Raw genomic sequence first — 144,179 nt, forward strand, 5'->3', positions numbered from 1 at the left:
TTGCAAAATTGTATATAACTTTACATAGCAAAGGAAAGTGATTTTTCCACACTGAAATTGTGTTATTTATTGCTTAGATTTTGGGGTGATACTAAACAGTGAATATTTTAATGTTACGCTTTTGGCCCCATTAACTTCCATTGTAAGTGCTGCTTCACATTTTTTGACCTGTTTTATCATTCACCAGGCATAAATCCAAAATCTGATTGTTTTAAGTATTAGCTCATCTTTCTTCAAGCTGCTCGATTTGAGGCATTAGTTATGTCCATAGCACAAACAGTACGAGACAAGTTGCATGCAAAAGTTTTACAATTAGGCTTAGGCGTAAAAAAAAAAAAAAAAAAAAAACCTTAGCGAGCACCAATAATAATATATGAGATATCTTATAAATGCAGAAAAGGAAGCACAAAAGGAATCTATGCATCAAAAGACTCAGACAGCCCGCAGGGTGCATTCAAAAACACTGCTTTGTTCAAGTTCTCTTCATTGTGCATTTCTGTACATCTACTGTTTTAAGTTAGGCATCACAGGTTTTTCATTTATATTGGGTTGAATATATAGTTCCAGATTAGTGCTAAATCCCCTTAATTTTACTTAGATTTGTGAAGCATGCAAAAGAGCCTTAGCAGCTAGGAAAATAAGACCCTATTTCAGAGTCAAACAGCACTGAAGGCACAATCGGTTCCTTAAGCAGAATCAAGAATCCCACATTAGGTGAACATCTGTAAGAAATTGATAAAATTAATTTAGCTGGTTGGTGACCAATGCGATTAGCAAACAAATCAAATGTGTGCTGCTGTATCAAGGTCTCTTGAAAAGAACAAACCTTCTGCTGATGTAGATGCACAACTGCTTATTATTTTAACAAAGAGGGCTTGGTTTCTCAAACAGGCATACTCATCAAGCTTAATGTGCACATGCGCTCACACTTCTGTCTTTTGCTTTGACGTACAGGAAAAAATTGCATTTGCACAGATGCTTATACTAGGGGTGTAACGGTTCTTGGTAAAAAAAAAAAAAAAGGACCCATACCGTTTTCCACCCACGGTTCGGCAGAATCGGCATGCACTTGCACTGCGGTTGATCTCAAATCTCATGACGCATTTATAATCTGGTTTGTTGAAAATAACAACACGTAAAACAGTTTCGCTAATGTATGTTTCTGTCGATGGATGCACATGCTGGCTCCCCAATAATACATTGCAACAGCTATAATAAAAAAAAACGAGGTATGTATTAGGCTACTGACGTTAAAGGGGTCATATAATGCCATTTTTGTACAAGCTAATATGATTCTTTAGGGTCTAAATTAAAAGTTTGTAATATACTTTAATTAAAAATTCTCATTAGTATTGTAAGAAAACACTAATTTTCCCTGGTCAAAAACAGCTCAGCTCAGAAAACAGCTGTTTTCAGCACGCCGTTTAAGTGCATGTGTCTTTAAATGATAATGAGCTTTGCTCACCCCGCCCCTCTGTTCTGTGCGTACACCGTAACACAATAACACAATAACCATAACGCGTTGTTCGTTATAAACGTGGGATTATGAATTATATTGAGAACGTTGTATATAGAAAACATGCCGTAATGTACCCTGAGTGTAAACAGCCGCATTCATCGTGAAGCGTGCAGCAAGCGATTTGCAAAGATTAATATAAATATTAATATAAAGGTTAATAAAACGTTACACTCACTTCTTCTTCTGAAGGTGCAGCAGGAACACGAATAGTTGGTACCTATCCTTTTTTCAGGAGCAGCTTCTTAGCAAAACCATGCTTTATTATTGACCTCGTTTGTAAAGCAGTCTGGTGTGTGAAATGATTCGCGCAAACATGAAAGCATTGACGTTGATCGTGGGGAATATTCCCTTCGAAAACAAAACTCAGCCACTGCGTCTTCAGCGGTTCCGATTTAGGAACATCAAAATGACTGCTGTGTTCCTTATTACACCCAAGAACAGAACACCACAATCGCTTAGACGCCATTCTGCTCATAGACAGTGCTCCAGCGTATCAACAATGACCACGCCGGTCCGTGCGGACTATGATTGACAGCTCGCTCACGAGCGAGGGCGGGTCTGTGTTGAAACGCTGCTGTCAATCAACAATCGTGGGAGGGGCGTCAATTTTGTGATGTCACAAAATCGAACGGCTTGATTTGAGATGGGGGAAAACATATAAGAAGATTAAAAAAAAACACTGGATGGATTTTTATCATTTTATGATGGTTGTGTACAGGCACTGCCAACACACATTTCAGTACAATCAACTTGTAAAAGTGCATGTACCATTATATGACCTCTTTAACTGAAGGGAGAGAGATCCCCGAATCCAGGCATTCGTTCTTAAAGGGACAGCAGCCTAATAAACCTGCTGCTGTGTTTTTTACTGTTAATCAAACTACAAAAGACAATGTAAATCACTCACTGCTATTGACTGAATTACTTTTGTAACTTTATAAAGATTAATTTATATTTAATTTATACAGTGATGCATATCATATATTACTTTATTCAAATTATGTACCTGAAAACTACTGTTAGACCTACCTGAAAAAAACCCAAAACACTTCATTTCATTTGTAGCCTTTCTTTGTTCTACATATTTGTAATTTGATTATTTGTTCTTATTTTATTACTAACTGCTTACTTGTCTTTAATAATGTTTTAATTAGGCTAATTAATTAACTAGTAGTTTTTGCTGTATTATCAAAATTGTGATTTTTCACTGGTGTCCCACTGACCCAATCCTTAGCACTGAGTCCTCATCTCTAAATATGTGCTGTGCTATTAAATGATAGAAAAATATGATAGAGCATACTCTATGTATACACTGATCTCTGTATATAGATTACAGATATATTATATGAAATGATCTATATTTTCTGCAATACTTCCAACTCCACTAGAAGGGAACATCGTCTTACCTTAGGATTGGCTACGACTTCTATTTCTGTAAATGTATCATGTTGGGTAACGCATTACAAGTAACGCAAGTTAAGTAATCAGATTACTTTTTTCAAGTAACTAGTCAAGTAACACATTGCTTTTAAATTTACAATAAAATATCTGAGTTACTTTGTTTCCCCATGTATTGACTGACAGCTCTTCTGTCCCCATGTTGAGAGAAATCAGAATATGTGCAGAGGTGTTGAGTGATGATATTGTAGTTCTAGACTAAATGTGAGCAGGCATTTACTCATCATGTTTTAGTACTTTTAAATGTCGGAGTTCTTTCACTCTATGAAAATAATAGTCTTCCTATCAGCTTCACATTTTTGCCAGCACAGCATGTTTGTGAGACTTACTTTTTTTAATTTCAGGTAGCTCCTATAATTTTTCTCTCAGCATGCCATATTGTTTCTACAATGTAAGTGGTTAAAAGTTCAGGGAGTAAAAAGACATGGTGAGTACATAATTTAACATTCTTACCAATATTCAGACAACTTCATCCTCAGAATTTACAGAAAAGTGACTGTTATAGACAGTGGATGATCCTAAATAACTGAGCATTTAATTGGCTCCAAATAATAATAATAATAATAATAATAATAATAATATAAGAAATGTGCACACTGTCTGTGAAACTAATTTCTTTCATGTTTTTTGTCCTTTTTTTTCTTAAATTCAAAACATTCAAAAAATTCAAAAATTAGCTTGTGTAGTACATGGACTTAATAGGGTCACACCGACTCCTTAGCAAAAAAGTGGCAGAAAATTAAAACTTGTCTTAGCAGCAGCAATGGTTGTAGAGCTGATGGTTGTAGAGAGGTTGTAGAGCTGATCTCTCAGTTGGCTCCAGTATACTCAAAAAATGAGACAAGTTCACAGGAAGTTCACCTCTGCTTTCCTTTCATATGACAACCCTTTCATGTCTGTCTCCCAGCCGCCTACAGCCTCACAGCAGCAAAAGGGATCTAATCTGCACTTCATACTGAATGTGTACATCAAACCAGCTCAATATTTAATGCTGCCACTTTTAGCCTTTATAAAATGATATACATTCATTATCTTTGAATTATGCAAAACTTCACTCAATTAACTGAAAAAAGAAACTTATTTTGTACTATATTGATCAACAATCAAAATGCAATGGAAAGTGGAAACCATAAAATGATAGATGCCTCATTTATTTTGCAGTTTTGTGTATTCTAATGCATCCCCATACTTAAACACTGTGTTCTTTGCAGGCATATGGAGGGTTTTTCTTTAATTTTTTGCTCTCAGACTATTGTGAATAAAATTCCTTCTTTAAAAAGGCATCTCCCTCACAAAGTAAATGCATGTCCTTTCTTAATGCACAGCTAAGACTTAGGCCACTTTATTTAATGAACAAATCTGTGTTGCATATTATGCACATTATATAACAAATTACTGTGAAATGAACTGGCAGAGCCATCAACAATGCAATCTTAATTTGTCCACCAGGTGTCAGCAGAGCTCTATGTACACTTTGATTCATTCACCAGATTCGTCACCTCACTTCATATTAGCTCTGGCAAAATAATTATTTTCTGTGCCACAAGCTAAATGATTCATAAATCGTATTTAATCTCTATGTTTCTGCCACTCAACATCTGACCATTTAGAAGAGATGTATTCCAATAGTACCATTAAAATATTTACAGTTAGTTACTATTACATTCTCCAGGGGTAGGGCACAATAAAGGGAAAGTGAAAGACTTCCACTAAACCTCCAGAACAAGATGAGAACACAGAAGACAGATCCAATAATGATTTGTTAGAAACCGTTTGCATCATTGTTCTTCTGACCTGATCATCCAATCTGATCAAGCAAACCTACTCAAATAATCTGGATTCAAGTCCAAAGCAAGACAGAGGCTAAATTCGGATTAGTTGATTAGCATACTAGCTTATTATTTCTGCCTTATAAAGACAAACAGTGTGTTATTTGCCTGTGATTGCCTGTAATGTCATTGTGTATTCTACTTGATGCAGTTTTACGTAATTATGTAATGACATCACAACATATGTTAGTAACTTTTAGGAAGAAATCGACCATAGCAACTTCTCCTAAAAACTAGTTGGCAACAGTGCCAGTTTTAAAGTCAGTGGTTTCACAGAAAACGGTACTCACGTGTTTTTGATGCCATGCTTGACAAATATTTAGAATTTTTATAAAAACTTATTGCATTTCATATAGAGACGTTTTCTTAAAAGGTCTTTTAATCAAAAACAATTGATGTGCATCAATAAAAAATACAGCTTCTACAGTTTAGATGTTGGTCATCAACTTAATATTCAATGTGGGTTATTAAATAATGCATGGAGGAACATCACCCAAAGAATTTAAGTATTTAATTCAACAAACCTGATCTTGGCTCACCGTAAGGAGCAGCCAAAATGATCATTTTGGTTGTCACCGACAATGACATGCACCAAGCTTGAGAAATGCCAACCTGTCACAGCGGACACAATCTGTGATGCTATGGTTATATTGGCAGATGCACTATTGAGCATTTCAGGCACGTAAACAAGCTGAAATAGCACTTACAGCACACTTAGCCTAACTCTCAGCTGGAATAAAACATGCATCAATCGATTGCATAACAGATTATGACAAACTCACTGCTTCACAGTAGAAGTTAATTGAAAATATTGTTTCTTTCTTGTACCCTTTGAAGCGTTGACAAGAGATATTAGCAGCATCTATGGCAGATGTCATCTCATCTGTCAGCACTCTGGTGTACTCAGAGGGTCGAAAACATCTAATACTGCTCAAATTCATTAAGAGAAGGTTCAGCAACAATGTAGTGACTACTATTCTTGTATGATTAAAAAAAATTCCGGATAAATCTGCCATAGGTAGATAATATAAATTCAAAGGTTCTGTCTCTGTGCCACTAGCAGCACAAATAGATTTACAATAAAATTGATATTAAAAAAAGTATATATCTAAAAAAGTATGCACATCAGAAGGCTAAATAAAGTAGTCAACACTGTAATAATCGTGTTAATTGCTAACAAAATGACAGGATTTCATCCTCGGAAATTCAGTGAACAATAGTAAATGTGACTTAAGATAATGACAAAAAATATTAACAACTTTTTGCTACTGCATATAATTGTTCTTGGTATATTTATTTATTTATATATTTTTTCAAAAGTCTTCTACTCTTAAGGATTATGGAGATGTAAACACAGTTGTATACTGAACATTAGTAAAAAAAATAATTTAGTATAAAACCATACATTATTTAATAAAACGTAGACTAATTACCTTTATGTAAGACGAGTAGGGTGCGCTAATATTTTCAGAGTCGCTTTAACACAAAACAGGAAACTCATGAACAGTGTTGCCAAATATTTTCGAAGGAAAGTAGCTAAGCTTGTTAAAAAAAATCAATAAATGTCACTAGATGACATCATGCATAAATTACGTCCCAATCCGTGCTCACACACTGTATTTAAATATAATGTGGCTGAATGTCCAATAAAGCTGTTCTCATTTACATATTTTCTGTTGTTTTTTTCCCCTTATGAATTTGTTTTACACACCATTCTACAGACCTGTGTGTATGCTTAGGCTGTTAAAAAAATAATTATAAGCTAATATTACATATTAATATATCTCCAGAGAAGTGCTTAGGGAAGTTGGCGAGTGCTAAATGCAGCCCTTTTCTTTTATGAGTATTGTGAATTTGATTTTGTCACATTATGACTGCGTACAAATTTGCATAATAAAGTACTTATTTTGATTAAGTAATTACTTCACTAGGGCTACACAATTAATCGCAATTTACATGTAATCACACTTAAAGCGATTTGGCTAATCACGATTATGACATCACAAAGGCTGCGATTATTTTTTTATGTGCAGCTTGTCATTGATGTACGGCTCTGTAAACGTCAAACATCTTTCCAAACATGAGAAGCATTTATGAACCTCTTTGTCCAACAAAAGACAACATTTAATAACATGCTTTTACTCCAAACTCACTTCATAAGGACAGTTGAGCATCCTTCTGTGAGAGGATGTGGCTTTTTTCACAGAATAAGGCAGTCCTGTGTGTTTATAAGTCATGTTTAATTAAAGCGTTTCAATCTTCTGTTTATTCAGCTACAGCAATAGTGTGATGCCCGATAGGAATTTCCTGGAATGATGTGCATTATCATACTAGATGGAGCAGCATTTACTACCGATCATCAGCCGTGCTGCACTGACAAGCTGCGCATAAAATAATCACAGCCTTTGCCAAATCGCTCGCAGTTTCATTGCAATTAATTGTGCAGCCCTATTCACAATGCTAAAAAAGTAGTTCTATATAGTATACGTGTGTACATAACGGACATACTTCTTATGTCACATTTCGGATTTCAGATGCATATTTTAGAACACGTGAAAAACAATGTAAACGCCCACTTTAAAAAAATAAATAAATAAATAAATAAATAAAAAAACTATAGTAATAGTACATAGACTGTAAAAAAATATGGACGTAGTGTCCGTGAATTTGTTTAATGCAGCATCCAAATGTTTATGTGTGTTTGGGTTGTTTTAAATAAAATAAAAAATATAATTAATATATCATAGAGTTGTCTGTTGTGGTGGTGATTAGACGAGATATGTGGTGACGTCACAGTCGTACTGCATTGTGGGACATATAGGTACCTGAAGTGTACATTTGAAGTAGATCAAGATCGAGGGAACGAGGGTCTGTCTAGGGCTGGATGATTAATCGAAAAGTAATCGAAACCGAAATTCAGAGCCTATAACCGACGTAATTTTACCAAGTCGGTTATTTTCGTTTTTTTAATCCTATTAATATTTCCGCCCACTGTGTGTTAATGTACTTTCCCCTTAAAACATATTACCGCGTGTGTAGTCACGTGACTCCGCCCCGTCCCTTAGCTCTGAACCCGCGTCTATTTCGCTTCAAACTCGCTTTGGACGCGCGAATGGATTCAAAATGTTTAAGCGTAGAGCTAGACGCGATAGACGCGAATTTGAATGTGTGTGTGTGTGTGTGTGTCAGAGAGAGAGAGAGAGAGGCACGGACGCGATCTAACAGTGGAAACAAAAACATCATTCGTCATTATAACATCAACGTCAATTTGTTAATACAAGACATCATTAAAACTGCAAAGTGTTAAGCCTACTTATATTTGTGTAAAACATAGTGCTTTTGTCAAACTGTAAACTCTTGTCAAACTGTAACATACAACTGTCACCCAACCAAAATCACACACACACACTGTGTACATTTTTTTTATAAAAATATCAAATGATCTCATCTTTTGGACATTCATCATATTGCATTGGTTTTCATTTCTTGTCCTAAAACAGAGCACTAATCTTTTTATTTTTAAGTAACACATTCTACATTGATTAAAAAATAAAATCAAATGTGTTTTTAATGATAGTATTATTTTATACAGAAATAAATGATTATAATTCAGATGAGAAGTTAAAGTTAATTTAAATTTTAAGGAAACAAATATATTGATCTGAAATATAGCTAATTAATTTTAAATTCATTCAGGTTACCAAACATATCTCAAGGTCTTTTGAATAAAGGGTGGCAGTCTTTCATTATCCAACTGTTGTTGTGGATTATATACTGGAGAAGTATTTGTTCTCCATTTGAGTGAGATGTTTTTATGTGGCTAATTGAGCAAAGTGCTTCCATATATTTTATTACTAGTAGTATTAGTTCAAGAATAAAATAAAGATATCGAATTGATATCGGTATCGGCAAATAGCCAAAGCTGCGGTATCGGTATTGTATCGGAAGTGAAAAAGTGGTATCGGGACATCCCTAAATCTTTCATTAGAAAAAATAACCGTGAACGTATTTACAGTATAAGCCTTGCCAGTGACATAGGAATTTTTTTTTTTTAAATAATCGTTCAATAATCGTAATCGAGGTGACTTGTTTGATTAATTGCGATTATGATTTTAGCCAAAATCGTCCAGCCCTAGGTCTGTCCATATAAACTTCCCTCGTCCACTTCACGAAGTGGAACGCACTTCAAAATGGCGGCAGGGATTCCCCCGAGGGGAAGTGCTTAGGGAAGTTTTCAAGTGCGTATCTAAAAGTGGACTGGAACGCAGCACAAGTCTGCGACTGCACAGGGCCTCACGCTAAAGTGACACTTGATGATGTAAAGCCAATTAAAAGTTCCTGTTTTTGCCCTTCGAAATATTATAATAGTTAAAAGACATGGCTACAAGTGAGACTGTGTATCGTGATTTTGTACTATTCTGCTAGTTGAAAATGTATGCAGTAACTTAATATTACTCTGAGAGTGTGTGTGACAGTGATTTATGTGCATACATGTCAGTCACTCTTTTTTATAGTCTATGGTCCGTCAGCACGGCATCGCTCGTCAAGTTCGTAGAGAGTTTATTCAGTCCATTTTAAATTCTGATTCCGCCTCTCAAATGGGTTAAACCATAGATATATTGCCTATGAAGTTCAAGTAAATGCGCTAGAAAATCCACGCTCATTCATGGATGTGCATTTATTGCATGACGGAGAAAACGCCGACACCTGCAGGATTTCATGATCTGACGGTAACTTTTACATAAGCATATTATAATCTATATCTGTTCCGTGAGAGCAGAACGAACGAGCCTTTATTGACGTTTTTAAATCTGAAAACTCCAAAAAGCAACGAAATTGTCAGACATCCATTAGTGCATGTTCACAGAGGAAAACAACTGAAATACAGCGCTAGTTGTTCTCTCGAACGATACTCGACGACAACGACGGAATCCAAAGCCGTGGGCTTTGTACCCAAGTAATGGGTGTATTAAATTGTATGAAATAATCCCGAAAAAAAAGCACAAACACTGCAGAAAAAACAAGTTCAGCAGCAACATTTGCTGAGGTAAAGTGACGGCTAGTAACAGCAGACAAACGGCTAGCATTGACATCAGCGACAACCCACCTGTCACTCAAGTGGCCACACCCTTAAATGCAGAAATTTAAATATTAATCAACTAAATGGATGAGTTATAGAAAAAATGCACCGCCCTCACAGTTGTTATGAAGGGCAAAATTAGCTGTATAGACCAAAGCCACATAGAGATCCAGGCTGTAAACATGTTTTTTTCTGCTGTAAAGTTGGTAATTTTAACATGGGGGAGATACAGATTTGACTCACTTCTGCAGCCAGCCCAAGCGGCCAGTTAATGAATTGCAGTTTAACTCACTTCCGTGTTGGTTTCAAGAGAGAGACGGGGAGGTTGCCGCTTGTAATAGTTCTCTTTTTTATTTCTGATACTATTAAATACACAAATAAATACATAAATACAATAAATACACAAATAAGAATGATGGCCGATGCTGAATTCAAATCATTAATAATGTAAAAGACAAGCCCAAAAAGAAATATTTTACTCGTTAGTAAATTTGATTTTTTTCCAATTAATTACACACTAATTAGTCTAAATCCTGATTTTCAATGAATGCTCTCTCAAATTTGAACTTCCTTTTTAACCAGTTTCAGCCAAAGATAATTTAAAACTTTACAGCAAAATTCAACATACTCTTTAGAATAATATTAAATCAACTACAAAACTGTCAGTGTCAGCATCTTTTTTTCTTTTTTTGCCCCACTAAGTCCATTGATTATTAAAAGTCTATTAACCTGCTTTGTTAGTTCAAAAGATCTTCAAATCTTTAAGAAACGCCAAAATGAAGAGGGGAAAAAAGGTAAATAGTTATTACCAGTTCAAACACCTGCGTGAGGGGAATAACTGACCTGCAGTAATCCGTTCCCGTTCGTCTGTCCTTGTGCAAGAAGCCTCGAGGCTGGAGGCGATCGCCATCTTGAACGCGAGGTCGTGGTCATGAATGGTGATTCCAGGCAAGTGAACGAAATCTCTAACGAGAAATCTCATCTGTGAATGACAGTCCTAAACTGAGGATAAAAATATATTTTGTTTTGACTTCAAAATAACAAGGCCTATATAGCGTTAATTCCACAAAATTGTCCCATGTCAAGCTTACACGTAGTCTAGGCCTCACTGGCCAAAATGGTAGCCTATTTTTCAAACGGCACTATTCAAACATATTCCACGAAATAATACCTATTTTAGAGATGAAATAGAATAAAACTCACCAAATACCCTATAAATATGCCAAAGGAACAGTTGCGTGTGCTCTTCAATAAACTCTTCTAGCGTATTTGTTGGCCATCACCGTGTTGTCAACGTCGCTCAAAAAAAATGGAACGTGTCATGAATATTATCTAAGTTACTTTAATTTTATTTGTCTCTTTTATACGGAAGCCTTGAACCGCAACGCGAAAAAAACGTTAAATAGGTTATATATATATATATATATATATATATATATATATATATATATAACGTATATATATATATATATATATATTACTGCTATATGGCTTGGTTGAATTCTAATGTAGAATGCGGTCTGTTATTTCTTTGATAACAGACCGCTGCTAAGGATAACACACCGTTGCCATGAAAAACAGAGCGTTGCTATGGACGCAGGATTCTAGCCGTAGAGACGGAACGGACTATTTTCTTTAGCGGAAGCAATACAATCGTTTTTAAATCAATAAACTCCTTTTTAAATAAATATTTTGTGTCAAATTATTGATTTATTTGGTAGGTAGCTATGTAATAAGCGGGATAATGTAGAGCGAGGCGGTTGTTCAGCCTGATCAGCCTGTCGGGGTTGTATTCTCTAACGTTATAACAACCGCCTCGCTCTACATTATCCCTTATATGATTTGTGTATTCTCTAAACGTTGTTCCCAGTGGTAAAATAGTTAGAAAACCAGTGTGTTCAATGGATTGTACAGTACTACTGAATGATCTATATTATTTATATAGATCTGTGATTGTACTGTTGTTTAACAACATATTCATTGTTCAACTGACAAAAACTCCATAAAACGGTTTTAAAAGTTGTAAATTGACTTGAAAATTATGTAATCTAGGACCTTTATACAGTGCATGCCATTGTAAGGACTGTAAAGGCCAATTCATAAGAGGGATGATAACAATAACGATAAAGATTTAGTTTTAAAAGTTGCTCTAAATTTGAAGTAATAGCAGAGTCCACAAAGATAATGACACAGAGGACTGATATCGTTGTAATCGCTTTCTGAGCGATTCCTCCCCCCCAGCTGAGAAGCACTAAAACATTGACAGCCGATCAGAATCCGTCCAGCTTGGCAGACAACAGAACTGCAGCATGCACTTATGATAAACAGACCGTTAATGTGTTTTGGTGTGGATGCTTATATGGTTACTGTTATCTTTATACTTATCAGCCTTGGTGTGAACAGGCCTTAAGTCTATCCCTTGCAGCCTAATTTTGATCCGCGTTAAATTCAGTATGGCACCTAACCTGACTGGTCTGTTCAGTTCTGTGACCCTTTAACATGGCATTGTGTTCTTGTCAATAGACTTTCGTAATTATCTCTTTTTACCAACTAGCCAATAAAAATGCAACATGAAATGGCGTATTGATCAACGCAACACTAAAACTAGGCCCTACTTACCTCAATGTCCATTTGCAAAATTGGCATGCCAAGCTGTGACCGTGTTCATATTCTCCTCTTTCACTTCCTCCTCTTTTTTTCAGCACATAAAAAACAAAATTGCCAAAGTGTGATTCAACTTGCTCTATTTTTTTAACACTAGCTCATGTTGATGACGTTTTATTCGTCTATACTATCTTGCATCATAGACTATGATTTAATGGGTGTCATCATTGTACAGTCTACATATGTCGTACCCGAGTTTATTAGATCCATGTCGTACAGTGTGATTTGTAATGATCTTATATGATTGCTAAAATCGCACAGTCTGTAACAAGCGTAAAAGATAGACTTCAGTGTCCTTCTCTTTGCACTGCAAGGTCTTTGACAATGTGAACCGCATTACTGCAAACCAGATAAAACTTTGTCGGATTTACAAAGAGGCATGCAATTACTTTTTGAATTGACATTGGTTATATTACAACTCAGACGATTCACTTTGGCCAGGCTTGATTGTCTTTTAGATTTATAGCAATGGCTAAACTACACACTCTACCTGCAATCCAAATTTCCTCTATGGGACAATAAATTTGACTTGACTTTTCTCTTTTTAGGACTGTCCTCTCATAAAGACCAATCTCTATGGGACTATGGTTAAGTGAAATGAAGAATGAATTTGTATGATTGCGAGTGACCTTCAACTTGATCTGTGGTTGGTCCTTCCCTCCAACGTATTCCATAATTTATTAATTAACTTGTATATTTTTTGGCAGATGCGGGAATGTCTTACCAAATAATTAGAAACTAGAACAAAAAGAACAACCAATATAATAAAGCAATAGAAATCATTGTGTCCTAACTGAATTTATAGTAGATGATGGTTCTAAGTATGTTTGTCATTCAGCTTGATTTGACTCTTCTTGGCATGATAACTGATATCATAATAAGATTGGAATGATAACTGACGCTATGTTTTTGGGAAGGGGTCAACTTACGTTACTGTTTCAGCGCAGCTCAAATGCAGTCAATAAGCCTCATTGATTTGTTTTATTGGGTTAAATGTCAAGTTGAAACCTGACCTCTGGGACTGTAATTTGTCATTTGTTTCAGGGCTCAATATAGACAGTCGGCTGTGAAAAAATATAACAAAATGGCTCAATACATATGATTCTGATAAATGAGGACATCAGTGCTTTTAAAGGTATTTTTAGATGACTTGTAACTTCTACCGCTTTTTGCATTATGCTATAGCCTATACAGTAAATGTATGTATAAATCCTGATATTAACTGATGTAAAAGTCCAAAGCATTCTAAAGAATAAGATAATGAACCAATTGAGAGAACATTAACAAAGGCCCATTAAAACTGTACTCTGGATTTAATTTCATAAATTTCCACTTGAACAATAGGACTGAACAATGCACCAAATTTTTATCACAACTTTTAATGTGCTGCAGCTAATAAAATCACATCCATTTAGAGATCTGAAAGAGTGCAGTGCAGCAACATTTCTCAAAAAAATTCTTCACACTTATAATGCAGTTATAGTGAGATTTAGTCAATATTGCGCAATATGAATATAATGCAGTATATTGATGGTCAAAAATATTGAAATGAGGACATTTTAAGCTTGCCACCGAAAAAAGTCCAGTATTGTCCACAGAAATGTGTTTTGCATTTGATGTAAGCAGATTCAAGCATATTAATCTGATTAAAACCATGCATTGGGGTATATGAAAAAATGGCAGTAAAAATAACCACAATTCTTCGCGAATAATCAGAATAATGGAAATTGCATGTAAACAGGATCGAAGAGGTTTGCTTGTATCATGTAAATATCTTAAGTCCTTCCTTACTTTGATTATTGGAAATAATCACATTATTGGTGCACATTTGAATGTAGTCATTGATCAATAACTCCTTTGAGGCAAAAAAGTTGTATGTGTACAAATTTAAGATAAAGAGATTTTCAGTATTGAAGTATTATGCAAGACGATCTTACTTTGTTCAGTGCTAGAACATCTGAAATGTTCTACATTTGAAAAACCTCACCAGTAGTCCATTATACAGCTCTGTATTGTCTACGGTCACACTATCAGTGATATTTGTTAATGTTGAAATGCTAAGGGTTCCCTGCATGCATTGAATTAATTGTGTGATTACTGTTATAGGATTATTGTTTTGCTGTCTGCTGACTTTATTTAAACTTTTGTGCAAATATAGCTTATTATTTATAGTTAGTTCTTGTCATGATGTCAAGATCTCATCTTTTTATATTTGTTGATTGTCACCGTTCTGAGGTTTGTGTCAGTTGCTGACTAACTATAACCCAGATATCTTTGTTAGATGATTTCTTCTTCAGTGTCTTATAAAACTACAGTTGTGGTCAGAATTGTTTGCACCCCTGGTAAATATGAACAAAGATGGCTGTAAAAAATAAATCTGCATTGTTTATCTTTTTAATCTTTCATTCAAATATTTTGCAAAAATCTAACCTGTCATTGAAGTAAAATAATTGAAAGTGGGGGGGAAATCACATTATGAAATAAATGCTTTTCTCCAAAACACGTTGGCCACAATTATTGGCACCCTTTTATTATACTTTTTGCAACCACCTTTTTCCAAGATAACAGCTCTGAGTTTTCCTCTATAATGCCTGATGAGTTTGGAGAACACCTGATAAGAGATCAGAGACGATTCCTCCATACAGAATCTCTCCAGATCCTTTAGATTCCCAGCTCCATGTTGGTGCTGCTTCTCTTTGGTTCACCCCACTCATTTTCTATAGGGTTCAGGTCAGGGGAGTGGGATGGTCATGCTCAGTGAGTGACACATTTTTGTGTTGATTTTGATGTTTGTTTTGGATCATTGTCCTGAATGGAAGATCCAACCACGGCCCATTATAAGATTTCTAGCAGAGGCCGTCAGGTTTAGATTTTTTATCTGTTGGTATTTGCTAGAATCCAGGATACCATGTATCTGAACAAGATGTCCAGGACCTCCAGCAAAAAATAGGCCCACAAAATTAAAGATCCAGCAGTATATTTAACCGTGGCATTGGGTATTTTTTTATCCCTGTTTGCACCAAACACATCTGGTGGGTTTGCTGCCAAAAAGCTTTTCTTTTCTTTTCTTTTCTTTTTTTTCATCTGACCACAGAACCAGGTCTGTTTAAAGTTCCAGGTGTCTGACAACTGAATATGCTGGAGATGTTTTTGGATGAGCGAGAAGAATTTTTCTTGAAACCCTCCCAAACAACATGTGGTGATGTATGGGTTGTTTGATGTTTTTTTATTATTATTATTATATATATATATTTTTTTTATGCTTTCTGACCCCAAGACCCAACTCAAGGATCACAGATGGAGATTATTTGGCCACTCAGACTTTCCTCCTCGCTGTGCATTAGGACAATATAAACATATGTCCTCTTCCAGGCAGATTTGTCACATCGTTTGTTGATTTTGGAATGTCTTAATTATTGCCCTGATGGTGGAAATGGGAATTTTCAATGCTTTGGCTATTTTCTTACAGCCGCTTTCTATTTTGTGATGCTCAACAATATTTTGTTGCACATCAGAACTATATTATTTGGTTTTACTCATTATGATGGATGATTAACGCAATTTGGCCTCATTTTTATACTTCTGTGAAACAATAAGTTGTAGTTAGACAATTTCATGTTCCTATCACCCTGCTGTGCTACTGAAAATTAAATATTAATGGACATATACTTCAGAGATATTTTACTCATAAAATATTCTAGGGTTGCCATTGCCAATAATTGTGGCCAACATGTTTTGTAGAAAAACATTTATTTCATAATGTGATTTATTTTATTTTTTCACTTTCTTACTTCAATGAAAGGTTTAAATTGTTTGAATAAAAGGATAAACAATGCATATTTATTTTTACAGCCATCTTTGGTCACATTTGCCAGGGGTGAATGCCTGAATGAGGCATTTTGCATTTGGTGAACAAGCAAATTAAAATTGAATTTTCACTTTTTTATCAAGAATTCCATTTTATCATAGTTTTTGTATTTTACAAATCGCTGTGTTTTGAACTTTAAAGAACATAGTCATAAACTGTTCCCTACATTTTCCTGTGGGAAAAAAATCATTACTATTGTATACCATTTTATTTACATATCTTTATTTAAATTGTACTGTCTGTGTACTTTTGTTGTCTCTTTGCACTGGAAGCTGCTTCTGTCACCAAAAAAAATTCCTTGTGTGTACAAGCATACTTGCCAATAAATCTCTTAAAAATAGCACTTTAGAACTGAAGCCCTGTAGAACACTTAGAACACTTTGGTGTTCTACATGGGCCGAGTGCTTTTTCCTGGAATAGGCCTTTTTTCCTGATGTGCCCTGTAAAAGTCTAAATTAGACTTCTGCTTATGGAAAAGTGAATGCGTTGAGCTAGAGTTACATATGGCACATTATCATATTGAGCTGCTATGGCCTTTTTTCTTTCACAATTGGGGACGTTTATTTTCCTTGTACGTGACGATGTTAATTTCAGTGCACTCTGAGGCCTCTTTATAAGGAAAACTGGAAATTCGCCCATGTGTGCCTACTTAAAATTCATTGTGCATTTTTGGGGTATATTATCTGCCAGTTTATTACCGCTCAGACAAAACTCCAGAGTAAATTAAAGTGATCGATCACAGAACAGAACACTAACTATTGTCAAGAGAAAAACTGAAAATCTAGTATGTGTGCGGGTTTCCTGGGGGACCTTGGAAAGTGCATTTAAAGTAGGCTGTTTAAAGGAATAGGAGCATTTGTGTTGGTGTGCAATTGAAAAAAATGGCATATTTAGAAATATCACGCAAAGTTTGGCTTAATTTTATTTGTCTCTTGATTGCGACGTTGCTACTTGGTTAAACACGGCCACAAATGAGATTTAAGAGCTACTGCAGAGGGGAATGTTATGACTGAATACCCAGCTAACAAGAACATTTTGCTAAGGTTTTGTTATTTCTGAATGTTCCAAACGGCAAGTTAAAAATAATAATTTCCCTGTTTTTTCGGGTTTTTTTAAAGTTAAGGGAACATTTAATTTAATCATTTTACAAACATGGAAATATACTTTTGAATGTTCTCTGAACATTCTGAAACAATTAGTAATTATATATATATATATATATATATATATATATATATATATATATATATATATATATATATATATATATATATATATATATATATAACAGATGAACGTCCAACTAAAATGTTCCATGAAAAATGTATAAGTAATGTTTTTGTGCTGTAATGTTTTGAGAACAATAATAAAGACCAGGTAACTCTGAACGAATGTTCGATTAACAACATTGGAAGAGTATTTGAGAGACTTTGAGAGAACCTTGCTACAATGTTAGCTTAAGTTCTAAGAATGTTCCCTGTTTGCTGGGTAATGACTTAAACATATGAAAGTCTTAAAAAATACACAATGGAATTGTACAGTATGTCATCAGAATATAGCACACAAGCAGTATGAACTATTAAAATGATGATTTTATGCTGCTTGTTTTGAATGAACAATGAAATATTTAAGTTTTAAAACATGCAAAATGTTATTGTATGGCATCAGAATAGCACACAACTGTGATGGTCTTTTTATGCTGCTTGCTTTAGTTCCATTTGGAGCTCAGCTTTATCATTCACTTCATCATTGTATGACAAGCAGAAGCTCAGACTTTTTGCTTTTGTGTTTCATCATAGATTAAAGAACAACATGGTTGTGAGTAAACGAGAATAAATCAATTTAATTCAATTTAAATCAATCTATTCTCTTGTTTAAATCACTTTGCACAGAAGCATAATGCATTCATCACCAGGTTGCAGTGCTTGCGCTGTCCCTTTAAGAAGCCAGTACTGCTGTCATTGGAGTGATTGTCTGAGCTTAAACTCCTCTGGTGGAGGGGCTTAAGCAGCACTTCAGCAGGACCCAATCGGGCAGGTGGCACTCCTCGTTCCTGTCCCCCCCCAGAGTCCCATCAGCAACACCGGCATGGGAGAACTCCTACAGATGGGACACATGCTCACTGAAGACTGCAGAAAGTTTTAACACTGGGAAATGAGAAATGGCAGAACCAGCAACAATAACCAGACCCCTGATATCCTCCAAGCGGCACAAGAGCATAAGAAAAAATTCCAAAAGGATTTATTCCTCATATCAGGACGATAATGGGTAAGTTGGCTTTTTGACCAAATCTGACTCCATTTAATTTTTTACTGTAAATTGCATTGGCTTATTACACACATGACACTTGTAGACTAAAGAATGCAGTCTTTATTAGGAATATTCATGCTTTGCAGTGGAACAAAGCATAATATTTCCTAAGTTTCTAAACGTGTGGGTACAAAAACTATATTTGTACATTTACATTTTTAAGAATTTATATAAATTCATCTGTATAAATTCTTGTATACCATAATGTTTTCATAATTTTGAGTCTTGATTTCTATAAATCAAGGAATTAAAATGATGCACATCGCATGTTGCTTTGTATATGCAGTGCACATTTCTTCACATACAGTATGATTTATGTGCACTAAGTAAGCACACTAGAGAAAATAAAAATGAAGTGACATCATTTTATAGATATAACTACATACAACATAAACACATTATACTATGTATATACAGTTGGAGGGTTATGAATCCATTTCACCTTCATCCTCCAAGTGTGTGTTTACCTAATTTGCGCTATCAAATAAAATGAATTCATTTTACATTTTACCATTATTTTTTATTTTTATTTAAAGTGTAATCATTTAATTTAATAATAATGTCATATTATAATATGAAATATTACAAATAAGATGGTAAGAACATGAAAAATAACTGTATGTGTGTGAGTATGATGGATGTATGTATATGTATTGTTTCTACATCCAGTTTATTTTTTTAATGTGCTTTTGTCATACCATATAAAGCAACAGTTTTATTATGTGCTGCAAATGTTACCATGTTACTGTAAGATTAATTAAAGTGATTATTGATCTTTGGTTGTGTTTCAGACCATCTGATGATGAAGATAAGGATGGAGAGAGAGTGGAGAGTAATGATCCAGAGGAGATGTTCCAGAACATTCAGCTTCAGAAGGAAATCATCGCCAACATCCAAACCAAACCCTGGCCAATAAGACGCAAGCTAAAAGTACTTAAGTAAGACCCCCCCCAAGTATATGTCAAGAAAATGTCATCCGAATTTAATCATGTATTAAAATTATTACAGATCTTAAAGTTGTATTGTTCTCTAGTGGAACATTTTAAATAGCACAAGATATAAAGGATAAAACATTTATAAGTTCAGCATTTATAAGGCCAAAAGGTGGGGGTAGAATGTTTCAAGCTCTTGATATACAGTATAATGTGCTGTAAAGGTATTTTTGAGCTGAGGACAATGTTTATACAGCAGTTGACATGAATGCAGGAAAGACTGTGATGCTCGATACATAAGGAGGAATAATGAAAAGAAATAAGCATTATTTCTTTTTAAGTTTATTATTTGACTCCATTACAGCCATTAGTCTACTTAGAAACGATATTCCAAAATGTTTGAAACTGATGATAATGGCAGAGGAAAGCATCTGTGCATTAAACCCGTAAGGTAAATAACAATTAACTTTCATTGCTTGAAAGCGGCCGGCATATTTACAACATGATGCCTGGAGAACAAACTAAATTGGCTGAGTAATTGTTTCATTAGCCTAACCAGCAGTTTCTCATTTTACTGGGTACCGATCACTGAGGCTTCTTTGGGCGGGGGTCAAGGATGCGCAAATGTTACAGCAAGAGCACATTGTGGTTATTTCTGGTAAAGTCTATGCATCTGGCAAAGCCATGCCAAAATACTGTAAAATGCAATACAGCTACTTTTATGGTTTAAATGCAATGTTTACCATGTTGGTATAAATAAAAATGTTTTAAATAGCTATAGCTGGAATGGAGTAGTGCATGTTATACAGCACAGGACATCAAATTTCCAAATGTCAGTTACCAACATAACACTTTTATTATTTATTTATTTCAGAGGTTCTGAACGTTTACGTCCACCCTAATATCAAAAAAATTCTGATTATCCAACCAAGAATTTTATTAGCACATTTATCTTTGAAGTTACTTACAATAACTGGCAGGTTTATGCCTGATGGTTCATGGAAGAGATACATGCTACATTTTACGAGTGTCCTCATCATCTTTGGGTGAGTGCTCATGATTGCATACACCCACCTTCTGAAGAAAGTACCCCCCAAAATCAATTTTCAATCTGTATTTGTTTGATGTTTCTATTATGTTGCCATTGAATTTATGGCTTTTTTTTTCTTTTCTTTTTTTTTTTTTTTTTTTGTTGGTTTGTTTTTCATTTTTATTAATAAAGAAACCAATGAAGTGCCACTTTTAATGGGTAAAACATCTTTGAAAGGCAAACATTAATAAAAGAGTGTGTTTGTGTTCAGGTTAACACAACAGGAACACACTGACCACAGCTGTCAGTCCGTAGCAGGATATGGTGTAGATTGCTAAAGCTCAGTGTATTTGTTTGTGTGTGTTTTAGGCAAGCCAGAGAGATTGTTCTGAAGTATGAGGGCAGACTGACCAGGACACGAGGTTACCAGGCAGCCGGGGCAGATGTACGTTTTATGCGACCTTTTATCTACAGAATTTGTGTTCATTAGGATTTTTTTTATTTTATTATTTTGTTCACCTTTTGTATTGGCAGTATACAATTTTTACAGTATCTGAACAAGTTGTGCATGTTGCTTACAGCATTATTCATGTTTTTTGCTAAGGCAAGTCTTGCTATCTATCTGTCTTCATGTCTGTCTGTCTGTCTGTCTGTCTAAACTGCTTTTGTCTTTTTCATGTTATAGCTTCTCTCATTTTTTTTCTTTCAGTTTTTTTCATCAGCTGTGTGTTTGTGAGATTCCGGTTAAGGTTCTGCATGCCTCTGGTTCAGCGGTGCTCCTCATCTGCTCACAGACGCTGCACTCAAATTTATGGCCTGTTGTTATAGCCTGGTTTAATTAAAATGTCCAATGGCATTCGCCAAGGCTGCCCAAGCACCATTAAAATTAATTGACTTTTTAGCAAGTGGATTTGATGGTGAATTATTAATTCTGATGATGGCTTTTTATTGCAGATTGAAAATCAGATATCCGTACATTGATTTAACAAATTATTATCTCACTATCCTTCTACATGAGAACTCACAGCTCTTTCAGCATTGAATCTTTATTTACTTGTGGATTCATCTGTCTACAAACTATCCTAATCTAACATTTGCTTATGTTATAATTTTATCTAACTGTTGTATTTGTTCTCATGTGATCATAAATGTTTGTTTGCAGTTGCTGAAAAAGATTTCAAGAGTCCTCTACAACATTGTTGTTCTGTTCATTCCCTGGGAGATGAGGATTAAAAAGATTGAAAGTTAGTATCCTGACAAACAGTATGTGTTTAATTTGTCTGCAGATATAAATATTAATATGTTATCCTCATATTGCAAGGCGTAAGGAAAAACAATATTATTTGATCACATAACTTATATGAATGATAAAATGGTTCTAATATTGGAAATATATTAGGCCTTATGCATATTCACTGTAAATAAATATACTTTGTCAGGTAACCTAAAATGTACATCCATGAGGAAACTGTCTAGATTAAGTAGTGTGATTAACGTCAAAAATGTAATTAGACTGAAACAATATAACCCTTACAGCTATAAGTATTTTAAGGATCAGATCAGGTAGAAATAACTCCATACTGCATTAAACGTACACTAAACAGTATGTTGTTTTTGAAGGTCATTTTGGATCAGGAGTGGCCTCTTACTTCATATTCCTACGATGGCTGTTTGGGATCAATATAGTTCTCACTATTATGACTGGAGCCTTTATCGTGCTGCCTGAGGTTTGTATGCACTGCATTAATTCATAAATGCATAAATGCATAAAGTGTCATGGAAATCTTCATTACCAAAGGATCTTTTAAAGTGGTCCTATTATGCCCTTTTACGAAGTCTTGATTTTGTTTTTGGGGTGTTCTAGAATGTGTTTTCATGCTTGATTGTTCAAAAAACGCATTATTACAGCTCCTCTCTCCCCAGTCTGGTTAAACATGTTGTTTTCGAATGAAGCCCCTCCTTCCGAAATACGAAATGTGCTGTGATTGGTTAGCTGGCCCAGTGTGTTGTGATTGGCAGCGCTTAGCGCGTTCAAGAAACAAGCTTACAAAGACCTTACAAAAGCTAAAGTAAACACTACATCAATACTGTAATGTTAGTTAGCAAGCTAGCAGAGGCCACGCTTTGCCCTTCGTATAAATCATAGCTATCATAGCAACTACATAAAGTTTATAATTGGAACTGTTAATAGAAACCACAACTACAAATAATAAGACATACTTTTATGTTGTGATCCATAAACAACAGATTGTCTCAACAAAATGGGAATGGCTACATCTTTCAGGAGAAGCTTTTGTGTGTACAGCCTGCTTTGTACTCTCTTCTGGAAGCTGCTGTCCGTAAAATTTGCAGCGCACAGACAAACGTTAAGGAGGTTATAATTTTCGAGTGTGTTTTAGAAATGTCTCGCCCCTTACCATAACAACAAGTTTCAATACACTACTAATGCAACTCAACTAGGCCTCGCCCCTTTTTTTGCGTATGTCTTGGGCAGGACTTATTTAAATGAGGAATATTGTGACGTACTGTACGTTCCTGGAAGAAAACTCAAAACTACAATAGAGGTGTTTCAGGGGGTTCAGAAACAGTGCTTACTAATATAGAGAATAACTCTCTTTGGAGTGGACTTTGTGCTTAAAACAAGTGCCGACCACGCCAACCAATGGGTTACACACTGATCCTACAAAACCCAACCAAATGTCTTATAGTGTTGGTCGGCGTCTGTCGGTGCAGTGTGAATTGGCCTTTAAGCGTTATACATGACATTATTCTCCTTTATTATTATTTCAGAAAGCATGCACAGATATTTAAATGCTGCTGTGGGTTCATACATTATTTATAAACAACATCTTTTATTGAAACTCGACAAGGCCATTTTTAGACCTGGAAATGGAAAATATGGTTAGATTTATTTCACTCCCAGTGCAGAGACACAAAGCAATTTCTGCTCAGGTATGATCTGTTGTCCTCTATCATCCCCTCTATCTCTCCAATCTGTCCAATCAGCTCCTGGCCGGCGCTCCATTTGGGACCACCCGCAGCAAGACCATTCCCAAGGATCACCTTTCCTCTGCACAAGACCTGGACACCATCTGGTCGTTGGGGGCAAGATTATTATCTCTTTTTTTTTTTTTTACTGCTTTACCAATGTGCTGTACATATTATCAGCGTAACTTTGGGATTTAATCACAAATCATTTATTTGTGCTTTGGAATCTGCCAGTTTGTTTTTGTTTTTTGTTTTTGTGTTGCAGGGATATCTACAATACTCTGTACTTTTTTATGGCTACTACGGCAATGTGCGTAAAATCGGCAGCGCTGGCTACAGACTACCCTTGGCCTATTTTATGGTCGGGATGGCAGTTTTTGCCTACAGCTTCTTCACTTTGTTAAGAAAGTAATCACCACTACAAAGATGCTTTGCTTGAAATCACTGATTAACTTGCATTCACATTTATGTATTTGGTCCAAATGAGACTTGCAGCACATTCAAGCTGTACGTGTTTTCAGTTCATGCATTCCCTGAGAATTGAAGCCATGACTTTAACTAATCAAGATGTGGAATTCCTGTTGAAGCTGGTTTACCTGGATTACATTTATGATGTATTTAAGTAATTTAAGGCCATGTTGGTTTATTTGTATGCAGTCATGGTCACTATAAACTCTGGCATGCAAAATACCTGCATGGAAATTCTTTAGGAAAAGCTCTATTTGTGTTCCTTGGAAAAGTCGCTGCTTACTAGTTCCATAATGCAACTTCATATGCTGTTTTCTATCAGAATGGCTAAAAACTCCCGCACGAGTTTAGCCGGCACCTCCGATGAGAATTTCACTTTCTGCTGGCGTGTCTTCTGTGCGTGGGACTACCTGATTGGGAACCCAGAGGCGGCCGAGAGTAAAGGGGCAGCCATCGTCAATAGCATCAGAGTGAGCGTTTCCTACATCCAACAGACCGAAATAAACAGTCTGTCCTTGATTCAATTCTCAATGATCATCCAGTTTTAATTCAGTTAAGGGAGGTTTATGTTTCATTATTAGTGCTGATTTCCCAAGGAAAACATGTTATTTGAGTCTCATCAATATCATGCTAAATTCAAGACATTTCTTTGGAATATCATTTAGTTTGATTACAAATGTTGCATGTTTTAAAAAAATGTTAAGTTGTGATTTCACTCAAATTTATGTGCCAGTTTTTAGCTCTTCCATGTGTCCAAGTCTACACATCATAGTAAACGTTTTTTGCTTTTACATATTTTTGTCAAATTTGAGAGCAAATATTAATTTAATTAAAGTAAAATTTTAATTTAATTTAATTAGATCATTGAACTGTATTATATACTGTAGGTATTATATTGACCATCCACTGTCCTGTTTTCTAGATATTGTTATCATATTGGTTGACTGTTTTAAAAATCATTATCATTTTCCTTCTCTTTTTATAATGGTACCAAATGACCACAATTTATTGAAGTAACAGTAACTACAGTACCTATTTGGCATAAATTATGATTAATGTTTCTTGGGTTTTGGATTATCTTTTGGATGGTAACTGACCAAAAATGTTTTATTACTTTTTTTTAGGAGGCCATTGTAGAAGAGCAAGAGAAGAAGAAAGAAACAAGCTTGCAAGTTTTCCTCTTTTATCTGGGTTTCCATTATCACCTCAACAAAACCCTTAGTGCTGACTAAGTGTTTTCTCCAAAGTTTCTCAGAAGTGCATGTTTAACAAAACGGGCTTTTGAGGGTGGGAATGATGGTATCAGTAAGTGACTTACAGCGATGTGCTGTTCCTCTCTATCTGGGGCTGTTGTCACGGCTCTTGTAATGCTGGCTCAGACAGCTTTGATTTATACATCTCCTCCCTGTTCCAATGCAATCGCAGCAGAACATGCGAAACGGAGAACACCCCGCCATATTTTATACAAACAGCCTTTTACTGCAGGCGGATGACTGCACCTAAATTGCAATTAGACCTGCTCGCACATTTAAGCCGATTATTATATTGCTGGAATGCGACACCCATGCACACAGGGTTATGCTAACATTTGTATAATATCTCTAGATTATCATAACTAAACTTGGTTGAATCTAACGAGACCAGGACACATTTCACCCCAGAAGCAAATTGAAAAAAAGATATTAAATATATTTTGCATGTAGAAAATGAAGCCTAATTTTGAAGTCATTAATTATTTTATTTATTTATTTATTTTGCATTATGACATTATTTTCAGGACAATTAGGCACATTTGCTCAATGTATTCTCATTACTACAATGTGCCCAGACAGTGTTTTGCAATTATCATTAATTTAATACAGTATTTTTAATTAAAAATACTGTAATGTGGGGTTATTATTATTTTAATGATAATTTTTAAAGAATGCGTACTCTACAAATTAAATAATGTGAAATATAACCCAGACATGTTCTTGACAGGTTTCATGAGATATTTGTATAGAGGACTTTCTTATATATAATATCTCTGTAGAGTTTTGAATATGATGACAGAACATTTCTGAAGTACTTGCCTATTACTCACTTGCTTTTGTCTGTGATAAAACTTGTCAGGCAAACTGGGAAATGTAGTGCGTCAAAAGGGATTGTTTATTGATGCTGTGCTTGCATTGTTCAGCCAATGCTGATTTAGGGGAAACAAACCCTGTTATGAAGCTTGAAATTCTCATGTTGTATTGTCGCTTTTACCATGTTTATAACCTCGTAAATCAGAAACATGGTGTCAGAAGAACTTTTATTGGAGTATTTTTGGGGGTTTATTTGCTTATAATACGATCTTCTTTCTTATTACTCATCTCTCTATAATATTTAGGGATGGGTATCGAGATCGCAGTTCCATTTAAGAACTGGTTCCAAATGTCCAAGAAACGAGCATTTCGATTATGCTTATCGGTTCCTGTGAGTGCATTTCGATTTTGAACCGAATCGATTTTTCAAGCGCAAAAGCCACGCACTTTTTTTCTGTGCTTCTCATTCCAATTCTGGAATCGGATATGTTATAAAATAAAAATGTATATTCCTCTAACGTTAATCTATCCCTTTGTGCATTTTAATATTATTTTAAATCATGCGCAAGACCCGCACGCTGTTTTTTTGTGCCACACACACATCCAAAGCGCAGAAGGGGTGATTTAATGTGATTTTAAACCACACATCCAAAGCGTGCTCACAGAAAAAGTGTTTTTAAAATATGTTTTTAAACCATTCAAGGTGCAAGAAGACACGCTGTTCACATATGTAACAGTATTATTGGGTCCGTGCAGCTCTTAAAGTGACAGCAACCTAATATACCATCTGCCGTCTCTATAATAACATTAATCAAACAACAAAAGACAAATAGAAAATTCAGGCACTACTCTTAACTGAATAACCTCTATAGCCATATTTGTAATGTATATTTATTCACATTTGATTACAGTTTCTGTACCTGAATACCTGAAAATCTTAAAACTGTTTATTTCAATTGTATCTTTGCTCAGTTGTATGTATTTGACCTATTGATAATTTATTTGTTCTTTTTAAATTACTGAGTGTTTACTTGTCTTTAATAATGCTTGAAATGTCTATTTGTTAGGCTAGTTGTTTTATGGTATTTTTAAACTATATGCAACAGTTCCTTGTGTAAGTGTTATTTAGCCTGTTAATATGTGTTCATGGTATTCAGCTACAATGAAATGTTTTACAATAAGACTTAGAATAAATGTGAAGGATATCTAAGTTTTTTGGGGGTTTTTACCTTTCGATAAAAATCAGAATCGAAAAGCTGAATCGCAATAGTTAAAATTCAAACGATACCCAACCCTAATAATATTTGTTTCTGATTGGTCAATAACAGCATGATGCAAATATATTTCTATAATAGCCCTAAATTGAATAATTGACCATTCTCCTGTCACTCAATTACCTACATACAGTAGTTGTGCTAGTTTCAGGTTTCTCGCTTGACTCTTTGTCCTCTTTCTTTCTACATAAAATAATTGTAAGTAATCAATGTAAAATTGTAAGTAATCAATAGTTAATTTTTCAATAGTCAATAGTAATTCAATAGTCAATAGTTAATTAGAATGGAACTGTGTAAGTGTGTTAATGTATAGTCATTCGTTCATCATCACAAAATAAATCCCTTTCAGGAAGATACAGGATACTGATCACCCCTGCTAAAGGTCTACATTATTCCTTATTTATTTTTCTTTGTAACTAAAGGTTCATTATATGAAAAAGACAGTTGTTTAAAGGTGTATCTGACTGTATTGTTTTCTCATTAAGTTCAGCTTCTATTCCAACAGAGCCGTACTGATCAGTTTGCGGATTCTGGCAAACATTCTCGTGCTGCTGTCATTGGCCGGCAGCATCTACATCATCTACTTTGTGGTGGATCGTTCTCAGAAACTAGAGCAAGAGAAACCTGAGCTAACACTGTGGGAGAAGAACGAAGTACGTTATGTTTTATACAAATAGACATAATGCAAAAAAGGACTACTTTTATTTTTCTTCTTCTTTAATTATTCATTTTTTTTCTTCATCTCATTATTATTATTATTATTATTATTATTATTTAATTATTCACCACATTTTTTATTATTATTATTATTTAATTAAGTCTTATTTAATTTGTCTACTTATTCAGCTTTTCTTCTTCTTCATATTATTATTTAATGATTCTTTTTTTCTTATTCATCTTATTTTCTTCATCTCATTATTATTATTATTATTATTATTATTATTAAATTATTCAAGTATTCACCACAATTTTTATTATTGTTATTATTATTGTTTATTAATTATTATTTAATTCTTCTACTTTGACTTTTCTTCTACATATTGTTATTGTTTTCATAATTTATTTAATTCATTTTATTATGATTAATTCCTTAATTCTTGTAAATTTTTTGGAGGACCAATGTACTCTAAATGAAATAATTACATTAATAGTTAATTCAATAAATAAATAATTAAATGAAAATATCTACTTGTTTCTTATTTTATCCTTCATATTATATTTATTTATGTATTTACTTACTTTATTTATTCATATTATTATTATTATTATTATTATTATTATCTAATTGTTCTCCCTTTTCCCTCCTCTTTTTCATCTTCTTATTTAATTCTTCTTGCTTCAGATATTTGATCTAGTATTAGTGTTTATGTGCTGTGTATTTGAGGAAGATGAATGATGTGAATTGTGTTTCTTCATCAGGTGAGTGTGGTGGTCTCCCTAATCACAATGATTGCTCCATCAGCCTTTGAGCTAGTGGCCCAATTGGAGATGTACCACCCCAGAACAAGTCTCCGCTTCCAGCTTGCCAGGTAAGAACATCACCGTTTGAACACTGTTATTGCTCTGGTTTTGTGTTTTGTTTATTAAAAGAGAAATGTGCCTTTTTTGTTTAGAGTTCTGGTGTTGTACCTTGGAAACCTCTACAGTTTGATTATTGCCCTGCTGGATAAAGTCAACAGTATGAGCTCTGCTGTGAGTCACAATTATATTCTTATTTAATCCTCAACCTTGTCTCTGAGGCTGCACGATTGATCAAAATAAACCCGAAACCGCGATATGGCTTAGTGCGATTATCAAATTGCAAAGTGATTTAATTAAATTAATATATGCGCTGTGTGTTTCAGAGTGAAGCGCGGCACTCTGTTGTTTTACACACAAGCAACTCATGATCCAGTGGTTTCAGTCTCAGAGCAGCTTGGTTGAACATGAACTCATTTCTGCATCTGCTCTGAGTTTGGGTTGCTTATAACGTGCATTTGGGAATGCAACATGCGCCAATCATCTTCCCAAACTTGTAAACTTTTGAGAAGCGAGTTTCTGTCAAAATAAAATCTCAATGGTTTAACGTTGAAAATGAAGAAATTAAGACAGCTATTAATATTAGTATTGTAATTTTACAGTTGTGCTGTACAATATAATTATAAAAATAATAATAACAAATTATTATTATTATATTTTTCTTTAATATATTATTATTATAATATAATAAAGCAAAATATTGCAATAGTAATAATTATTATTTTGTCTAATATATGTATTTAGTAGTAATAATTATATATATATAATATATATATATATATATATATTTTTTTTTTTTTCAAATCATGCAGCTCTACTTACTGTTGATTTATTGCTCAGCAGCAAATAAAGTAGTCACCAAAAGTGATGTCCTGCCTAGGAATATTGACATCTTCACCCATTATTCAAATATTATTAAAAATGTGTTAAAGATTTTGTAAGCAATTTTCATAGTTGTGCTTGGAGTCAGTTGTTTTATTTGTGCTAATGCAATAAAACATGCCAAATTGTGCAGACATAATTTTATGCCAGGCTGTCATACAAAGAAATTACGAACATATGCAAAAACAAGAGAGAACTAACAAAATATTAATAACTGATTATGTAGTCAGTGCTTTTTGATATGAGCTTTTAAAATAAACCCTGTAGATGTAGTTTGCCTTTTTTGCCAAATAATTTTGTCAGATAAATACTGTATATATTTTCCTCATATTTTGATGGTTTAATCGTACATGCAGGGACATTAAAAACAAATATCTCCCCAACCATCACTTTTGCCCACTTCTGTATATAATAAACATTCAACATCAAAGCATTTTTTTTTCTGTGCAGTGAAAATATTATTCAGATATTTTCCATTCTTTAGTTAGAAAAATTAAATGTAACATAAAAAATGTATGTAAATCATACACGTTTTGAATCATTCCAGATTACTCCCACAGTAAACCTGTCTGACTCAACATCGTACCTAGCGACCATTTCCCAGCCTACTGAGGAGAACCTGTCCACCATTGTCCCGGATATCGTGGAGCGACGGAACAGCATGCTGAACATGACTCTTCTGGACCTCAACAACAGTGTGACCACTTTCAAGAGCACCACATCCTCCCGAGAGCCAATAAGAATGCAGTCCCTGCAAAACCAGACCGTCCTCTATGAGTACAACACCAGATCACAGCTAGACCCCTGCTGGGAAACATATGTCGGCCAGGTACTCCTTCACTTGGAAATCATTGCTCTCTGTTCCAGATTATCAGGGACTTAGCTGGTATTCACTCATGGCTAGACCCTCCATAGGCTCATCGTCAGCTAATACCTGAATATGCTATTCATCCGCTTCCGTATTTATACCCGCACTGCGGGGTGGAACACGAGATGCAAATCTCACACGCCAATGTGCATTGGCCCGTTTAGTTTACACTCGAAGGTGACTGGGCTTTCAGGCAAGATCCCAATTCGTCAGATCACGTCTGAATTAACGTCTCCGTTCCCTCCTTCAGGGAACGAGGGTTACATACTGTACGTAACCGAGACATTTCATATTTTTAAACCCTAATTTTGTGAAGCGTTTTGACTGAAATGTGTTTTTGCAACAAATTTGCTATTGCTATTTCTATTTTAAGAGGCTATTTCTATTCTAGAAATAACTGATTATATATTTTATTATATAATGCAAAGACATTTATAAACTTTTTAAGTGTGTCTTAAGTGGCCAAATACACTGTGTATAGAGACATACCCAGACATGCTCGATATTGTTTGTTAGATCTATACTGATACATTATACAGAGGCATTATTGTGACAAACAATATAAATAAGTTTCCTTCTGGAGGTGAAGAATATAGATTGTATTTGTGGGTTGAAATATCCAGCCCGGCTTTTATTTAATGAAATTGCTGTCAGGTTGGTCTTTCTCTTGGTTTAAATCCAAAGATCTGATTTAGCGTCCTGCTTGGACGGTCTGTGGAGGGGTAAAATTGCACCCTGCACAAGGAAGGTAAATGCAGGCTGTTTATTTTATTTATCTTATTTACAGGAGATGTTAAAGCTCTCCATCATTGATATGATCTTCACGGTGGCAAGTATCCTGCTCATTGATTTTATCCGTGGACTGGTGGTTCGATACTTGAGTGACTGCTGCTGTTGGGACTTGGAGAGCAAGTTTGTAAGTCTGTCACTTCTGTTCAAAAACACACTTTGAGAGGTTTTTCAAGCAGATTTGTGACCAATCGATAGCCTGTTAAGATGGGATAAAGTATGTTAACATTGAAAACCCCATCACTTTTAAGCATTTTTGTAATTGTTTTTGTGTCAAATTAAATATCAGAATAGCAGATTTCTGCTGATTTTCCCCTCACAAACTGCAGAAAATAAAGTGTACTATTTCATGTGTTAAGACTAAAGCATTGTTACTTAAGTGAACTTAACACTTGTCATTTATGTTTTGGATTCTGAATTTTCTATAACAGGGATTCCTAAACTCTAATCCAAATTTTTTTTCAACCCCTTTGACCTAAAATATTTACTTGAAGTAATATTTGATAGAATTTAACAACACATTCGCAAGTTCACGGTTCTCTGATATCCGTAAATGGTCACATGACATGCAGGTAAACAAATTAAACTTGACATCTATTTTAGTAAGTGTTTAATTTCTTTTTTATTATTTACTTTGAATTTTTATGATTTTTTTAATTATTAGCTTTTCAACAACCCACAAATCGAACCCTGATTTGGGAAACCCTGTTCTATAACATGTATTAATTAATTATATTCCCTTTCCAATTAAAATAAATTCCTTTTCCAGCCAGAATATGGTGAATTTAAAATAGCTGAAAATGTTCTTCATCTGATATACAACCAGGGAATGATATGGTAAGTAATGATTTATCCATTTGTGACCCTGGACCACAAAACCAGTCACATGGGTCAATTTTTTGAAATTGAGCTTTATACATCATCTGAAAGCTGAATAAATAAGCTTTTTTAGGATAGGACAATATTTGGCTGAGATACAACTATTTGAAAATCTGGAATCTGAGGGTGCAAAAAAATCTAAACATTGAGAAAATCGTCTTTAAAGTTGTCCATTTATGTTCGCGATTGTGCTGCATTCAATGTTTTATATATTTACGGTAGGAAATTTACTAAATATCTTCATGGAACATGATCTTTACTTAATATCCTAATGATTTTTGGCATAAAAGAAAATTCAATCATTTTGACCCATACAATGTATTGTTGGCTATTGCCACAAATATACCCATGTGACTCGTGACTGGTTTTGTGATCCAGGGTCACATTTATCAGTACATTTTCTTTGATATGATTATCAATAAAAAAAATATTTTTTTTTCACAGTTATTATTTTTACATTACGATGACTGCTGTTTATCTCTGATACACACAGTTCTAATCTCTCTGGGTCTATTGTTATATATAAGCTTGTCTATCTATATCTGCAATAAACTGTTCTGTTGCCGTGGTGCTCCTTACCTCAATGCTCCATTTCCCTTCAGCTTTGTAATCCAACAATAATGACTTTTCTGAAGCTCTAGGTGCACAAGCAGAACTCCCTTAAAAGGGGAAATAAATCTTTCCCGTGTTTCTCTCTCCCTGTAGGATGGGAGCATTCTTTTCACCCTGTCTGCCCGCCTTTAATGTCCTGAAGCTCATTGGCTTGATGTACCTGCGGAGCTGGGCTGTGCTGACCTGTAACGTCCCCCATCAGCAGGTCTTTAAGGCCTCCAGGTCAGTGAGGCAGAATGAGGTCATTAAAGGTTGTACATTCATTTACCACTGATCTGATACAAGTGTAGCTGACCTAGGAGAATCTGCCATGATTTGCTTACAACATAACAAAACCATTTAAAACATTGGTTTCATAAATCCTAGGGCCAGTTGAGCAGGATGCAGTTAATTTCAGTTCATTTGAAGTTCAGTTAATTGAAACTGAAATGATAGTTTGATCAATGCATTTCAATGACTTTCATGATTTCCATTTGTTTGTGATTACTCTAACATCTGCATTTTTTTAGACTGAACTCAAAAACAATTTAGAGCTGTCAAATTGTTCAGGGGTTGTTATTTCCTTGACTTAAATCATTAATTTAAATGCTAAATATTTCTTGAATTTTCCTAATTCTCCAGGTTTTGTAATTATTTGTAAAAATTAGTTTGTAATTATTACGGTCACATCGTGTGGCTGTACAAAGAGCATGAAGACGAAGAATTCAAAGAATAGTCTTTAATGCAAAAGTCCAAATACAGTAATCCACAGGAGAATGTCTCAGGGAGCAAAAACCAACCACTTTAACCAAACAATACCAGACAGGGAACTAACTCAAACTGAGGGCTTAAATACACAGAGCAAATAAAGGAAACTAGATTGCACCCAGGTGAAGGGAATCAATAATGAGGAAAATCAAATCAGTAACTATAACAACCAATAACAAGCAGGAACATAGGAATCTAGGTCAAACTAAACAGGCAAACAGGAACTAAACAGAATGTGCATGTTACAGTAGCTCCCCCTCTCGGAAGGCATGTCCTCGCGCCGTAAAGAGTCTATCAGAGGAGGGTGGGGGCTCTGGTGGAGGACGTGGAGCTGGAGAGGGGTATAAACAATTAGAGATGTACGCAAAACAGTCCATGGGGTAGTAGTGGTTGGGAGGAGCCTGGGGAGAGCCAGGAGCCAGGCAGGCCAAAGTCAGCATGATATTCCACAGCGGAGTCGCTGGTGGGAGGAACCATGGTCGAGACCTGGGAGATGGAACCAGGGATGTGAGTTCCATGTGGTGGAGACCCAGATGGAGCAGAGGAGACACCGAGCTAGGTTGTTATCAGAGGGACAGGGTAGAACTGATGGCTCATGGGAGCAAGGTGGAGACGGGGACCCGGAAGACTGCGGTGTAGATGGAGCGACCGAGGACAACGGCAGAGCCGGAGGGAAGGTGGAGCCCGGTGGAGCCAAAGGGTTGGAGGGCAGAGGTGCAGCCAGAAGCCAGGAATCCCATGGCAGAACCAGAGTGACACCTGACCGGAGGCGGAGGTATAACCTCCTCAAAATCATCTATATAATTTCCAGAGGCCAGGAAATACTCATCCAGAGCAGCAGGGATGTGGGGTGGGGCTTCCCTCCATGCCCTCGAACTCCAGAAGTACTCGATCGCACCTGATCAGCCGCGTCGTTGGGCTCAGGCTCTGGGGCGGAAGATGGCTTAGTTGGGTTCACTGGCATGTTATCCACTGCAGTCTCAGGCTCCGTGTCTGTGGTGGAATCTGGCATGGTGAAGGCTGACGGGGCTCTGGATCCGGTGGATCTGGAGTGGGGCTGGTGATGACATCCTCAACTGGGCCTATAAGGTCTATTTTGCCAACTAAAATAGTTCCAAACTAAGCAGAAAAATTGCGTCTCCCAGCAACACACAGCGGTGTTTCTTTCTTGAATGATTCACTGTTTTTGAACGAATCAGTTGGATTAATCGCCACCTACTGGTAGTTTTAGTTTCATATATATAGTATATCATTTCATTTTTCCCAACATCTCATATTTTTATTTTCAAAATGTTATATTTAGAACATTAATCTCATAACATTATTTAGGCAATTGTGACTGCAGTGTAAGTGGATTTTGATAAATGGTAAGAGGGATTTTGCTGATTATTTAAAAATTATCCAAAATAAATTTGAGCAAGTACAAACCAGCCAGTGTTCAAAACTATCTGCTTGCCTTAGCTCGATTCAAAACGGTAAGCTTGTAATAATGTTTTTAATTCCAGTGGTACTGGTGGATTTCCACAGGAAATTCGAGCATGTCTTTGCGTCATTACATCACATCTGTACACATAAAGACGGTGTCTCGACTAGTAGGCTATGTTGCGTGTGAGGATGTTGGAGGTGGAGATTTATAGCCTTTTCTCACAGCACTTGATATAATTAAACTTAGCAATTTGATGGCGGATCCAGAAAGGTTCAAACGACAATCACCAGTGACAACTGGAGATTCACCCGTTGTAAAACGCAAAAGACTTCGGACTGGCTACAGAAAAAAAGAGACTGCAGCCGGCCCATGCGAAAACAAGGATAAATATCAGAAGGGCATTAAATGTAGTCACGCAATGCTGATGTTGTTAACATTAACAATTTGGGAACAAAGTATAATTTGCACGGTTTGACGTGATATGATAAGCGATCGTTAGATTTAATCAGCGCGATTTACTGCAATGCTTTTTTTTCCTTAGTTGGTCAGAACAAAAGTGGATGTTGCTTGTTCAGATGACATTTTCATTGGTCATACTTCCAATAAGTAGAATCTGTGATTGCGAATGCCAGTATCCACACCAGCGCGGTGACTGACAGCCGCACATTCTCCTCAAAACATTGGATTCATCCGCGCTGTGCCGTGCCGAGGCACAACCTACGTAAAGTTGATCATTCTGCGAATAACTCCAATTGCAGATTTCGAACAGAGATGGCGACAAAGAGGAAAAACTGCAGACTGCAGCTTTAATTTAATTGGTATAACAGCCCTATAGTATATAGTGTTCAACAGTGTAATTAATTAAAAGATGATCAACAATCTGTAATTGTACCTTTTTATAAATAATAATTTGCTTGTCCATGGAATATTATTGCAATACATATGGATAGTAAAAATGACCCTTAACCTAAACCAAGTTTGACAGGCTTTTGTCATATGCTGATATGTTTTTATTAAATTGCAACAAAGAAATGTGATTTACATTTTTCTTGGCTTAAAAACCTCTTCAGTCTTTTTCTAAATGTTTCCTTTGCTGGTAAAACCAACATTTTTGAAGATCTAAATGGCTGGAGTGTAAATTCCTCTGACTAGAGCTGTAATGTGAAACAATTTTCTTTTTTTACAAGCTGTGAGATTAATTTAAAATCAGTGAGCATTCAGTGTACGGATCAGGGACTCTCTGAATGGTACACTTGTTCTCTGCTTCACTGAATCCAAATCCCTCTCATTTTCCAGCGTGGTGAGTACAGAGATAACAGTGGATACTTCAGTGTGACAAGCGACTGTGTTGGTCAAAGCGTCTCTCTTTCAGCAGATTTATGTAATTGCATCTTCATTGAAGCTTTATCAGTCAGTCGCAGATGTGAGGCGAAACTACCAAGTGGTCTACAAATATTTCATCTTCACCGATACTGCTGTGTTTTATGCGATAATAAGGGATCATCCCACTGCAGCTGTGTGGAGTGTAAAACTTAGCATCAGATAATATGAAACGGTCAAATCATAGTAGTTTGGTTGTGTATCTGAGTTAATTCATAGTATTTTACTGGGATTGTTTTTAATTTAAATTTATTTACTCCCCAGATCAAATAACTTCTATCTGGCGATGCTTCTCTTCATGCTTTTCCTGTGTATGTTACCGACCATTTTTGCCATTGTGAGGTACCGGCCGTCTCAGTACTGTGGACCCTTCAGGTAAATAAAACTGTCCAAATGTGGCGGCGTTTAAATCTAATCTCATTTAAGGTGATGTATTCTGTTGAAATCATGGATCCCAGAGATATGCAAAGACAACTATAAGTAAGCGATCTGTGAGCGACCCTCAAAAATCAACTCCGTTACAGTATCAAAACATTTCTAAAACAGTGATATTGACTCAGCCAATGGTATAATTTTGGGATGATACTAATTTTGGGAAATTTTGAAAACTTTTTTGGCCATTTTGTGTGTTGACGCTAATGGAAATGCGAAGAAATTGCATAGACGCTACGCTACATTGCAAATTTCATATATAAAAACCGCTTGAAATCATATCCTCTGCAATTAATAACACAATGCTTTCTGTAAGTAAGTGTTAGTATAGTCAGCTGATCATTAATGCAAAATAAATCCAGGGGGATCAGTCTTGTATCACCCCGAAATGGTTTTGCAGTGATGCCTAGTGAACTGTACATTATCTCAATTACTACACATGCACATTCAAAATAATTGAATACATGACTTGAAATATTGAGTTAAGTTGAAATGGTATGTTACAAGAAAGAGACTGTAAAGTGATACAAGATACAGTGTGTAGAAGACTTTTTTTGGTTTAAACAGTTTAGTGTCAATATAAAATAAAATAAAATAAAATATTTAGATTGCAGAATGATTGACCAATCAGAATCAAGTATTCCTGAGCTCTGTACAAAATGCTTTTGTTTTTAAATAATTTACATGAAAATACATAGTTGATGTCTTTCTGCATTTCTTCAATCTCCTCTCCCGCTCTGTAGTGGCCAGGAGAAGATTTACGACATCATCTCCGAAACCATTGCCAACGACTTCCCGCTGTGGTTCAATAAAGTGATGAGTTACGTCACCAGTCCTGTGGTGGTGCTGCCCGCTTTGCTTCTACTCTTGTAAGTACACTACAGTAACCTTAATTACCATAGAGAAAAATAGCTAGAAAATTAAAGCTCATCAAGACAAACGTTGGATGTTGGCTTGACAAAAAAATAATGTTCTGGATGGTTACTGGTGCATTGCTATATGTGGTTGCTAATGAGATACACTACAGTTTGGGGTCAATAAGATTGTTTTTATGTCTCTTTTGTTCACCAAGGCTGCATTTATTTGATCAAAAATACAGTAAAACAGTAATATTGTGAAATAGTATTACAATTTAAACTGTTTTTGATTATAATATATTTTATTTTTATTATATTATATATATATATATATATATATATATATATTAATATAATATATATTATTTTATATATATTATATTTTCAAACAGGTTGATTCAATTAGTAAGAACATAGCCTCACGACTGTGCTTGGTTTAGAGGATGTAGATTGAAAGCTTTAACATTTACAGAGAGTTTGAAAAAGCCCTTTACCCCTGTTTGCACAATAACAGCATATTGGTTTAGTCAAGCCAGCATAATTCGACCAGGCAAGCAGGACAAATGCCTTCAATGCACTCAACCTTGTGCTGTTTGTCATTGTCCCTTTCAGTATGCTGATCTACTACCTACAATCCATCGCTAGATCACTCAAAGTCACCAACAGCCAGCTGAGACTACAGCTGCAAACCGTGAGTCACTCCAAATTGGAATATCATTATGATGTATTTCAGTTCATTTAACAGATCCGGGATTTACAATAAGGAACCCGAGCGAAACAGGATACGGTCTTTGGATTTCATATAATCTCATTTCTTCAGCAGTTTATTTTATAACTCTAATTGAATTTCCTCTTGCAGGAGCGCACAGACGACAAGAAGAAAGTATTTCAGTTAGCCGCAGGTACTTTGTCTATGAACTATCTTCATTACGAATACAAGGGAACGTTTCGGGCACATTTCAGGCCGCTGAGCAGTAACGGCCAAAGTAATGTACTCACAATATATAACGTCATAAGGCAATATCAGCCTGTCACCAGTTGGCTGGACATTTGGGTGTGTAAATGTGTGATTTACAGCACGTCTGCAGGCACCTGAGGGAGGCGATAAAAAGCCGGAACAAGAGAGCGACATCACTAGTGTGGAGTCGTCCGCCCGCTCCACCTCCCCTCCACGGCGCAACGGTAGCGTCACCAACTTCCAATCTCCCATCCGCCATTGCAACAGCATCCGGACAATATCCCAGTCGGCTTCACGGCCTGACATCCCCAGAGCTGCCGGAGCGACGCGGAGTCCCTCTGTCCCAGTGCGGCAGAAACACAAAGCAGAGCATGTTTCCAGCAGGTCTGTGCTGCTCTGTGGTATAAGAGCTTTATATTTCAATTCACTGCTGCTTAGGTTCCATACATCTGCTGTTCATGAAGCTTCACTGCCCTCCATTTCTGCCCGTGTAATGCTTTCAGAATGTACAGCAGCCCCTCAGTTCCTCAAAGACAAGTACGACGAGTGGAGTACATACCCATCAGGTTTGGAATATTCATGAAGTCTGATTATGAATAAACAAGTTAATCCTATTTCTACAATTCTGTTTCTTATACAAGTTAAGCTCTATCAACAGCGTTTGTGGCGTAATATAGGTTACTGCAGAAAATCATTTCAGATTATTTTGATCTGTAATAATTTCAGCAACTAAAACTATTACAAATCATTTTCGTTGATTGAGATATAGCTGAAATAAACAGATTTTATTTAATTTACTTGCCAAGGCAACATTTGTCATTTTCGTTCATTTTTGTAAGTTGAAGCACTACTAAATTACTAAAACTGAAATTAAAATGAAGTTAGATAGAAATATTAAAAACTAATAAAGAATTATAAAAGAAAACTGAAAATATACGAATAAACACTAATTCAAACAAATAATAAATACTATAATGGTAAATAAATAATACTAAAATAACACTGGATTACAGTAAGAAGTGTAGAGTAAAATACACACTGTTTCAAAAGCACAGCCACTATTCAGCTTATTTTGCAACAAGGAAGTAAGCTATTTTCCGTGAATGTACAAGACTTCTGATTCATTAGTCACTACAGGTAAATAACTATAACAATGACAAAGTGCAGTAAATGGTAAAACTATTTGCTCTACAAACCAACGTGTTTGTGATTACGATAATAAATCATGCAGCACAACACAGGTTTTTTAGCTAAAATAACTAACCGGATGATACCAGAAGCTTCGTACATTCGTACATAAGTTACAAATGGCCTCTCCCACCACTATACAAGTAGGACTTGTATTACAGAACCACTTACTGATGTTGTGAGAGTGTGTGTTTAAGTAATTTATCCAAACTTTTGGAATGTCATTGCATGTAACTTTCGCTTGAAATGCATTAAGCCCACTCAATAACAGGAATGAAGTGTGTAATTCATAGCCAGACGTTCACCCACTTAAAAAATTAGTCCCAGCTCAAAAAGGATGATTTTTAGACAGCTTTACTGACCAAACTATAAACTGCAGTAAACTCTGTCTGAATAATTAATGTTAAGTGCTTTAACAAAATACAAACTTTATATTTCTGCTTTTAAACCCTTCAGAACACTGGCTTGCTAATGTGTATGTGCATTACTGTAAATGTGCTTTTTTCGTGTTCTTTTTTTTAAAACTTAAGGACGTCAAAATAATTTTCTGTGGTAATCAACATTATGCTATAGTTAAAGACAATTCTTCTCCGAGCACTCAACTAATTCATATATGTGTGTGTGTGTGTGTGTGTGTGTGTGTGTGTATATATATATATATATATATATATATATATATATATATATATATATATATATATATATACACAGTGAGGAAAATAAGTATTTGAACACCCTGCTAATTTTGCAAGTTCTCCCACTTAGAAATCATGGAGGGGTCTGAAATTGTCATCGTAGGTGCATGTCCACTGTGAGAGACATAATCTAAAAAAAAAAATCCAGAAATCACAATGTATGATTTTTTAACTATTTATTTGTATGATACAGCTGCAAATAAGTATTTGAACACCTGAGAAAATCAATGTTAATATTTGGTACAGTAGCCTTTGTTTGCAATTACAGAGGTCAAACGTTTCCTGTAGTTTTTCACCAGGTTTGCACACACTGCAGGAGGGATTTTGGCCCACTCCTCCACACAGATCTTCTCTAGATCAGTCAGGTTTCTGGGCTGTCGCTGAGAAACACGGAGTTTGAGCTCCCTCCAAAGATTCTCTATTGGGTTTAGGTCTGGAGACTGGCTAGGCCACGCCAGAACCTTGATATGCTTCTTACAGAGCCACTCCTTGTTTATCCTGGCTGTGTGCTTCGGGTCATTGTCATGTTGGAAGACCCAGCCTCGACCCATCTTCAATGCTCTAACTGAGGGAAGGAGGTTGTTCCCCAAAATCTCGCAATACATGGCCCCGGTCATCCTCTCCTTAATACAGTGCAGTCGCCCTGTCCCATGTGCAGAAAAACACCCCCAATGCATGATGCTACCACCCCCATGCTTCACAGTAGGGATGGTGTTCTTGGGATGGCACTCATCATTTTTCTTCCTCCAAACACGTTTAGTGGAATTATGACCAAAAAGTTCTATTTTGGTCTCATCTGACCACATGACTTTCTCCCATGACTCCTCTGGATCATCCAAATGGTCATTGGTAAACTTAAGACGGGCCTTGACATGTGCTGGTTTAAGCAGGGGAACCTTCCGTGCCATGCATGATTTCAAACCATGACGTCTTAGTGTATTACCAACAGTAACCTTGGAAACGGTGGTCCCAGCTCTTTTCAGGTCATTGACCAGCTCCTCCCGTGTAGTTCTGGGCTGATTTCTCACCTTTCTTAGGATCATTGAGACCCCACGAGGTGAGATCTTGCATGGAGCCCCAGTCCGAGGGAGATTGACAGTCATGTTTAGCTTCTTCCATTTTCTAATGATTGCTCCAACAGTGGACCTTTTTTCACCAAGCTGCTTGGCAATTTCCCCGTAGCCCTTTCCAGCCTTGTGGAGGTGTACAATTTTGTCTCTAGTGTCTTTGGACAGCTCTTTGGTCTTGGCCATGTTAGTAGTTGGATTCTTACTGATTGTATGGGGTGGACAGGTGTCTTTATGCAGCTAACGACCTCAAACAGGTGCATCTAATTTAGGATAATAAATGGAGCGGAGGTGGACATTTTAATTAAAGGCAGACTAACAGGTCTTTGAGGGTCAGAATTCTAGCTGATAGACAGGTGTTTAAATACTTATTTGCAGCTGTATCATACAAATAAATAGTTAATTTTTTTCACTTTAAGACACTTACAGTATTCTATCATATCAGATCAGGGATAGGGAACTTCAGTGCTTGCACTTTGAGAGTAAAACTTCATTAGGCTTCACCTTTCATTTCATAATGCAGTGCACTTCATACTATTTATTTAAAGGAGCAATTCACCCAAAACTGAAAATGTTGTCGTCATTTACTCACCCTCACAACATTCTGACTTTATATTATTTTCTCTTTTTCTGTGAAACACAAAGCAAGCTCTAAGGAAGAATGTAGGCAGAATGACAGTATAAATCACCATCCAGTTTCAGCTTTTTGTTTCACAGAAGAAAGAAAACAATACGTCTTGGAAAGAGTTTTGGGTGAACTTTTCCTTTAACATTAGTTACAAGCTGCACCATAAAGGTAAATGTCTTTGTTTCTCAAGTTTATGGAAGGTAAGGTGAATTATGTACAAACATACATATTCATGTCACATGTTGCATTTTCTGATATCCAGGCATTCTGGATACTTGGGCAGCTCCAGCGGTTCCTGCCGCTCCAAGTCCTACCACAACATGGCCTACAACCCGTGTTCACGGTACGCCGAGAACATCCACTCTGATCCGCTGTTTCGGAAAACCCTCCGGCCCATGCACAACGAGCCCGGCATAATGACGGCTCAGAGCTACGTGGGCCGCCGGGCACACACAACACGCTACGTCATCGTCAACGAACATGAAGCTCGCAAGAAGATTGTGCGCTCCACTACGCGCGTTCCGAGACATTACCGCCTAGCAGACGAACCGACAGAGATTGTAGAGCTGTATCCACGTAATGTAAAGTGTTACATTCCTCGTACCCCTCACCGCAGCTACCAGCCACACCTCAGCGAGGAAGAGGAGGTGGAAGAGGAAGACCCAAAGAGCAGCACGAGGAGGGGATCGAACCGTCCACGATCACTGACAGACCTCCACCAGACCGCACGCTTCTACATTGGCGACGCGATAAACAGTCAGTTGTCTATGGAGCAGGGTTTATATGGCGACGAAGAAGAGGATGATCATGAAGATGACTGGGTGAATGATGGCTTGCACCCTTGCTCTCAAACAAACGTCCGAGGCCCAGAGTCGGCTCACAGATACGTTGAACAATACGTCAAGCCCAAGACCAAGCATAAAGTGGAGCCGTCGCTGACCGAGTCAGATTCGGCATCTCTAGCGTCTAGTAGTGACCAACAAAACAGCAGCACAGACCAGTACATCCAGGTCATTCACAACAAGGAAAAGTACCTGAAGCCCAGTGCAAAGCCGACCAAAAAGAAATCAAAGAAAAACGTTAAACTCAATGTGTCTGGCACCAATGATCTTGTCTGCTCCAATGTTTAACCTGTTTAGATCTAAAACCGAGATTTGGCTCTGTTTCAAAAACCTTAGTGAGCTGTCTACGTAGGAAGCATTTTAAGGCCTCATAGGCGCACACCAACACGAAGTCTGTTTCAAAAGGTAGGTTATTATCCTGCATTATTATCCTGCCTTCTAAGATAACTTCTATTGGCCAAATTTGGCCAAATGTTTGGTGTGATGACGACAACCTCTGTAGTCCAATTTAGCCACTTGTTAGCAACCGCCTTTTTCAAGACAAGTAAAAGCTTTAAAAAAAAAACACAAGTGGGTATTACTGATGCATTTGAACATGAAAACATCTTAATTTCATTTCAAGCAATTAACCAAAAACCCATTGACTTCAGGATTATGGAAACGGACGTGCAAAAATGTTAACTTGTTTCTGGGTTTTGGCCTACAAAAATGTCGTCCCTGCATTACTCAAATCTCCCGCCCTCCTACTTGATAATAACTACTGGAACTTTGCTTGCACTAATTCAGAGCAGATCGATCAACCCTCAACTTCATTGAGAAGCATCGTTTCCAAGATACCAGCAACTTAAGTGATGTTCCACTGGTTAAGTCAATTCTGAGTTGTGAGTTGTCTTCAACACAGCTTACTAGGTTTTGAAACAGCCATTAATTCAGTGAAATACCTACAAGTTTATCCTATAAAAGTTGCAGTTTGCCTTGTAAAGTAAAGCACAAATAAATGACCAAACTGTATAAGTGTACTTTGCATGTATCTGTAGATTTTCATTAAATCTGATATAAAAATTATATTGTTTGGACATTTGTGGACTCCACTATCCATTTCAAGGCTGTAACCTTGAATTCCAGATCGGGTGTGTACTAAATGAAAACATTTAGAGTCAGCCAATGAAAAACCCTTATTGAACACTATCCCCCTCAATCTCTGTGAGGGTTGTGGCCTTGATACAAATGAAGCACCTTTAAAGCACTTATGGTTTGAATATCACTTTGAATATCAATATTCAGATTAAGAGGTTGCGTACGTGCAAGTTTTTCAATAGCCAGTTTATAAATTATTACATTTCTGAACTATTTTATTTACAATCCTGAATATGTGGTTACTACGGAGCCCCTGAGGGGACCTGTGCAAAAAAATAATAATAGTAGGCCTACAGACTTTCGCGTGCGCACGAGAAACTTTCGCGTGCTCACGCGTTACAATTTATAGCGTTTTTCACGCGTTATAGCGTCATTAATACAAATGTGGAAATATGGATTATGTATGTATTACATTGCCAACATGGGGGAAACAAAATATTAACATAAAAAAGTACAAAATATTAAAGGGATAGTTAACAAGAAAGTGAAAATATTCACACTTGTTCCAAACCAGAGGACCTTCTTCTGAGGAACACAAAAGATGTTACGCAGAATATTAGTCATTGGCAGCCTCAGTATCCATTTACAACCATTGTATGAAAAATATGAAAGCAAAATGATGATAAAGAAAGCTGATGACTGTTCAATGAACATTCTGCAAAACATTTTTGTGTTCACAGAAGAAAGTCTGAAAAAGACAATGTTTTAAAATATAAAAATAAAGATAAAGATAAAGGTTTGAAATTTTTATTCAAACTGCAATTAGTAGTGTAATTGAATCAGTGTGTCTTTCGTTCAGTATAGTTTTTTGATTTAATATTTAAAGTAGAAAATTAGAAAAGAGTTCCTTTTTCGTTTTATAAACAATATTTCTAAAACGTTTTTCGTTCTGAGGTAGAACATTTAATAAACAGCTTGAATTTTTCAATTTCTAGTCAGGTCAAGTCAAGTCGCCTTCATTTATATAGCGCTTTTAACAATATGGTTGCAAAGCAGCTTTTGCATATAATAGAAAATTACTGTAACAGATTGTTTATAGGGTTTACAACAGCTTTTGGATAAAGTTCTACACGTCCGCATCATGTTGTTTTCTTTCTTTTTCAAAGACATTTTGTAGTCATTTTGAATGTACACAAATAAAAATATACATTTTACTGTTTCGAATGACAGAGTATGAAACGATAAAGTATTAAGTTATTTCCCCAACGAGGAACAAATCCAAGTGATGGCGCCGGCGAATCGCGCTATTAACAACATCGGTTCACTTCTGGCATTAACTTGACATCACAGCCGGTTCATTATTAAATGATTATTAATTCCTGTTCAGTATTAAACTTTGGACCGAGCGAAAGATGCGCGAACCCAACTTTGCGGTATAGTTTCAGTTTCGATTCAAATAAATTCGTTTAGGCTTGGCGTTTAAAATAGGCTAAAAGGTGTTTGTAATAAAGGGCACAATGGGCTATTTTTATAGACTACTATGTATTTTTATTATTATTATTATTATAAGTGGTTACTTATTTTTCATTTCTTGTTGTTTTCTGATACCATTCATTTAAGGATTTGGCTATGGGGAAGTAAAATACGCATAGCTATGTTATTAATAGTGTTTATAATGTTAATGTTGTATTTTATTTACAGGTCTTTTACACTATTTCTGAATAGACTACAATAATATAATGCGTGTTTCCCTCTCAACATGACTGAGTGCGCCACGCACAAGCGCGCATCCTTGAGATATAAATTATAGGCCGATAAATTTTAATAAAAAAGGCCTACATCATAAAACTCAGAAGAGTATGTATTTTAATATCTCTGATGTTCTCTGGTTGTTAGACAGTAAGTCTGAATGACAGTTCATGCATGAACGTTAGGACTATACAGTCAATTTTTACCTTTTTGTATTGTTTAAAATATTTAATTTACAACGAATTATATTGATTTATATCTTAATTTATTATTATTATTATTTAAAACTTACTGGACGAGGGCGACCATGGTAGGCCAACAGTCGTCATTTACCCTATACAGTATATCTATACAGAAGAAAGCCCGTCTAGGCTCTTCTGTAGGGGTTGTGTCGAACCATTCGTTAGTCTGGTTGTTTGATGAGAAAAAGATGAAATGTAGTTGCAATAAATGCGTTAAGAATCCGTACAACTGCAGCAGAGGATGACTATTTTATTCTGCAGTGCGGAACTGAGGAAGAGCTGATGACGGAACAGTTTGATTAAGATAAATAGCAATCTTGTGAACTTTACTTCTTTAAAAAAAATGTTTCCTTCATCTCAGTAGCAGAAGATTATTACTTGTTTATTTTTTTATCAATACACATACAAATACAAAGTTTATTAAAAGTATATTCAAAGTTAATGCAATTATTTGAATTGTGACTAAAATATGTCTCTAAGTCTTGTCTTTAATAGCACCTTGCTTGGGATTTTTGCTAAAATAGACACTTCAAAACATGTCAAACAACAACATAAATGATATATACATCATCCATATTTCCACATTTGTATTAATGACGCTATAACGCAAACCGAAAGTTTCTCGTGCGCACGCGATAGTTTCTCGTGCGCACGCCAAAGTCCTATTTTTTATTTTTTTGCAAAGGTCCCCTCAGGGGCTCCGTAGGTTACAGTCTTGGCATAAAGTACTGTAGGATATGTGCAAAAAAAAAAAAGAAAAAAAGTATCACGTCAATCCATATTTGCGTCCAGGAGGCTTATGAATATGCTTGTGTTGTAATAGGAAGTACTTCCAGAAGGACAATGAAACTCTTTCAGAAATATTTTCTCACATGCAGGCACAAGAGCTACGATTAACCACTGATCACTCAGTGATGATCTTTTCATGATCCATGACTTTTTCTAAATTATTTCAGATGCGGTTGTCAACAAAGTTCATTTTTAGCCACCTTTTAGAGTATTGGTATTCTGATTTCTGTAACTTTATTAACGGTTATAATGGATTTAATGTTTTGATATAAAATACTGTAAAACATTTATCACTCTATATTTATTATAGATCAGAATGAAAAAAAATTTAACATCTGCTCAAACCTAAGTAGTGTAATTATTTAAAATGGCCTCATATTCACTTAAATTTATAACATTTGAATATGTATTATTTAAATAGCGAGTCGTGTGGCAATAGGGACATTACTGTAGTGTATAACAGGATCGACACAGAAAACTCTAGTTCCCAGAATGCAACATTTGTCTGACGATCTCCAGGACTAAGGAAGTAGCCTTTTTAAAATTATGATGATTTCGTGGCATTAGACGGGTTAATTGTATCTCTTTTTATTATTTTGATCGCGCATGTGTAATTGAAGCGTTCCTTTAATCTCTAGAACTGTATTGATTATTATCTGTCGCAGCCGTTCAGTCAAGATGACAGTCACCCTTATCAACTGAAACTAATGAATGAACTGAAAACATCTGTATGTTATACCAGAAACTGGTGGATTTAACTGTAGCCACTGTTAATTTATGGATATTGAATGAATTGAACGAAGATCTCGGAAGAATCGAAGGTAAATTGTGTAATCTACGCTATTACAGTAGAAGGTTGCTGCCGGTCGCTCGCGAACGCTTTGAATACATGTGCTGTTAGAGGACAAGCCAATAAAATATCAAATAAAACTATACACTGTCCATCGTCATGGATTATATGCACACGGCCAGATCAGTGGAGGATCGTCTTTTGAGCTACAAAAAAGACGAGTCCGGATGGAAAACATGCAAGAAAACTGTAAGTATTAAACAGAAGTGTCTTTCTTTCTTTTTTGCCATGTTTAGCGGTGGTTTGTCTTTAAACAAACGTGTTTTTGTTTTTTTTTCTAGAATGATGTTGTGGTGTGTTGGAGACCCTCTTGTGAATTCGCGGGATATGTGTAAGTATAAAATATTGTGCATTACATGATCTTGTATATTTGTCATCGTGACGTCATATGTGCTGACTGCTCGTGTTCTAGTTAGTGGCAACCCTGTTACATATTATATTGTGCACTCACTAAATTGGACATAATTTAGTCTGAGAATGAGATCAATGCCTATACTATCAGGCATTAAAAAATGATCATAAAGAGTTTCAACATGTTGAATATGCATTGCATTAGTTATTCTCAGATCTCAGAAAGTATATCACTTGGCAAATATTTACTTAGTATTATCACTAGATTTTAGTCTTCTATTAGGGTCATTATTGACTTCTTGGATTTGTAGAAAAGGAAACATCTATGTTTCCTGAAGAGCTTAAAGATATGATTGTGGCCTTGAGGATTTTGGCATGTTCTCAAAATTAAATGTTTTGAAATATTTGCCATGATTCCTTTTTTTTTTTTATTCTTTTTTTTTTTTTATGTAAACAGTTTTAAATTTATCAACAAAAGCTTTAATTCTCTTTCATTGTTGTTCTTCATTTACATTTTCCCAAGAAAGTGAAACATTAGGTTCACCAGAATTTCATTATTTTAGGCTTGTCCCCTTCTCAGAAAACTTCCCATCTTCCCATCAGTTGCACTAGTGTACACATTTTTATTTTTATTAAATAATTGCTGTAATTTCCATCATGTCACAATATCAAAAACAGTGTTGTGCAATCATTAAAAAAACTGTACATTTGTAGGTCAAAATGTGTAATATTGTAATAATAAACATCATGTATAGTGCATATCACTGCGCTATACATAGTTTTTCTTTGTATTTGCATTTATTTACATTTGCTTTTTATCTACATTTACATTATAATCTGTATATTTTATGCTATCTTTTTGCAGCATTCACATACTGTCGACATCATGTGCAAACATGACAGCAGTGACATTAACCTTTGTCCAGTATGCATGAGCAGTGATTGTGTGTTCTTTGGGTTTCTCAGGTATAAAGGGGAGGGGATTGTCAATGGCAGTCCAGAGAAAGTTTGGGACTGCCTGAAACCTGAAATCAATGGACTTCGTGTAAAATGGGATTCAAATATAAAAAAGTTTGAGCTGCTTGAGCAGGTGTCAGCGGTAAGATAAACACAAATATATGAAAGCAGATTATTGAGTTAAATCTCATGGTCTGACCAGTTCCTCCTTTCAGCCATTTCTGTATTCTTACTTGGATTAAAGGTCATGCTTGTACTTTTTATGTTAAAACACTTTCAACGGTTCTATGGCGCTTTCAAAACATCAATCTCTTTGTTTGAGTTTACAAACCAGCCCGAAAGCAACATTGGCTCAACCAATGGCGTGAGTTTGTCTGATCAATGTCTGGGATACCTGTTTGAAAACAGTCATTATTCTTTTTTTTTCTATTTCATTTTGTGACGCTAGTGAAACTTCACCTTTAATAAGCCTTGTTTCTAATTTCCATTGAGATGTTTTTTGATGCACATGGCATTGCAATGATTTGATGCGTACAACGGCAGATTTATACCTTTCTAAATCTTTTCTTTTTCATTGCCTAGGATGTTTTGATCTGCCGAACCGTCACGCCCTCGGCTGCTATGGGCATTATATCGCCTCGAGATTTTGTTGATGTCATTTCCATTAAACGCTATGAGGATGGCACAGTGTCATCAAACGGTATGCTCCTTTAATTGGATTTGAATCTGACACTATTTTCATGCAGAATTTCAGAAACTTGTTTTGAATGGCATAATGTTTTACATTGACATAAGACTTGGTATCTATCTTAATAATGCTGTTATTGATAATCAACATTTTCATTGTTTTCTAGCTACCAATGTAAGCCATCCAAACTGTCCTCCTCAACCCGGCTATGTCAGAGGCTTCAACCACCCGTGTGGTTGTTTTTGTGTTCCAGTTCCTGGGTAAGTTTCTCAGAAAGATAAGCATGCCATTCAACGCAAGCATCTTGGGTTGATGTAATTCAAATACAACACAGCAGATGGTGACAAAATGGCATTTCAAATTTTTCAGTAGCGTAAAAAAAGATTAAGTATACCTTTTTTTTTCTCTGTAGGGAACCAGGCAAAACGCAGCTGTTCAGCTTTTTCCAGACTGATCTTGGAGGTTTACTTCCTCGTTCAGTTGTCGATTCATTTTTCCCCACCAGTATGGTGGAGTTTTACAGCAACCTGACCAAAGCTGTAAAATCGATGAAATAGCTCCTGACACTTTATAGAAAATACCCCCCTTTAATCATAAATGTGAATATTTTGATAATTTGACACACCTTGCATTTAATCAAGCTTTAGGTGGGAAGTGAAATGACCTTATTCCTGATTCTTCCAGCAGCTACAGTACCGTGTCCAAACACTTGAACAGACCGTTTTATAGGTATAGAAAACTGGAACATTTTCTTTACCATGTTTTTTCATACATTCTGTAAACTAGTGATTCAAATGAGGAACTATCGCAAAAAAGAGACATTTACACATATGCATTTGGCAGATGCTTTTATCCAAAGTGACGTGCAGTGCGTTCAAATGACATTTTATCAGTCAGTTTGTTTCAGGGGAATGGTGTGATCCTATAATGTAGCGTTATGATAAATTTGAAAATAATTTCATTCATAAATGGCCTAAAATCATAGTAAACATAGTTTCTACTAAGCTACTGATTTGTGTGTGTCATACAAATAGTGCTACATGAAACAAAAGAGACTTGACTCAAAATAGATATCAATAAAGCTTAGCATTAACATGTGCAGTAACATGCAACGCTGCTTTAGATGGAGCTATCTTAGAAGGCAACATAAGGTTGCTGCTTACTTTTTGAAACTGCTGTCAGGAGCTCGCCTTTGATGTCTGGCCTAAATTGGCAGTTCACTAGTTTTTGGAACAAAGCCTTCTTTTAATAAGCTGTTTTTAGAATTTCAGTCAAATATTTGATGTCAGTTGTCTGAGTTTAAAGATTGCATTTTTATTTGAATAATTGAGCTCTTGATAGATGCTTGAGTTTGACATTTAAATCACAAGTCTGAAACAAGTCTTAAACCCAGTATTTCTATATTTGAATAGTGATATTATTGCGCATAAATGGATTTTGCAATTCAATCTTTACGGACAGACGAGTATCTTCAGACATTTCATTTGAAGAACTGCATTTGCTGCTGTTCTCGGTTAGCATAACTGAGATTGTGTACTGTATGTTTGAGACTGACAAAAGAAGGCCCGATTGACGGATGTTGTGATATAATGATAAAAAAAGCAATGCAAAGGTTCAAGGTTTAGTTGATTAGCATGACCCCATTAGCCCCTGCTGGTGATTCTGTAACCAGTATAAAGCGTTTTTCTTTATTGATGGCCATTCAAAAGTATCCGTGTTCTGTGCCAGCCAGCCGAGCAACTGCCATTGAGACAATTGGGAATGCTAATGGATGAAAGCTATTTCATACATCTTTTTGAGAGAAACAAATAACACATGTATGGAATAGGGTTGAGTGGAATCAAGAGTAATTAAAAATGAATAAAATTCCAAAAGATTTCCTGAATTTGAATTGAGGTAGAGAACAAGATGCAGAGTTATATATATATATATATATATATAGGGCTGGGTATATATATAGGGCAGGGTATCAAGTTCAATACTTTTTAGCCAACGACCGAATTGCCTCGATGCTATCGAGTATCAAAAAATGTCTTGTCGTTGGGTACCAAATTTCGATACCTAAGAGGTTAATCTCGTCAACGTCAGTGAGCCAATAAGCATGCAGCATTATTAGCTGTGGCAAAGCACCAAGGAAAAACACTAGTTTACGCCGGTTACACCCAGAGACGTGGCTCACACATTGAGGCTGTAGTGTCCCAACCACAATAGATGTAAAAAATCAAAAGTGTGGCTACATTTCACTAGGTTCGATGCCAACAGCGCGCAATGCAATATTTGCAACAAGATAATTGCTGCCAAGACCGGTGTTGTGCCGATTTCTGACCCCCGCCAAATTATTACCCCCTTAGTATTGGCTTGGTTTAAGATTAGGTGTGGGGGAGGGGTTAGGTTTAGGGGCGGGGTTAAGATTAGGCAATCAGTCAGGTAGCGACTTCAACGAGGGGGGTAATAATTTGGCAGGCAGTCGAAATTCAGCACAACACCGGCAACACGACAAATCTGATGAAGCAATTGACAGTGCATGTAATAAATTTAAGAGCAGAAAGTTGCTTTGTCTTCGACTACAAGATGAACTGAAGGACGTCACATAAATGAACTGAAACTCAGCTTAAAGGCTACATGCCTCATAAGAAATAGGCATATAGAAAGCTTGAAATGTATACTTTTAAACTAATCAATCTAAAACAAATCATCTCTGATTATGTAATCCAAATGAAAGGTGCATTTTTCTCTATAGGCGCAAACATGTTCACTATACTGTGGAGATGTCGAGTCAGAAACGTCAACATCTTTGCAGCCAACACTGACTCAGAAAACACTAGTTTATTAATAAACAATTGAAATGTATTTTTTCCACACTCATAATCATTAGGCTACTTTTGCCAGTGCTTTGCGGCAAGTTTTATGTGTGCGCTTGAGGGCGATGCATATATTCCGCCCCCCAGTGGCCTATATGAGTCTTTGAGTCTGTAAAAAAAAGTAAATAAACTTAAAAAATAAAACCAAAGCTTTTTTTAGGTAATATGTAATGTAATCTTGTTCAAACGGATTTTCTAAAATAGGTATCGAAAAAAGTATCATTCAGGAACCAGTATCGAAATCAAGGTATCTGTATCTACAGTAGTCAACATTTGAAATGGATCAAAAAAGTTCATCAAAGTTGTCCTAAGACAAGAACGGGTATTGTTCAAAATTCATGTATAACTTTGATGAAAGTTTTTGATCCACTTCAAATGTTGACTTCTGTATACCGAAAAAAAAAATTAACGATACCCAGCCCTCTATATATATATATATATATATATATATATATATATATATATATATATATATATATATATATATGTATGTATGTATGTGTGTGTATACTATAAGTATGTTTGCATGTAAAATAATACATATTTAATAAATTAGCTGCAATAATAATATTAATTTACTGTACACATTTGATGGACCTTGGTGGAATGACCCAGAATGCTCTCATTTTCCCCAAGGTCTACATTTTGTTGTTGTGTTAGACTAATAACTGCTGTTGTTTAACTGTGTTAAATGACTTTGCATGTTAATCACTTCTTGTCATTTGAATTCAAATTTAAATGTATTCTTTTAAATCATGTGGGGTATGGCCAGTTCAATTTAAATCCTCGCTCATAAATCGAAGGATTTTCGAAGGAATTCTTAAATTCAGAGACAATTCAGGATTTTGCCCAAGCCTTTTAAAACATTCCAAAAAAGCATTGAAAAAAAGATTTTTTTCCCCCATATTAGGAGAAATGAATCCCATTTTGGCTTTGCATTTCTGCTTGTAATCTGTCTAAACTGCACATGGACAAAAGTACTGCTTAATGCTAATGTATGTCACAGATATGACTGACCTCAGAGAGAACAGAGTGTATTGTATGTCTAGTTTGTTGACTATTATCTCTTTAATTACCGTTTGCCCGTTTTGTGTCCAGCTGCACGATTGTCCATCCTGACACACTTAGCCAATCGGTACTTTGTGTTTTTATGCCTATATGCCATCATTGAAATGACTGTGAACGCATGCTCATGGCCTGGAGATGTGTTCTGTGCTTTTTTTATTTTTATATGCTGTAAATGAGCAAAATTCTCTAGTGCATTTTAGGATTATTTTGGGGACACATCTGTTTTGCAAGGTGCTTGACTTCAGTAGTATTGTGCAAAGTTATCTATATATTTTAAAGGGGTCATAAGATGCATTTTAATGTTTTCTGTTTTCTTTAATGTGTTATGTAGCTGTTTTATGTGCATGTATAAGATCTGCAAAGTTACAAAGCTCAAAGTCTTCCACAAAAAGATGTATTCTATCTAAAAGAGAAGGCAGAACCTAGCTAAAACGGCTCGGATTCTCCCTCACATACGTCACTGTGGAAATTTTCGCATAATGCCGGCGCCATGTCGTGGGGAGACGCTGTTTGTTTCTATGCGAAAGTTGGACGCAATTAGGAATCAGTGGTTAAGATTTATTTACAACACTGTTGTTTGTGTGTGTGTGCAGTGGGAGAGTACAAGGTTATAACATCGTATCTGAAAAGAAAGAGTTTCAAATTAAAAACTTACACTGTGAAACATTCTGCTGAAGTCACGCTTACAAAGTTGGTCCCGATCGTTTAGCTTGGTCTTCTGCATTTTCAGAATCCGACTGATATGGTAAAACTGACGACATTATTAACTAGTTATAATTGCTTTGGAAGCTGAAGCTCGCGATTGTGGTAAGGGCCGCTACATTTCCGACACACGCTTGAGGTGTTCGGCCAATCACAATGCACTGGATCAGCTGGCCAATCAGAGCACACTGCGCTTTTCAGTTGGAGGGGTTTTGTAGAAATCGACGCATTTTAGAAAGAATGGGCAAAAAGGAGCTACAATAATGTACAGTATGAGAAAAATTCTGTATTTTTTTAACATTAAAGCATGTTCACACATATTACACCATTGCACAAAATAATGATATTTGAAAATAGCATCATATGACCCCTTTAATAAAAGAGATTTACGTTCTGTTAGGAATCATGTCAATTCTCTCCACTGTTAAGCGAGGGTTTTTCATTTTGTTGAAGTCGACATGGAATGTTGTTCGCAAACCATTTTACTTCTGTGTAAACTGACATACAGTATTTTGATTACAACATTTAGATTGGAGGCAATTGATTTTATCCATCTGGAATTGATTGGAATGGATCATGAAAAGTGGGGGGGACAAACCAGAATGCTGGCAGATAATTGTCATTTTAGAGGCGGAGCAAGTTTTGTCAAGATTTTTTTGGTCACACTTTAGTTTAGGGTCCAATTCTCACTAACTACAACTTTTGCCTCAATAAACTCCTAATTACTGCTTATTTATAGTTAGTAAGGTAGTAAGGAATTGGGTAGGATTAAGGGATGTTGAATTTGCTCATGCAGAATAAGGCATAAATATGTGCTTTATAAGTAATAATAAACAGCCAATATACTAGTAATATGCATGCTAATAAGCAACTAGTTAATAGTGAGAATTGGACGTTAAACTAAAAGTGATACGGGTTGTTTTCTTTCTAATAACATGCAATGATGAATCGCGCATTATAAGACCCTGAAATATGCATTCAAATTGTGTCAATTGTCATTTCCTGTTGATCTCAAACATGTTTTTCTCAGTTTTTGCTCAGTGTAGTTGCACTATGGGACATCTGTGTACTGTCTGTTAATACCCAAAAAGAAGAAGCAAAAACAAAAGAAATTGCACTTTGTCAAACCCATTGTTTGATTCTGTTTTCGATATTAAAAATGATTGATGACCTCGTTTATCATTTGTATCATACTTTATTTGGACATTACAAACCTTAGCAAGTAATTACATTTAAAACATCTTTGTTCTGACACCATTTCAATATATTAAGGCTTTTCTTTTAAAGGGAAACCAAAAATACCTAACTAACAAGACAAAGGAATCTGTTAGAAGATAATAGATTTTTTATTTTTTTTAATTATCAAATGAATGTATTTATTATTTTTGCATTTGATGAAAAACAAGAGTGATGTGCTGTTAGGGGCAGCGTTTGACAAAGCAAACAAAACATTATTATTGAAATTATACTTAATACTTAGTCCATTTGTTTTTCTCTTGAAAACCTTGTGCCTCAATCGCTTCATGACACGTTCTTTACATTCGGCTTTGATGAAATTGAGTAGAAATATAATGTGATATCTGAAAGTGTATATTTACAGGCTTGTGCAAATCATTGCATCAAAACAGGCAGACTTGACAAGAATTATTATTTTTTTTTTTATGAATCCCTGATCGTGACAGTGAAACAGTACAACTCCAGCACAGCGATGTGCTATAAGACTCTGCTCCGAAAAACAAACTTTCCTGGTCATGTAGTACCACATCATGCAGTGATGCACATCATGCACTTCATACACGTCATACAAGATATGAAAGTCATACAACTGTCAAAATGCATAAATGGCTAAATGGAGCAATAAACGCAACTGAATGATCCCAGCAAGTTTCCCAGTCTTGGAAAACCTGGAAATATAAGAGAATTTTTAAATTGTGAAACTCGTGAGAGTGGGGAGGGTAAGAAAGACCCTAAAAAGTCATGTGAATGTTTATAGTGAATGCATGTTTCTTGCTCAAATCTAAAATACTTAATTGGTTAGAAATTGCTCTTTTGGATTGCAATCTCTGTTAAGAAAAATAGACTAAACTCATTGGTCGAAACAACTGGGAAGAAATTGGAGGCATTTCCTCAAGGCTTGAAATAACATTTTTGCATAATTCAAAATCGGCAGTCCAGTATGTGTTCTGTTTTTTCTTTTGGGTTTTTATAAGTGCTTTTGAACGGAGTTTAGCTCTACTCGCATCTTTTTCTCTTAATGACGAGTGTAAACGGCCCGTCGTTCAGACCTTTGATGAATGTCCAGGCCTCAAAGCGTGTGAGACCCTGCAGAGACGAGTCCTGTATCTGCAGCACCTCATCACCAGACTTCAGCCCCTTTTGCTCAGCGTCACTTCCTGCCAGAGAAAAGACAGTATGTATTGCATGACTTATGTTACTGATTTGCAGGCTCATATGGAATCAGAAAACTTACCAGAAAGCGTGAGAGATTATTAAATATTTTGGTTATTTTGATTTCAGCTACCAGTAAGACTGCAGTATTCACAAGGCCATTTAAACATGTTTACATCCATTTCATGATTCAGCACATTAAATGTGAATAGAATCTGCTGATTTGTCATCAGGAATATAGATATTGGAGCAGGTTTTGCATAAAGGTTCAGTCATAGTCTCACCTGTAAATATTCTGTTGACGGTTAGTGGTCTGTCTCCATTAATGGAGCCTTTTCCTCCCTCAAGACTGAACCCAACTCCACCCGCGTTCTTCTCCAGCTCGACTGTTATAGTCTCACCTCCATCGTCGCCTAAGAGACATTTTTAAATCATAGAATGAATGTACACATATTTTTGCATTATGTTAGTCTTAATTATTTGGAGTAATTTTCTAAATGAGTAGCAAATATTAACATGGAACATTTAGATACATCATGAAACCCACTGAAATTTGATTTGTTTGATTATCATTATTAGTCAGTTTTTACACCAACTGTTACTGTACACAAAAAAAATGGTCAAAAAAGGTCTAAATCGAGAATGAAGGCCCACCAGGTGGCACAAGAAATTTAGAAGCATTTTGAAAAAATGATTTTCCATTCAAGTCTAAAATTCAACAACAACAAAAAAATTCAATAAAGTTGTGCAAGAACATCTGACGTGTTGAATATGGACAGAATTAGTACATCTGTGAAACATGAATTCATTGCCTTAGGGAAAACTAGACCAGTTCAAATAGGGCTTTTTATTTGACTTAAGTCTTATTTTTTTATTACACATCATGTAGCACTTGTAACATATTTCTGTATCCCTTTTATGCCATATTAAAGGGATATTCACCCAAAAATGAAAATTCTGTCATCATTTTCTCACCCTCAAGTTGTTCCAAACCTTTATGAATTTCCTTATTCTGCTGAACACAAAAGAAGATATTTTAAAGAATGTTGGTAACCAAACACTTGATGTACCCCATTGACTTCCATAGTATTTTTTTCTCCCTATTATGGAAGTCAATGGTGTACATCAACTGCTTGGATACTTATATTATTCAAAATATCTTCTCTTGTGTTCAGCAGAAGAAAGAAGTTCATACAGGTTTGGAACAACTTGAGGGTGAGAAAATTCATTTTCATTTTTGGCCGAACTATCCCTTTAAGTGTTGACAAAAGTGTTACTGCCATCACTGTGCTGACGTCAGTGATGTTGGCCCACCTGTGATGCTGCCTTCTGCCCCGCTGCTGCTAGACTCATTAGCGTTAGCGCTTCCCTTGTCTTCTGCTTCTTTGTTCTTGGACACCACCACCACAGCCTGCTTCATGGTGCGGGCTTGCCTGAGTATCGCCGTGGCATCGCTGTGCGTGACATTTTTTAGCGTTTGACCGTTAATGGACAACACCTCATCTCCTCTTTCAATGGTGCCCTCCTGAGCAGCCAGGCCACTGGGAAACACCCTGTGAACCTGAAGGTACATGATTTGATACATATACTGTGAATAAAATTACTATTTAAAATACTGTAAAATATTCTTTTTCTAGCTTTAACTGAATTCATTTTGCATTTACAGCTAAAGTGGAACCACTGGAAGTTTGGAACTGTATCCTATGCAAGCTTGTTTCCACCACAGAATAAAAATAATAGGTAATTGCGACCTATCTTTTTTTTTTATCTCACATTGCTGACTTTTTTCTCATAATTGTGAGATATAATCTAGCAATTGCGAATTATAAAGTCACAATTCTGACTTAACTCGCAATTGCAAGTTTATATCTCACAACTAAGTCACAATTACCTTTTTATTTTATTATTTTATTTTGTAGCAGAAACAAGCTTCCATAGTATCCTATAAGATACACTACCATTCAAGTTTGGAAAAGATTTTTTCATGTTATCAATAAAAATAATTCATGTTTTTGAAAGAAGTTTCCTATGTTCGCTAAGGCTGCATTTATTTGCAAAGCTGAATTTTCAGTGTCACATGATCCTTCAGAAATCATTTGAATATGCTGATTTACTGATTATTGATTATACTTATTATCAATGATGAAAATGAAAACTGAAAACTTTTTTTCAGGATTATTTGATGAATAGAAACTAAAAAAAAAAACAGCATTTATTTGAAATATAATTATTTTGTAACATTACTAATGTCTTTATTGTCACTTTTGATCAATTTATTGCATCCTTGCTGAGTAAAAGAATTAATTTCTTTAAAAAAAAACTTTTGAATGGTATGAAACTTAATGTTCCTCGACTATTGTATGTTGCTTTTGATAAAAGCGTCTTCTGAATGTGTGAATGTAATGTATCAGTAGTGTATCTCTTAAAGAAATAGCTCACTTTGTCATCATTTACTCATCCTCATGTCATTTTGACCTAGTATTTTTTTCTTTTGCTTCCACATGTACAAGAATGTCCAAGTTTTTGAACAAAATTGGATGATTCACTGCCAAGATTAAAGACACATGATAGCTTTGTGTGAGGAACAGACCCAAATTTAAGTTGTTTCTGTACTAAAAATCATCCCTTCTGGCAAAGATAGCAAATTTTGTGTGCAAAAATATATGAAAAACATGACATTTGAAAGCTACAACAGAAGGGACGATTATTGTCAATGATATCAACCCTGCCACAAATGTGCCATTTGTAATTGAGCAGAAGCATGAATTAGATTTGAAGCTTGGACATTCTGCCTAAGGTCCTCTTTTGTGTTTCAGGGTCTGAACGACACGAGTGTGTGGAAATGATGACAACATTTAATAGGCTGTGTTTCTTGTTGAAAGGTGAAGTAGATGAGCTGTGGTGTGTGGTTTATGGAGATTTGGAGCCGTCACTCACTGTAGTTGCTTTGTTCTCCAGATCAATACCACCAGCAATGCTGAAACCCAAGCCAGCTCCTTCTTCTTTATGTAGAATCACAACCTGGATGCCTTCCAGTTGCTAATGGACATCAAGAAATACAAATCAGCCTTGTTTATAGAGTATTTTGTGGTTTAAAAACCCTTTGTACCTGTAGCTGTATAGTAAGCTGAATTTTAGTACTCAAATGCATTTAGCATAGCAGTTTTTCTAGAACATGCCAGAGAACAATCTGCATTTGAAAACACGGGTTTATCGCTTTGTAAAGAACAGCTGCCTCACTGATGATTTCCAGGTGGGCTGGATCATGTTCCCACTCTATTACATCATGCAGTTTTGAGAGAGAGAGATTGAGATATAGCCTTCCCTAGTATGTTCCCAATGTTGAATAGCACAAAATAATCTCATGAATAGTTATTTTGTCAAAATCTCATAAGCATCTGGCACTGTCTCACAAATGATGACACTGGTCTAAATAGGATACAAATTTATATTAGCAGCCATATGAATCATAAGTGTCCTCAAATACAAAGCCTAATTTTAAGGCACACCTACTGAATTTGTCTTGGGATTTGAGCCAAATATCCCAGAGCTGCATCCAAATTTGTGTACTGACTATGTCAGCCTCATCGCTGTTCTTAATCACTGATGAGACGACTCTTCTCTCATGGCCTTATGGGATAGTAAAGTGTCTATCAGATACAATACACACTTTAATCTCCACGGAAGTATCAGGTAATGCGGGTATTCATGTTCACCTCCTGTTTTATAAAACTGCATATTCAAACATACTACTCCTTTAACATACTGCTTTTTGCATCCTGTATTGTGGGGAAATATATGCAAATCTGAACAGGGGGCACAATCTTGTTTTACCTCTCATACTCTCAAGAACTAGTATTTGTGATCATTAAAGGTTAATTTTAACAGTCCTGCTGTGTGACACTATTTAGGTGGATCTAACATTTGATTTGTTTCCATTGGTGTTTTGAGCTTATTTACATAATACAAATTACATCAAGGGACTAGAGGGTCGAATGCTAATAGTTAGCCTTGAAGCTATCCTGTTAAACTCCATCTTAAAACATATTTTTTCTAATAATAATTTTTCAAATTGTATGAAAACTATTGTGCATGCAGTTTTTATCACATAATATCAGTTAAGAGACTGGAATACTTTACAAAATAATAATTTGTCACAGCACAGAACCATTTAAAACGAGTGAAATCAACAAGCTTTTTTGATTTAAGGCAGTGGGTAAGTAATCCAGTCCTGCAGACTAATACAGCCAATCACTCATCTTAAACAGCTTATAGGGTTGTTTCCTTATTTTTACAGCCAACAGAAAAACCTGGCATGCTTTCAAGAAATTTCTGCAAAATATCAACACTTCCTCTTCTTCTGCATTTCACTCCTACAGCACAAAAGCACATTATGTCTAAGAGCATGTGAAGGTTTTGAGTGCATATCACTTTTAAATTCCTCAATTATCATGAAGGAATTTAGACATATTAGTTTAACTACTGATCAAGGAAACAGTCATAAATGCAAAACAGTGCAGCAAAATGCACCCCAGAGGAACATTGCAACACTGCCATGGTCAGGAAGTCACACTCTTGACTAAGAGTTGTATGAATTTTTTTTTTTTTTTTTAACCCTGTTAGCAAGTGAGCTTTAAAATATAGCAAAACACAAAAGAAAGCTCACTGAACTTTAATAGCACCTTCAATATGCTGTTTCTTTATAGAGAACTGATTGTTAATCTGTCACACCTCTCATACATATTCAGGTTTGCATAGCAGGATATGAAACTAATCTATGCCAGGCAATAGCCAACAGCATGCACTTTGTTGTATTGGTCCAATGATTATTAAACCAGAGCTAAACCCACCCTTAGCGTGTCTTCATCCAGATCCTTGACTTCCTGAATCATCCGCTGAATCTCCTGTTGAGGAAGGGCCGAGAGCATCGATTGGGCACAGAGGGCTGAGGCTGAAGTGAGCGGTCGTTCGGGTTTCCGTTCCTCGCACTCCTCCCCTCTCTCAATGGTACGCTCTCTCAGTTCAGCCAAGCTGTAGACCAGATATAAATGAGCTTGTTTGAAAGTGATTTAGAGCAGGAGAGGCCAACCCAGCTCCTGCTCCTGAAAGACTGCCATCCCACAGAGTTTAGCTCTAACCATAATCAAACACACCTGAACCAGCTAATAAAGGTGTTCAGGATTACTTGTGTGTTGAAACTGAAGTCTGTAGGAAGGTAGTCCTCATGGAGTATGGTTGGCTCAAACTCAATTTGAGACATGGCTGAGACTATGTTGGTTCCAGAATTACAACCAGCGTCAGTTGCGCTTCACTGCCATTTACAAATTCTCTCCCATGGCCTCATGGGATAGTAAAGTGTCCATCATATGCACAATTCAAAATATCGCTGGAAGTAGTAGGTCATCCAGGTACTTTTGGCCTATATTTTAGGAATACTGAAAATTTGGACACTACCCCGCTGCTGTAGATTAGCTCAGTTTGGTGTGTTTAATTATAGTTGAAGCTAAACTCTGCCAGACAGAGGCCTTCCAATAGCAGGATTGGACTCCCCTGTTCTACTGCCTTAGACTTCTTCAAACTACAGACTCATTTTAGGTTTCACTTGCAAATGTTGCGGCCAATTAGCTAATATCTCACCACATTTATCTATAAACTACTTTAGGTCAAACATGCATGACGGGAAAGTGTTTGTTTTTTTCCCTTCTTACAGTGATAAGGACTAGTGCGAGAGTTTACAAGACATTAGCATGAAAGGGTTTGTTGTTTGTGACTAACTCAACTGAGCTGCATTTCCTCTTCTCGTTTCATTTAAAACAGACTCCCGAATCATTCAAAACTCTGCAATGCCTTTATCGTACAGCCAGTTCTTAACTTGAAAGAAGTTGACATTGTTGGCTTCAGTCCCAGCAAGTGATCTTATTCCTTACCATCAGCCAACAAAACACTGCATCGAGTATTTGTACCCCAAACGCTTTCATCTTCTGAATGCATTTGTCCTACATTGTTTTCAGAGATACAGTAATATGTTTGGATAAGTTACATACCTTACAGAGAAACCCCTCTCACTGTTTTCTAGTGCTGGTGAAGGTGGGGGGTCTTCGGCAGAAGAGTCTTCTTCTATTGGGTTATGAAGAGGGGATCCAGGTGGGGCGCTCCAAGGGTTCCCAATCCGAATGCAAGGGGACTGCGGCAGGGATTGCATGGATCGCATCAGAGCATTGGACACCTGGTTGCTGAAGGACAAGATTATCCCCAGGCTCTCCCCTTCTAAGCCACTTGAGGTGGGGGTATCTGAAGAGGGACTGAGGGGTAGACTTCGGGTCCTCAAGCTCACCGTATGAGTTCCAGCACCTTCTAGTTTTTCTCCAATACCCTCTTTTGAGCTGCTAGATCTTCTTGGTACGTGGCTTGAAGGGGGTGAATCCTCTTGAGAAGGTGGGGGTGAATCCTCTTGAGAAGGTATGGGTTCTTGCTCATTCTCAGCAGCAGGTGGAAGCTCTTTTGAGTCCAGAGCAGGTTCCTCAACAGGGATTGGCTTACAGGGCTCTGAATCATGAAAAGTTGATTGTTTTTCTTCCTCTGCAGGATGGGGCACTGAAATGATATCTGAACTGGGGGAAGCTGTTTGCTCTTCTTCCTCTGCAGGCTGGGTGGTGGCTGAAATTGTTGGTGTCGACTGGCAGTTATCATTATTGTGCAAGTTGTTTGTGTTAACTTTGGTTCTCTCTGCATTGCTGTAGTCTGCAGATGAGGTTTTAGCTGACTTCTCCATTGGAGGAAGAGATGCTGTTGGGGCCATTCGCCTGTTCGGCCTTTCGGCTCCATCGGCACTTGAGAAAGTCTCAAATGAGCTGATCTTCTGTCTGATTGACAAATTGGCTCCTGATGAAGCAGCCCTCAGACTAATCCCAAAGGTTCTGCCAGTATCGTGGCTCCTGTTATCTGGCTGCTTCAAAGCCTCTGTTATCGGTTTCCCAGATTTAATGCTCTTCATGCTTTGACGTACTCTTGCAGACTTTGGAGCCACCGGGGGCCCTTTTTTAACATTGGGAGATTGTTCATATTTGGAGTCTGAGGTGATGTTTGTGGTTTCAGAGGCAGTGCTGTTAACTTCAGCATCTCCATTTTGGTCACTCATGGTTTTGGAGCAGAATGACTGGTTCTCTGGACTTTCGGTCAGCTTTACCCAGGGGTCAAGTGGTTGATCTGTACTGACCTCCAAATGAGCCTGACGTCTCAGACCGACCCTCTTACTCGGACTACACACTTGAGATGGGGACTCTGGACCTGTAACATAATAGTTTTCACATGTATTTCCCTTTACTTAGCTGCAGAACAGAGAAGTTCAAAGTGAGAACTAACTCGCGTGCTGCCACACATCCAATAATTGTCACAATAATTGTTCTATTTTCATTTAAAAACAGAACAGCTATAATACACTTTTTTTTTTTTTAACCTGCTAACTGCTACTTAGTTTTATAAAAATATTGTTATTAGGACACTGAAATGTACTATTACTATTACAGCTGCAATAGGAAATGAAAAGTCTCAGCATACTGTACGTTTCTTGAAAATCAGATATCAGAATAATACAAAGTAAATGTTTATGTGAAAGTTTTGAAACCTGCATGACATATTGCTATTTTTTAACTGAATATTAACCAGTAGAAGGTGTATTTCTGATTAACATACCTTTGTGCTGTCTGTCCCCTCTGTGTGTTGAGTCCCTTTTAGGCTCAGAGATACAGGCAGATGCTTTAGTTCCGACTTCTGCGTGTTCAACCACTTCCTGTCACAAAAACAGGAAATGGCTGGCTGAGTTTAAGTCTTAAAAAAAATGTGAAAAGGTGTAGAAATGCATTCAGTATCATTTCATCATGCATCACTGTTGCAAACAGAAACACAGGCATGTACACAGTACACACACAAGAGCCATGCCCCATGCAAAACGCTCAAGCATTACGATTCCTGTAACAAAAAGATGCACTATTGTGCAAATAAGATTTTAGTATGAAGTGCACACAAATTCATTTTCACACTGTCATCAAACACTGACATGTCCAAAAAGAGGTAGCATGATTTTCTACGTACATTTTTAAACAGAAGCCTTGAGATCTTTCTCAAAGCCCTGTACAGACTGCAGAAAAACTAGATGCATGTGGAGAGACAATAAAAGACTGTAAGGCAATAAAAGATTTTAAATAATGAGTCACTGTAAAATATATAGGTCTATTTAAGGTTAAATGTATTTATTTGTGAAGGAAATATTTATATAAAGGACATATATTTATAAAATTGTTGTAAGTCCATGTTTTAGATGCTGCGACTGGTCCCTATTTGTCAATTTTTTTCTCACTTTTAATTAACATTTGACTATTTTATTTTAATGATCCTCTGGTGTAACAAATGATGATGTGTAAATATTCAGTGTAGTCTGAACAAATGAATACTGCTTTTTTTATATGGCTAAACCCCTGTTATGGTACACTTTTGTTTGTAGAATAAATTAAACTAAATTAATCAAATAATGCATTTCTACAATGGCATTGATAACGGAAAATCTAACACTGTTGACCGGGTGCACCTTTAAAGGAACATGCCGACTTTTGGGGACTTTAGCTTATTGACCGTATCCCCCAGAGTTAGATAAGTCCATACATACCCTTCTCATCTCCGTGCATGCCGTAACTCTGTCTGACGCACCCTCTGCTAGCCTAGCTTAGCACAAAGACTGGAGGTTAACGGCTCCAGCTAGCATACTGCTCCCAATAAGTGACAAAATAACGCCAACATTTTCCTATTTACATGTTGTGATTTGTATAGTCACAGCATGTACAAATAACAAGGTCACATGAGACACAGCCATCTTCTAACCGTATACATACTGGGAACTATATTCTCAGAAGGCAAAGCACTGCTACTTCTTATTGGGAGCAGTATGCTAGCTGGAGCCATTTACCTCCAGTCTTTGTGCTAAGCTAGGCTAGCGGTGGGTGCGTCAGACAGAGTTACGGCACGCACAGAGATGAAAAGCGTATGTATGGACTTATTTAACTCTGGGGGATACGGTGAATAAGCTAAAGTCCCAAAAAGTCGACGTGTTCCTTTAAGAGTTTTAAAATGTAATGTCTTATTTACTTCCTGTTGGGGTCCTGATAAGCAGTCTGTTATGTCTTAAGTGAGCATAAACAGTTGAGAAAGTAAACGGCATGTGTATCAGTATATTAGATCTGTGCATGTGGTCTTAAAGTGACAGCAGCCTAATATTCCTGCTGCTGTCTGTGTTTTTAATGTTAATCAAATAAAGGACAAGGAAAAAATAACTTAATGCTCTTGACTGAATAACTTTTGTAACTTTATTTAGGATTAATTAATAAGGATGTTTAATTCATACAGTGGAGACTATGCAGTTATTTTACATTTGCTAACTTTATTACATTTATGTACCTGAAAACTTCTGTCAGACCTACCTAAACAACCTGAAAAGCACTGTTTGATTAATTTATTTACATTTCATTTTATTTATACATATATTTGTAATCTTGTATTTATTTGTGTTTTTGCTTGTAATTTGATTATTTGCTCTTATTTTATTACCGACTGATTACTTGTCTTTAACAGTGTTTTAAATTTATTTTAGTTAGGCTAGTACCTTTAGCTGTGGTATATTGGAATAGAGAATTGTGTATTTTCACTGGTATCTAAAATTTTGGTGTCATTACTGCCTGTTTTTGCAAAAACAATATCATGGCTGGTAAAAATTGTTTATGACCGGTACACTTTCTTAAATCACTGGCCATTGGCAGGTGTGGGAAAAAGAATATTCAAATAGATAATACCAATGCTTTTACTTAAAATCGTCTTGTTAATTTTGACACATTTCTGTTTTTCACAGATGAGACAAGGCACACTATAAGAAAAAAAGGTAATGGTATTTGTCCCTATAAGGGCCGTAGCATTACAGCTATTCACATGCACAATGATGGTGCAAGATTTTCATATGCAAGACTTGTGAAGAATTTGACAATAAGGCAAGTGTTGAAGTCAAGCCAATCATGTCTTGACTTACAATACTCAACTACCATTTATGGGCAATGCAACAATCTCACTGTGAAAAACGCCTACTTGTGAATAGTCTCTTTGACAGAGAGCAAAAAAAGCAACAGAAATACAATCCAAATTGTAGATTTAAATCCTGTATTTGATGAATTTATTGGACATAACATCATTGACATGATATTAAATGATGTGAAACCCTACACAAGGAAGATAAAACAAAGAACTAAACATTTTAACTGACCAAAAAAGTTTTTGCTCAATAGAATATAATGCATTTCATAAACGTGTACAGTATATAGCCATACCTGGCAATTGCTTTGAGAAGGCAGCAGATCTTCCTCTTTTACTGGAGAACCTCGACTAGAGCCGCTCGAATCAGTCAGCGCTTCCTGACTGCTGACTTCCTGTCGTCTGCAGTACCTCCGTGCCTGGTTTGTTGGTCCTGGCTTAGAAATTCTCACCCCACCTGTATGCACATCTAATGTTTGTTGTCCAATGAAATTTACTGGACATTTATAGGGAATGTTATAGTCATCATCAGTGAACGAGGTTGGAGAAAGTGTGTTATTAAGTGAAGTTTCACTGTTAATTGTTAAAGAGACGTCCATGCTCTGTACTCTGGTGACGTGCTCCGGTTGTAGGAAGGATTGAGTGGTGACGCTGGCTGGTGTACAGCGCTGGCTGTAGGCGCCCTCACTGCATGATCGGATCATGGGTTTCTGTGCTCGTCTACAGGCCAGATGACTACCGCTCCTGTCCAGACAGCGGATACACTTCTGTCTGCTGTGCGAACAGGGTTCTGCTCTCCTCAGACCTGAGATCAGATACAGACATGTCTAAACCAACTGCCTATCTTCTTTGCAGAAGAGTCACCATGGACAGTTCATTTTGTACAAAGTACAAAGCAGACATGGGTGCACGCCTGAGACTTTGACAACCGGGGTCCCAGAGAATCATCACTATACCTTTCGAAGGCCCAGTGTATATATAGATTTTGCATTTATATTTGGCATTTTATATTTATTGTAAAATATTCACTATAGAAATATCCATGCCTTTTTAAGATTTTACTTATTTTCATGATTTTGTTTTTTATTTTGAAAATTTTCTGAACATTTTCAAGTTTCCCATGACCGCTGGAACCCTGCAAGTCATGTTGGAAACAATTTGAAGATTTAAGCCACGTCCTCAGTCTCTGCTTCCCACTTCTAAGTAAAGCATAACTTTACAACTAAAATAGTTTCCAACTCACACATTTGAGTACACAAACAGCATTTCTTTTTCCAAAAAAGTGAATCCAGGCACAACCACCTCTTAAAGGTAAATGAAAGAGGTGGTCTTCTCCAAGCTATTTCTGAGAAACACTGTTGACATTTAAAATATAATTGCTCCGCCCCCAAAATGCACAAGCACGCAATACACGAGTGGATGTCTTATCAAAGCTAAAGCGAAGCAAAATAATGCATCGCAAAAAAAAAGTGAAGATGATGAATGAATGACAAGGAAGAACAAACAATTACCATAAAGTACACAAGAGTAAATACAAGCAATATTTGATTGTTAGTCGCCAGCAGCACACCAGATCCAGACAAACAATGACACTCAAAACTGTCCTGTTACTATAGCAAGAATTACAACAAAAGCATTTCATGGTTCTGTGAAACATAGCAAAACCAGATTACTCCCATATGGAGAAGAAACAATGCAACCTCGGCGTCCGTTTTCAGACCTTCCCGCTTAGGCGTCTTTCGTAATGTCTCTCAGCCATCTCTCTTTCTACAGAAATTCTTCAAATCTCCCTCTTGCTTACTCTCTCTCCTCCCCCATCATAAGTGGACACGCCCCCTAATGCTGATTGGCTACAAGTGTTCAACAGTGTTTCTCAGCAATGGCTTAATGCATTGGATGTGATTGTGATCCTCCTAGTATTAATTAGATTTCATGATCATCCATTTGATTGATGCCCACTCACAATAACACTTTTTATGCCATTAATAAAGGAAGTTGTTAATGTGGTTACCCCGAAATAAGTTTACGTTCTGTACAGAGCCACAGTTACAGTTGCAATTATGCTGTAAAATCACTGTGTGAAATAGGCCTTCAGAGCAAACAAAAGATCAATAACTCACTACTGTTACATCCATCCATACTCCACTGACTCCTGTCTCTCCTCAGTCTGCTGTGCTCCACCGCCTGAGCGATTGCATCATTGAGCTGCTGCTCAGAAACCTTCATAAACACAAAGAAACACGTGCGAATTATAGCCTTTAAATTTTAGCACACACTCAGACAACTTCTAATTTATGAACAATAATGTGAAGGTTTGACTGCTCACAGCCATAATGAAGTGTAAATTGTCTTAACACATGCGAGTAAATCGGGCAGATGAAGCTCTCTTATGTTATACTCCTGAAGGGAAAGTAAACCTACTTTTGGGTCAGGGTGTCGACTGATGATGATCTGAACCGGGCCCGGGCTGCACTGACTCAGAACCGTGTACACATCGTTCAGTGTCATGTTGCAAACCACTGTGTCATTGATCTCCATGATCTCATCGCCACATCTGACAAACATTCACATACTACTTACTAACAACCCAGCAACCACACACATTATTACAACAATTCACAGCGCTGCAGTTTGGTTACTTTTAAAAACGTTCTAGAAACCACACTTATGAAAATAAAATAATGTTGCCATTTATAACATGATATGCAGTGTATAATTTGGTTGACCAAAAATGATCAGTACCGAACCACAACTTTGAGTAAGGTTACTTTTTTTAGTATACATCTTAATCTTAAAGTAATACATTGTGGAAACATGCCTACCTTTATGTAGCCTCAAAACATCAAATTAACATATTTTTACTATATAAAACCAGACCAAACTATTTTTTTTTAAAGATTTTTGCTGCTTGTTCAAATTACTTTGCTAAAATGCGCTAATGCGACAGAGTTCTTGAACATTTTGTCACCACTTAATTTCATTATGTCCAATCCCAATGTAAGTGAACTTAATTACTTTCTATTGAGAAATGTATTGTTTTTGGTGACATAACCAACTGGGCAATGGATCTGTATTTCCCAGCAAGCTTTATGGGATTACATTCTCTTCCAACTGATTCAAGAAAATATTACTTGTTTAAACTTGTTTTAGTCCTGTTGTACATATCTAAACTAATTGCACATAGCTTTCCTTAATTAAGTTCATTGAATAAACTATTTTTGAGTGCAAACTGCAACACTTGTGGAACATTTTGTTTTAAAAACGCAACTATAATTTCCGTACATTTACACTTATTGGGGGGACTTTGGGATTTGTAATTTGCTAAGTACATCTTCCCAACATTTAACTATAGTAAACTGAGATTATTAAAATGAGTAAAATTTTGTGAATGGAGAAGTTTATTTGAAAGGGTGCATAAAAAATATGAGTCTTATAATAATATTTAAGTATATTGCCTAAAGGTGAGGTGTAATTTTAGATAGGCTGAAAATGTACAGTATATTCAGATTTTCTAATTAACTATGAAGAAATATATAACAGAAAACATTGGAGTCTTAGATCTCATATTAATGTATTTTATGTTATTGGCAAAATTTTACTTTTTAAAGATGTGACAGGTTCAAACCTTAATCGTCCATCCATGTGTGCCACTGATCCTGGTGACAGCGTGTGAATGAAGATTCCCGGGCAGCCGCCAGCTGAAGGTACACAGCACAAGCCAATGCCTAGACCTACGCCAATCTCTAGACATATTCAGAAAATACACATTAAGAAATACTCACACGTTCATTTTCTTCTGAGACTTTTGTAGACATCATAATCAGTTACAATAAAATGGTGGCTAATGTATATAGTAGGTTTATTTTTTAGTTACCATGAAATCACTGGACAATTAACTAATGTTAACAAATACAACCTTTGATTTTAATGACGTATTAGTAAATGTTGAAATTAATATTAACCAATATTAATAAATGCTGAAGAAGTATTGTTCATTCTTAGTTCATGTTAACTAAGGTATTTAACTACTGTTAACTAATGAACCTTATTGTAAAGTGTTACTGACTCATTTTGTTTAAAACATAAATCTGTTCTTCTAGCTCACCATGACAACTATAGGTCACAAGGGTCATTGGAACCAATAGTTTAAGTGACCATTTTTTAGTTAAAGCATTTACTTTATTGTTCTATATTAAAGTCCTCTGACTGAGAGAAAGAACGCATTATCTTGGTGTTTTGGGAAGAGTCTCCTATTTATAGTTAGAGCCTGACCAAATCCAACCTTGAAGAAGCTGTGTGTCTGTGTGTGTGTTAGTATTCTTGGTTACAGGTTAAGGAACAAGTGGCATTATTGGAGATGGACTGGCTTGTTTTCTTCAACATGTTGACGCCTAGGCACACAGTCTCGTGACCTCGGAGGGACACAGGGTCCCTAACTCAGGGTCCTGATGACGGCCGTACAGACTTTGGAGATGTGCTATATTTATCTATTTCTTAGCCAATCAGAATCATTCAACCTGAAGTAATGACGTAGCTTAGACCTTGGTGAAGGGTATAACTGCTGTGATCTTTGTAAATGTAGAGAGGCGGCCTACAAACTCCTTGTGAGTCTTGAAACTGATGAAACTGCAAACTATCTTTGCAAACTAAATTAAATTCTTTAATTTATTATAATTCTGACTCTTGTCTTAAATTGACTGCACTTCTAACTCCTGGTCATATCTGGTCCTTGGGTCTTTAATTGTAAATTCCCTAACATTAGTCACTCAAGGATTTTAATTTATGGTGTTATGCAGCTACACAAATGAGGCACACTTTAGCTCTGGAGACGTTTATGTTCAGGGCTCAGAATGAAAGCGTTTGATTGATGTGTGACATGAAACTTCAGCAACAGCTGGCAGGAGCTCAGAATAGTGCATTAACTCAGTCTAAGCAACGATTGCAATGCAGTTTGTATCCCAGTCAGATATGCGTAAACTAGAAATGCAGTCCACTAGCTCAAAAATGACATTTCTGTCAACATTCACTCACTTTGAAAGACTCGTGTCATTCGAATCTGTGTTTTTCTTTCTTCTGTGAAATGCAAGACAAGCAATGCTGAAGAATTCACTAGCATTGTTGTGCAATTACAAATAGGGACTGAACCCAAGCTTAAAAATATATTAGAAAAATGTAACTTGTGTATTATGTATAACTCTCCTGTAGTCATACATTTTGAATGAGAAACTAATTAGAGCTAATTTTATATTTCATAGCTCGTGCTGATAGACAAAACAATTCACTGCAATTGTACCAGTGTGTAGCCTATGTGACGAATAAAACTTTGAGATTTGGATACTAACCCTTCTGCAACGTGATCCCCATCATGACTCTGTCCTGGGGTTTTGCAGAGTTATTGAGGCAGTTATAGTCTCCCAAATCAGCACTGACTCGGCTTATACCGGTGCTGGAGCTCAGCGATCTGGATCTGCATAACTGAGACACCTGTCCGTTGCTGCCCAGCAAGGCGCCCACCCGCAGACTGGTCCTCACCACCAGCGTTAACAAACCCTTCTTCACTTGCTTCAGAAAGAGAAAACAAGTTTATTGCTGGTGAAACTTGATGGATTACTGATAGATCGACATATTGTCTAGGTGGATTAATCAGGTAATAGTTGGACCTTTTTAGACTTTTTGAGTAAATATTGAATAAAATAAATCATATGTATATATGAGTGTGTACTTATATATGTATGCATATATATATATATATATATATATATATATACACACAGTATTTCACTTAACTAATTACAGTTTTTGCTATGGCATTTTACTTTTTATTTTCTATTAAAGTTACTATTAAATCAGCCATCAGTCATCAACCACATCAGTCAAATGACAAATGAAGGCATCCAGGTGAGGCTACTCACTTTAAACTTGTGTAAGGCATCTTCATGTGTCAAGCCGTGCAGAGATTCACCATTCAATTCCAGTATCTCGTCTCCTGTAATCCAGAAACACTAATATAGTTTTCTATCCACTTCTGGGTAATGCAGCTGTGAGTGTTGATGGGAAAGCTACATTTTGAGGCAAGTGTCTGGATAGATTACCAATTACAGTATGATATTTTACTAATGAGTCCACCTTCCTGTAGTCTTCCATCAGCGGCCGCTGCACCTCCAGGGAAGATGGTCTTCACGTAAATCCCCATTGGGCCGTACATGCTGTCTTTGCCTCCTACTATACTGAATCCCAGGCCCTGGAATACCACGAGAGCGGTTTATATGGTGAGAACTCAATACGCATCATAATATTTGTTGCATATCTGACTTGTGTTTGGTTACCTTGCCATGGCCCTTCATGAGCACGATGTTGGAGATGATGAACGCTTGTACGCTACTGCAGGAGGGGACCAAGTGTGCTGAGCTTAGAGAGCGAGATGGTCTAACCACAGCCTGCAGAGACATGTCAAAGGTCTACGTTCAGGGCCAAAAAGGACAATATGAGATGTTTTCATTTCATGAAATTCTGCTTCACAGAGCAGATGTGTTCATACTGTATTTGTGTTAGATGTGGCATTCCCATGACGTTCATTAAAAATAGCCACTTTGCTGATGTGGAGCGGGAAAGCACTTTGTAGTGATGCTTTGAGCACTTACTGCAACAGCCATTTATTTGATTACCAGTATAATGATGGCCTTATCAAATAAAGTGCAACAGCTGAAAGGAAATTGACCATTCACTGTTGTAGTCTCATTCAGAACTGTTCAGGCAAAACAATTTTGAGTTTTGAGTTTTTGTAAGTGTTTTACATAAACAAGTTATTCACAAACCATCCGCAATCCAGTATAACCAGGCACTTTGCCATATTTAAAATCATTGTCATTTTTTTTTTTTTTTGCCTTAAAGTCACCAGATTGCAAAAAATTTTAGCTTATAACTTAACAAAAACTTTTATTATTCAATGTATTCGCTGCAATTGTAAAAATGTCAAGAGTTTGCTATATCTGTTATATCAGTTACACAGTTTAAAAACATTTTTACATTTTAATTTACATTTTATATTTAAACTTTTAATTTTATAATAAAAATGTATTATAATTCAAATTTATACACACAATTTTCCAAAACACAATTATTACACGCTAAGTCATATTTATCAGATGAAATGTCTAAATTATGACATATTAAGTAATTTATGGCATACTGTCATAATGAAAAATTATGGCTTTCAGGCCTGGTTTCACAGACGGGGCTTAGATTAATCCAGGATTAGGCCTTAGTTAAATTAGGACATTTAATTAGCTTTTATAAACATGCCTGAGAAGAAAACATTACTGGTGAGCATCTTGAGACAAAACAATGGCACTGACATATTTTAAGGTATATCAGTGCAAGTTGCTTTCAGTTAAAACAACTCAAACTTGCATTTTAGTCTGGGACTAGATTTAAGCCTTGTCTGTGAAACCGAGCATGAATGTCATAATTATGACTTTTTATGTCATAACTCATAACATTATGACTTTTTATGTTATCGTCCTTGGTGTAAACTGGCCTTTCAGCAGACTGCATGATCCGGTCAACCTCCCTCACCTGTGGAATGCTATGAGGAAATTCCAGCTGTTGAGAGAGAGACTTCCTGTTGCCGTAAAATCCTGTGGTGGCGTGGGCGTGACACGGGAACAGCTCTGGCGTCTTCATAATGATGGTATCCAAGTCTCCGATCCAGTACGGGTGAACGCCTAAAAGCACGTGGACACGTGAAGTTACATAAGACATCTTCTCGGTGTTGGATAATGGACACAGTAAAAAGTATGTGCATGGATCAGTGTTGGGAAGCAAGTGTAGGACATCATATGTTTACATTCAGGAGCTCAAAACATCTTCTGTTGGATGTTCTCAAGAGTTTATTAGGTTATATAATGAAAAAGGGCCGTTCTTCTGCAGTGCAGTGTTGCATGTGTGTAGTCAGAGCTCCAACTGGGATTAGCACGATCAAATTATACTAAAAAAATAAATATGAAGACATTATTTGGATTAGTGTTATGACTCTTGCATTGTGCGAAATGTCGTGTTCATGCAGGTTTGTCTCACTGGTGGAGTTGGAGCGAGATCTTTTGCAGGACGTCTCTTGGCAGCTCTGATCCTCATCATCACAGTTCTTGCTGTCATCGTCTGACACCTTAATAACTGGCATCTGCATACATGCACATAGTGGTAGTATGCTAGAAAAATATAGTATTCTACAAATCACTTAGAAACAGGGCTGGTGATGTGGGCTGGTTTACACCACCGTTAAAACGTTTTGGGCCAGTAAGACATTTTAATGTTTTGACATTTTAAAGTTTCTTATGCTCACTGAGGCTGGATTTATTTGATCAGAGATACCGTAAAAAAAGACAAAAAAAAAAAAAAACCAGCAATATTGTGGAATATTATTATACTTTAAAATGACTGTTTTATATTTTAATATCTTTTAAAATGAAATTTACTCCTGTGATGGCAAAGCTGAATTTTCATCATCAGTCTTCAGTGTCACATGACCCTTCAGAAATCATTCCAATATGCTGATTTAATGCATCCCTGATGAATACTGAAGAAAAGTGTTGGTAACACATCACAATAAGTTTTCATTTGATAACCTTAGTTAACTACATTAGTTTACATGAACTAACAATGAAAAACACTTCTAAAGCATTTATTAATTTTAGGTCATGTTAATTTCAACATATACTATTACACTTGTAAAATCAAAAGTTGTTTCTTTTAACATTATTTAATGGATCTGAGATAACACGAACTAACAATGAACAGTTAAAAAAAAACTTGCTGACCCCAAATTTTTGAACGGTAGTGTAACTATATATAAGTAATTGTGACTTTATTTATTGTTTATGTCTTTATATCTCACACTTGCATATTTATTTCTCATAAATGTGACTTTGCTACTTTATATATCACAACTGCAACTGTATTTCTTATGACATTAAATATTACAATATGACTTTTTCTTATGTATGTATTTTTTAATAAGAAATAAATGTATTTTTTCACTGTAAGGCAGAAACTGGCGTCCATAATATATCCATTTTAGTTATACCACACAAAACACAACATTTATAACCCTAATGTAGCTGAAGAGGCATCACAAAGCACTCTAACTTTGAAGATTTTCCAACTGAAGGGAAAAACAGGGTTTGTTTCCCACCTTCAAGTTATTGTTGTTTCCCATTGCCTCCTTTTCTCCGAAACTGTAGCCAAACTGGTCTGATTCATTGACATTAGTGAACAGAGCTCTGCTTTCACATGGAGAGAAACCCTGCAGTACAAACAACAGAAAAACATGGAACAATTCTCCTCAAATTCTGAATGGATCATACCGAAAGCCCTGTATGATTCTGTGTCTCTTTTCCCGTCCTGAATCAAATTAGTTTCTGCTGCACCTGGGATCTGCTCAGTGTCCTGAATGAATTCTGTTGGTTAAGGTCTATATAATCACATTTGACCTGTGCATTTCAGATCTGCTCACAGAGAGGTAGAAGAACCAAGTATGCTTTGCTGGTTATGTGGTGTTTGCTAAGTTAAGCATCACTATTACTATAGTACTTATACTTATGGTAACACTTTATTTCAATGGTCCACTTTAGACATTTTACTAACTATAAGTAGCTTTGTAGTTTCTAGTTAGTAGAGCTTTGACATTCTACTAACTAGACGTAACTAGAAGTACATGTCAACCAACTCTCATTAGTATATCACTAGAGTATTAGTAGACTGTCTGCTTAATATCTGCTAACACTTTATTTTGATGCTCCCCAACAGACATTCCACTGACTATAAGTAACTTTGCAAGTGCATTTCAACTTATTCTACTAACCCTAACACATGAGAGTTAGTTGACACGCAGTTGCAAAGTAACTTAGTTACTAGAATGTCTAAAGTGGACTTTCGATAACCTCAGTGATTTGTACAAACTCGTATCCCTAAGTATTAAACTTTGGTTGTAACTTATCTCACAACAGTTGTGCTACAGATTTAAATTATACGTCAAATCAAATAGCTTTTGGAAATGCAGTGGTCAAGATATCAAACATACGATTTTCAACCACCCACAACACTCTAGCATCATGGCGGAGAGTTTTGCATTCACATTTTCATCAATTACTGAAAATGTCATAAAAATAGTTGACATTCATTATATTTTCTTTTTGTAATGTTTATCTTGTTTTGAGTAAGCATAACCTAAATCTCAGAATTTCAAAGCACTGATTTAAACAAAAAGAAATGTTTCAGACTGCTTAATTCAAAGGAGTTCTTCGTTTTTCCAAGGCAGACGGTTTCCGTATTTCTGAATTTTTGAAGTTCACTGATTAGTTTAAGTATTTCTGTATATGGCTAATTGAAACCATTCTCAACTAAACAGCATGCTCATTTTGTTGGCTTGATAAATCAAACAAGAACAATAGATGTTTTGTTCAGAGGAATGAGCTCCTGATTTTTGCATAGCAATGTCCGCCCGCTGTCAGAAGCATAGCAGAGTTTGTAGGAGTGGAGTTGTTTGGGATCTCGGCTGGTCGTCTGACATTTTCAGAAAGCTTAGAATAGACATTCATCTATCCCAACCCACAGAACTGGCCTCTAATCAGATCAGAGGAATGTTGTGATGTTTCTAATGGACAAATAAAGTCTTACTTCAGTACTGGTGGTTCTACATACAGTCTTCAGCACAGGCTTTCTCTCTGGATCAGGCTCCTGTTTTCTTTGATCGTTTATAACCTGTCCGTTAAATGGGGCAAGCCTGTCTCCAAAGTAGACATAAGTGTCCCTAGAGACAACAAACAAGAAAATATGTGCATTAGGGCACTTGCATTTACACTGCAATATAGAGTTGCGTGTGTGTGTGGTGTATGTTTACGTGCATGTATTTTTCATGGGAATATGCCAATAGATTAGAGGGCATGTGTAATTTGTTAGAGGTAATTACACATGGATTGGGGCTAGTTTTTTATATATTTTTACAATACTACTAATTATTAGTATTACTATTATTGAATTAATAAAAAATTTATTAATTCATTTTAATTACAATTTTAATAATAAATATTATTCTAATGAATTATTCTTAATTGATTTAATGATTCCATTTAATAATTTAAATAATTTAATAAAATAAAAAATATTATTATTGTTTTTATTGAATTAATAACATTTAAATTACAATTTCTAATAATAAATATTATTTTAATGAATTATGCTTATGTTATTTAATGGTTTCATTAAGTAATTTCAATACTTTACCTAGTAAGATTGACACAAGGACTGGGACCATTTTTTTATATTTTTATTATAAAAATATTATTATTATTATTATAAAATAATATATATTATACAATAATAAATCCTTATTATTTAATTACAATTTGAATAATAAATATTATTTAATTAATTATGTTTATTTAATTTTACACTTTATTTATAAATGTATGAATGCTTTATGGGGTTTCATTCAATTATGAACCCTTTTAAAGTAAATTTTAATAATAAATATGAATTATATCTGTTGTAAATATTGCTTGTAAATAAGTCCTAATATACAATTTAATAAATAAAATCTTTATTATTACATCTGAAATAATTAGTATTGAATTTTTATATAATTATTATTGCATCTGAATGTAAATCTTAAAAACATGTTACTAAAAATTGCAGAATGTGTCATTTTTGTCTCAGGGTCAGTGAAACTCTGAAATACTGGCCCATTTTGACCAGCAGAAAGATCCTTATTGTTGAGGCCTGTGTTAGAACAACATAAAACAGTTGAAATGAGCTGATTAATACCTGTGTAAATCCTGACCAACAGTAGCACCATTGTCGCTGGACTGAAGTTTGTTATCACCCACTTGTAGACCCTCCTCGCGTGTGGCGACACACATTCTCCAGAAACTGCTTTCCTGTTCCAGAGGAACCATCAGAACAGTCAGACAAGGGCACTACTATTTCTTCATATAAAAAGTCTTTTAACAACCAAAAAAAAAAAGAAATCCACGGTTTGACAGCTGAAGTAAATGTGACCATAATAGCTGTGCTTTATTAGACCATGAACCACATCAGTGACCTTTACAGGGCCCCTCTATAAAGAGCTTCAATGTTTCACAATTAACTAGATGAGTGTTAGGCTCAGGAAACCGAAATTGTCAAGTGCTTGTAATTCTAATTTGAACAAACTTTCCAAAAAGGCCGTCTTTTCAGCAGTAGATTCATTCAGGTTGGAATACCATACTACCTTATTACTACTACTGTGCACCGAATGTTCTGTTTGCATGAAATACTCAGGTGATCAGTTATGAAACATTGTGTCCCACAATGCATTATGGTTGACTTGACCTTTCATTTTTAGTGTGAAGAATATTGCATTGTGGGACACAATGTTTCACCACTGAGTATCATCATACATTTCATGGGTAACACTTTACAATAGGGTCCCTTTAGCTAACAATGCACAAGTTACAGTATTAATGTTTGCTATTAAAATTACAACTGTTCATTGTTAGATCATATTAGCTCAGGTCCATTAAATAATATACAGATACAACTTTAGATTTTAATAATGTATTAGTAAATGTTGAAATTAACATTCACTAAGATTAATAAATGCTTTAGAAGTATTTTTCATTGTTAGTTCATGTTAACTAATGGAACCTTATTGTAAAGTGCTACAATTTGTGTACAACTTACACAAAACCAAGAACCACTTTCTGCGAGAAAGTGATACACCATACTATGAATGATATTTATTTTCTGCAGTATTATTATTGTGGCATCATCTATTTCAGATTGATCTGTCTCCAAAACTGATGATGTTTTTTTTTCTTGTCTAAGTTGGTCGTTCTTGGTCAGCATAAGTTACAAAGTACATTAGCATTTGAGCCACAAGTCAAACGTCTGGCTATAGCAATCACTTGTGAACATAGTCTATCTCTTATTCATAAAGTCCCAGCAGTGCCATTGCAAAGTAAATGTTGTTACAACACTTTTTATATGTTGTGCAAAGGTCACAGAGTGATTTATCAGTATGTTATGCTTTAAGACTTCACAAGAATGTCCTATGTGAGCTGTATGAGCTCTGCGTTCTGTGTCTCTCTGTATCACAACAAGCTCTCTTTTGTGCAGGAGTAATGAGTTGGGCAGAACCACAGAATCTCCCATCACACCAGCCATGTGATAATGATTCATTTCCAGGAGAGATCCCTGTGATCCCAGGCAAGCCAGAATTAACATTGGAAAACTTTTGAGAAATACTCTGACATTCTCAGATATCATCATAATGAGACAGTCTCTAAAAGGTCTATAAGTGACAGGCTTATAAAAGATTATATAGTGTATGCTTTCTGCAGTGATATTATTTTTGTCCATGGTCACTTTCTTAACCCATTAATACCTATTTTGTTTTTTGTCAAGTCACATTTCTTTATACAATGCAGATTGTCTCAAAGCAGCTTCACATTAATAAACGGCAAAAATAACAGTGTTAACACTTTAGTGACCGCCCGCTGAACGCATATCTTTCCCTCAATACAAATAATACAAAATTGAGTAAGTACCACTTATACTGAGTATAAGTACCACTTATATTTTATACGGCAGAATAAATTAAACATGACAGGAAAGCTGTGCATTATGCAAACAAATTGTTTGAAAAGCTCTTTCTAAAGTTTCTGGACAATCGTTAGGTTTATTGATAAAAAGAGCGGTAGGAACTTAAATGATTTAAGTTTAGAAAAAGAGTTATAGAAACTTAAATGATTTAAGTTCCTTCTAAATGTGACAAAAGTTAATAGACCTCAGTCAGGATAGACGTCATATTGGATTTAACGCGGATGAAAACGAGGCTATGATAGACTTAAAGACTTTCTTTACAATGGCAAGCATCGTATAAACGTACTAACAACAACAGTACAATCCACTAACCGCACTGTACTTCTGTCCATCACAGCCTTGTTTTCATTCCTGTCAAAAGTTAAATATGGTGCTACCCTGATTAAGGTCTATTCTACCTGTGAAAATCATTTCCGTTCACATGTCATCTGATGTAACCAATAGGAAAGCCCAGCTGCTGTGATGTCATCGGTAATACATACCTTGATGGAGAAGGACCTCCTCATAGTCCTTTTGGGGCCCTCTTGTCCCCTCTGAGACGCCTGGACACTGATGCTCCTCGTGATGCACTTTTCCGAACTTCCCATTGGCCCTTCCAGCGGGTCCCTGTGGTATCTCTCCTCCAGTCCAGCGTCCCAGGGCTCACAGTACCTCTCCTCTGGGCTGGAGGCGTCCTCATTGGTGCTGGAGCTACAGATGATGAGCGACCGTGACAGGATGGCCAGTTTCTTGGAGCGCAGTCCCGGTTTCCCCCTCTCCATCCTCTTGGTTCTCCTCCTGTGGTGCAGTTGCTGGTGGTGGGTGTTTCTCAGAGGCAGGATGGCCACAGAGGGAGGTTCTCTCCCAGGATGCATCACTGCTAATGGAGGGGGCCGCTCTGCAGACGAGAGCAATTAGAAAATTCAGTTAGGAGTCCGTTCTGCCATCCTCCTGTGCTCTAAGTGTTCTCAGAAATCATAGAGAGCTACAGGCGCAGATAAGAGCGCTTTTCTTCTCTGCTCCATGACGGGAGGGGGGAAAAAAGAGAAAGTATTGCCCCATGACTGTGAGAGGGAATTTGTACTGTACGCCTTCAAAATGAAGGAAATGAAATGGATTGCACAGATTTAAAGGGATAGTTCATTTGGGACATTTTGATTTCATTACATCATTTAAATGTGAAGCTGTCAAGTTTATCAATCATCAATTATAAAATACACTCTGATTACGCAAATCAATTCAATTTCAATTTATGTTTACGTACAATATCGCCAAAGCATTGTAAACAAAAGTAATGTAAAGTAATGACTAGGAAATAATATATGTACAATAGCCTATAAAAAAAACAACAATAAAAATTGTATGGAAGATGCTATGGAATTAATAAATATAAGATACAAAATATTAAATATATAGCCATTATGAAGAAGAAAAACATGGATAATGATGGTCTTTAATTATATTGATCAAGGCAGCAGTTGACTGAAAAATTGATGGGTAACTGTCTTCCCCCAGTAATATCTGCATTTGATCCGTTTATGCAAATCTCACTATACATATATAAGCATTATTATCATCAGTAAAAGTAAGGGTCTAAACCTAATGGTTTTTGTTGTTTTCTTTCCTTACAGGCATGACGGGATCTGTCATGCATTATAAATGACCCCCTGCACATACATTAGGAGTCATGTGAGATGAGCTCATATTCACGCTGACATGTGGGAATATACTGTGACTGCTAGCGTCTAAATCGCAATGTACTTTCTGGATAAAGCGCTTGGTGAGAATGATGTCATAGTCACCTGGTGGTGATAGTGAGCATTACTGTACCACAGAGAGAAGATTGCATGTGCATAGTTTCATGACCTCTCAGATATTAAAATTTCTCTTTGTCATAGGCCTATTGTCTGCATGAAAGCTTGTGGCCTGGGACCTTCAGTAAACCAGTCAGTAAACTTCCTGCATTGGAGCCAGAAGTTGTTTGCTAATATTGCTCTTGTTTTTATTTACATCACAGGCGTCACTGGTGTTTTGAAATGAGAGGGGCAGTAAAGATAGATTATGTAAAAAATGTTAATCTTAATGTTATAAGTCTTAATGTTATAGATATAAAATTCACTGCTTTAACAATCGAGCTGTATGGCCTTATACAACGCCATCGTGCCACTGAGATATGAGATAATATCTTTAGAGACACACTTTATGTTTGCTAAAATATTGTACCATTTTACTGTTTTAAAAATCAATTTTGATATAGCTGGAGTTCAGGTTTAAGTTGTTCTGCTATTATTTTACATTATGATATCTTACTTGTCAAGGACTTCAAAGAAAATTTGGTCTGTTTCTCTCACAAATTTATCAGACTTCACTCTTATGGAGTTTTATTGTCTCCTTTGCAGAGCTTCAACCAGTGTTTTATGGAAACGAGCTGCGTGAAGATTCTTTAAAATTTCTTCTGTATTCCACAGCAAATGTTGGCCTATTGTGTATGGGTTGGAACGAAATGAGGGTGAGTAAATTTTCATTTTTGGGTGAACTATCCCTTCAACCATATAGTGAGACTAATAAATTGTCATGCACATTCTCTCCTTCACCCATCACAAATTTATTTGATATTTAATCCATATCACTTTTGCATGAATCACTTATATGGAAAGACATTACCCTCAGTCTTACTCAGATTGCTCATGTGAGAATTAAAATATTTCCTTCCTTTGAAGTCTAGAAACATTATGACCTCCACAAATGAAACTTTATGACAGTAGCTCCCACTCTTGGTCTTTAAACACTACATTACCCAGCAGCTCCATTGTTTTCTCTGGCATAGGATATTCCCAACTTCAAATACTAACAAATGGCTCCAGCGTCCAGAAAGTTCTCTAATGTTGTGGTGCTGCTGAAGTTTGATAGGGTAATTAGTCTACGGAGAGACCCTTGTCCAGGCTTGTTAGGAGCATGGATCCTGACGCAATGAACCGCGAGGCTCTCTGTTCCAACCCCTAGTGAGCAGCCTACAAAGACAGCATTTAAAGGCATGGTCGTGCTCCTGATGTAAACTATTGAAGGATGTTCAGGTAGGCGGAATGATTTTCCACAACCCGTTCTCACTACACTGTCGCGTCGCGAAGAAAAGTGTATTTTTACCGACGTAGACTGAAATACATTGCATTGAGTGAGAACTAACCTTTAGCGTAAATACACAGAGAAGTAAATATAGGCATACCTTAAAAAATATCCTGCCGCCAAAGGCGTTGGAATTTTATCGTCTTATAACTTAGTTACATTGTTAGCCTATGTAGATATTTTTGAGCACCTGAACCTAAACATTTCTGAATATAGAACTCCGAACACGGACAGTAACATGCAGATTGAAGTAGCCTACAGTAACTGTTAAAAAAATACAGTAGCCTACAGTTACGTGTAGGGTTTGGGTTAGGTGTTCAAAAAAGAAAAATTTAAACATAAAAAAATTCCAGTTTAAAACCAGCTGATTAAATGTGTAATCAGTATACTTTAAAAATAAACACATGCGTGGACAAAATGTAACCAGCAAAATCTTGCTTTATGATCCAAATACATCAATGCCCTTCGTGTCAGTATGACATGGAGGTGTAACAGAAGCTAAAGTTCGCTTTTGGCATCAGTGATACTATATATATAGGCCTATGTGTGGAGGTATGGCAGCATAGAGTGCTGCAGGGATGATGTATTTTTGTAGGCAAAAATCTGGAAACAAGTTAGCATTTTGGCACTATCAGTTCCAACGTCCCAAGTTAATGGGTTTTATGGCTTTTTGGTTAAATGCCTGAAATAAGCTCGGTGGTTAACACAAGTTCTAGATATTATTCTACATAAAACGCATAAGTAATACCCCCTTGTGATTTTTAAAAGCTTTTACTTGTCTTGAAGGCAGTTTCTAACAAGTGGCTAAATGGGACTAAAGAGGTTGTCGAGGACATTAAGTGTCATCACACGAACAGGTAAGCTCATCTACTCACTAATCCGCTTTCACAGCCTCATTGGACCTGTCCAAATACTCACACTTGCAGTCTTGGCCACTTAAGAGCATGTGCTCATGACAGGACGTAAGTGCCTACACTTAACGCACAGTAATCCATACTAACTTTAATACCGCTTTGGAGCAGTTTCTGAGCGTATCCCCTCATTCATTACGTCCAGGAACTTACGTGCCCCGATTGTGTGTCATGTCTAGGAAAACTTTCCAGTGTAAGTTCAATTAATTGGATGTTACATATAATTTGGTCGTAAAGTGTTGCACATTTTATTGGTATAGAGACTCCAGAGATTATATGTATTTAGTAAACACTTGAACACTTTGGCCAAACTCCAGAAATACATCATGTATTTAGACAAGTGGTCAGGTGCAAAAACCTCAAATGTGGGTGTTTTGACAGGCCCACTGTGTTTATAATCATGCTCTTGCAACCTATTACAACTTCAACTTTCAGGGAAAATGTTTTTTAAAATAAAGACCGAAAGAGTTGGAAGCTTAATTATGGTGTCGTTCATTTGCAAATTGAGCATTTTACTTCTGACGAATGTATTTATAGGCTTTAAAATTAATAAAAGGTATGTTCATTAAGATGATCATGATTAACAAAATTTGTTAAAATCATAAACATTTGTTGGTCACAAAACGTATTTTCTGCAATAATCCAAAAGCTCAAGGGAAAATCCTTTAGGTTGTTGTCAAGGGAACTAGGGTGATGTAGTCTCGTGTGGCCAGACCTTCAGTCTGACGGCAGAAGGTCTGGACTCCACAACAGCTTTCATTGGCCAAGGAATGCCTAGATGCCGTCTGACCGACATGCAACGCAACCAATCACAGTTCGTTTTGTTCCACGTCATGTTTAGAGGCGTGTAAATGTAACGAATGTCCCTACAATAACAGACTGGTGTGTAAAACTCTTGGACGTATTTTAAAGAGTTTATGCAGGGTTTAGTTGATCCTGATAAGAGCTCATTGTCACAGTTGTAAATATGACGGTGTTCTTCTTCCATGAGGGGGTTTGGCATCACCGCGTCTTTGTTTCCAGGCAGACCGTTAAAGAGTGCGACACACACGTCTCCCGGAAGTCCTGTAGAATTCAACCAATTTTGTGTGCCATATGCAACAGACGTTCAGCCAACGTGTGACGTCTGAGGCTGAGAGTAGGGTGATGGTAACTTGCAGGTTGGCCAACAAACATACTGTACGTCATCACTGCTGTGCTCTATTAGCATGTATCCATTGTGGAGAAGGCAATCTTGCAACAAACTCAGTGGAAAAAAATCATTCAGGATGGCCAATAAAGTGAGAAATTATCAAATAAAAATAGTTATGTATGTTATGTAACAGTATGATTCGAAATCTTACCTAATATTTGTGTGTGCTACGTGTTTTGCTTGTTTTCTTATTGTTATTGCACTTATGAGTCATCTGCTTAGAAGCATGCTAACACCAACTATATTGAAATCAGTTGTGAGTTGGGCTGCTGCCTTTGTTGAGCATTTCAAATAAGTCACTTGTGTATATATGCAGTACAATGCAAGGCAGTATGTTTGTGAGGTCCTGAACAAGTTAATTCTGCTTCTCTTAATAGACATCTGGCCTGTGTAAGCCTTGTGTTTGCCTGCTTTAGACTGGAGCAAAAGTAGCATATCTGCCAACATCTTTTGCAATCACTGAGATCAGCTCTCTGGCTGATAGTCTAGCACTTTGTTTAAGATGCCTGGGACTCTTTTTAAACTTTTGCCAACATTTTAAGCCTAGTATAAATTGATCCTTTGCAATAATTTTGAATAGTTTCGAGCTATGCTGTTTGATTTATCTCCCAGAATAAGTGTGTTTGCGGTGTGTAACTAACCTAATGTTGTGCTAAAACACTAGCTAAACTGTAAAATGTAGGTAAAATGGTTGAATGGCATATTCACTCTATTTTTGTCATTTACAATGATATTTTCCAACTGTGTGCAGAATATAATTTGCAGTTATTTCAGTGGCACAGTATAAAATTGTTTCCCACTTGAAATGTTGACTCAAACATTGATGTAATGGTGCAGAACCGTCATACTGTTTAGTTTGAAAACTTTCTAAGAGAAAAATAGACCAAAAGAAACACCGGTTCGTGACTGTGTAAATGACGATTTGACAGAAATAGCATTTAAATAAATAAATGACCATGAAGACTTTTTGAAGATGTGTTTGTTCCCGTCCTCCCTGATGATCAGACGGGCTTTCATCAATAAGAACGAGAACAGAATAATGCACGAATCATAATGCGACTGTTATCTCTTTGATGAAGTATGTTTAATCCAAAATGAGACACAAGAAGGAAATTGAGCTGCGTTTGCCAATGCAAAACTTGCTGCTACAATGTAAAATGTGTTGCTGTGTGGTTGCTAGGGCAATGCTCATTGGTTGCTAGGGTGCCTAATTACTGCTATTTGCAAACTAACTGAATATAGTTTAACTAATCTAGATTGCAGATTTCCATCGATTCATTTTCAGTTGGTGTTTCTCTGGTTTATTACCCCTCTCCCTTAAACACCTCTGTCACTGTTTATGAACATGTAAACAGTTCCCCCTTTAATCAAAAGCATTTGTCAAATTCTAGCAAGCAGAGCCTTTTCTAATCAAACCATTTCTATATTATGCAATGACTAAAAGCCGTCCAAGCAAACCCTGCATTCAGTTATCCTGCGACACAACATTCAACTGTTTTGTAATGGTAATAAATTGTAGGTTAGTCTCAGAACTGCAATATGAATCAGCGCATGTTATATACTTCCACTGATGCATTGGGCAGATTGCATGGTTTAGCTGGGAGCCCGTTGATGGATCGGTCTCCATCCGATCTAATTAAGACAAACATTAGCGTCTGGGGTTCAGGAAAGTATTAAACGCACAAGCTCTGGGATTCGCCACAGTTTTGTGGCTCTGTCCTTGCATGCAATGCAATTTTTTTCTGCATGTGTTTGTTTGATGCCAGTCACACTGTCCTAACATCTGTTTCTGAGCTCTGAATCAGGTGTGGCTAAACGTCGCTTGTAAGTTTCCATTGAAGAGGGATCAAATGAACACTCACCAAAGCTGAGCATTTTGGCTTCTTGCAGTGAAGTGATCAGTGTGTTGCGAGTCTCGTCCTGCTAGCAGTTGTTTTGTAGAGTATTCCAGAGGGGAAGACGCTGGTCAGTTCAGCATGATAAAAGTCCACCGCTGAACAAGTTCCCCCTCTATACTCAGAAATGTCTCTCTCTCCTCGCTCTCTCTCACTTCGAGTAGTGCCAGAGGCTGTCAGTGAGTTAAGAGGAGCATTTGTAACTGCCGCCTACCCTCCCTTTCCAGCGGCCAGCTGAACACAAGTGGCGTCTCATACAACCGGCCACCAAATCACAACCCTCTTCCTGTCTGACAGTTTGGAAAGTGAGAGAGAGGGAGACTTTCTCCTTCTGAAAGTGACCCTACACCTAGTCAATGCGCAAGCCTTTCTTTTCTGCCTTTCTGAATCAATGCATTCTCATAATTAGTGCATAACTGGGTTCATATTTGGATGAAGTAAAAAGATTCATTTCTGTTAACATTTACTGGTGTCATTTTAATAAACCCCAATGTCTTTCTTTCTTCCTTGGGACACAAAAGGGGAGGTTTTGAAGATGTTCATGCTGCTTTCTTCCATATGGTGTAATTGGACGAAAACGCCTTAAAGGGAAAGTTCACCCAAAAATGAAAATTCTGCATTACTCACCCTCATGTCATTTCAAACCTGTAAGACGTTCTTTCATCTTCAGAACACAAATGAAGATCTTTTGTGTTGTGTTCTTCTGTGCATATTGGCCAGTAGGTGGCGGTAGAGGTAGTCTGAAGCGTTGCACCAGCTGCTATCTGCTGTTCTATTTTGCTACTTCTATTGTTCATTAAAGAATTCCATATTTAAGAATGCCTTTCATTCCTTCTTACTAAGGATATAACATTTTGAATGAAATCTGAGAGCTTTCTGTCCCCCCACTGACAGTCTACGCAACTACGGTACCACTTTCAAGCCCTGGAAAGGTAGTAAAGACATTATTAAAGTAATCCACGTGACTCCAGTGGTTTAACCTCAGTTTCATGAAGCGATGCGAGTGCTTACATATTTTTAAAAAATGTTTCCACCAAAACAGCACAACTGTTTTCAGCAAATATAATACTAAAAAGAAAAAGTTTCTTGAAATGTTTTGGCAAATCAGCCTATTAGTATGAACGTGACACTGAAGACTGGAGTAATGAAGCTGAAAATTCACAGGAATAAATTATATGTTAAAATATACTCAAATAGAAAACAGTGTTTTTAAATTGTAATAATATAATAATATAATATTACATTTTTGACTGAATAAGAAGAATAAGAATAAGAGACTTCTTTCAAAAAACATTAAAAAGTCTCACCGACACCAGATTTTGAAATGGTATACAGTGTATATGTGTTAAATGTAAAGCTTATTGGCAGGCTAAAAGATGCAAAACTCTGATCATGAATTCATTGCGTCTGTAAGAAGAGTGAGACTGCGGTGGCAGCTTACAGTAATGCTATAAATATGATCGCTGCTGCAGTTATTATGAGAGCATCACCCAGAGGAATATCTTGTTGCCCTGAGGTTGCTCTTTAATAGCTCAGGAATCCTAATGGAGTTCTCTGTCATGTTTCATTTAAGTATCAGGTTTGTCTCTTATGATTTCCTAAAATTCCCTATAGGAGACTTAGAAATAAATACATATTAATCTATCGTTAATTGACAAAGTAAAATTAATTCAACTCAGGACATTTGCTCTTGGAAGAATATGTTTGATTATTTTGGAATATTTTTATAAATAATGTATTTGTTACAAATGCTACAATTAAATTGTACATAATTACAAGCAACTAACCCTAAAGCAAACCCTAATCATTACCCTAACCCTATAGTGAGAACAAAATAATATTACTCAGTACTTAAATGTATAATTACACTGTAACAAGGACACCTTAAAATAAAGATTAACCGAGACTTTGAGATTACGGAAGAATTTTTATCAGGAGACAAATTCTGAGATGAGAAGTCTCCATTTAATTAGTTTTCAACCATATGCATATTACAATTTATTTTGGCATTTATTTTTAATAATTGTTGTAAGTGGAAATCTGTGAACTGACAGCAATGACATTGCAATGTTTGTTTCTTACATTTATTTGCATACTGAATTGTGATTGGTTTTGTCTCATATTATAACATTTTATATATATTTTTACACTGCATAACTGTTTTGTTTCTTGTGCGCTGTTGACAGAACAAAATATGCGCAATGCCACAAACCAAAGCCTTCAACACTTATAACACCATTCCTTTGCTGGTTTGCAAGCATTGTGTTTCAGGAATGGCAAATTTACCAAATCATTTTCATGCATGTACCTTCAGTTTAGTTGCTGGTTTAAGCAACAGTGTGAGTTTGTAACCATCATCTGGGTTTCACTTTTATAGCCTTTCAGTGTCCAGATCTGGAGTATGGAGAGTTTATATGAAGGAGTTCTCTGTCTGAGTGTGTTTATGTTAGTGGATGCAGCTTTGCTGGACATACTGGGTTTGTGTTAAATGAAGTGCTAGGGTAATTTACCTTAATTAACCCCAGTCCTAGCACAGAAGGTCTCTCAGTGCACATGTAAACACACACACACACACGTACACACACACACACACACACACACACACACACACACACACACACACACACACACACACACACACACACACACACACACACACACACACACACCTTGCCTGAATAGAGAGTCTGTGTGCAGAGCAGTGTATTTCTGACTGGATAAACAGGAATCCCTGTGCAAATACACAGTCCTGGGAGCACTCCACAAATAGACACAAGTAAAACACTTTGTTAATATGTTAAAATAGTAGTTTTTCTGGCTGATAAACTTCATATCTGGATATGTGAAGTTATGGAGTATATGTTTAACTAAGATGAATAATGTGATATAAACTGTCTAAAAATGTAAACAAACTATAAAATAAATAAATAAAACGATTTAAATAAAATAAAAACTTTGACACACCAAGCAATGTGACATTCACAAGGGTCCCATTGATTTGAAGCTTAAATCAATGGTTTTTTGTTTTGTTTTTTTTATTGTTATTTTCCTATTCAGTCTAGTCATAGTAATTCTGCTTATTGTCTGTTCAGAAGTTGTATTATATTCAAAGGTTAATTTTAAGGCTATACTACTGCTACTATTACTACTACAACTACTAAAATAATTAATTATAATAGTCAAAGGAAAAACAAATAAATAAAAAAACACTACAATTTTAGTGTCCCATTTAAGAGTCCTTCTATCATTACAGTGGTTTATAGATATTTACTGTGGTTCACGCCATTATCTCATTTGTTGATTGACGGTTGATTTTGCCAAGACATGCTCCTGGATCAACATATTTTGTTGATGGAACAACATTCCTGTCCAAAAATGTTGTCCTAACCCTATCCCTAAACCTAACCCTACCCATAAGTTATCCCAAAGATGTTGATCCAGGAACATGTTGTGAAGTCAGGTTCACCTTGATGGTCAGTGACGCCCTCTACTGGTAGACAGCAGCATTATCTGCATATCTGTTGTAGATCACGTCTACAGGTTTCACAGTTAGTTTCTGCCACCTGGTGATCATCAACTGTAATACTTCACATTCAGTTTCACTTAGAAATACACGCTTGCTATGTTCAGAATAACACACAACTGTAATACTCTTTCTTTAGTACACTGTGCACAGTATGCACACTTGGAGAAAGCTGATTGTTAGCATTCTCACTTGCTTAACTGGCACAGGACCTTCTCAAAGCGTAATGTGAGATCTTTGCTCATGGGACCATATGTTTGTTTTTTTTAGCCAATCACCTGCACTCAAAATTCCATGTGAATAATCACTAGAGCAGCAGAAAAATGGTATTATCATTATGGGACATCCGGGTCATGCTAACAAGCTAAACCTTGATCCCTGGTTATGCAATGCATTCTTTTTCATACCTGTATTTAAAACTAGTTGGCAGTATACAGTGTGGTAAAAAAGTCAACATGAAATGGAAGTTGCGATGGTCTTTTCTTCAATATTGTGATGTATATCCAAGTGAAATGGATTCTGGAACAAGAAAATATGTAAGGCGGGACTTGATTTTGTCCATTGGGAATTGATTGGATGGTTGTGGTTTGCTATTGGTGGATCTCATGTGAGTGACAGGTTGTCCCGCCCTCACGCCAGTAAACACATCATCAGAGAAGAGAAGCGATGTCACTGCAAGAGGGAGAAGTTATTTTGATTAAAGATTACAAGGGCATAAGAATAAAAAATATATATATATATTTTTTTTTTGTCTTCATTTTAAACAGTATATTGTTTTATCATTTAATACCCAACAAACATCTTTTTTTTGTGGAATATTTTGCTTGAAATATGTGCTTTCTTAAAAAAATTACTTACAAAGTTTGACTGGTTACCATGTGCCAGCCAATGAACTTACTGTCATCATTACTGTGCTAGACAGACAGTGAACAGAATATTGAGCCGCTGCGGTATAGTATATAGAACATGATGGTTTTCTACTGTGAGACTGTGTGTGTGTGTGTGTATGTCAGAGGAAATGAGCCCCACCTTAGAGAGAGAGAGAGAGAGAGAGAGAGAGAGAGAGAGAGAGAGAGAGAGAGAGAGAGAGCGCGCCAAGAGGAAGACATTGTACTTTGGCTGCCCTGCTAAAGGAACACCCGCCTCTCTCTGCCCTCCTACACGAACATCACTTTCAGCATGTATTTTTAAACAATAACAGTTTGGGTTCAGTATAAGCTTTTTTCACGTTTTTTGTGAAGAAGTCTCTTATGCTCACCAAGGCTGCATTTATTCGATCAGAAATACAGTAAAACAGTAATATTGTGAAATATTTTTACAATTTAAAATGGCTATTTTAAAAAAAAAATATTTAAAAATTGTATTTATTCCTGTGATGTCAAAGCAAAATTTTCAGCATCATTACTCCAGTCTTCAGTGTCACATGATCCTTCAGAAATCATTCTAAACATTTCTTATTATTATCAATGTTGTAAGCATATTTTTTTCATATCATTATAGTATATATACCTGTTTTGATGAATAGAAAGTTAAAAAGAACAGCATTTATTTGAAAAAAAAAAAGCTGAATAAAAGTATAAATTTCTTTCAAAAACAAACATTCTTACTGTCACCGAACTTTGAACGGTAGTGTGTGTGTGTGTGTGTGTGTGTGTGTGTGTGTGTGTGTGTGTGTGTGTGCACGTGCGTGCGTTCGTGTGTGTAATATTTATATATAACTTCCTTGTTGTCTATAAAACTCTGAGTGCAGTGAGCAGAGTGAAAACCCTGGCCAGTATTAAATTATTATGCATGATGTTCTGACCTCAAATCTGTCTGTGACTTTGGGATCGACTTAAACACACAGACACTTCCTCTCGCACCTGCTATAACTCTCTCAGTGCATCTGTGTGAACGCGCGGCCCATGCAGGAATACAGCAGTGTGTGTGTGTGTGTGTCTGTGTCTTTCTTTAACTTACAGATGCTACTTTTCTAACAAGAACCAAATCTTTCTTGTCTATTGCACAATTGAGCCCTGTGAGTAAACACGTTATTATCTAGTATTTGTTCAGCATGCTGCCTGTCAGGGAGGGATGATATCATTCCCTGGGAATGCTCCCATAGGATGCTCATAGAGCTGGTTCGTATTAGCAAATGGGAAGGTACGAAGATGGATTACAACACAGATGCAGCCAAGGGTATTTTTTCCCTTCGTTCCTTCATCCGTTAAATGTTTTGCCTTGAAATAGATAGAAGCTGCTGTGTAATGTTTTTCCTTTTTCTATGAACAATTGTTGCAGAAATCAAAATGCAATGTAATAATCCATGAAACAACATTTTATATTTTCAAAGAAACTAGTAGGCCTACTGGTAAATTTCAAAAGTTTAGACATTGTCTTTAATGTGAAAAAACACGATGAAACGCGTAATTCAACAACTGTGAAAATTCAATACGGAAAATTTCTTCCAGCGATCTTTATTGAAAATTGAAAATTGTTAGTCTAATCATTTTGATAAATGATAGCACACATCTCCTCACGAAGCTGGATGATTTGAGCTTTCTTTTTTATTTATATGGCAGTCTGTTGACACTTGTAAGGCCAGTATCACATGATTTTAAAACTAAACAAACAAGGCGGGCCTGAGTAAAAGTCATATGCCTACAGAATATGTCAGAGTTGGTCAATCCAGTTCATGCCAGTGTTATTTTAGCATCATTGATATGCTATTAGTTGTTTTTTTGTTTTGTTTTTTGTTTTTTTGAATTATATTTCATTTTTATATTTTCTGTTTTCACTTGAATTTTAGTTAAAGGGGACCTATTATGCAAAATTCACTTTTATATTTAAAAAAAAACAAAAAAACATATTTATGTGTCTGCAGTGTGTGTACACAACCACCCTATTGTAGTAAAAATCCATTCACTCTGTTTGTTATTTTCCCTATAAATCTGAAACTGTCTCAAAATGAGCCATTCGGGAATGTGCTATAATGTGATGTCAGATTGGAACAAGCCCCGCCCACGACCAGCGATGGAAACTGCCCTATTAGCTTAGCTCCTCCCCTGAGTGAGCTGTACACAGTCCACCATGTTAATCTTCTCGCCAGAGCATTTAACAGCAACATTCAAGTAAGAGATAAATTATTATTAAAGCTACTAAAGCAATTCAATCAAGAGCACAGAGCAGTGAGTGATTTTCTGTTTTTCTTTTGTTGTTTGATTCATATTAACAGCATATATAGCAGTTGTTACTGTATATATACGCTGCTTTCACTTTTATTCACATATACACATTTGTGAACTTTGTGTTTTTGACATAACCTTGTGTGTATTTTACATTTTAAATGCAATAAGACGTGAAAGAGAAATTAGTTTAACACTCGTGATTCGTCGTCTGACCTCCAGCTTTCTGTGTGCGTGCTTCGGATGTGGGCGCTCAGAAAACCATATATCAGAAGTTTAGACTGATATGTATGGAAGCTTTTTTCCGCCATAGAATAAAAAATATTAAGGTAATTGCGACTTTTTATCTCACAATTCTGACTTTTTCTCGCATTTGCGAGTTTACATCTCAGTATCGTGTGATTAAAAAAATCGCAATTGTGAGTTATAAAGTCAGAATTGCGTGATATAAACTTGCAATTGTGAGTTATAAAGTCAGAATTGCATGATATAAATCACTAGATAATCAATAACAAACAGATGTTTTCATTTTTGGCAGAGTATTGGAACTGCCATTTTCTGGAAAGCAGGGTGGGGAGCAGCAGCTCATTTGCATTTAAAGATACAGTACATGCACAACAACAGCATGTTTTTCTTTCCACTCAAAAAATTTCCCTCGGGGATTAATAAAGGAAGTCTAATTGGACTAACATGGAATAATACAGGGGTAGGCAACATCGGTCTTGAATCCACTGTCCTGCGGTGTTTAGCTCCAACCCTGAATTTTTTTTTTTGCCTATATAGTAGTCCTGAAGACAGTGATTAGCTGGTTCAAGTGTGTTTGATTAGGGTTGGAGAACAGTGGCTCTCCAGGACCGACCTGATCTTGCCTAACCCTGGTATAATAAAATATCTGTGGGGTATTTTGAGCTGAAATTTCATAGACACATTCTGGGTACCCCTGAGACTTATATTACATCTTGTAAAAATGGGCACAATAGGTCCCCTTTAACGTTTTAAGAATGTTTTTGTTTGTGTCTTTGTAGACATATAAATATGTCTATATATAAAGTTTTGTTTTTAGTTGTTATTTAATAAGTTTTAGTAATTTTACTGTGTTTAGTAACTTGAGAAATGCTGCCTTGGCAACTAGCTGAAATAAAATGAGTAACTATTTAAAATTTTAGTTTACACTTTATTTGAAGGTGTCATTGTTACAGTGTAATTATATATTTAAGTACTGAGTAATATTAAGCAACTACATGTACTATACGGTTAGGGTTTGGTTGAGGGTTAGTTGCATGCAATTATGCATACTTTACTGTTATTACTATGGCAAGTACATGTAACATATGTATCAAGGACACTGTAAAATAAAGTGTTACCAAATTTTATTTTGATTGTTGATTATATTTTGAGTAAATATTTTTTTTTAATGTTTTCAGTTTATTTAGTGATAATAACTCTGGTTCAATCTGCAGACAAGCTCTTCTATTTTTTGAAATGCCTCTGAGTATTTCGGACGTCTACGTTAGGCAGCTTGCAGTACGCCTGGCCCTAACAGGGAAATTACTTTGTTCCCAGGCAAAGACAAAGAAAGCATACAGACAATGTCAGGAAATGTTTCTCTCTTGTCATCCTCCCAGGTGACGCAGCTTTATTTAAGGACAATGACGCCATCCCATCTAACCTTTGGTCCTTCAGGAGAGACAATAACAGGCCCTGGGCAGGGTCTGCGGGGCTGAGGATGATTTTGGAGAGTAAAAAGTTTTGACTGTACAGTTGCACTGAGCATTCTGTTATAACACAAAGCTACTGTAAGACATGATCTGGAGAAATATTATGCTGAGGAATAAAGCAGTTGGTGGTCAAAAGAAGGTGTGGGCGTATGAGAGGGCAGTGTGAAAAAACTGCTGGTCCAAGGTCAGCCAAAGGGGAAGGATGAGGAATTTCAGCTCTGTTTGAATTCCTGCCAAACTCTCCCTGCCTCTCAGGCTGGGAGGATTTCAGGGTGGTTTATGCTGAATATTCAGGGCAGATGTCAAACTAACAGATGGCACAGGGCAATGTATCCTCCCCATATGATCCACATTAATTTTACAGCAATCCTGCACCTAATATATACAGTCAAACCAAAATGTATTAAGACACCTTCAACATTTCTCACATTATCACAGTTCACTCGCTATAGTGAAAATGAACTTTTCGAATAGTTATCAAATCAGTTGATATTTCACTTGTTTTGGCCATCCTTCTGTTAGACTGTCTCACAAATGAATTAGGTTGAATAGCTATCAGCTGTTTAATTGAAGTACACAATTAGATAATACCAATTTAGGTCAACCAATTACCAAGCAATGCTTAATTTTGTTCAGTCTGTGGTGTAAAATGGTCGCATTAGCAATAAAGAAAAAACACTTAAGGAAAACATGGTCAGGTCAAAGTGTCTGAATAATTTTTGGTCCCACATTTTTATACATTTTACTGGTAGTCCATTGTATGAAGAATTTTTAGGTATAATATGTCACAGTTTACTTTATTTTGCTATCCTCACTTACATAAATGAACTTTAGTGTCCTGCACCCACTAGTAAACAAATATAAAAAATGATATCTGGTGTCTGAATTATTTTTGGTTTGACTGTAACTATGTAATGCATTTGAACGAATCGGTTCTATCTTACCAAAAATTGTAAATTAAGTACAGTATATATCACCTGAGAAAGTATTCTCTGTAACTGCTATACTAAGCCACTACTAAACATTTAGATTTATGAACCTATAGGCAGTTATACATTTTAATATTTACCAACTGATGCAAATGCAGATTCAATAAAACGCTGAAAATGAAACTTGATCTGCCCTTCGCAAACGTTAGCACAATGACCTGGGTGTGTCTTTTATGTGAGCAGAGGGATATACGATACAATCAGTATCATATCACACTAGACTGACATTTGGCCTTGGTTACCAGGAGACGTCACACTTCTGACCAAGACGACAGCTGTTGCTTGACACACTAAACCTAAACCAACCTAAATGGGTGACTGAGTTTCTCTCAAGTATGTTGTCTATTTCTGTGGTCTAACCAACTAAATTTTCTAGCCTATAGTCTCTCTATTTGCAGATTTATGCCAATTTAAGCAAAACAAAAGGTAAAAAAAGACTAATATTTAGGCCTAAATTTAAGATTCATTACAAAGATTGGATTACACAGTTTTAATATAAACATTCTAATAAAGTTAATGTGATGCATTTTGTCAGTCATACATAAACAGTTTATATATTTATCATAAATAAATCCAATTTGTTTCAATTTCATACATTTTAAGTAATAAATATTGCTTATTCCACTGCCAGCCATATCAGTGGACATATTGAATCAAATTAGTTTTCACGATTAACAGATTTATGCTGATTAGATTTTTTTAAATAGATGCAAATTTGCCATGATTTGATTTGACACTATGCCATTATTTTTTGAGTCGTTACCCATTTAATTTATGCGCAACTGACAAATATGCATAACATTTTATTAGTTTTAATAAGTTTATTAGTTTGTTTGTTAAAACGGTCTAATTCAAATGGATGGAAATTTATTTAAATACATAAATCTTATGTTTATGTCTACTTTTGGGCAACAAAATAAAATGTATAGACTAGAAATTCCCCTCAAACGGCCCTTCTATAACTGAGGCTGCATGTTAGACGGCAATGTCTGCCATTTGATAAGGTTTTTCCATAAATTATGAGCTCAGTGTCATTCTACTCTCACCACGTGCATCTTATTAGGTCTCAAATGAGTAACAAAGTGTTAGTGCCACCAGAAATTATATGGCAGATTATATCCATATCCACAGTATCAAAACTTGCCAAATGTGTGAGTTTTTATTAATGAATTTAAACAAAGCCCAAACCTAAGTATTAAATTTTAACACTGATTGTACACCATTTGTGCTCCAGGCATGAATAATAGGCCAACCTTTACATTAATTTAGCAGATGCTTCTATCCAAAACAACTCAACTGGTGTGTTATAACTTTTCTAAGTGATCAGTGAGCTTTGCCTGGACAAGCACCACTTTCATCTTCTAGTGCATTGTGTATTCATCATTGACAAACATGACCGTGTGCATGAATTATTACATATACAATTTCTAAGAGAAAAACCTGCTTTTCCCCCATAAAAATGTCAATCACATTTCATTATAGATGTTAACATTCCAGACATCCCTTTCTCCCACATCATCCGTACATCTGCCTGCTTTTGAGGGTGAGGTGTTTACACTGATAATAACGAATCTGAAACAGGATACTGGGTGACTGGGGGAGAAGACAGACCCTCACAGCACACGCTTGCATAATAGGACAGGGAAGAGCTTACACTTCTCTCCTTTTAGCAGGAAATGGGCGAAACCTGGGTCGAAATTATTTCTCCGACATTTTGCGCTGTGAAGGAAGTGTCTCCAGATAGAAGAGGTCATTTGGTTTCCTGTTGTGCACCAACAGTTCCCCCCCACACACATTTCAACCCAGACAAAAAACCATATATATTATAATATATTATATTATATTATATTATATTAAATGCATAGATATTTTAATAACACAAGCACAAAAAGCACAAATTCTCATTATTGTAATTTAACGTTTCTGTAATTCCCTTTAAATCTCACTAAGAATAAAGTAAATATTATAAGACAGTGACTTTGAATGTTTTACTATTTCAGAAATATTAATTATATTTTACTTAGTGCTGTCAAATTGATTAATTGCATCTAACACAAAAGTTTGTTTATATGTGTGTATATACACATTATATATATATATATATAATTTTATTACATATATTTATATAATAAAGGGCTGTCAAATCGTGTATAAATAAACGTAAATGAATAAACGTGTGTGTCTTATACATACACACACACACACACACACACACATATATATATATATATATATATGACACACACATTTATGCATACATGTGTGATTAATCAATTTGACAGCCCTTTACTATATAAATACTATACATGTAATAAAATTATTTATGATTTACTATTTACATCATATACAATTTTTGTTTCGCATTACAGTAATGAGAATTTTGGGTTAAAATGTGCATTATTTTCATAAAAATAATGCAAAAATTCACAAAAGATGAACATTCAAAGTAGAGGCATTATTAAAAAAATCTTTAGATTTTTGGGTATAATATGACAAGGATATTGACAGATTTAGTGAGATTTACCGTAACGCAGATCGTTGTCTTTATAGTTAGGCTATAAAAACCAAAAAGACACCAAGATTTTCCCATAACTTGTACCAGAGATATTAAGTAAAAAATGCTAGTAGGTCTTTCACTAATGGACTAATCAGGGGTTTTCCATGTACAGGAAATGTGTGGAATAAACGGCTACACATAAGATGTGTGGCGGAAGAGATAAACATTCCAGACTTCAAACGCACAGATGAAGGTAGCAAGAGGCTTATCAAGGATAACAAATGGAACACATCAGGAACTAGTCAAGGTAGCTTTTGCGTAAAGGAGCTCTTCAAGGCACCGGGATTATTAGCTTTAACTTCACCAATCCACCTGTATAGAAATTTGGACAAAATCAAACGCTTCACTAAAAATAACTTAAAGTGCTTGGATGCATCTTTCATGATAAATCACATTCAGTTGCTCAGAGCACACATTTTGTTCAACATATTTAAAATAATCAAGTATTTTAATCTTTAGACTGAGATGTCACACGATAGTTATGAGAAACAACATTTTTAATTACTTGAAATAAATACTCCAGTACATGCATGATAAAAAATGAGGGGGTGGGCAAGGGGGGAAGAACAGCACATTAAAATATCATTGTAAGTCTTGTAAATAGTGTAAAACCTATGGCACACACTCACAGCAGCTTTAACTCATTACAAATTCACACATGGAATACGAACAATATGATGCTGATGATTTCTACAGATCTCAATGACATCCATTCAGCTAAACACTGAGGTAAAGACTTTCAGTTTCATTTTAAGGCTTCTGTTGTAAAGACCGCTTTTGGCCATATTCTCAACCGACAAGAAGATTTGCTGAAAAGTTGTCAGTTTTACTAAAAGCTACTTTTTTTCCACAATCACATCCAGTATGAGAAAATAACCTATAAATGCGACCTTGAGTAAAGCCGACTGCCATGAAAAGTTAATTTAGATGGATAAACACTACATTTACTCAAATTAAGGCTGGGCGATATAGCTAAAAATATCTTGATATTTTCGTTATATTCGATTTAACAATGTTTTTCCATTTGTTTTCAATTTTTTTATTTCTTTTTATTTTTCGTCCCCTGGTGAAAAAGACATCTGGACAGAACGTTTAGTCACAAATTGTTTACTGCAAAAATCAACACTAGTTTTTATACTTATTTATATGAACCTCTTATTTACATCATGTTTGCAGTTATAATGAGAGGATTCGAGCATGAAGAACACATTATGTGATCGTGCTGAATGAAAACTCCCACTTTTGAGCAGTATTGAGTGGATTCCCCACCTATGATTGGTCATTGTGTTTCGGAGCTAAACAGACATGTCTGTGATTGGCTACAACGCTGTTAAACATGTTGCAAATAGAAACATTTGATGCTGTTTACAGAGCTCTCACACACACACATATGCGTGGGAGTGTTTGAAAGCAGCTGCTTACTGTCTTTATAAGACAAACTTTTAACATCGCTAATATTCAAAGTATCGCCCAGCCCTAACTCATACTATACAGGGGTTAAACCTGATTAGATTCTTTGGTACTTCAAAAATAACGTGCCGGGGAGGAGTTTTAATTCACAGAATGAGAGTTAACTGGCGGTAAAGTTCTAGGTGAGGATCGTTCCCTTAGTGCCTGAGACAGGAGAGTGCATCCGTCCGAGACGGCACATGCAGAGTTGCGCAGACGCTCCCGGTAGACGGGCATCTGGGAGCTGCTCTCGGGATGCTGGGAAATATCCCTGAGGCCCTGGGTCAGGAGCACGCAGGCCGACACCACGCTCATGGCGCCGCCCAGGACGGCCGTCTGCACCCCCTTGCCCTCGGGGGTGATGGCGGCGGCTTTGCCGAGGAACTGCGGCTCTGTGGCGAAACCCACCAAGGCGTGGACGGCCTGCACGAGCGGGCCACTGAAGAGGACGCAGCGGTTGCGGGTCAGCTCGCTGGGGCAGGCCTTCAGCTCACGCATGCACGCCAACAGAGCCGTGGCGCTTGTGCTCATGCACTTAACGCTAGCTTTGAACTGCTCCTTGGCGAACTTGTCCTTGGATTTATCACTGGCCAGAGAGGAGGCGTCCGTGAGCATGGTGAGGTTCTTCAGGATGTTCTGTGACACCTCCAGAAGGAGCTGCGGCGTCAGGTCGGCCAGAGCTGTTAGGCGTAGAGTGTTGCACGTCTGCTCCACTTCGTGGCGGCAGCGGGTGACTTTATAGCGGTCCACCAGGCCGGGAACGGCAGCCTGTGAGCCCGGGATCTCCACGGCCGCCAAGTACGCGCCATGCGCCGAATACTCTGTCAGCGAGACCACCAGGTCACCCATCTCCAACAGTCTGTCCCCGACCTCCACGAACTTCCCCATGTTGAGCTGGCTCTGAATGTCATGAACAATAATAGACAACTCCTTAGTTCGGGCGATCAAGGTGTCGCGACATTTCTCGAACGTCTCTGCTATGGGCAGGCCGTCGGAGTTCACCACCGGCCTGGTCTCGCTGGACAGCAGGAGCAGGTCCGCCACCAGCTGCATTTTGCTCTTGCATGCGTCACAGATGGATAAAAGTCTTTTCCTTTGTTGCAAGCTGCCACTAGGGATGTTGGTAGAAACCTCACTATCTGATTTTCCAGAGCCACTACTAGCCATAGTAGTGTGGTCGCTCTAATGTTCAAAATAAAGATCGCAACACACGTTCTCTTGTGCGAAACATGTGATTTATGTCATTTTCTTCAGTAATAAAAGATTTCCACACCTTCTCAAGGAGAGTGAAACTGGCCAAAGAGTCTTTTATAATGTCCTTCAGAAGAAAAAGTCCACTCAGCTTCCTTGCAAACACACAGGACACTTTGATAACTCAAAATAATATGAAACTTCACTCAACGCACTTGCGAGAATAAGTGAAGTACTTTTGAAAAAAATATTCTTATAATATAAAATGCGGGCAAAATAGGCTGGTGAGAGCTATAGTTAAATATCCCTTCAATTGAAAAACTCTGAATTGCCCAATGTTTAAATAATCAGATTTTAGGTGTGCATAATGAAAGAAATAATACAATTCACAACTACCTCTGTTAAGGTAGGCTACAGTCTGATCAGTTTCACAGGTTGTCAATGTTGCTCCAACAATGCAAACAAACCCCCCAAAAAAATCTTTTAAAGGGCTACTGCAGTGCCATGAACGAGAAGATGCCCAGATGAAGGCAAAGTGCAGGTTGACTTCCAGAATCTGTCATTTCAGGTTTTCTTCGTTTCGTGTCAAGCAAATTAAATGATATACACGTCCTGCAATATGATGCTGATGATGTATTGACCGTCTTGCTGACCCTGCGTCCGAAGCGCGAGACGCGCGAGCGCCCCGCCGCCACTGCACCATCATCCCACGAGACCTTGAAAACTTATAAAATATTCCCGAACGACTTTCAGCCGTTTCTTTTTCGTACACAATCCAAGTTCTGTGGGAAAACACAGTTCCTTATGCATATCTATTGTCCATACGCCCTCTCCAGCAGAAAAACAGCGGTTGTCCAGTGGCAGATATTTCCGCTTTTGCTTGCCATTGTTTTAACGTTCAGCTTAATGTTTTAATGTAGTTTCCTCGACAATAACGAACTTGGTTCGCTACTGAGACTCGCGCGCGTCGGTTGTAGTCTCCCGCTACATCTTGCGTATCAGGAAGCGGCGGGAGGGTGTGGCTGAATAGCCTGTTAGCTTCCCTCAAACTCCGACACTTTTATACACTCCACAACCATTATTCCTGGTCATAGAGACGAAACTCCTCCTTTTAATCCAGCAGCCCCTCAACCGATACGCGTATTTTTCAGAAGTAACGTTAGTCGCGCGAGAAGTCGTGTTCATTCCTCACCAGTCATCGTTTCCCGAGGCCCCGATGTGAGACTAAACTACCGGTCTGAGGGCAAAAGTTACACCCAAAGACAAATTCCAGAGAAGTTCCTTGTGTTACCCTTTTTGTTTGTTTGGTTTTTCTTGTTTCTGGTGTTTCGCCCCCACAGTTTGCGCTTCCCTGTAAATCCAACAGGTCTCTCGCGTGTGGGGTATTTACTACTTTCACAATGTTCGCTTTCAGAGCGGCATAGAGTGAATTATTTTTTAGTTTAGCGGAAACGCCGGTTATATTATTATGCTTTTGTATTTTAAACGCACGGTCTTCTGAACTGAAACTTTTATTGTTTTGACTTTCTTGAACAGATTTACCGTCACATCTTTGTGTTGTTTAAAGTATATTTCGTGTTAATATAGTGTTTTAACTATAATAGTTTGCTCCATTTATTTATATTGATGTGTGCAATAAGTAGCCTACTTTGTTTATTTATCTATTATTAACGTTTATGTTAGCGCTGTGGGGTTTTAGTTGTAAGTATACATATTCGTGCGTGCGGTCCTAATGCAAATAATAATAATAAAAAAAATTCACCCTACCGCGCTCATAAAAATATCAGATTGGCCTCAAAACAGCTGATTTATCTTGGGAAGGGAAATCGGATTCACCGATGCAAAACTATGACGTAAGTGCAGTAGAGTACTTTTCATTAGACAAAAGGAGACGCTGGGAGTGTGAAGGAGCCAATGAGAAACTACAGGGTGGGGCTGTTGCACTGAAAACACTCCTCTTTGGACATGGGAAGGGCTTTCGTCAAAGAACTATTGGTCGTATATGATTATCTAAATATTGCATTTTGAGGACTTACAAGCATACGCATTCATAAGTACACGTTGGCCTATCGTTACCCCTTGACATTACATTCTACGACAGTGTTTCACTACTCAATTGCCCAGTTTCAAACAACAGATGCTCTTCATATTCAATATAGATCCCTAATGTAGGCCTTGTTTGGTCTGATTCCTTATTAAATTCCAAAAGTGTACAGCTACTGGATTACACAAAGCATTTGTTATGAAGTGTGTTGTATCTGAACTGGGGGCTGAGGGAGGCTGTGAACACTGCATGTCAGTTGTACAGCTGCACGGGGCACTGTGCCATTGGGTGGGGTGTCCTGAGAGGAAACAGTTCCGATTCTGTTGAATGAGCCGCACACACTTCATATGAGTCCCATGACAAGCACTTTAGAGAACCCAGCCTGTGAAGTGCAGAGCTGAAAAACCATGAAATCCTCTTCATTTAATTCGTTTAGCTGTGACTGTCTTGTTTCTTTTTCTTTTTTATTGTTTGTTTTGTTATTGCATAAACTTTAACATTATACATGCACTTTTGTTTGAATGCAAATATTGAACATTATATATGCATACAAAAAGAAAAAAAGAGAAAAAAATGTTTTAGGGGGTAATATAAAATCAACATGAGAGTGTTGTCGGGTATCACAATATCAAATAAATACTGAATGTGAAATTTGGTCAAAATATAGGCCTGAGTAAATTAATTAAATAAGAGTACGTTCGTTTTCTTCAGAATAATCAGTGAAGCATAACAATATAGTAATTCTTGTACATGTCAGTATTTGTTTTCCTAAATGCCAATTCATTGAAGATAATATAAAACAGTTTAAAAAAAGTAATATTATAATATAAAAAAGTAATATTAAACAGTTAGTGAATGTTATTATTTTATTATATGAGAATGTAAATCCACTAACATGCAAAATCTGAAACTAAATTAAAAGCTTTCCAAACGCAGGCCTAAATATGTGGATTATTTTATTTTGTCTTATTGTTTACACTTATTAACTTTCTCTATATTTTGTGTTTGGTCCCCATACAGATTTTTCATTTTACACTTTATTACTTAATTGTTTAATTTACATGTATATGATTGTATTTTGTGTTATATTTTCCTTGCAACAAATAAATGGAAGAGAAAAAAAATCCCGCAATAGTAGGCCACGTGATCAGGCAAACACTTCCTTTAGCCAATGACGAGCGGAAAGATTTTACCCAATCAGCGAGCTCCAGGTTTAAAGATGGCGACTCCCGCTAGCAGTAGGACTGTATCAGTATTGCTTTTTCTCATATTATTCATATCGGTTCATTGTACAGAAACGAAAGCAAAGAAGAAGAAAGACATAAGGGATTATAATGACGCGGATATGGCCAGACTGCTGGAGGAGTGGGAGGTATGAACGAACTCATCCACGCTGCAGCTGCAGACATTCTGTGCTGATGCACACATCAGTCATGTGCCTCTCACGATAAAATACCACGGTAACCGCCAAAATACCATCGTTTTGTCATTTAGTTTATGTAGGTGCGTCTGTATGTTAGTCAACCCGACACTTTTATCGGTTAACTACCACATTTGTAGGAACAGTAACTGCCATAACTAGTATTTTGACGTAAACCATTAACATGGTTACAGTGTATTCCACACTTGTTTTGTTTGTATTCTTGTAGCCCTACATATTTTTAACTCTTTCTGTGTATGTAAACGTTAAAAAAAAATGTACAATGTTTTCAAATGTTCCTTCCTAAATTGTGGTATTTCTTTTGTATGCACATTGCGATAGATAGATAGATAGATAGATAGATAGATAGATAGATAGATTTTATTGGGACACTTTACACATTTTATAGGGACACTCCTTGAGTCAAAGGTTGCCTGTGAAAGACCATGGTTCACAGAATTTAGCCAGGTAGAGTCACAGTCATTTACTAAGTATTTAAATTAAGAATGTTGAATATCTAAAGTTTGAAAATAAAATGTCGCTCATATCGTTCGTTATCACATTTTCCCTTCTTGCTTGACATTCCATAAGTTACATAATTACGCCCAGCCCTAACTACAAGTAAATAAAATGTTGCCATTTTAAAAAGAGATTTTCTTTCTTCAGTGTTTCTCATTGACATCTTTTCATTTATGACAGAAAGATGATGACATCGAAGAGGGCGATTTACCGGAGCACAAAAGGTCTCCTCCACCCATCGACTTCTCTAAAATAGATGCGTCCAAACCAGAGGAGCTCTTGAAGATGTCCAAGAAGGGAAAGACCTTGATGGTGTTTGCCTCTGTGGCAGGAAACCCGACAGAGAAGGAGACAGAAGAGATCACCAGCCTGTGGCAGGGAAGCCTCTTCAATGCCAACTTTGATGTTCAGAGGTAACAACTAGGGCTGGGCAATGTGGACAAAAAAAACAAAAAAACAAACATATCTCTATTAGGGATGAGTCACAATAGTTGATTTTATTATAGAATATTGAATAGGTTTTGCGATTATTGTCTTATGTTTTCCCGAAAAAATTCCCATGTTTTTGGTTCTGATGCAGTGGTGACACGTTCATGTAACCAGAGGGTGGCGCTGCCAATAACGCACCTAAATGCTGTCAATCTACTCTCAGACAACAGAATAAGATAGGCCTAGACATTGTTTCACAGTGTAGCCTATACATGCATGTGTGCGTGCATGTGGGGGAGGGGTGCGATTTTCGAAGAATAATCGAATAATACCCAGCGATCTTCGAATATTATTTTTGCTTGAAATTCCCATCCCTAATTTCTATATTTTTGGGCTGAATGACGATACAGGATATATCTCTGTATGTTCTACTTTTTTTCTATTTGGATTTAAAAAAAAAAAAAAAAAAAAACACTTCACATCTTGGCCAGTGTTGTTCTACAAACAATGTTATATTGAAGGCTATGAAAACAAATATAGTCAATGTAACCATGTAGGCTGTGCTATACATTATGTGCAAAGAAAGGGTTAAAATCATATTACATTATAACATTGTAACAACATTAGTCAACCCTAAATTAAAATGAAATGAAAACAAAAGCACAGACTAAACGTTAACTGGTAAGGGGAACACACATTCAATAGTCACTTTACAGTTACTGCTATAATAAAAATACACTTACTTGTAGGTTTAAAATTCTACATATGGCACATTTAATGTCCAACAACAAATATTTTAGCAAAATGTATATTTTAGTCAGAATTATTGTGCTCTTATTCTGTAGAGTGGTGCAGGTATGATGTAAATTTGTACGCAAAAACATGGAAACGAATGAGCATTTTAGCACTTATGGTTCCATCATCCTGAAGTCAATGGGTTTTTGGTTAAATGCTGAAAGAAGATAATTTCACGTTTTATTCTACGACATAAAATACATTAGTATCAACCCACTTGTGATTTAAAAAAAAATTTTTTTTAAAGCTGTTACGAGTCTTAAAAAATGTGGTTGCTAGCAAGTGGCTAATTGGGACTACAGAGGCTGTCAGGATGATTAAATGTAATCACGCCGAACAGGTAAACTCAGTCCGCTTTTACAGCCTCGTTATGCTTATAATTGTGCTCTTATAAACTAACTCAAAGTTTCTGGGAAAATGTTTTTTAGATAAAAACTGAAAGAGTTACCGGAAGCTTAATGATGGTGACTTTGAAGTCGTGGGACTGTGGTGTAGTTCGTTTATAGTCTACCTTTAGCTTTTTACCTCGGCGACTGCATTTAGGCTCCAAAATTCATAAAATTGTGTTAATTTGTGAAAATGATCTTGATGGACAAAACGTGTAAGTATCATAAACTTTTGTTGATCACAAGAGCTTGTTTTTTTTTTTGCGATAATCCAAAAGCCTATGGAAAAATCCTATTGGGTTTTTGTTCAGGGAAACCGTGCGACGCTAACTGCCGATTGGCCTACAAAGTGACGTCATACCTGCATCACTCTGTTTTACTCGCACGTGCGTGGCATCGCTCGTTCATGGAAGTATGTGAAGTTTAGTGGAGACTCGCTTGCATGAGACTCGATCACTCCTGGCCGCAAAATGGAAATATTTGCACGACTTTCTAACATTTACAGATGAAGAGTATTCAGTCGTGCTCAAAAGTTTACATACACCTTGCGGAATCTGCAAAATGTTAATGTTAACAAAACAAGAGAGATCATACAAAATGCATTTTTATTTAGTATTGTCCTGAATATGATATTTTACATAAAATATGTTTACGTCTAGTCCGCAAGACAAAAGTATACAAAAAAGACCCCGTTCAAAATGTATGTACCCTTGATTCTCAATACTGTGTCATTACCTGAATGATCCATGGCTTACAGAAGTATCAGACTATACGTACATGTTTCCTGGAAGACAAATTAAGTACAATTTACCTTGATCTTCAAGTTCAAAAAAGTTTTCACCCCCTGGCTCTTAATGCTTCGTGTTTCCTTCTGGAGCGTCAGTGAACGTTTGACCCTTTTTTTAATAGTTGAAAGTCCCTATATTGTCCTCAGTGTGAAAAGATGGATCTCAAAATCACACAGTCACTGCTAGAAAGGGTTCAAATATGCAAAAGATGCATTTTGTAGATTTGAATCTCTGCTTTTATTTGAAGCTGTCCTAACTAGCTTTCTTTCTCTTGAAATGCTTTTTGGCGCTCTGTCAAAAATCAGTGAAGGTTACTGTTTGTTTTATTCTCATCAGGTTTGTAGTGGGATCCAACCGTGTCATTTTCATGCTGCGTGACGGGAGTTACGCCTGGGAGATTAAAGACTTCCTGATCGCTCAGGACCGCTGTGAGGATGTGACCGTGGAAGGACAGGTGTTCCCTGGGAAAGATGCCAAGAAAGATGCCAAGGGCAATGAGCAAAACGACACCAAGAAGAAAGGAGACAAGAAAGCAGCCAACCGAGCAAATAAAAGCAAGCAAGAGCTTTGATGGCCGAAGCTCAAAGGCACAATGTCTTAATGGGACTGAAGAAGCGTTTCTCTAACAGGTGTTACCAGCGTACTTTGATGCACAGGTCACTAACGGTTGACTACAGTCAAATCAGCTGTAGTTTCAATTTCTTTGATTTGTTTTACTGTCACTCACCTCATTTTTTCACAATCTGAATCAAAGAATAAACCACTTTTATAATTACATGTGCATTGCATTGATTATTTACAGTCAGTGTTGGGGAAAGTTACTTTTAAAAGTAATGCATTACAATATTGTTATTTGTTACTCCCTAAAAAAGTAACTAATTGCATTACTTTTCAAAAAAGTAATGCATTACGTTACTTTTGCATTACTTTTTGTTTGTTCTGATTGTTTTTTATTATAAAAAAATAAATTAATTTTTGGCAATGTAAGGGCTCTTTCCCGCCAAAAGTGAAAAGATTAAACCTCAGACTGAAGGAAATGCAAATTCACATCTGTACTCTAACTTCAGCAATAATAATGAAAAAAAATTAAATGCATGTTTTACTAGTTAGTTTTGATTATTCATATGGTTGAATTGGCTCTTTAAAGTTTTGCAGCAAAGACATTGTTTAATAAAGAGATAAAATAGAGCATATTTGTATTATTTAACATTTTATTGCATGTTTGCATTTCACTGTTTTTATTCATTTAGACTTTAGAGGGATGCTTAATCTGTTTTTGTGCAAGTGATATGAGTAAATGCTCACATTTAGTCTAGAACTACAATATCATCATGTTCACACAGCGCACACAACACCTCTGCGATTTCTCTCAACATGGGGACAGGAGAGCTGTCAGTCAATAACTCAAGGTATTTATTTGGAAAAAGTAACCCCGATGTTGTAAATTTAAAAGAAATGCTTTACTAGTTACTTGAAAAAGTAATCTGATTACATAACTTGCATTACTTGTAAACACTGTTTACCGTTGGTGTCAGACCGCATGTTCATGTTCACATTTTCAAATGCTAAAAATGTGTGGCGTTTAAAGCCTGCGATATTTAACTTTTTTTGTTGTTGTTGTTCCCTACACCAATCAGTCTAGACAAAAACATTGATTTACTGTCTGATTACAATTTCTTCAAATCTTTTATTTTTGTTGACTTATGCAACAGTAAGCTTACACGAACAGTCGCTCAGCAGCAATAGAGAAAATGACTCGTCTGATTTATCTGAAGGTTTACATAACAGCTTGCTGAAGGATGTTGAAATCCACTTGGAGGATCATGTGGCAGAAACGAACTGATCTGGAATCAGTCAAACAGCTTCTGGCAAAGAAAATGAATTTAGCAGCAGCAGAGAGTCATTGCCCCAGTTTGAAAGAGAGCAACATTAGGCGGCGCTAATAGAGTAATCGATCATTCTTTCCCTTCTGAAGCACCATATGCCATGATACCCGGGAAAACGCAAGTACACCTCATGGAAAGCTGTGAGCTTTTCAGCACTTTACTGACTGATAAATGTGATCTAATTGAAATAAAAAATGATTTTTTTTTGTGCAGTCATCCATTAAACATTCATCTATTCTTGCAGGCATTTGTTGTTCATCATCCTACATTGACACATTAGTCCAATCCTGACAGAACAATGTGACAATGATGTTTTTATGGCAAACTAATGGAGAGCCCAAATGCAAAATTCATTACAGTTTCTATACTAAATGTTTATTTATGAACAAACAGTTTTTTACTTACTGTATAAGAACTTGTATGCTATGCATAACAAGCTTTTTTTATCCTGCCGTCTCCTTCCACAAGAAACCATAATAGTAAATAGCAGTTGTTTGATTCATGATGTTATAATTGCAGTTTTATAATTATGCTCATGAATGTCTAGTTTTTATGACTAAACACCTCAAAGTTCTGCATATCTTTCAAAGCCACAAACCAAACAAATGCAGACAAATCCAGTGATCATTTCTACCTTAAACTTGCTAATAAATTTAATTTGGTGTCTGGAAGACTGATGAAAAACCTATTTTTTTTGCATGTGTAATTTGTGGACATGCCATTTGAGATGACAGCTGATGACCAGCATTGTCCAAAACCAAACAAAAACTCTGCTGTCAAATGCTGATGGAATAAGATTTTCCAGGACAGAGCATGAGGGTTTAGATCAGTGTCATCGATTTGTCATGCGAGAAAGGGAGCCGCATTGACCGCATTCTTAATGGCTTTGGACCAGACTGATGAACTGCATTAAATCAGGTCAATGAAGAAGATTCAACATTCCAGAAAACACAAAACACTATGCCCGCAATCCATGATGACTTTCAAGAAAGCCAATGTAGTTTTCTCATCTCTGAAGTAATGCTGACCATCGACCGCTTCAGCGTGCTTTACTCTGCAAACATGTCCAGATCATTAGTGTACATTCATGCATGTTCAGAATGCAGGATCCACCCTTGTCCGGTATGGCCTCCATGGTCATATTTCCTCACCATCTGCTGAAGAAAATCTTCACGGACCCCCACCCCAAGAAAACACTAGATACACACCATCAATCAACATGAGCTTGGGTTATAGTGTCAGCTGAGCTGGAGACACATTCCAGCATCACTTTGTGTTGATAGGAATATAGCAACATCAGTGCATGAAATTTTATATATATATATATATATATATATATATATATATATATATATATATATATTATAAAGCCAACATGGTTTTACCTTTTACTACACACACAAACATAGCATCACTCCAAAGATGTGAGGAAAAATTTATTTCTGTACAAAAGTCTTTACATTTTTTTCTTATCTAAAGTAATACATTTTTTTTTTCTTGGCAATCATTCACATTTACATCACATCCATATACAACTTAAAGTTAATGTAATGTATATTTTAATTATACACTAAAGTGAAAATTTTACTTAAAGGTTTAGTTTTTTTACAGAGAGGACAGAATTACATTACAACTTAAAAGTCCCTTGAAAGATGTCCCTTCTGGATTTGCGTAATAGTGCCTGTACAATAAATAAGTATAAAATATATCTCTGTTATCAATCAGGCTTGTTTTTTTTTTTTAAGAAACACACAAAACATACAAAAACACTAACAAATTACAATCTCCGAAAAAAGACCAGCTATTTCGGCAAAGGGACACTGTCGTACTTCTTGCCAAATGGAAGAAAAGCCAATTCATCACAGATTTGATCATTTTATGATAGACTGACATCTACTAATGGTCAGATTCAAATCCATTCTTGACTGTTGGATTTAAAGGAACAGTTCACTAGAAAATGAGAATTCACTCTCAGGTTGTCTCAAATTTGTATTGTTATTTTCGGGTTTCCATGGGGCATTTTGAATGCACAGGAGAACCAATGCCACTTATCGCATAAAATATTTACTTAAATAATTACTTCAGAAGAAGTGAAATATAGGCGTATTGATTGCTTTTACAGTGCTTTTGGTCATATGCTTAAAGATTTTTAAAAAAAAATCTTGATTTTTGTTCCATCAAACGACACGATTCGTAAATTAAATGAGTGACATTTTCATTTTAGGGTGACCTGTTCCATTTTTTGCTGGCTCTCTTGTTCATCACAAACGAAACCAACTCTTGTGCGTGACAATTAAAATGAGGAAACCCCACAACATTTAGAATCTGAAACATCTTTTTCTACATATTTAGAAAAAACATACATTGTAACATGAAGGCAAACATCACCGAGAGGGTCGAAAACAAGGAATGTTGAGTTAGTTTTTCGTTTTTTTTTTTTTTTTTTCTTGTTTTTTCTCCCGTTGAAAATCAAGTATAATCAACCGACGACACAATCCAAAAATCACATTGTCAAATCCACGTTGTCACATATAATGGAATCTGCTTGGAGGGGTTACTAGGTAACATAAACACATGCTCGGTTCTGATTGGTGGTTTGGGTTCAGTAGTCCTGGCGAAGCTGGCAGTGGTGCTACTGCGAGTCTGAGATGTCCTGCTGTGTGCCGCTCTTCTTCATAGCTTCATCATCTTAATCACAGGGATGGGCAGCACTTGGTGGAGTTTGGCCCGCTCTTCGTCAACACTCATCCTCACCCAGTCTGGCCGGAAGGAGCCTTTGAAGCCCACAAAGGCAAGTTTATCTGGTGGAGAGAAAAAACGTAGCAAAATTAGAGCTGTTGGACCTCATTCATGACAAAAATTTTAGACATGGCCAGGTTGAGTTTTTACTATGCACTTTAACATTTGCCAAACTTAATTATATGGTCTTTGATGTTGTGGTAATTATAAAAAGGCAGCTTCAAATATTTGATTCTGATTGGTCAAATATTGTTGTATACTGAGGCCATTACTTTATGATTGACTGTCATCTCTGGCAACAGATATCCTACCATTCAGATTTTTTTTTATGTTTTTAAAAAAAGTCTTCAAAAACATTATGCTCACCAAGGCTGCTCTTATTTGATCAAAAATACAATAAAACAGTAATATAGTCAAATATTATTACAATTTACCTACAGTAATAAGTTTTCTATTTGAATATATTTTAACATGTTATTTATTCCTGTGATGTAAAGCTGAATTATCAGCATCATTACTCCAGTCTTCAGTGTCACATGATCCTTCAGAAATCATTCTAATATGATGATTTGCTGCTCAAGAAACATTTATTATTATTATTATCAATGTTGAAAACAGGTGTGCTGCTTAATATATTTTTTAGTGAATAGAAAGTTCAAACGAACTGCATTTATTTGAAATAGAAATAATTTGTAACATTATAAATGTCTTTACTGTCACTTTTGATCACTTTAATGTGTCCTTGCTGAATAAAAATGTGTTGTTGAACAAATGCTGTGTTGTTTCATGTTTAAAATAAATGTCAAATTAATATTTCATGTCTTTATTTATTTATCTATTTATTTAGTATCCATGAAATAAACAGGAGTAGAGTCAGATGATCATTATTATAGAATCTTGTGTTTTTCATTTTTATTCCTTTAGTATTTCAATACAGACTCAGCATGCCGCGTGACCTGTGAAATATGTTCACGAAACGAGCCGGTGGAAAGGAGTTGGAATGTAAACTGAAGGGGCTTCGCCTGCTGAAATGACAATTCGACATGATAAATATAATATGTGAAGGGAGGGTCGAGAGGAAGGACCCTGCTGCTCTGGTATGTGTGTGTGTGTGTGTGTGTGTGTGTGTGTGTGTGTGTGTGTGTGTCCAGCCCAGAAAACAGCCTCTCTTCACACAAGCTGACTGCTTTTTCTTTCTTTGTCTGCGGGCTTCACTTTTTTGGTTTAAATTTACCATAAAGAATCCCATACCATTATTTTAAGGAATATTGCAGTATTTAGTATAAATCCATGAATGACATCCATGAATACATTTATCCATGCACATCATTATTTTTGCTTAAATTCATGTGTCCTGTAATCTTTTATCAAAATAACCCTCAGTTACATCTCTTCTCTTCTCTGATGATGTGTTTACTGGCGTGAGGGCGGGACAACCTGTCACTCACATGAGGTCCACCAATAGCAAATCACAACCATCCAATCAATTCCCAATGAAAAAAATCAAGTCCCGCCCTACATATTTTCTTGTTCCAGAAGGAGTTTCACTTGGATATAACTCTCACAACTTCAATTGTAGTGACTTTTGATCAATTTAATTCAGCCTTGATGAATATAAACTATTAATTTCTTTAAAAAAACAAACAATATATAAATAATGTGAATGCCTTTATGCACTGATACTGTGGCGCGTCTACCACAAAGCTGAATGTGTGAATCTCATTACCTTTCAACTTCACCGTCTGATCGGCTCCGAGGGTCTCGAGGATTTTGGTCCATGGCCCTCTGGTGACCAGCTTCCCTTTAGAGGTGATCAAAACCACTGACCTGCAAGTGCAAAAAATAAGTTCCTATCACACACAGCAGTTCAACTGAGGAACAAATACAAACAGAGACATTAAAGAACAGTTCTTTGAACAAATACATCCTCTGAACTGGTCCCTGAAATCAAATTTCACTTCTTTTACTTTACCTATGGACAAAACTTGTGAAATCATAGTTTAGTTTTTTCACATTTTTCATTGACCGCCCAAGCTACATTTCAAGGCCGTTCAAGCATGTGCAACATGCAATTTATCTCTCCCTACATGACTGTGTGATCATTTCCAGTTCAGTGCTTTTCTGTGAGAATCCAAACACATCAACAGTGCAGAACTTCACAGCGCCGTGGATAGCGCCGTGTGCAGCACAAAAGTCAGTGTGATTAACTTGAATTCAACACATTGAAGCTCTACAGGAAGTCAAACATCTCAGATGGCTTCACACTTAGCTGATAATGAGGTGCTTTATATATATATATATATATATATATATATATATATATATATATATAAAATGATTCTTTAAAAAGACTCGGTAACAACTGTTTTTGTTTCATTTACACAAATAGTAGGCTAACGCTGGTTTTAATGATACAGCATAGTTTGATTTTGAATGCACGTAAAATATTCATGCATTTGTTTTTCTGTTAGTCTTACTCGTCTTTGAGGTTGTTGATGTAGTTTTGTAGCTGAGCTGGAATTCCCATCAGTATGGAGTTCCTAAAGCCTTTAGACTCCAGGATTTTACCGCTGTGGCCGTCGATCACAGTCACATGCACTCCGTCTTCTGATTGGTAGATCTTCTTGCCATTCACCTACAGAAACAATAACTTTATTTTCATTTGTTTTGAACTTTTTCCTTTATCATTTTGTCCAGTCTGTCTCATAAATTTCTTTTTCTATATTCTTTTTTGCTATATTGACGAAAACAAAACATATGGAAATAACAGCTAGCATCTTTATTCTCGTTATATTTTTAGATTTGAGTTGAAAATAAGTTATTATAAACACCAATGGACAAATAAGGCAAGTTGTGTCTACAGGGTTTAGGCAGGCTAACTAGTAAATAAGAACTGATTTTAAAGGTTTAACTCAGTTCTTTGTAAAACTCAAAGCTTAATAAAGTAAAGACATATTATTAAGAGTTTGTACCTCTGTATAGGCGAAGTACTCCTTGATGTGGAAGAAGCGTGTGAAATATGACTCTAGTTTGACTTCAAGGAAGTGCTCCGTTGCACTAGGCTATAAAGAAAACAGGGAAATGTGATTACAATAATTAAATATTTTATGATAATACTTTCTTGCTTGATATTTGTACTTAAAACATGCATAAGAATTCCTGAACATACGATGAACTTGAACTGCCATTATGAAAATACTGTGTTCTATTCAGCTCAGAATATCAGATGTTTTAATATATGTTCATATATATATTTGCTAAAATGTATGTTTTTCATAGCAAATAACAGAACATAATTATATATATATATATATATATATATATATATATATATATATATATACAGTGCAATGCATAAGTGAATACACCCATGCTAAAGTTGACTAAAAAGAGGAATAAAAAATCATATTTTGGAAATTGAACTTAATGCCTTAATTTAAAAAATTAGGAAAAATCCAACCTTTAAGGACACCAATTTTCTTTGTGAATGAATAATGTATCGTAAATAAATAAATGTTCTTCCTTAAAATACATGGTGCATAAGTGAGTACACCCCTATGTTAAATTCCCATAGAGGCAGGCAGATTTTTATTTTTAAGTATTTTTTTATATTTTTTTTTAGGATACTATGCATCCTGATAAAGTTCCCTTGGCCTTTGGAATTAAAATAGCCCCACATCATCACATAGCCTTCACCATACCTAGAGATTGGCATGATTTTATTTCAGTTAGCCTAAAAGCTAGTTTGATTTGCATTGAGAGATGATCTTATGGAAAGTACCCCATGCCAATCTCTAGGTATGGTGAAGGCTATGTGATGATGTGGGGCTATTTTAATTCCAAAGGCCAAGGGAACTTTATCAGGATGCATAGTATCCTAAATTTTTTTTTTTTTAAATACTTAAAAATAAAAATCTGCCTGCCTCTATGGGAATTTAACATGGGGTGTACTCACTTATGCACCATGTATTTTAAGGAAGAACATTTATTTATTTACGATACATTATTCATTCACAAAGAAAATTGGTGTCCTTAAAGGTTGGATTTTTCCTAATTTTTTAAATTAAGGCATTAAGTTCAATTTCCAAAATATGATTTTTTATTCCTCTTTTTAGTCAACTTTAGCATGGGTGTATTCACTTATGCATTGCACTGTATATATATATATACTGTGTGTGTGTATATATATATATATATATATATATATATATATATACACTGTATATATATATATATATATATATATATACACAATTATATATAATTATATATATATATATATATATAATATATAGCTATATGCAATTTGCTATTAATACAGTTATACATCTATAACTATATATATCTATAATATATATAAATTATTAAAACATAAATTATATTTTTATATATGTGTACACCTCTTTCATTTCTTTATTTATTCTTTCCTTTTTAGTTATATTTGAATATGTATTTTACCCATATTTCTATCTATATCTCTAGATAGATAGATAGATAGATAGATAGATAGATAGATAGATAGATATTTTACGTTTCCCTGAGAAACTTTGCATTCTTAGCGTGCAAATGTGAAAGCAATGGAATTTTTTTCCCCCATCTCATATTATTCCGTCACCATGTCCCTTTAGGCGCTGCGTAATATGGTTATGTAAATAAAATGCATCATATGATAATAAAACCTGTTTGTTTGCAAAAGTTTGCAGACACAAGTGAGCAAAACACATAAATGATCCTGCTGATAACCGCAGAACAAATGCTAGCACCGTATAGTATCATTCATCCTGCATCGTTTGATTGCCAGGAGACAACTAAACACCTGCAAAACTAAAAGCTATTTTGTTTCTTTATACATCATCTTCAGAGCATCGAGCAAGTTGGAGAAACCCAGCAGGAACATCTCACATCTGACTCGCAGCATTACACTAGACTTCAAACACAGAAGCTTTCAAAAGTCAAAACCGTCTCCTCACCAGTCTTGAGCGAGGCAGTTTTTTGGGCATAGGCACATCTACGACGGGCATCTCTGCGTATTTGGGGTAGGCTTCAGCCATGCAGTCACTGGGGCCGCTGCCGGGGGGAATCTCCGCTTTGATCTTCACTCTTTCACAACCTTTCACCGAGCAGAACGCAAAATCTTCCTTCTCATTGTGCGCTTTGATTTTAAGGAAGAGCAGCCTGCAGGGATGACAGCAGACAAACACCAGAGATCAGCACACCAACAGGAATGACAGTGTCATGAGTTTGGAAGCTGAGACACTTTTAAAAAGACATCAAAACTTATAATAATAATTGACAAAACTGTAGCGTTTAGCATCCAGCCTCCTGGGTAATTTCAGAGCAGTTCCAATTGAGTGATATTAATCATTCCTACAATTTAATTATGCTTCATTAGCAAAGGAAGACTGACATCGCTAAATTGAGAACAGCTATATTTTCGTCCTCTATCATAACACAGATGTCTTATAATTACTACTACTTTGTTCAGTATGATTTTCTATTAGAGCTGTCAATAGAAAAACGCACACATTTAATTTAATACGTTTTACGTCCATTTTTTTTTAAACACCATTAACATATTTATTCACTTTGACATTATAATGAATTCATTCTGTTCTGTGATTTTTAAAAACTGATTGAAACATTAAGAGTTGTTTGGAAGTGATCGGTTCTAAGTCTTCTAACATTCAAAAATCTTACCCTAAATCAAGCTTTTAATGTTGTTTATATGTCTATGTGGTGTTTTTAATCTGCTTTAAGACAAATTCATAAATCAACACCATTGCTGAGTATTTTCTCCTTAAAACTGCAGTGAACCAAAGACAGTCTCAAAAACGCGGTTTGAAATCGCTGGTGTTTCTGACGTCACAAACTACCTTGTAACCAATCACTTGAATGTGTGATTGTCAACGAGTGGATCTATGAGCTGGTGTGAGTGAGTGGAGGCGGGGCTGATTTGCATATTCATAGAACTGCGTATACTCAGTGAGGCAAGAGTGTAGAGTTACATTCAAGCTATTTTAAGGCATGAAGACATTTCTTTGAAGGAAAAAAACTTTTAAATATGTCAAATACAATGAGTTTTAAGGGATAAAATTACTGACTACAAGAGGACTTTAATGATTCCACACTACTGACTAGTACATATCTATATATATCTATATATATATATATATATAAAATGAAATAAATCAATTAAAGTTATAATAATATTTAAATTAATAATAATGTAAATATTAATATACATCACAATGATCTAATAAACTGATAAGCTTGGAGCTGCTGGGAGTTCAAAACTATTTATTAATTTTAAATTAAATTGATTATTTTTTATTTATTTGTATACTGATTTAATTAATCAGTATTGCATTTAGTGACCTAGCACATGATTCGCCAACACTGAGTCTGAGTCGTGTCATTTTGCCGACCCTGTTCCCTTACTTCCCTGCATCATTTATTGTCTTCTCTCAACTATTCTTTTCATTAAAATAGGCAAAAAGGCTATTTCTATTATGACATCTATTTGCATTCACTACCACCAGACCTGAAGTTGCATATAGGAGTGCAGATAGTGTCGTACAGGGACTATTTAAGCCCAGCATGTGGAGACTGAGAGCACATTTGCTCTTACCCAGTGTCCTCCTCCCAGTAGTAATATCCTCTTGTCTGGTGAGAGTCGCCCATCTTTTCTCTCACAGTGGTCCTCATGAACACCCCAGTCTTCCTCGTTTCTTTGGTGAGGCGGTTGTGGATGTCGGAGATTATGGTGAACACTGTGCCTTTTGGATAGCAGATGCCCATATTTATCCAGTCATTTCTGTAAAAGAAGCAACAATACTGGTGAAAATGAATAAAGCACGGTAACTGTAGTTTGACATATGTGGTAGTGTGTTTTAGTATTTTCATCAATCACTAGGGGGCACCATAGTCCTGGTTCCAAGGGTCTGGTTTCGTTGGAGAGCAAGATGATGTGCATTTCATTTAGTGAATATGTGACCCTGGACCACAAAACCAGTCACATGGGTCAATTTTTTGAAATTGAGATTTATACATCATCTGAAAGCTGAATAAATAAGCTTCCCAGTGATGTATGGTGGATATGTATAGGATAATATTTGGCCGAGATACAGCAATTTGAATATCTGGAATCTAAGGGTGCAAAAAAATCAAAACGTTGAGAAAATCGCCTTTATAGTTGTCCATTTCTGTTCGCGATTGTGCTGCATTCACTCACAAAAATAAATGTTTTATATATTTACGGTAGGAAATTGACTACATATCTTCATGGAACATGATCTTTACTTAATATCCTAATGATGTTTTGCATAAAAGAAAAATCAATAATTTTAACCCATACAATGTGTTGTTGGCTATTGCCACAAATATACCCGTGTGACTTGTGACTGGTTTTGTGATCCAGGGTCACATATAATTTATAATCACTGTTACGAATGTTGCTATTTTAATCTATAAATGTGAATAACATAAATGTGTGCAGATCTCTCTCTTTAATGTATTTTTTTTTAAACTTCGTACTTTATTCTGATCTGTTCATGAGGTACTGGATGTGAGTGCATCCTTTATTTAAAAAGCTGAATTATTAATGTAAATATCATCAAAACAAAAAAATTAATTGTTAATTTTATTGTTAATTGTTCCTTAAATAAGTAAAAATTGCTTGATTCTCTCACAAGTAATTTCAAGACAAATAGATGAAAAGCAGAACAAAGAATCAAATTACAACCAAGAAATAAATGATGATACAAAGAGACAAATTAAGTAAACAGTGCTCGAAATATTCAAGTAAACATTAAAAATGAGACTAATACTGAAGGAATCACATCCACTATCAATTATTTTGATTACTGTCAAAGACTTATAATATGATACATTAATAGTGATGCTGTTGGAGTTTGACTGACAGTAAATAATTAAAATCAGCTTTCCAGTTTCTTTTTTCTAAATGTGTGTTCATGTTTGATTCTAGAGGGCTTTTTACAGCTATTAAAGTTATCCGAAGAGCAGTGAGTGATTTCCTCTGTTTCTTGTAAATACTGTGGTTTAATTATAATTTATGACACAGAGACTAGTCTATTAGGCTGCATTTACACACAGGGCCGTTGCTAGTGGGGTGAAAGGTGGTGACAATTATAGGGGCCCCCACTGCCCAGGGGGCCCCACAAAATCCAGCAGTTATACTATATAGGCCCCTGTTGTATGAAAAATTCTAATATTTATATTAGTTGTATGCCTGAGATTTAAATGAAAACCACAAAAACATGCAATTTGGTTAAATATTTCTTACCTCCCTATAAATGGTTTAGTCCGATCTAAAGTATTTAATTATTCAGTCAGTGACAAACATCAGATGGACCCAATAAAATAGTAAGTCCCACCCCAGCTCGTGAACAGAACCAATCAGAGTTGAGGCGGCAGGTCCTGAAGTTAACGATGAACTTGGTGGAAGAGCAGGAGATTGACTGACAAAATGTCGGGGAAAAGAAAACATAAATCAGGGTACCAGAAACTCTATGAAAAGAAGGAGAGGGAGGCCAGAAGAGTTGTTGTATCACAGTCGATCAAGACGTTCTTAAAGACAGGTTGTATTGTTATTTCGCTGGGAATAAGAAAACTACCGTCTACAGCCTGCCGGTACTGTCACTCTCCATTAGCCTATCGGTGCGCACCACAATCGACCGAATGATTACGTGGTCAAAATTCCTATCTTTTTACACTATTGTAAATAGTTAAAAAATTGACACGAGTCACGACGCATTGCATTATGCACCGGACCTGCCGGCTGATGATGTATTTATTAAATCAAGAAAACACGAATACAACACACTGCACTTGAATGAATAAATTTTAGCTTTATTTAATAATATTATCTTTATTAAAAAATAAGACAATAAATGACTTTATTTTTTTTAATTTGACTGCATTCTTGTCAATTTATAAATGTTTACTTTTTGATTTATGAAGTATAACAGACTGATGGGGGTAAAAACATTATTTTGCTGCTACTTTTTAAAAATTGGTTTTATTATTATTTAACAATTTATTTTTATTAGTTGTAATTTTTATATACATTTAACTTTTTAAATAAAGGTTTTACAACAACATCACCATCTTCTGTTATATGTGGGCCTCCATACTCATCTATTTACAGTATAATATATATACATATTATGTTATCGGTGGAGGGTGGAGGGGGCCCACATCAATATTTTTTCAGGGGGCCCCGAATCCTCTAACTACGGCCCTGTTTACACATGAAGGACTAAAGAACCAGATGACAAAAAATTGGCTGGCATCCTAAGCACTCCACCCATCTGCAATTGGTTGGGCAAAGAGAATGTCCAGCCCCCAAACCCACTCCATTGGTTGAGCAAAATAATGTTGCTGTTGGTCTGGTCGGAATGTTGTGAACTAGCTTTCTTATAGTTGTCTCTTCATATAGGGTTGCTATAAGAAGCACACATACGCGTTGTGTTTTCATGTTTTTTGGGGACTTTCCATAGACATAATGATTTTTATACTGTACAAACTGTATATCCTATCCCCTTACACTAACACTACTGAAGGGGGTGGATTCTGGAATGCACTGCTGCTTCAATATATATGTAATGAGTGATTATAATCAAGGTATAAATCAATATGTTTCCTTCTAAATATCAAATGAGTTGAATGACTTCTCTGGAGATTTTACTTTGCTATAGAAGTTACCAGTGTGATTATTGAAATGCTCTTTTCATGTATTCTTTAATGTCTGTATCTTTCAAACATCTGGTCCTTGGGTCCTAAACTGTTATCCCCTAACACTACCCATAAACCTACCCATCACAGAAAACTTTCTGCATTTTTTCATTTTCCAAAAACATCACTTAGTATGATTTATAAGCTGTTTTCCTCATGGGGACCATTATATATATGGTATATATATGGTATATATATATATATATATACATATATACATGTATATCAGTCACTGACCTCTTGAAGTTAATGAGCCAGACGGTGACCTCAGCAGGAGCCGCTTGGTCCCAGTGCATGGTGTATCCTTTTCCCAGTGTGACCACGGGCTGAAACTGCTGGTAATGGTTCCTCTTTCCCAGAGCACCAACCAGCTCCAGAGGTTTGTCTGGATACTCATCCTTCACCATCTTCATGTTAAGGTTGGCTGGGTTTCGGGTCTGGACGTAAATCTGCAGGGGGGCAGAATATTTTGCACGGTACTTGAAAAAGCGCTTGAGTGTTTGACAGATTTGGCAGACTGATTGCCTTTCTCTCTGAAAGCGAATTTCAAAGAAGGCTAAATAACAAGCTGTCTGGTTTTTGTTGTTTCTTGGAATGTACCAAACAAACAAGGTGCTGCTCGGGAAACATCGCTGTGTGCGTGTAGATGCTTGTGTACCAACTGCCCGAATGAAGGCTGTTGACACTAAACATGGGACTGTTTTGGGAGTAACGGGAGGGTGTGGATGGCTCTGGGTTGGACTCACCTGGGCGTAGTGCCCGCTGCAGATGGCAGCTCTCCAGTCGGGGATGTCAATGCAGTCGGGGTGTCTCAGAAGCCAGTTGTCCTCTTTGACTAGGAAAGCGCCTGGGTATTCGCTAACCGAACCATCGATGTCATGGAAAATGGTTGTCTTGTCGCCATCCATCTCCATCTTGTTAAACCAGGGACCCGGTTCACCGAAGAATACACGTGAGGTGATCTAGAGCCACAATCGGAGACAAGGGAAATTAGGATACTATTTATAACTGTCTTTATAACTTGTATTTATTTCCAAAATTATATTTTTTTATTAAGCCAATAATGCATGATCCTTCAGAAATCATTCTAATATGCTGATTTGCTGCACAAGAATCATTTCTTACAATTATCAATATGTATATTTCTGTGGATAACATGCTTCTTTTTTTTTTAGGATTCTTTGATGAATAGAAAGTTCAAAATAACAGCATTTATTTGAAACAGAAATCTTTTGTAACATTATAAATGTCCTTACAATCAATTTAATGCATCCTTGCTAAATAAAAGCATTCATTTTTAAAAAAAAAAAATCTTACTGACCCCCATATTTTGGTATTGTATAGTAGATAACCTTGTATATTAAACAACCACATGGTAATGCTTATTTCTGCATATTCTGGTTAATTAAACACCACAACACATTAACAAAAAGTTCAATAATATTATCTATTAATATTTATGACTCTAAATACTGATCGGATGTGCCATGTTCAATGCCGTTACTAAATATTTATAATCACATCAGTGGCTGCACAACTGTTAAATTCTTTATTACTGTTGCAACCTGCAACTTAACAGTTACATTTCTGTTAGTTCTTTTATGCCTTGCCTTGTTTGGCTTTTTTTCTTTTCTTCCATGTTTCTAAGTCGTTTTCACAAATATATACGCAAATATATCATCATAAACAATGATCGACATTTCTACAGTCGTGCAGTATGTACCGCCACACAATCCTAATCAGATCTGTGCTTTAGACCTTGCAGCATAAATGAAGACAATGAAGCCTCATATCTGACTATTGGAAGTGACATGAGGGGGGGAGAGAGGTGATTATAACCAGAGGAAGGACAACCTCTGTCAGCTAGAAGACACTCAGAAATGTTATAATCCTCTTTGACATCCTCCACAAAATCAATCAGAGTTCCAGAAATAGCTCAGAGACGGTGTCCTCGTCCACTTTTATTAAGCAGCACAAAGAGCGCTGACATATATTTTGTCACAAAGGTCCACAGAGATCTGGATGATACCCGACGTCGCTTACCGGCACCTCATCGAAGGTGATGTCAGTGACGTTGTTGTTCGGGCAGCTCTGCCAGGAGTTGTTCAGGCGGAAACCAAAAGCGCTTGTGTGGCGTCCGTCAAGAGCTATGAATTTGCGGAAAGTGCAGTTCTGGACGTTGATCGGCCCGTCGTAGATTTGCATTCCACGAATAGGGAAGTCCCTGCGGGGCAGAGGGGCAATGACATCGCTGAACTGGTTTGCACTCATCAGATAACACCCATGATGGGACATTTGGTCAATGTAATGCAATGGACAGAGAAAAACATTTACAAAATCAACTGAAATTATATTTTCTGAGAAACTAGTTGCACTAAATAGAATAACAATACAATATTATTTTTGCCTTGTCTTGAGAAAAACCTTGAGATAACTTGATTGAGAATGTTGTACTTGTTTATTACTATTATTATTTAAAACAAGACGGAAAAAACGAATGCATTACTTGGAAACAGTCATAAGGAATAAAGCGGACTGCTTTTCCTCTTACTTCTTTCTTCCTTATTTTGAACAGCTACAACTTTCTGTCCAAGTGGTAGAAACTCACCAAATATTGCATGCATGAAGGATCTGATGTTAATTGCATTTTATGGAATTTGGGGATGTATGGGATGTATGGTTGCCTAGCAACTAGCAGTTACATTTTGAACATTCTAAACGCCCGCCCAGCTGCCCTGTCTGACCTACAGACTTAAAAATGTGCGGTACCCTTCTATTTTTCCCATAAGTTTCTCTCTCTAAAGTTTTTATTATTATTTTTATTCAGTAGAGATTTTTAATATGCCATCTTTGGACAGCCTGAGTAAGTTTGCAAAACTGAATAGATGCATTTTTTTTTTTTTTTTTGCAATTGCAATTTTGTGACTTTAGTGGTTCAGAAATTCAATCTTGTTTGAAAACAGTCATTGTTTTTGTAATTCAGTTTGATGCCACTAGTGGTGCAGAAATTGCACACTTTACCTTTAAAATGTGGATCCTTTTTACAAACGGCTCTTCTTTAAAAAACAAAAAAACGAATTCAAATGACAATGATGGTTGAAGTGTCCAATTAAAGTTCTTTCTAAAAGAAGAATGCTAAAGTTTGAAGAACGCACCTGACACTTGAACAGTTTTCAAAGAGAGAGATAGAGATTAGAGAGAGAGTTTGGCTCTCGTGGATGCAAGAAAGATGGGATTTGTCAGTGATAAATGTGTTTTATCATTCACTTTTTGAACACATCTATGCAAATCCAGCATTTTCTAAGGGAGCAACGGAAAAGGAATATAAAGTGACGTGTTGAGCTGCAGTATTACATATGAAAGTCAAGCACATGAAATTCTCAAGCCCTGTCAGGTATAAAGAGTCTAGTGATAAATTGCTCTGAGATGTCAGAGAAAACAAAGTAAAACCTGGAACTTTGGATTGTTTTCCCCCCAAATGTAAACACAGAACTCACTAAGCATATTTCATCTTTACAGTTTCCTATACCGACTGGATTCCACTAATTGTGGCTTGCAGCTATATTTGTTTTCACTATTTGGTTTACTGCAAGTGGGGCAGAAACTACACATAAAATCAAACTTTCTTAATACATATTCATCATCATCTTTCAAAGAAAAACAGTGCAAACTATTCCTTTTCGACTGACGTTATGATGTCGTCTTATATTTCAACCCATGCCATTCCCCTATGGAGTGTCCAATCAATTCCTGATGAATATCAAGCCTACATTTATTTTTACTTTAAATATATTGCATATAAATGTCATATAACAGAAGTAAATTAATTGCAAAGATAAAATCATACAGACAACACACTTCAGCCTGCGGACAACTGAAGTTGCTGAACATTCTATCCCTCTTTTGTATTTTTTTTTATGTGACTATAGATGTTTTAAAAACAATTCTTGCAGTTTACCAAGCCTACAAATAGCTGTGATATCTCAGAACACCTAATATCTGCCAACTAATGGGCATATTTTCCGCAAAAATGGCTTACAGCACTTTACAGACATTTCTGGGAAAAAATGTGGGCATTAATAGGTCAAAGTCAAAACCAAGGTCACAGACATTGTTCTCTTTGAAAGGCCACAAAATTGAACAAATGCTTCCCTGGAAACCATGGCGCACACTTCCGCACCATTCACAGCACTTTAAAACAGTGTTTTGTTGTGCAATAGCAAGATAAAGGAAAAAACGATGTTCACAGCACTCACGTTCCTCTCGGTAGAGACCTGCCAAGATGATCGGGGCCACCCGGTCCCCAGGATTGATCATTCAGGTCGTGCATCCCTCTGTTCCCACTCTCTCCCACAAACAAAGAGTTCTTCACCTCCTGACGGGAGCCGTCGTCATCCGGGAATGTTCCGCCACTATGCAAGCAAAGAAGCACAAAGTCTGAAAAATGCAGTGAGATTCCTCACCTTTTGAGAATAAACATCACATCTTTGCTGCGTTCTCACCAATAAATTACTTTTACATTCCCACAAAAACCTCCTTTACTGCATCTTAAGAAGCCGCCCATATAAGGCATTTTCCAATTACAGGCACTATGCCCTGCGCTATAATAAATTCTGCAAATATGAACATTTCATTTTTAGACTGCTGAAGTGTGTGCAAAGAAAATAATAGAATAAAGGAAAAATGGTGATTAGTGGGTTTACCTGGCGAGAGTCAGGCCGATTCCATTATCAGCGAACCTGTGTGCAATTAAGATGAAGGGATATGTCAGTGCTGACCACATGCCATGCACACTGCAATAACACTCATCAGATTCTAGAGCGCACACGATCTCAACTGACTCGCACGCATGATTGAAGTCATAAGTCTGTGTCAGAGACGCTAAACAGAAGTAGAGTTTATTTGCCTCATCTAAAGCTATTTTACTGAAGCTATGTTGACACAAGCGTATATATATATATTTTATTTTCAAAATGTAGTGCATTTAAATAATATTTTTTTTAATGAAGGCCTTCAGTGGACGTTGCATTTAGTAAGTGATATTTCATATATGTTGAGGTTTAGTGATAATTCAGTTTCATCATACAAAAACAGCTGCTTATGTTAAACGTCCCATCTAGATATGATTGATAAAATAAAATAAAATAGGCTGCTAAGAAGATGGCCAAATAGCATAATAAAAAATAAAAAAAATCCAAAAAATAAAAATTAAAAAATAAATAAAAAAATAAAAAAAATAAAAAAAATCATTTTTATTTTATTTATTTAAATAAAATAAAATAAAATAAAATAATAAAATAAATAAAATAAAATAAAATAAAATAAAATAAAATAAAATAAAATAAAATAAAATAAAATAAAATAAAATAAAATAAAATAAAATAAATAAAATAAAATAAAATAAAATAATAAAATAAAATAAAATAAAATAAAATAAAATAAAATAAAATAAAATAAAATAAAATAAAATAAAATAAAATAAAATAAAATAAAATAATAGACAGAAGATGGCCACAGTGGCATAACTACCAGTAGGAAATTTAGGATTTTCTAACTTGAGGGCATGCCAATTCAAGAATCAAAATGCTTACTGGCAATCATCCAGCCAAACGTCTCCTCCTCTCAGCCATGCACCATGGTCCTGGTTCTTGTAGGCCACAAAATGGTGGACTAGAGCAGGAACTCTTGGTTTAAAGGGGTCTGCATCCTGGTGTGGGCTGTACCTGCCAAAGAAGGGACATTGGTCCATGCTGGATCTGATGTCTGGTTTTGTTAGCTGATGTGCTGGACAGCATGGTGTTTATGGTTGCTAAAGTTATAGCGCACCAGTCATATGTACCATTTCTATAAATCTTTTGTGGGTTTTCAGAGCTTGACAGCCTTAGTTTAATTTTTCATTTTTATTGTTTGAAAAAAGTAGCCATGAGGTGGGTGAGTAAATGACAAAACAAATGTATTCCTTTAAAACACCAATGCAGAAGCACCCAAACCCAAAGCTTCAGCAGGAGTGGGAAATTGTAAATGCTAACCTAGCTCCTACGAGGGAGAGGTAGGGTCTCTTGTCCTTCGCATTAGCCTCGGTCGTCTTCACTCCATTGTCGAGGATCATCCCCGCCTACCAAGACACATAAACAGCAAAACATGAAAAACAAGACCTCCTTCATCAGTGCTTTATATAAACCTAACAGATTTGTTGACATCCTGCAGAGTAACATATACCCCAACTCAAATTATATAACCTTTTGCTCACTCTAATAGGATTACCATGCAGATTTTATGAGCACATGTTAATTAAGAGACTATTTGCAATATTTGTACTTTTACAAATTAATTTATCACACTAATGAAGGCAAATACGTGAAGAAAATACACAATCCAATACACACACTTTCCCTTGCACACTATCGCACACTATCAACATTGATAATACTCAGCATATTTCTGAAGAATGATTTCTGAAGGATCATGATGTGACACTGAAGACTGGAGTAATGATGCTGATAATTCAGCTTTGCATCACAGGAGTAGATTACATTTTAAAATATATTCAAATTGAAAACTGATTTTAAATTGCAATAATAGTTCACAATATTTTTACTGCATTTCTAATCAAATAAATGCAGCCTTGGTTTGCAGAAGAGACTTTTTTTTTTTTTTTTTAAGTCAATATTTCTAAACAAATTTTTTTTAAAACACCAGCTTATATTTTTTTCTCACTGTAAAACCTTGCCGTCATAAAGATAAGTTTCCCTCTGCACCGCCATACATTCACTCAGACTGAGGATGGTACTGTGTTTCAGCTCAAGACACCAAGATTCCCGAACCCTTAAATCATGTTTTATTAAACGGCTAAGTAGCTAGCGGCTCAAAATGAATTATATTTCAATTACGGTGGCCGCACTGAGAATGATGCCATAGATTACTGCAGGAGCGCGAGAGAAAGCGTTCGTCCGCTTCTTTTTTTTGAACAACAAGATCATCAATCTCAGGCATCGGCCTTTTAGTGGTGTATACAGCGGCGCTAGCGGCACCTATATCTCTAGTGCCGTGGCCCACTTTCATTCACAATGAAGCGCACCTACAACACATGCACACACACACACACTCACCCTGTAATTGGAGTGAGCTCTGTTATTAATGAACAGCCCCATGGGTGTATGTTCGGACTTGCCGGGGGAATACATGCCCTCTGATGGACCGGTGGGGACGTGGTGGAAAATGAACCAGAATCCCGTTTCCTGCAAGGCCACACACACACACACACACACACATGCACACATAAGACAGTGCTAATGGCCGCCCTAATGACACAAAACACATAGAGAATGAGCACACAGCGGTATATAAAAAACATCCACAGCCAACCAACACATGCCGCTGTATGATCCATCACAAATTAGCATGGTAGGTGGAAAGGCCCCATTAATCAGAGGCATCGCCGTGGTAACGAGACTAACCTCGGATCCGGCCGCGGCACAGTTGATGAGATTGTTATTGGGGTTAGCCATCCAGAAGGTGGAGGTGGCGCTGAGAAAGAGAGAGAGAAAGACACTGATTAGATCTTATTGCTGCCTACTTCTGCAGTCACAAACATAAACAAACACGGCTGACATTTACCACATGTCCATTCTTAACCTCATCTCAAACAGATTATTACTGGCTCTACTGTAACTAATGTGAAAAAAGAGAGATTCATCCGTTTTCTGCTTGTGCCATTTTATTATTGACAGGAAGAAGAAAACAACCTATCTGTCCATCCATCCATCCATCCATCTTCTGTCTGTCTATCTGTCTGTCATCTGTCTATCTGTGAGGGATGTCTTTCTGCAATATTTAAATATGTGTCTTAATCACGTCTGACTAAAGTGATAATATCACAGCATCTATGGCAGTCTCTTCTATAATTTAAGAGCTGTGAAGCTTTAACCTCCCTATTGACTGAATTTCAATCTAAAAGGTGCAATGTTCATGCAATATATATGAGAGCAATTAGCAATTTAACGCAATTTAATGCCCCAATGCTTTGGAAGCCTGTTAGTTTCACATGTTATATGGAACTGGTCTAAATTCTAAATTCTGCACAGACAAGGTGTTTGTATGAAGATAAACAGCCGTGTGAAAAAAAAAAAAAAAAAAAATGTTTGTGTCGCACTGATACAATTTTTAAGATGTACAACTACAGATCGTCAAAAATGAAGGATTCGATTCCATAAGTATTCACCACACCCTAATGCTCCACACTTAACCACACTTCAAAGCAATTCCCAGCTCTCGCAGCTCTGCGGTTCAGATTCAACATATTTACTGTCAACACCCAACTCCAGTTTTCACAACCCAGAAAGTTTCACTGCCAGAGTTTAGCAGGGTTTCTTAATGTGGTAATGTTGTTATTTTAATTAGCAAAGATTATCAGAGGATCGAAGAATGCGAGTGCATCTAAGGATAAAAATCATTAAACAATAATGAGTGCGGGCGGAAACTATCATCAGTGCGACCGCATGTTGTGTTGTTGCTTTCTTAAGAGGAAGCCTTGATTAAAGAATACCACCAGCGAGTGTGAGAAAACAACTAAAAAAAGGGTTTGTTAGAGGAATGAGTCAACAGAATGTAGCTAGAATAATGATCATGGCTACAATATCTTTTAACGATACAAAAATTAGAGCTGCGCGATTTGCTTAGACAGCCATACAGTATTGCGATTAGTTTGACAAATATTGGAAATGCAAATTGAACAGTAATATGATAAACAATTAACATTTCATACTGCATCTATTTATATATAGTGTATACACATACATATTCTTGATCATTTCTTTTGATTTAGGGTGCGATTTGTTTGATGCTCTTAGTTTCTTGAGATACTTGATCTACACCATCCTCTCCATTATCTCTCAGGTCAGTGTGATTTATACCTGCAGTCCTGCCGTGGTTTGGCCACGTATCCAGGATAAGCTCCGTTGGTTATGTCACGGCACATCTTGCTGTCTCTGTCGGAGGGTAGCAGTGTGCTGGCCTTCACCAGAAGACCCAGACAATGATCGAACGTATTCCTCTCCTCTGGTCCGTCCTCAGTGAAGAAACAATGTCCTAAAGCATCATAGCCGACAACATCTTTCACCTACCGGGAAATTAAGAACATCAGAAGACAGGAGATGAGGCTTTTAGCAAAGGTTAACATTGGGTAGGGAAACAAAATCATCCATCCATCCATCCATCCATCCATCCATCCATTCATCCATTCATCCATCCATCCATCCATCCATCCATGAGGGAAATGATATGAAAATCTGCAATATTTGATGTGACACGACTAATATTACAGGATCTACGGTAGTCTTTTCTTCTATAATTTAATGTTCATGCAATACAGTATACAGTATCTGATATTATTGTATACACATTTTAGCAACTTTAAGCTTGGCAATATAAATCCCCATCCACTTTCCTTGTGTGGACAACTTATTTTTGGACGACCATCCAACAATGAAGAATATTTCATTTCAAAGAAAAATATTAGTTTGAAACCACATGATGAGGGTGAGTAAATGATGATAAAATTATCATATTTTCAATTCCTTTATGTAATTCTCATGGTAATCAACAACTGAACATGAAAACCACTAAAATATGTTTCCCTATAAGATGTCAGCTATCTTCTATTTTCAAAGTCCAGCTGTGAATGCACATTTGAAACAGCATCAGGTTAAGCTGAAATGCTGCACCTTTTGCCACCACATACAACCCTGATGGAAACATCATCCACCCAGTGTGAGTTGGCAAACAAACATGATTTTTGGGACTGAAAGCAATTCCATTAATCCTTTCAAAGAAATAGGTGAATTGTAAACTACCTCAGTGTGTGGTATAACTACCGCTGGGCAAAATAACATTTAGCCTTGTTAAATGCATTAGAAGCAACCCTTGTCAAAGATTTATTCCCGTCAGAGCTCTAAAGTTGGGATGCCAACCCACCCGACCCCTGCTGGCTCCAAAATAAAATCGCAGCTCGCTTTCACGAACAAATAATGTGGCTTCATTGTACCGTTACCTTTCACCTCGTCTCCTGTGAAGAAAATAAAGCAGCTTATAGCAGCAGTCCTGTTTCTTTGACAAGTGTTTGAACAGAAGCTCCATGCATTTTTAGAAAAGCCAAGGACAGACCGCTACACATTAAATTGCAGATTCATATTCCTGTTTTTTTGAACTCTGACAATCCATATTTTTTAACTTGTTAAGAGTCAAAAGAAGCCAAGTACCCTTTTCAGCTCTATGTTTCTCCCCATGATATAAACAAAACTAGAAATTATATCCCGAGGGCATCAATATCTGCAAAACAACTAGATATCAAGTGTGAAACAGAAAGCCTAGTTTGTCAATTAGGTAAGTGTCAGCTGAGGTGCCTCTCTATTAGCATCCTAGGTTAACCCTAACATTGAGCAATATTAGTAGAGACTACTTTTTTTCCCCATAAATCCTCACTATATTTTGCATTTGTTAAGTTTATGTCTAAAACCAATGTCTTATTGTCTTGTTTTCTTCTCAAGAAAATGTACCCTGTTTTAAGTATGTTTAGATATTCATAAAAAAATGTAATGTTAAATTTTGCTTCTCAAGTAAATATTGTCTCAAGGATTTTTATATATTTATAGAAAATAAAAATTGAGGGAACAAATTCCACCGGCCATTGTTCAAGAGAAACAAAAGACTCCATTCTATCAAAATTAATTCTATGAATTTTATAGCAGAGACTCATTATGGATGTCTTCAAGCACACACAACTTCTGGCCTGAAACTCACCAGCAACCCGTTGGAGCCGTGAATGGTGACGCATCGGGAGAAGGAGTGATGAATGGACAGGTCTTTCACATAAGTAGGTGGGTTGTAGCCACCCTTGTCATCCACGTCCCCATTCATATGGAAGTGGACAGGATAGTGACCCATAGACTGCTGCCCCATATGCTTCAACTCCACCCCTGCCACATGCACCGCACGGAAACCTCGCTCCACCTGAAGAAGAAAAAACACAGAGACAGGAAAATTACACTCCTTTGTGCTATTTCAGATACAAAAATTCTTATTATCACAGAAGTACTGGGATTAAGGTTTATAGTATTTATAGTATATAAACACTGATGTTCACAGTAATTAAACATTTTAAATAGTTTAGTTGTCTGTTCAGAATCTTGGGAGAATCGTGATCTCTATCTAAAAAACCCCCCCAAAAAACAACGTCATTCTCAATTTATCCAGAATGGTGCAGCTCTACTTTCTGCTATTTTTGACTTTAATGGACAATGATATTAATATCCATCTTGGGTGATCTGATTACAAGCGGTCACAGGGTCTATGCAAGTTGTGCTTCTTAATATGGAAATTTGAAATCTGAAACTCGAGAATCTAGATGAAAGAACTTCAAAAGTGAGAAATGTAAAAATCAACACACTTTCAGAATAAGACCGGAGACGTGCATACCAGTATATGTGTGAATAAATGGACGGGTGGGAAGTTAAAGGTGTCATCTAGATTGATTTCCTCTCTTCTCTCGTTCTCGCACTTCTGGCAGAACGTTCGCTTTCAGATTTAATGGCTGCCTTTTTTTTTGTGACCTACATCACATCGTTTCAAGTCAAAGAATGTGAAATATGTTGCACGTCATATCTGCGCGATGCAGAAGAATGCGAGTAAAACTAAGATGATCTGACGTTTCCCAGGGGAAGGTGGCAAACTTTAGCTCCAATTAATGTCTTTCATCCTTTGGACAGCCAGATGTACAGTTTCACCCCGGCCTGATATTTCTCTAAATGTTTCATAAATTAGATTAGTCGCCTGGCAAATATCATGAGAATGTGACAGCATGACTTTGGAAGGCGGTTTTTATGACCTCCCTTGTGGTTGAAGGCCATAAACACAACCCCAAATTGTCTGATCAGATATTAAGTGTGTTAGTGGGTTCATTGCTCTAGACAAGCAGGCTGAACATGTTTTTGCATGGGTGTGTGAGTGAAGAGCACTTTAGACTGACATGTTGACCCTGGCTGACCCTTTACAAACACAGATACAGCTTAAGTTCATTTGCTGAACTCATTCTAACACTATATAGAAAATCATTTATATGGGCTTTCGCACCAAACAAACCTTTTCATAGTTCCTAGAACTATTGGCGGAAGGTCCCCGATTTTGGCGTGTTCGCACCGCAGGAACTAGGAACGATTTTAGTTCTAAGAACTCCTTTTGGAGGAACTAATTTAGCTCCTACTACAGAGTAGGGTCTAAACCAGCACTATAGGAACTACCAGTGATGTTGGTGTATGCTGATTGGCCGAACGCACACGAAACACCAGCAACCACCATTTTTAAAAAGGCTGTGTAAACACACAGATTATAGATTATACTTTCTATGTATAACAATTCTATCTAATAACGTATTAGGACTGTTAGACAGATCGTAAACTAATGAACACGGAGAATGCGAGCACTGTGAGCTCAGGCTCTGGCATTCTCAGTGCCGTCAAAATAAAAGTCATAACAACAAGCGCGGCTTACGTCACTTCAGAGTTCCTACTGGCGGTGCGAAAGCAACCAGGAAAATGTTCCTAAGGGAACCATTCATTTTCAGGGAACCACCCTTGTGGCTAGTTCCTAGAACTACCCGGTGCGAAAGCCACTTATGAGACCTTGGTCACTCTACTGTAAGCTCTCACTGTATGGAATACACCAACATTGTGCTAATCTTCTGGTTGGTTGCTAGTCAGTCGCAAGTGTCACCTGGCTGGTTATTAGGATGCTGCTAGATGTTTTTAGGGTCACCTTCAAGTATGTCAGAAATAACAAATTTGTTGTGTCGCGTCCAGTGTAGACAGCATCTCTGATTATAATGGGTTCTATTTGCTGTTTTTGCGTCGTGTCGTGCCGTGCCATTTGCATCTGGCATAGACATTAAGATAAAGATTTAGAATGACATGAGGTTCAGTATGATAACAGAATTTTTATTTTTGGGGGTTACTATTTCAGAATTATTTGTACTTGTTTTAATATTTATCCCTTCTAAAATCATTACTGCAAGGTAGCTTGTGTCAAAGGTAGTTTCCCCACAACTTGAAAGACAGGATGGCCTAGTTGTTGCATGTGGAAATTTCTTCTTGTGTGGAGAAACGGGCCAACCTTCTCCATGACAGCTAAGGTGAGGAGGGGAAAGGAACAGTCGGATCTGGGCCAATTACTAGAGAGGTCAGCCGCTTGAGTCGCCTCATCACGTATACACACGCACACACACACACACTGATACTGACAGGCCTTTTGCAGGAGACAAAGCCAAAAAAATGTCCGTTCTGCTTGTGTGACAGAGTGTTAATGTCTAGCTAGGGGTGCCATCGCTGCAATATTTCACTCTGAGGGTGTTAACATCCATGGTGAGATGAGCTAGTGGATGGAGGCATTAAAGACAACTGTAGGTGGTACTTAATAAAAAAATGCTTGTTTGAACTGACAGGAGGGTCAGATTACCTTGAGATGTCCACCAAACGTATCAAAGGAGAAGAACTTGCAGGCTTCGTTGCCGTAACAGGTTGGCTCCATCTCGCCTCTGATCAAAATGTTGCGAGTCAGCAGTCCGACCTCTGCCCGCATGTCCACACCGTCCACCTCCTCTCCTATGTGAAGGTACGCTGGTTTACCTGGAGGACACACACACACACACAAACATACACAATTTTATCACACTTGGTGTAAATGTCCTTTTACTACAATTAACTTCAGCTATGTAATCTTTAATAATGTTTTATGTTATTTTTATTGATTTATGATGTCTTTCGATGCATATGGAGTTGTTTTTAATGCTTTTAATGTTTTATGTTTTTTTTCAAATTTATTAGTCTATACAGTGTGAAGCAGAATATATAATTCCTAATTTGTATATATACACATCGGCATGTATTGGGCATTGTGAGTACCGGGACATTTCCATATTAGGCACTGTTTTTAAATTTCAGCACGTATGAAACTGCAAAAGGAAAATACTCCAAAATTGTGACAAAGGCCGGATGGGCCTCACCAGCAGTTATTAACACTGTATAAATATGGTGCTTCGGCAGAACCTTTTTTTCCATTCAGTGTAAGTAAAGGGTAACCAAATTGGTTTGGTTACATTATTCTTCAATATATCTTCTTTTGTGTTTCACAGAAGAAAGTAACCCCAGCAAAATATTCACTGGGCTGGATTTGTCCAGGGCTGAATTTTAGCCCCAGCCTAGCCCTGTGTAAGTTATAGCATTTGAAGCAGAACAACAGTATTTTGTGTATATGTACCATTTTGTGTAAGACAAATTTCCATACAAAAGTATATTTCATTGCAGTTTACTACCATCCCTAAAAATAGTACTAAAAAGCAATCATATTTGGATATTTATCATGGCTACCATAATTTTTTGGATGTACCATGGTAAGACCATGTAAATACCATGGTGCATGAATGTGGTGATCATTACCATCTGACACCGTCACTGTACAGTGGCACCACAAGACTGTTTTTTGTAAGAGATGAAACAAACACGTGTCTACGGCTAGAATTTTCCCCAACCCTAGACAGATCTGTCAATCAATCACTGTACGGATTGTGTGTCTTCCTCCTCCTTCACAAAAGTCAGTCTCACACATAATATATGAAGTTCTCAGAGTTTCTGGACACCGCAAGTTACTTTAGTAAGTTGAGATACTTTAGACATACTGAGAAAAAGAGATTAAGAAAGAAACAATACATGCAGAAATATATGAAAAAAGCTGAAGAAAAAAAAAAAAAAAAAAAAGTCCTAATGAGAAAGAGCAAGGAAGACAATTCTTGAGTTATCATATATTCTGGAGGAATTTCATGGCTTAAATTGGAGAAGGCGTAGAGGGACAGAGAGAGAGATGTCATTCCACCCTCATACATTCTTCCAGCCTGACCCAGATACTGGGCTGAAGAGGCTCCAAGACTCAGAGCTCATCTGATAATCACAAACAGGGATGCCCAGCTCTCTCACTTTCCACATCATCTTTCCCAACAGGTCCCGAGAGACTGGGCCATGTTGACAAATTGCTCATCCTAATGGATGAGATGCCTCTCAATGCTCATTTATTCTTTTTTTAAAATGACTACAGTCACTATACAATTGGACCTTGAGATGTTTGTCTAACAGATTCTGTCTGGCACAGGAGCAGTCGAGACCCGGAGGAAAGAGAAATCACAAATAAAGATCTCTTTAATATCTCAAACGCTTAAGCACAAAGAGATATTTGTCTATGTACCTAAGTGATCTCTAAGTCTTCTGCTTCCCAGATATTCTTGTGTAAAATATCTCAATAATTTCTCCAAGTGTGCTCAGATATTCACTTAATTAAGAACAGTTTTCTGATTATTTACATTATACATTTGTGCATTTAGAAGATGCTTTTGTCCAAAACCGTAACACTTTATTTTGATAGCCCATATAGTCTACTAATTTTAATGATAGTTGATACATAGTTGCAAAGTGACTTAGTGTATTAGTAGACTGTTAGGTTAGGGTTAGGGTTAGTAAAATAAGTTGCAAAGAAAAAAAAAATGTACTTGCAAAGTTACTTATAGAAGAATGTCTGTTGGGGGAGCATCAAAATAAAGTGTTATCAGATATTAAGCAGTCTCTAATGACTGCTAGTTGGCAGATACAATGTTACTTATAGTTAGTAGAATGTCTAAAGTAGACCATTGAAATAAAGTGTTACCTCCAAAACGACAAACAAAATGAACAAAAGCAATTCATCAAAGGCCCTGTTTACACCTGGTATTAAGATGTGTTTTGGTCGATTGGATCATAAGTGGAAGACGCCATATACAGTTGTAAACAGGGTCTAAAACGTGTTGAGGTTGTCCACTTTAGACCACTTCCAGAGCTAGTCGAATATACAGGATTTTTAGTGTAGATGATCATGTGGTCGAATGCGTTCGAACAACCACAAAAGACGTATACTCTCCGCCTACTGATCTAATGCGTAAACATTATGGAAAGAGCACTAGCCAGACGGGATTTAAACTTCATTGGCTGAAGACCCAAATTTGGTTTGAAGACAAAAACGTACCAAGCACAAAGTTCTCTCACCATTCATGATTTCTAAACGAAAGCTGCTTTTTTTCCGTATGTTTTTCTGTCTTCTCCGGGGACGTTCATATATAAATTGAGCAATCTTATTTCGTCCATTGGATCGAAAGATCTGAAAAAGCCAATTCATTTACCAGCCTATAGACCCTCCCCACGAAGAAATCAGGATAGAAGTGGTTGAAATTGGACAAAAGAGACAGATTAAAACAGCAGGTGTAAACAGGTATGTGTCTGCCTCATCTACTTGTGATCCGATCGACCAAAACGCATCTTAATACTAGGTGTAAACAGGACCAAATAGCCAATAATATTCATAATATACAATGCCATGTTTATTAGACAATTAAACTAGGAAGCGAGCTAGAGAAGAGGAGAAATGCAGAGAAAAAGAAGGCTTTTTGGGGAATGTTATGAAGGTTTCAGAAATAAAGATGGATTTTGCATCCAGACTGTTTTAACAGAGTTTATTCAGAACAAACAGCAGTCTAATTGTTGTGCGCCATTTTATTGGCTGCATGCTGACAAGATGAATGCATATCTATTGCAATCACGCACCTCAGTCTAATCACCATCAAATGAGCTGATGGCCAGCTGGCTCCAAGCAGACAGATGAGAAAAGGGTGAAAGTTCAGAACAAACAAGGGTCAACAGATTGCAACTACTTCCTGCTTCTGTCTGGCCGCCAGTGAGGAAAAGCAGACAGATGGGTTTCTTTCCATCACCACACACAATTTTTTAAATTGTTTAAATTTACATTTTCACAATTACAACTTTTATAAGAAAAATCACAATCAGATATTTTCTGGTTACATGGGCATTGTTAAATGTTGATAAATTAAAATGAGGATAATCAGTTCAACTGAATCATGAACAATTTCAAAAGAATGATTCACTGTGCACTGAGATGCCGAAGAGAGTGTGAATAGATGAGATTTTCTAAAAAATAGGATGGAAATAAAGCGTACAACCACAGACACCCAGAATCCTCATGCACACACATGTACACACTTGTCCTGCGCCACTCCACATCCACACCCACAGAACAAAAATACTTACATACTCCACCAAAAACACATCAACACCTAATCCACAGTCAAGCAAAAACACTCATCGCCCATCAACACCCTGCTAAATAACACAAACACAGAACGATGCTCCATCAACACATGATGCCATACACTTATGAACGAATGTAATGATCCAATCAGGGTGGGAATGATGGGCGGGTTGATCAAGAGAATTTGACATTTGTGATAAATTAAAAACAAATAAATAACATTTACAGTAATGCACTTGAAATGGAAGCAGAAAGATGAAGGTCATATTTTTTTAGTTAAAACAATTATATTAAATCTTCTGTACAAAATGTATGATATTTAGGCTTTAAAGAAATTGCCCTTTTAACAGTGGGACTGGGAATACTTTTGACAAATGAACTTGAACTAGTTATGCATTATAAGTAATATGGGTGGAGTTTTGCTCCATAAAAAACAATTAAAAAAATAAAAATTATAAAATTATAAAATAATAACTAAAATAAATAATATTTTAAAAATAAGATTTTTACAACTCGCTTTAAACATGAAAAAATTAAACACACAAGTATTCACCTTTTTCTCTATACTCAATGTCCCCCGCACTTTTAATGAAACGTAAATTCACACTTTTTTCCGGCAAGTGTGTTCACTAGAGGTTTTCATGTGTCAATGTAAATAAATCTAGATTTATATTCAAAGAGACATGATAGTCTATGCATGACCTGACGTTTTATTTGATGTACCCATTATGGAACGCTAAACACTATCATGTAATGTATGTTCCATTCATACTCAAAGCCAGTGGGCTCTACCTCCCAGAAAGTTCAAAACGGACTTGTAGAAGTAATAACTTATGACGTTCCAGGAAATCCCTTATATGGACAAAGGCATCCTGAGTTCTGCAGAGCTAATAGGTAGAGTGTGACATCCAGCTCCCCCTCTCTGAATGTAATCTGGTCTAAACACACCCTAACCCTACTCATAACCATATCCCTCCACCCATTAAATCAACAGAGGTGGAGCTGGACTAGATCAAGCTCCACCCACTACATCCAGAGAGGGGGAGCTGGACGTCATTTGGCTCTGCAGTGAGTACCACTTGGAATAAAAAGGAGAAATGTTTTGACTGACGAAACGTGAAGACAATAAACACACAATTGCGACAATATATGGTTTATGTGTGTTTTTCAAGCCATTTTGTGGTATTTTCATAACAACAAATATACCTTTATTACAGTACAGAAACTATAACATACTGCATGTTTTCTGATTTATTCTGTGATAAAAATGAATAAAATCCTCATCAAGTGTTAGTGTCTTTAAAACACATGCTATAATTTTTTTTTACATTCCATAAAATCCATGATGAGTTAATGGACAAGTGTTTGTAGTACATAAACCAATCATAAAATTGTTGTTAGGAAAATATATGAGATATTATTTCCAATTATTATAACATGATAGAACACAAATTGTTGGTTATTGTTCAGCATTGTATTTGATTCCTTAGCCAGTTACAAGCAAGAGATAAAAATTAAAAACTGTCAATTATTCAAAGGTCAGAAAAATAATGTATTACACTTGACATTTCTGTCCTCCTCACTTCTGAAATGATAGCTACTCCGCTGACCTTATTGCAATGCATTCAGGGATTGTTTTCTACAAAATTTGGTCTAAAGGAGGCATGTCAGAAGACAGACAAATCACGCTGCCTACCTTTCTCAACAGCCTTTCGTGTAGTAAATGCGCCTACTACGCCTTAAAACACTTCCGCTGTGTGATTCGCATACTTGATACAATCAAGCTTGTTTCTAACGCAGAGAGATATGCATTCAGACAAAAAAAAGCAGGCACATTCGCTCAGCATGAAAGAAGCATCTCAATAGACAACTGAAGAGGATTAAATGAGTTTCCTCAGGGCTGGAAAACTGTCTAATGGCTTTTATAGCAGTCTTAAAGTGAGAAAGCGTCCTACATTTCCGCATCAGAGACAGAAACACAGAGAGACAAGTATTCGCCATCAATCTCCTGCGAGAGCATCATTAGTGATGTATCAGCAACACGCATCTTTGCGTTCGTCGTGATGAATACACCCGGCGCTTTGTTTTTATGACATCTTCCCTTGTTTGCGTCGCCCACTTGCAACACAAACCTGCTCTAATCGTGCAGGCAGTCGAGACAAATTACGACCCGACAGATAATGAATGTGCGACCTCTGCTCTGCCGAGGCAGGGAGGTCTTAGTGCGTACACGCACGCTTTTCAGAGCGTAAACACATGCGCATACACACATCCAGGCCTTGATTTCTCAAGCAGACATGTATTCTGTGCCATTAAGGACTTAATTACAGGCTCTATTAAAAAAATTGCCACATTCACAGACCAAAAAGCCATGGGTGCTAGCAGAAAGACGTGAGCAGACTTTCAATGCGGTACGAGTTGTGTCCATCCTTAATTAGTGTGTGTGTGTGTGTGTGCGCAGTGAGTCACAGTGACATGCCCACAAGCTAAGCAGACCTTGACCTGTACTTTTCAGCACCATCACAGGGATATGGATATATAGAATAACAAATCATTATCTTTAATTCAGTTATGGAACAAATTGTGTTCGAGGTGAGATGTTAATTCCCATCAGCAGGAGAGACCAGCTGAGAACAAAGACACTGCTTGCACATAATACACATGTAATACCAAAACACATTTGCCTTTCACACATTGTGAAGCCACTGCTATTGCTCATACTTACAATTAGTTGTCTGAACAAAACACTAAGTAATTAACTTATGTATAACTCGTTCTGCATCGTTTGTGATACTTCAAATGAAGTGGTATTTTTTTAAAAGTAATTAGGCTTTACCTGCAGGATGATAAAACAGACCAGAAGAAATCACATGAACTGACATTGAAGAAGTAAGCTGAGTCATATAGAACAGAGATTTTCTCACAATGAACAGAAATTTCTCAAATCCAGTCTTAAGGACTGACTTGCAAATTTCAATTTGCAAATAATGTTTGTTTAATTCAATTCAATGTGACTTAAGTGACAATAAATTTTTACTATACCGTTTAAAAGTTTGGGGTCAGTAAGAAAGAAATTAACCATTTAATTCAGCAAGGATGCATTAATTTGTCAAAATGGGACACTAAAGACATTTATAATCAGGTTCAGTGGTGTAACTTTGTTTTAAAAAGTGGTTTGAGCACTTGAATAATATTACGATGTCCAGAAATCAATTTCAATAGTAGGCTACACAGAGTTTAATGTATCAACGCATGTTTAATGTGATAGTTTTATTCTTACATCTACAATAATACAATTTATTGTTAGTCCTGAGATAATTCACATTAGTGAATAAATGCATAGATATGCCATCAGCATTCTTCCATAATTATTCCCTAATGGTCTGATGGTAGAACTTTTGTTAAGTATGTCAGAGGTACCGGTAATCCGCCATCGTATAGTTTTTTTCCCTCATTAAAATCAAAGATGTTCATCAGTGATTGTATATCAAGAGCATGGATACGTTTGTGTGCATTTTGTTTTGAGATTTCACCAGAAAAAATAGAGTCTCTGCAACGGCATTATGCGATAGATTGACGCGCTCGTTGCTGTGAAGACTGTGCACGAGTCAAAAGAGAACATTGGCAATGAACACTCAGCATGATTTGATAAACAACACATTCCAGCGCCAGATTGCCTCTTATTTAGGACAAATTAATGTCAACTGGATATGTTTCACTCGCATTAGGTATATATACGTGCAGCGAGATGTTTCAAAAAAGTGGTGGGGACAATATCAATCCTGGCAAAAAGTGGTGGGGACATGTCCCATCCGTCCCACCTGCAAATTACGCCAAATGTTATGTGACATAATTGTTCTCCAGCTGTTTTATTGACC

At 36.4% G+C, this 144,179-nt stretch overlaps 6 protein-coding genes across 6 annotated transcripts in view; 3 read left to right on the top strand and 3 right to left on the bottom strand.

Annotated features, from left to right (window-relative positions):
• Positions 1-18,579: 18,579 nt before the first annotated feature.
• Positions 18,580-44,311, top strand: tmc3 (transmembrane channel like 3; the record flags this gene model as incomplete). The annotated part of the gene is made up of 23 exons (XM_084109621.1): positions 18,580-18,686; positions 19,520-19,666; positions 21,060-21,135; positions 21,853-21,934; positions 22,311-22,417; positions 23,697-23,795; positions 23,944-24,086; positions 24,469-24,616; positions 25,271-25,314; positions 27,992-28,139; positions 28,906-29,015; positions 29,100-29,178; positions 30,434-30,715; positions 31,542-31,670; positions 32,313-32,380; positions 33,128-33,256; positions 36,852-36,962; positions 37,763-37,888; positions 38,489-38,567; positions 38,736-38,778; positions 38,954-39,218; positions 39,338-39,400; positions 42,675-44,311. 23 exons carry the CDS (start codon positions 18,580-18,582, stop codon positions 43,540-43,542), a joined length of 3,453 nt encoding a protein of 1,150 aa, XP_083965747.1. The 3' UTR covers positions 43,543-44,311.
• Positions 44,312-47,614: 3,303 nt separating this feature from the next.
• On the top strand, positions 47,615-51,875 carry stard5 (StAR related lipid transfer domain containing 5). Its single transcript, XM_084107594.1, has 6 exons — positions 47,615-48,150; positions 48,243-48,292; positions 49,279-49,411; positions 49,852-49,969; positions 50,124-50,217; positions 50,370-51,875. The coding sequence occupies exons 1-6, from the start codon at positions 48,061-48,063 to the stop codon at positions 50,512-50,514; spliced, it is 630 nt and encodes a 209-aa protein (XP_083963720.1). The 5' UTR covers positions 47,615-48,060; the 3' UTR covers positions 50,515-51,875.
• A 3,888-nt stretch (positions 51,876-55,763) lies between these two features.
• Positions 55,764-87,947, bottom strand: il16 (interleukin 16). The gene is made up of 22 exons (XM_084107593.1): positions 87,750-87,947; positions 81,165-81,559; positions 78,865-78,977; positions 77,719-77,851; positions 76,235-76,345; positions 75,121-75,223; positions 74,620-74,768; positions 73,371-73,481; positions 73,171-73,285; positions 72,957-73,030; positions 72,387-72,606; positions 70,670-70,787; positions 69,466-69,598; positions 69,165-69,264; positions 67,341-67,849; positions 64,669-64,765; positions 63,021-64,263; positions 61,827-62,007; positions 59,914-60,015; positions 58,291-58,537; positions 57,261-57,389; positions 55,764-56,981 (listed from the first exon to the last, which is right to left on the bottom strand). The coding sequence occupies exons 1-22, from the start codon at positions 87,760-87,762 to the stop codon at positions 56,821-56,823; spliced, it is 4,557 nt and encodes a 1,518-aa protein (XP_083963719.1). The 5' UTR covers positions 87,763-87,947; the 3' UTR covers positions 55,764-56,820.
• A 12,265-nt stretch (positions 87,948-100,212) lies between these two features.
• tlnrd1 (talin rod domain containing 1) lies at positions 100,213-103,795 on the bottom strand. The gene has a single exon (XM_084109210.1). The coding sequence runs from the start codon at positions 102,347-102,349 to the stop codon at positions 101,285-101,287; it is 1,065 nt and encodes a 354-aa protein (XP_083965336.1). The 5' UTR covers positions 102,350-103,795; the 3' UTR covers positions 100,213-101,284.
• A 1,819-nt stretch (positions 103,796-105,614) lies between these two features.
• mesd (mesoderm development LRP chaperone) lies at positions 105,615-109,529 on the top strand. The gene is made up of 3 exons (XM_084108636.1): positions 105,615-105,789; positions 106,537-106,769; positions 109,091-109,529. Exons 1-3 carry the CDS (start codon positions 105,637-105,639, stop codon positions 109,323-109,325), a joined length of 621 nt encoding a protein of 206 aa, XP_083964762.1. The 5' UTR covers positions 105,615-105,636; the 3' UTR covers positions 109,326-109,529.
• A 2,838-nt stretch (positions 109,530-112,367) lies between these two features.
• The window catches only part of cemip (cell migration inducing hyaluronidase 1), a 117,641-nt gene continuing 85,829 nt past the window's right edge, over positions 112,368-144,179 (bottom strand). Inside the window, exons 12-29 of the mRNA XM_084108290.1 lie at positions 136,636-136,805; positions 133,930-134,139; positions 132,045-132,250; positions 130,590-130,659; positions 130,242-130,370; positions 129,162-129,247; positions 128,724-128,855; positions 127,836-127,871; positions 127,389-127,544; positions 125,176-125,356; positions 123,879-124,094; positions 123,370-123,581; positions 120,008-120,193; positions 118,350-118,554; positions 116,352-116,441; positions 115,857-116,014; positions 115,106-115,206; positions 112,368-113,441 (exon numbers count right to left, since the gene is read on the bottom strand). Of these exons, the coding sequence (XP_083964416.1) occupies positions 113,314-113,441; positions 115,106-115,206; positions 115,857-116,014; positions 116,352-116,441; positions 118,350-118,554; positions 120,008-120,193; positions 123,370-123,581; positions 123,879-124,094; positions 125,176-125,356; positions 127,389-127,544; positions 127,836-127,871; positions 128,724-128,855; positions 129,162-129,247; positions 130,242-130,370; positions 130,590-130,659; positions 132,045-132,250; positions 133,930-134,139; positions 136,636-136,805 (2,672 nt within the window). The 3' untranslated portion in view covers positions 112,368-113,313. The remainder of the gene's footprint in view (positions 113,442-115,105; positions 115,207-115,856; positions 116,015-116,351; positions 116,442-118,349; positions 118,555-120,007; positions 120,194-123,369; positions 123,582-123,878; positions 124,095-125,175; positions 125,357-127,388; positions 127,545-127,835; positions 127,872-128,723; positions 128,856-129,161; positions 129,248-130,241; positions 130,371-130,589; positions 130,660-132,044; positions 132,251-133,929; positions 134,140-136,635; positions 136,806-144,179) is intronic.

This window comes from Abramis brama, assembly GCF_963993115.1.
Source record: "Abramis brama genome assembly, chromosome: 3".
Lineage (NCBI taxonomy): Eukaryota > Metazoa > Chordata > Actinopteri > Cypriniformes > Leuciscidae > Abramis > Abramis brama.

Coding starts and splice junctions, on each gene's coding strand:
- stard5 (XM_084107594.1), top strand. CDS start 48,061: ATGGATTATATGCACACGGCCAGATCAGTGGAGGATCGTCTTTTGAGC. Junction 49,970..50,123: donor TGGCACAGTGTCATCAAACG/GTATGCTCCTTT, acceptor ATTGTTTTCTAG/CTACCAATGTAAGCCATCCA. Junction 50,218..50,369: donor TTTTGTGTTCCAGTTCCTGG/GTAAGTTTCTCA, acceptor TTTTCTCTGTAG/GGAACCAGGCAAAACGCAGC.
- il16 (XM_084107593.1), bottom strand. Junction 76,346..77,718: donor GTAGAACCACCAGTACTGAA/GTAAGACTTTAT, acceptor TTTGTACTGCAG/GGTTTCTCTCCATGTGAAAG. Junction 73,031..73,170: donor TGATGGAAGACTACAGGAAG/GTGGACTCATTA, acceptor TCTGGATTACAG/GAGACGAGATACTGGAATTG.
- tlnrd1 (XM_084109210.1), bottom strand. CDS start 102,349: ATGGCTAGTAGTGGCTCTGGAAAATCAGATAGTGAGGTTTCTACCAAC.
- mesd (XM_084108636.1), top strand. CDS start 105,637: ATGGCGACTCCCGCTAGCAGTAGGACTGTATCAGTATTGCTTTTTCTC. Junction 105,790..106,536: donor GACTGCTGGAGGAGTGGGAG/GTATGAACGAAC, acceptor CATTTATGACAG/AAAGATGATGACATCGAAGA. Junction 106,770..109,090: donor GCCAACTTTGATGTTCAGAG/GTAACAACTAGG, acceptor TATTCTCATCAG/GTTTGTAGTGGGATCCAACC.